General features: G+C 34.2%; 1 protein-coding gene across 5 annotated transcripts; it reads right to left on the bottom strand.

Annotated features, from left to right (window-relative positions):
• Nucleotides 1–39,703: 39,703 nt before the first annotated feature.
• CDH19 (cadherin 19) lies at nucleotides 39,704–133,542 on the bottom strand. 5 transcript variants are annotated; one of them, XM_067014903.1, is made up of 13 exons: nucleotides 133,387–133,520; nucleotides 105,964–106,263; nucleotides 102,406–102,700; nucleotides 95,499–95,618; nucleotides 92,500–92,664; nucleotides 90,601–90,782; nucleotides 89,607–89,860; nucleotides 76,013–76,134; nucleotides 71,103–71,224; nucleotides 52,428–52,542; nucleotides 49,693–49,944; nucleotides 46,771–47,003; nucleotides 39,704–39,818 (listed from the first exon to the last, which is right to left on the bottom strand). In XM_067014903.1, the coding sequence occupies exons 2-13, from the start codon at nucleotides 106,156–106,158 to the stop codon at nucleotides 39,780–39,782; spliced, it is 2,094 nt and encodes a 697-aa protein (XP_066871004.1). In that variant the 5' UTR covers nucleotides 106,159–106,263; nucleotides 133,387–133,520; the 3' UTR covers nucleotides 39,704–39,779. The 5 variants fall into 5 exon arrangements, with proteins under 5 accessions (XP_066871004.1, XP_066871003.1, XP_058896314.2 ...); XM_067014902.1 differs by lacking the exon at nucleotides 39,704–39,818 and adding an exon at nucleotides 125,159–125,210 and having other exon boundaries at nucleotides 44,639–47,003; nucleotides 133,387–133,542; XM_059040331.2 differs by lacking the exon at nucleotides 39,704–39,818 and having other exon boundaries at nucleotides 44,639–47,003; nucleotides 133,387–133,542.
• Between the last annotated feature and the right edge of the window lie 10,637 nt (nucleotides 133,543–144,179).

The following is a 144,179-nucleotide window of genomic DNA, read 5'->3' as shown; positions in this document are numbered from 1 at the left end:
ACTTTCAAGGGACCATGTACTGTGGAAAATATAGCAGAAGAAAATATCTAGTGTGGCTTCATGTGAAATCTAGGGATATGTCTCTAATAGAAAAAAGAGACGAATAACAGTCATGGTAATTAAAACGCAGATCAGAAATAAATGAAAAAGAAGTAAAGGAAACAATAGCAAAGATCAATAAAACTAAAAGCTGGTTCTTTGAGAAGATAAATAAAATTGATAAACCATTAGCCAGACTCATCAAGAATAAAAGGGAGAAGATTCAAATCAATTGAATTAGAAATGAAAAAGGAGATGTAACAACTGACACTGCAGAAATACAAAAGATTATTAGAGATTACTACAAGCAACTGTATGCCAATAAAATGGACAACCTGGAAGAAATGGACAAATTCTTAGAAAAGCACAACCTTCTGAGACTGAACCAGGAAGAAATAGAAAATATAAACAGACCAATCACGAGCACTGAATTTGAGACTGTGATTAAAAGTCTTCCAACAAACAAAAGCCCAAGACCATATGGCATCACAGGTGAATTCTATCAAACATTTAGAGAAGAGTTAACAACTATCCTTCTCAAACTCCTCCAAAATATAGCAGAGAGAGGAACACTCCCAAACTCATTCTACGAGGCCACCATCACCCTGATACCAAAACCAGACAAAGATGTCACAAAGAAGAAAACTACAGCCCAATATCTCTGATGAACATAGATGCAAAATTCCTCAACAAAATACTAGCAAACAGAATCCCACAGCACAGTAAAAGGATCGTACACCATGATCAAGTGGGGTTTATCCCAGGAATGCAAGGATTCTTCAATATATGCAAATCAATCAATGTGGTATACCATACTAACAAATTGAAGACTAAAAACCATATGATCATCTCAATAGATGCAGAAAAAGCTTTTGAAAAAATTCAACACTCATTTATGATAAAAACCCTCCAGAAAGTAGGCATAGAGGGAACTTATCTCAACATAATAAAGGCCATATATGACAAACCCACAGCCAACATCATTCTCAGTGGTGAAAAACTAAAATCATTTCCTCTAAGATCAGGAACAGGACAAGGTGGTCCACTCTCATCACTATTATTCAACATAGTTTTGGAAGTTTTAGCCACAGCAATCAGAGAACAGAAACAAGTAAAAGGAATCCAAATCAGAAAAGAAGTAAAACTGTCACTGTTTGCAGATGTCATGATACTATATACATAGAGAATCCTAAAGATGCTACCAGGAAACAGCTAGAACTAATCAATGAATTTTGTAAAGTAGCAGAATACAAAATTAATGCACAGAAATCTCTTTCAGGCCTATACACTAATGATGAAAAATCTGAAAGAGAAATTAAAGAAACACTCCCATTTACGATTGCAACAAATAGAATAAAATACCTAGGAATAAACTTACCTAAGAAGACAAAAGACTTGTATGCAGAAAACTATAAGACACTGATGAAAGACATTAAAGATGATACAAACAGATGTAGAGATATACCATGTTCTTGCATTGGAAGAAAAACATTGTGAAAATGACTACACTACTCAAAGCAATCTACAGATTCAATGCAATCTCTATCAAACTACCAATGGCATTTTTCACAGAACTAGAAAAAAAAAATTTCACAATTTGTATGGAAACACAAAAGACCCCGAATAGCCAAAGTAATCTTGAGAAAGAAAACCAGGTCTGGAGGAATCAGGCTCCCTGACTTCAGACTATACTAGAAAGCTATAGTAATCAAGACAGTATGGTACTGGTACAGAAACAGAAATATAGATCAATGGAACAGGATAGAAAGCACAGAGATAAACTCATGCAGATATGGTCACCTTATCTTTGATAAAGGAGGCAAGAATATACAATGGAGAAAAGACAGCCTCTTTAATAAGTGGTGCTGGGAAAGCTGGACAGCTACAGGTAAAAGAATGAAATTAGAACACTCCCTAACACCATACACAAAAACAAACTCAAAATGGATTAAAGACGTAAATGTAAGGCCAGACACTATCAAATTCTTAGAGGAAAACATAGGCAGAACACTCGATGACATAAATCACAGCAAGATCCTTTTGGACCCCACCTCCTAGAGAAATGGAAATAAAAACAAAAATAAACAAATGGGACCTAATGAAACTTAAAAGCTTTTGCAAAGCAAAGGAAACCATAAACAAGACGAAAAGACAACCCTCAGAATGTGAGAAAGTATTTGCAAATGAAGCAACTGACAAAGGATTAATCTCTAAAATTTACAAGCAACTCATGCAGCTCAATATCAAAAATACAAACAACGCAATCCAAAAATGGGTAGAAGACCTAAGACATTTCTCCAAAGAAGATATACAGATTGCCAACAAACACATTAACGGATGCTCAACATCACTAATCTTTAGAGAAATGCAAATCAAAACTACAATGAGGTATCACCTCACACCAGTCAGAATGGCCATCATCAAAAAATCTAAAAGCAATAAATGCTGGAGAAGGTGTGAGAAAAAGGAACCCTCTTGCACTGTTGGTGGGAATGTAAACTGATACAGCCACTATGGAGAACAGTATGGAGGCTCCTTAAAAAACTAAAAACAGAACTACCATATGACCCATCAATCCCACTTCTGGGCATATACTTTGAGAAAACCATAATTCAAAAAGAGTCATGTACCACAATGTTCATTGCAGCTCTATTTACAATAGCCAGGACATGGAAGCAACCTAAGTGTCCACTGACAGATGAATGGATGAAGAAGATGTAGCACATATATACAACGGAATATTACTCAGCTATAAAAAGAAATGAAATCGTGTTTTTCGTAGTGAGGTGGATGGACCTAGAGTCTGTCATACAGAGTGAAGTAAGTCAGAAAGAGAAAAACAAATAACGTATGCTAACATGTATATATGGAATATAAAAAAAAGAAAAAAATGGTTCTGAAGAACCTAGGGGCAGGACAGGAAGAAAGACGCAGACGTAGAGAATGGACATGAGGACATGGGGAGGGGGAAGGGTAAGCTGGGACGAAGTGAGAGAGGGGCCTGGACATATATACACTACCAAATGTAAAATCGATAGCTGGTGGGAAGCAGCCACATAGCACAGGGAGATCAGCTCGGTGCTTTGTGACCACCTAGAGGGGTGGGATAGGGAGGGTGGGAGGGAGACGCAAGAGGTAGGAGATATGGTGATGTGTGTATATGTATAGCTGATTCACTTTGTTAGAAATCAGACACTAACACACCATTTTAAAGCAATTATACTCCAATGAAGATGTTAAAAAAATAATATCAAGCTAATTTCCACACACACAAATTGCCAACTTTAATACAGCAAACGTCATTCGTTCTAGGAGGGATAGCAGATTGCACAGACGTCATGTGTGCACGTGTGTGTGGCAACAGGGAGTCCACAGAGTCACGTGGAACACCACCAATGAACACACAGGACCTTTGCCTACCTCCTATGGTATGTGGAGCACAGAATGTGATGTAGAGGAAAATTAAAAGCTATTTTTGATTGGTTTGTAAGAGAGAAGGAATATTCACAGGAAATATCTAGGTTCAATAAGAGAAGAAGGATAGACACTCATCCTGAGAAAGGTAAAAGAAGAAAAGATAAAGGAGAGCTTGCAAATAAGAGACTGTGAGTTTGACAGAGAATCGTGGAAGATTTTGGAGGATAGAGAGGCCTCTGAGATGGGGTCCCACTGATGGGTTGCCTAGCAACATGCACAGAACAAGTCATTTGATGATGATGGACCCAGTAGGTCTAGGCTTCTGCCATGGCTGAGGTCAGACGATTTGTAGGGCATGATGAGATCAATTGTGAAGATGTCTCAGGGAGAATGTATGGGTGGGATCAATGTTAACTTTATGGGTTCTTCTTTCTCTCCTCTCCACAGGGTTTCATCTTTAGTCAAAATAGAGGTGGTGTGACAGGGACGTGGGGTGCTCGGATGGACTTCCCTGAAGTCGTCCTGTAGGGGGAGTCCTGGCCAGAGACAAGCCCACGTATCCAAGCACCTGAGACCTGCAGATGTCTTGTATACATTATTACCAGGGGTTATCCTTCTTACCAGACACACAGCTCTGTGTGCCATCTTAACACCTTGCTGTTTACTCTCTTACGTCTCTCGGTGGTGATATCATCAAGAGTACTAGTATTTCTCTATATTCATTTAAGTGATTTAAAAAACGGAATACGGGGTCTGACTCCATTTTTTGACGTTTGACTGCTGACACTTGTTAAGCCTCACTCCTGCTTCCCTTCTACCCCACAGCTGGACAAACTGATAAAGCCTGGGTTCTCCCCTCTGTGGTGTAGGTAAGAAATTCAAATAGAAAGTCCCTGCCTATATGTGGGACCTCATCCCAACCCTTCCCCTTTACCATAATAAAACCCCAGCCAGCGTTCTTGCTCTCAAGCCATCTCAGACATGCTTTGGAGGCCTGCCCTGCTTTCCCCAGAGACCTCATTTATGCACACAATAACCTTCTACACACTCTCCGTGTGTGTGTCATCAGTCTGAACAGCCAAACCAGATTGTGTGTAAGGATGCTTCTGCTTTTGCAGGGTGAGGTTAACAGACACAGCAGACAGAAAAATGCCCTGACGATGGGTGGGAAAGAACATATGTATTTTCAACATTAAAAGGAACCATATTTTCGACCTTCAAAACTATAATGGCTTCAATATTGATCTCAGATAACATTTCAAAACAAGATATTTTGTCATAACGTATCAAAGTAAATATAACAGGATACTGAGAGTGAATGTGTGGCTTTGGCAATTGGCAAGGGAACACATGGCTAAGCTAAAAAAAAAAAAAAAAAAATCAATCCTACATTCTAAATAAAGCTGTAAGCACTGGGGGTAACAAGTCCTCCAAGGGTTATTAACCGGTAGGCCAACTAACTTTGCTGCGCTGACCACAACCCCAGTGCAATAGCCACGATGGAGTCTTTCTCCTGGACCCATAATAGCAGTTATGTTACAGAGGGGAGGGACTGGATAAGCAAACAGTCAGAATTAGAGGCATGCATTATGGAAAAGTTGAGACTATTTCAACTTTTAACCTGTTCACCTGTTCAATGAAAGTGAAATGTTCCAAAAAGCCAGGTTATAAGAGAATCGTGTAGATAATGAGGCCCTTTCAAGGGAATTATTTATTGTACACTTATGTCTCGCAAGATGTCAGTTTAGGCATTGGATCTGATGTCTCCTGCACTTCTGGGTAAGAGTAGAGACACTGAAGAGAGAAATGTTATACGGACACCAAAAAATTTCATAAAATTTTTCATGGTAATGATACTTTTTTTGCTTGATTCTATTCAAATCTGGTGTTGGTCACTTCTAAATAAAAACATTCAGTAACAGACAAGTATGTGACAGTCTAGATGTGGTGTAGTGACACAAGTCACTTATGGTGTTGAAACAATCTTATTAATAAATCCTTTCCTGTGATCTCGTTGTGTAAATGGGAATTCCTAGATTTTATTTTTTAAATCCTTTTTACTTATTACATACCTCATTGCATATTTCATGGTAAACTATACACTCCTTAGTGCAGATATTGATATTAGATGTATTTATACTTCAATCCCAATTTCTACACTGCATCTCACTAAGCAGATGTTAATTATTTATTAAAATTATTATTGTTAAAATATTTTGTTAAATAAAGGTATACTTAATTTTTAAATTCACATTATGCGGCACTGAGACCTACTGAAATGCTCTAAGAAGGAAAGAAACAATTATTTCATTGCTGTTCATTCTTAGATAGCTATATTTCTTACTTGAGCCTTAATTTCCTTTTGGGTAAAATGATGGTCTTGTATTAAATCAGTGTGATCTGGGGACACTACCTGTGGTAGTGTTCAAACCATGGGCTCAGCAGGCAAATGGCTTGGTTTTGAATTCTGACTCTGTCTTTTAATAAATGTGAATATGATAAGTTATTTAAACTCTGTCATATTTATGACAGGGATACTTGAGGCTATTTTATTTATTTTTTTTTTTTTGCGGTACGCGGGCCTCTCACTGCTGTGGCCCCTCCCGTCGCAGAGCACAGGCTCCGGACGCGCAGGCACAGCGGCCATGGCTCACGGGCCCAGCCGCTCCGCGGCATGTGGGATCCTCCCGGACCGGGGCACGAACCCGCGTCCCCTGCATCGGCAGGCGGACTCTCAACCACTGTGCCACCAGGGAAGCCCAAGGGAAGCCCAAGGGAAGCCCAAGGGAGGCCCTAGGGATACTTGAGTATTAAGTGCCAAATGCTTATGAGTGTACCTGAAATAAAAGTACATCCCTATCTATATTATTTGTTATTAGGAATTATTGTGTTAATAATTAGTCCTAAAATTTTAGAAGAAATTACCTGGTAGATCACTTACAGTTAAAGCACAAACAAAATAGCTTATTTCAGCATATAACATAGGAAACAACAGAATCTAGAATATAAAATAAACATGTATTGAACTAAGTTTTTTTTTAAGTGATTTGAAGGCACTGCAGTTACAAAATTGTTACTAAAATCTTTAGCTTTTTAAATGTTTTCCTTAATAGATGGATTATATCCTGAAAAACTATCCATTTGGTGAAGTCAATTTCCATGCATTTTTTATAAGATCAGAACACATTTTTCTATTTAACCACAGGAAATTGGGGAAGCAGATGAAACATGAAATTGAATCTCATGAGAGATAAAGGCAACAATTACAGTAAGATCACTTTAAGGCGGTCTTAGGAGCCAATCCCTCAAACAGCATTAACAGGAATATTCTTGGGAGGAGTATGAAAAGATATATTGACAAGTAACGGATGAACTCCTGTTACAATCAAAAACTTCTTAAGAAAGTGTTTTGTATTTGTATTTCCTCGTATGAATTTAAATGGTATCCATGTGTTATGTTTCTCTTCCCACGGAGGACTGTCAGGGCTGCTCATTATAGTTTACGTACAAGTGTATACTATATATTTTGACTTCAGTTTCCATACAAAATTCTTGTTTTCATTACTCACTAGAGAATAAATGGGACTCTCCCATGATTTAGTACCCATGGTATTGCTATAGAACATTTTTGGACCATTTACAAAATTAAAATATCAGTATATGATCGGGTTTGCATAAAGGACTGTGGCCGTGTGCTAGAGAGACTCGGCTTGATGCATGTTTCTGATTCACCAAGCCTCTCATCTTACACCAACTTCACTCCTAGGTCTCATGATCCAGCTTATGAAACTATTGTTTGACATATAATTATATCCTATAATTTACTGTTTGTTTATCATATAATGTGATTTTTCTGTTGACTAACCAACTATGACCTGAGATACTCAAGACAAGTTAGTGGCGTAAGAGTGTATTTCTCTCCCACATGATGGTTCAGGGCAGATGTTCCAGGTCTGTGTGTAATTCTCTTTCACTTGTTGATTCAGACTTAGGGCCCTTCCGTCCGCTTACTCCACACTCTCCTCGGGCTTACTCACCATCGACATGGACATGGTGGAGACCTGGTAGCCACGCCTAGGCTGCAGATGGCAAAACGGAAAGGGACGTGTGAAGCTAGTATGCTGCTGACTTAAAAGCCCTTGGTCAGAAACAGAACACTTCTGTCTACATCCTAATCCCTTGTCAAGTGGTCAGACACGAGCGAAAGAGTGACTGAGAAATGACGTCCAACTGTGTGCTCATGATGAAAGGGTGGGTGAGGAATTTCTGAGAGACAGCCAACAGTCTCTTGTCACCCCGTTAATTTCCTTAACTTTTACTATGACAAATGTTCTCATTTGGTATTTCAGGTATTATTAGGAGTCCTTAGGAGGGGAAATAGAACTCCCTAACAATATTTCATTACATTATTGCTTGATAACACGTCAAAATGAAGTGATGCAGGTGGTATTCCCTTGTGTATTCAGTCTGGTCTCCCCAACTAACAGTGACTCCCAGAGGGCAGGGTGTGCCTTGTAAACTCAGGATGCAGCACGGGTCTGGAATAGACTATGAATATGTTCAACACCTTGGTTATGGCGTGAAGAAATGTGGCCAGGCAAAATTAAGATGTTCTTACTACTTAAAAAGATGAAAATGCTACTATCAATTAACTGTGCTTTGATCATGACACCAGTGTTTTGTCACATATTTCTGACACTACATTTAAACAAGAATATGTGTAAAGAGGGTATCTGTCAACTAAAAGCAACTTACTAAAGACTGACTCAGATGAAGTAGTTCACTGCCATGTCATATGAAGAATGATAGCCAAACTATGACTAATTAGCCTATAGGAAAAAAACAAAACACATGAGAATATGACAGCTGTTTCAAAGAAACATATATTGCTGTTTCTGGACCTCTGAAGAAAATCTATATTTTTTGGTTAGAAGTTCTTAAGTTCCATTTAAATAAGTAACTTTAAGATATACCAGGAGGAGTCGAACAAGATGGTAACAGAAGGCTCCTGAGCTTCCTTCCTCCCACGAACACATTGAATGTATAACTACAGGAGGAAAAGTTGCCTCTGAAAGAGATCCAGAAACTAGCTGGGGCACTCCTACAGATGAAAAAAAAAACCCCAAAACTCATAGAAAGGAGTAGGAAAGGTCGAGACACAGACCCCAGGGCTGACACGGCACCATACAAATGGGAGGGACCCCCAACTCCTACTTCCCCTGAGAAGTAAAGAGTTTGGACCCCACATCTAGACCCCAACTTTTAATACTCCCACTGGAGAGACTGGCTTCCAAAACATCTAGTTCAACACCAGTAATCAGGGCAATGAAAGTCAAAACCACAGTCAGATCACCTTGCACCAGTTAGAATGGTTATTATCAAAAGCCCAAGAGATAACAAGTGCTGATAAGGTTGTGGAGAAAAGGGGACTCTTGCCCTGTTCATGGGAATGTAAATTGAAACAACCACTATGGAAAACAGTACAGAGTTTCCTCAAGATTAAAAATATATCTAACATATGATCCAACAATTCTACTTCTGGGTATGTATCCAAAGAAAATGAAATCAGTATCTTTAAGAAATATTGGCATTGTCATATTTATTGCAGCATTATTCACAACAGCAAAGGTATGCAAACTACCTAAGTATCCACCGATGGATAAATGGATAAGGACAGGTGGAATGTACATGAAATGGAATATTATTCAGCCATCAAAAAGAGGGAAATCCTGCCATTTGGAACAACATGGATAGAGCTTAAGGACATTATGATAAGTGAAATAAGCCAGACAAAGAAAGACAAATATCTCATAGTATCACATTTATGTGAAATCTTAAAAAAAAAAGTTGAACTTACAGAAACAAAAAGTAGGAAAATGGTTGCCAGAGGTTGGGTCATAGAGGAAATGAGGAGAGGTTGGTAAAAGGGTACAAACTTTAAGTTATAAGATGAATAAGATCTCAGGATCTAATGTATTATATGGTGATTGTAGTTGATAACACCGTATTATATAATTGAAATTTACTAAGGGAGTAGAACTTAAATGTTATCACAAAAAAAAGAAAAAGAAAAAATCCCTAGTCACTTGAAGGTGTCATAGAGTAAATCAAACTCTGAGTGTTTCATACAGATAGCATCTATGCATTCTATTTGTGGTAGGATAACAACATCTATGACTTATGTGAAAATCTTAAAATTCTAGATCAAAGTCAATGTAAATATTTAAATACTTTTACTCCAAAAGGGAACTTCATGGTAAAGACTGTATCAACCTAAATGTTAGCTTTCTCCACAATTTTTGAAAGATAAATGATATTTAAATCATTTCAAAAATATCTTTACTAATTATAATAGAAGGAATACATTGTTATTTAAAAGAACAAATAAGTTTATTTTAATATATTAATTTCAAATGAACCAATAGCATCATGTTTTATTAAATATATATATAATTAATTTATTAAGATGCTGTTTTCAATTCTTTTGGGTATATACCCAGAAGTGAAATTGCTATATCATATGGTTAATCTATATTTAATTTTTTGAGGAACTGCCATACTGTTTTTCACAGCAGCTGCACCATTTACATTCCCATCAACAGTGTACAAAATTTCCCATTTCTCCACATCCTTGCCAACACTTCTTATTTCCTATTTTTTGACAGTAGTCATATTTATGAATGCGAGGTGGTATCTCATTGTGGTTTTGAGTTGCATTTCCCTAATTATTAGTGATGCTGAGCATCTTTTCCTATGTTTATTAGCCATATATATATTTTCTTTGGAGAAATGTCTATTCAAGTCCTTTCTCTCTTTTTTAAATTGAGTTTGTTCTTTTGCTTCTGTTATTAAGATGTAGGAGGTCTTTATATGTTTCTGATATTAATTCCTTTACAGATTTATGAGTTGCAGATATTTTCTCCCATTTTATGGGTTGCCCTTTCACTCTGGCAAAGTTGTTATGTTGCTGCAGTTCTTTATCTGTAGGCCTTATTTTCCTTATCTCCTTGATACATTTTTCCTTAGCAGTTAAGCTTACACACCCCATGCATGCATCACTAAATTCCTTCAGACAATTTTTCATAAACTGTATAATAATATTCACACCTTATCTCTGCAAGTAGTGATCTACATTGTTATAATAATACTGAGTAATTCCATCACATGTGTTTATTTTCTCTATCAGATTTGCTCTTCTGTCTTCACTGTAGATTTAATTTTAATATTGGAATGGCAGTAACTCTGTTATACTGCAGTGGACAATCAAAACAGATATAAGCTTTTCAAGCAAGTAAAATATTTATGTAGTGGTTCTCAAGGAAAAATCTTTAATTCCTTGAAACATTTTCATCTATTCTACGCCTTAGAACACCAAATTTATTAACTTCTGATTACCATTCCATCTTTATAGTAATTATATCCACCTTGTCTCTAAAGGTTAAGTGATACAACTTGACATCTGATTAAGAATTTTATCATGCCTGTTGAAAATAGGGAGCCTAGTTTCACAACATTACCTCTACTATGAGCTGTGGCTTACAGAAATGAGTCAGGCTGATCTAAACAACAAAAGCAGCGTGCATTTCACCAGAAAAATTCTTATGAGCCCATTGAACAGATAGCTCTTTGGCTTTCTCGAGAAACAAAGTCATCCTGTGGGTTCTCTTACACATTTTGAGTTATTTGATCATTTTCTCCACACCCTACAAAGGGATTTTTTTTTTTTTTTACATTTTTATTTCAGGTGAGCCATCACATTTGCAAGTTTCCAGGATCGTTGGTTTCTGGTGTTATAGAAAAGCACTTAAGTTCTAAACCAAAGAAGAGTCTCTCTATCCATAACACATTTTAGTTTATCCAGACTTAATTTCTTATTTCCTGATATTCCATAAACTCATGGGCCACTCACACACATGCTCTCAAAGTCTCTAATGATTAATTACTGCATGTTACTTTGATTTACCAAGGTTGCTTTGGTGTACAAGCCATTCTGTACACAGCTTGCTAGTCATACCAGCAGAGATTTGACCTCACGACTGGACTTATGGCCAGGAGAGGTAAGTATTGTCTTACAACTCATCTGTCTCACAATTTCAGGGTAGAAGTGATATGTCCAGTGAGGAAAATTTGGATAGCAATCAGAACTGTAATATGTCAATCCACAATTCTCCCTGAGTCCCAGTTCTACCACTTAGCAGGCATGGGAATTTTGATCATGTTATGAACCTCTCCAGGTCTCAGATTCTCAGTATGAAATGTGTATATAATACATATATGTATATATATATATATAAAATATAAAATGTACATTATATATATAATATATATGAGAGAGAGAGAAGAATTAGTTCATTCTTGGAATTGTAGGTTGCAATCTGAACATCAGACTTGAAATTAATGACAATCTAACATAGAATGTGTCTCAAAGAGTATGAACAGGATTGTGAGGAAAACAAATGTTTATGTATGTGAAATGAACTTTGCCTGTTGAAGAGAAAAATGGGGGACGGAGAAGGAGGCGTGAAGATTTTCTTTAAATTATCAAAAGGGCACTCGCATAAGAGGAATTAGATGTATAGAATAAAACCCCAGATGAAAGAAGTAAAAGTAATGGATAGAAATTATGGTGAAGAAGACTCTTCATCAAGATGATAATGTTCTATAAACAACTACAGAAAGAAAATGGACTAAAATTTCTCTGAAACGGGCTTATTCTCACCTCTGTGGATGTGTTTAAGCAGAGTGGGATGTGCATTTGCACAATATTTTGAACAAATTTATGTGCCTCACAGGGGTCAGGACAATATGCTAAGAAATTAATTTTGATTATGAGATCCTAGCCCCATGATAAGTTATAATTAATTCATGATTATAGTTAATGGAATATCCAGGAACAGGATTAATATACATGAGTATTAATAGACATTAATATACATTTCTTTGTTATAAAGCTTTGTACCATAATACATATAACACTTTGGTTTAGGAAAAAGTAAATAATTACTGACAAATTCAAAACAGCCTAGAGGTATGGATTCATTTATAAAATTATGTATGAAATGTTGGTGTTTTCTCACACTCAGTACTGCAGAAAGTCATGGCTAAGATATTTCATTTTATCTTCTATTTATTGTAGGTTTACTTTTCTACTTTTATTAATGTTAATGTAACTTAAACTAAACCATCACTATTCATTTTGTTCTGGTTTTGTGAAACTTGGCTTTGCTAGGTGTAACAGTGATTAAAGTTTTATAGGCAGCCCAATTTCCCCTTGATAATCAAGATCAGTATCCCACCCAGTACATTAACCCCCTTCTTTGCCTAATTTAGAGGCATGAGGAGGTCAGAGTGGACAGTGGCAGTAGTAACTTCTCACCAGTGGAAACATTTTGTCTCTTGAAGGAAGCAATGCTGCCTTTGGAAGTCTCTAAACCAGGACAGCCTAAGGTCATGGGGATAGGAAGCAAACGTTTTGCTAATGGATCACTAGGTATCAGTGTGAGTCAGCCACTCAAATTTCCACTCTTGATTCCTGAACTGATAAATCCTGGCTGTGGGAAAAACAGCAACAGATTTGGACGCTGGTTAAGATCATATACAGAATCTTGGTGAGTATATCTTTAGCCCCACGAGGTATTACCACTTAGCTGACACAGAGAATCTTCAAAAGGCTATTCTATCCCTTTTGTCAAGCCAGGTGGACCAGTGAATTGCACATGCATGGTTTCCCTGATACACTGTATTTACTGTGTAGTGAGTTCCATGATATGTAAAGATTAAGTCTGCCATCTTATGATTTGTTTCTATCTCACCAAAGGAAATAAAAAAGGAAAAGAAGAAAGAAAAAAAAAAGTTCATTCTCAAGAAAATAACTCACTCTGTTGAAATATGTTGAGACTGTTTCAAAGAAATACTCGATAAAAAGTCAAGGGACTTCCCTGGTGGCACAGTGGTTGAGAATCCACCTGCCAATGCAGGGGACACGGGTTCGATCCCTGGTCTGGGAAGATCCCACATGACGCAGAACTAAGCCCATGCCCCACAACTACTGAGCCTGTGCTCTAGAACCTGTGAGCCACAGCTACTGAGCTCGTGTGCCACAACTACTGAGCCCACGCACCTAGGGCCCATGCTCCGCAACAAAAGAAGCCACTGCAATGAGAAATCCGTGCACTGCAACAAAGAATAGACCCCGCTCACTGCAACTAGAGAAAGCCCGCTGACAATAATGCAGACCCAACACAGCCAAAAATAAATAAATTTTAAAAATCTTTTTTAAAACGTTGAACAACATTCTTACATTCTTTTGTGGAATAATGTAATAACTTTTTTAAAAAAGTCAAGATTAAGAGTATGAATACTCTTTCAAAGCAACCTGAGGTCCAGGTCTCAAATATTTTGTGCCTAGCAAAATTTACTTCAAAATGATACTGGAAATTTAACCATAAATCAATTTTTGTGTAAAAACATATTAGAGAAGATGAGTTTGGCTGCATACTGAGTACTGAGTGATGCCTCAGAGAGTGCTGTAAAACTGATTTTTTAATGAATATTGTCATTTTGCCAGGTTTTTTAAATTATAAAAACAATATAAGGTAATGGGTAAGTCCTCAATAAACATTTTTGAATGGATGACTATACGAATGAATAAGGAGAGATCACAAATTTTATAATAAACATGTCCTTTGATGGGCTTATTGACAAAATTACTTATTTTTATCACTATTTTTCTTAACTTATTCTAATTGCTTAGAAATATATTGAATTAACTATAATAAATTATCTTCAACGGACAATTTTTATAATTTCTGAATTTTTTGAACTGGAAAAGTTGGAAAATATTAAGGATAAGTATTTAGAACTTAAAAAATGTAAAATATTTGCATATGTCATTAATTTACAAAAATACAAAGCACCATAAAAAGTGAATGAAATGATTTGGGAAAAAATGAAATAACAATTACAATATGGAATAATTACCTTTATGCTGAAAATAATTATTTTAAAAATTAAAATAAAGATGAACAACCTGGAAACATCCCAGCTGATCTAATACTCAACAAAGGTATTAGATTAGCGAATATCAAAAGTATACAAATATCAAATTATGAAAGGTCAAGAGAAACTCACAGAACAAAGACATTTTAAAAAGGAGAATCAAAATATATCTCTCTATATAAATCTGGAAATCCAGATGAAATGTATGCTTTGGAGAAAATATGGTATAGAAAAACTGCAACCGGAAGAATCAGAGAGTGTAAACAATTTAAAAGAACTTTCCAGTAGGGGCTTCCGTGGTGGCGCAGTGGTTGAGAGTCTGCCTGCCGATGCAGGGGACACGGGTTCGTGCCCTGGTCCGGGAAGATCCCACGTGCCGCGATTTGATTCACAATATTGTGAATAGAGTTGACCATACAGTTTTATAATCTTGAAAGCTGCTAAGAGAGTAGATCTTAAAGGTTCTCACCACAAAACAGAAATGGCATTATGTGACAACATGATTAACTCTGTAACACTACAGAGGTAATCATATTGCAATATATGAGTATCAAATCAACACATCGTACACATTAAACTTACACAATGTTATATGTCAATTATATCTCAATAAAGCTTGAAAAATTGTATATAAATAGTAATAAAATTATCAAAAAGAGAGAGATCCCACCAAGCTCTGGGGCTCTTTCTACCATGTGAGGACACAGTGAGAAGGATGTCACCTGCGAGAGGCCCCTCAGCCAATCATGCTGGCATCCTGACCTGGGACTTTCAGGTTCCAGAAATGTGAGAAATAAATTTCTGTTGTTTATAAGCTACTCAGTCTGTGGTATTTTGCTATAGCAGCTCGAACGAGCTTAGACAGCACTATAACAAAAATGATTAATGCTACATCTCTGATTTCCATCAGACGTTTTTTGTTAGTCTCCACGATCATGCATGCATAAGTGTTGTGAAGCAGGAAAATTCTACAAAATCCATAGAATGAAACTAGAGCAGTTAATAAACCAGACGCTGTGGTCTACTGTTAATTCGGGTCCATGTAAAGTTCAAGTACAAACAGTATTAACATTGTGAGACTGTGTTTAAACAATTGTTCATTACTAATGTCTTATTTTTACCCAGATGGTAGATGTATTTTTAAGGAAACAATGCTTTTTGTCTGTTTTTTTTTTTTGAATAGAAAGCATGCCTTGAGAAAAACCTTTTACTCTTTTGCCTGGATTTATAAATCTAGGTCTCAGCATTTGTTTTGGAGGGAAAGTGGGGAATAAGAATATCGGGTCCCAACATTTAGTATGTAGTTTTCAGTAATATAATAACATTATACTGTATATTGTATTAATTAAAACTAGGACACCATGTCTACGCAGACAGATCCCTAAGGGTGAAGGGGTAGGGTATAGAATCTTGTCTTAGTCTGCTTTGGAAAAATGCTATAAAAAGCTACCACAGGGCTTCCCTGGTGGCGCAGTGGTTGAGAGCCCGCCTGCCGATGCAGGGGACGCGGGTTCGTGGCCCCATCCGGGAAGATCCCACGTGCCGCATTGCGGCTGGGCCCGTGAGCCGTGGCCGCCGAGCCTGTGCGTCCGGAGCCTGTGCTCCGCAACGGGAGAGGCCACAGCGGTGAGAGGCCCGAGTACGGCAAAAAAAAAAAAAAGAAAGAAAGAAAAAAATAAAAAAAAGCTACCACAAACTAGGTGGTTTATACACAACATTTTTTTTTTTTTTTTGGCGGTACGCGGGCCTCTCACTGTTGTGGCCTCTCCTGTTGCGGAGCACAGGCTCCGGACGCGCAGGCTCAGTGGCCACGGCTCACGGGCCCAGCCGCTCCGCGGCACGTGGGATCTTCCCGGACCGAGGCGCGAACCCGTGTCCCCTGCATCGGCAGGCGGATTCTCAACCACTGCGCCACCAGGGAAGCCCTATACACAACATTTATTTCTTATAGTTCTAGAGACTGGGAAGTCCAAGATCATGATGCCAGCAGATTGAGCTTGGTTTGTAGACAGTGCCGTGTGGTGGAAGGACAAGCAAGCTCTCTGGTCTCCTTTATAAAGGGCTTTAATCCCATTCATGAGGGCACTACCCTCATGACCTAATCATCTCCCCAAAGTCCCACCTTCAAATAACATCACCTCAGGGCTTAGGATTTCAACACAAGACTTTTGGGAGAACACAAACATTAGGACCATAGCAAATCCCCGGATCTCAGCCATTCCTTTCCTCTTCTGCAGGGTACACAGACTTCACACATGTAGGCTGTGCCCTGACAGATACCCACTCACTGCCTTCTGTGCGGTACGGTAACATTGCTCTCATTCAGTCCTGGCAGCCTCCAATCCAGAGATACTGTTTTTTCATTCTGCTAGAAAAACCCTGCGAATCTTCAGATAGGGTACAGAGAAGTGGCTTCAGGGGGCAGAATGGACACTTCTCTTATAGATATTCACCTTATCCCTGATTTATGCCACATTTTCAGCTCACAGTTAGGGAAACCTGAAGCCACTAATTCCTAAGCATGGTGAGAATTTTGTCAGGGAAATCAGGGAGCATCGTGAGTTCACCTTCAGTTTACGATTCTTCTTTCTTGCGTCTGTTAAGTCAGTTATCACCTTTACATTTGCTCTCCAGCTTTCGTACTTTGTTGTTCTTTTCTTCATTTATATTCTCCTTTTTTTTTGTGGAATCATCTCTTAAAAATCCCAGTACTGTCATTTTAGGGGGATTCTCTGAGGCAAGGGAGGTAAATCCATATACTTAGTTCAGTGATTCTATATGAAGTGATCATAGGCTTTTGAAAAGAACATGTTTATAGTGTTATCTATCTTTTTGCCTACATCCTTGAGGTGTTCAACACTAACAGAGAAAAACATAAAAGGGAAATCATGAATGTGGATAGAAAAGCAGAAAACTGCTAGAAAATATAGGGTGACATTTCAAATACAACCTGGATGATATGACCTGCCTGAAGAAGAGGTTTCTTTCAAAACTATTTGTTTCTCCAGTCATATTCTATTACTCACACATACAAATATCATAATGTAAAATTTAGCTCAATGCAAACACATTATCAAAGCAAAAAAAAAAATAGCAGAGCAAAACAAAGCCTAAAATATTTATGCTATACTAATCACCTGCTACTCCCAATATTGTCAATTTTCTCTGCACCATATGTAGACTGTTCAAAGAAACATTGGTATGGTGTTCTGGACATATACTTAATAAATAAACCTAATGTAATTGCCTGGCAGTTCTCAAATACATTGAAAATAAGTTGCCTTGTTTTAAGATAATATTTTAAAGTTTTTTTTTCCAGTCATTTTATGAGAAGAGATGTAAAATGCTGAATCTTCAAGAGGCAAAATATGCTCTTTCTGTAATTAATATTATAATTTGAGGGAATGTAAAACTGTGTAAGTCAATGTAGATCAAATCACTTGAAGCATTTATTCTGCTGAATAATGTTAAACTTTGCTTCCAAACAATAAACTCCATGACTAAAAATTATACAATTTTTTATTAATATATAAACATTTCTTCAGCTTTCCATTTGTTTAGTGTGTGGGATGCAATCAAGTAGGTGTACTGAGGAACTTGTATTAGTAATTGTTTGGTAATTTTCTTGCAATTAGCCAAAGATTTTTGTTACTTTGGAGGAGAGAAGATAATATGAGAGAAAACAGAGGGATATAAATATCGAAGAATCAGGGAAACTGGCATCAGAATTTTGGGTGAAAGAAATTAACCAAGTGCACACAAAGTACTGTTATTTCACCTTTGTATACCATGAGCTAATAAATTGAAATGTCTGTTTCATGACCTGCAGAAATAGGGAAGCCTTTTTGTCACTACCAAAGGCAAACATAGACTTCGTTTAGGCTGTTGGAATGCAATCACCCTGCTTGAGAAGAAAAGTAAAACTTCATAAATGTTTTCCCTTATATAGATTATCAGAAAATAGCAACACACACACACAAAAAAACAAAACACAGAATGAGCTTAATTCTGAGGAAGATAAAAAGTTCAAGTACAAAGTCAGGAAGATGAAGAATGAAGAAAGATGAAACAGAGAGAAAAGGAAAACTCAAATTTCCTCAGTGCACACTGCATATCAATGAAACTAAAGGGATATCAAAACATGGAGAAAAATGTGGTTCTTATGCAGATTTTAAAAATTGGAACTACATTTACTGTGGCAAGCCCAAATCAAGTGTGATCCACACGTACACAGTTTCATTTATTCTATTTTACCAAGTTAGATGGTGTTAAGGAACCCAAGGGACCGACTTATTGAACCAAAATCCCAAGATATCAATTTATTTCAAAGAAGATTAATTTATTAATTTAGAATGAGAAAGTTTTCTGGTTTAAACTCATTGTACTATCTCCTGGAAGCAAATCCATCATGGAGATGAAAGTATAGACAAGAATTATGCTTAATGAGAAAAAATCTTAGAAAAAAAAAATGAGACCTCCAAAGGATATTTTCATGTAACAGTAATATTATGGATTATCTTTCTAAACTAAGGCTTAATTATGCATTTAGAATACAAGCAACAACAACAACAAACATGAAGAAACTATTTCCTTTTATTATTTCCTAATAATTTCTGGACTCTACCCAAAATGACATCAACCTTTTTAAAAACATCATTATTTCTGAAAGGTTACGATTTAAAGGAATTATTATGTTAATTTAAATGCTCGTTTATAATCAATTTTAGCCATAAACATAATTGGAATATTGATAACTGTCCCTCCAAATGCTAAATTCTGCAGATGGCTAATCCCATTTCTCACATGATGATCTCTATTTGTAACATTTCAGAGGAAAAAAATGTTCTATTTGGAGGATGTTACCACCTACTCCTTGGCTATCAGTATATAGTGCACTTCCTTAGTACTGTTTAGGAAGATTTTTCTTTAAAGGCTTTAACAATATGAACAAACCACAGACAAACACAAATCATGGTGTTACTCTTCCAGGAGGAATAGTAACATTTTTTTCAAAGAGAGAGAAAGTTGTATACAATATTAGGAAGGAAGGATAAAGGAAGGAAGGGAGGGAGGGAGGGAGGAGGGAGGAGGGAGAAGGGGGGAGGGAAGGGGGAGAGAGGAGGGACAGAGGAGGGAGGAGGGAGAGAGGAGGAGGGAGGGAGGAGGGAGGGAGGAGGGAGGAGGGAGGGAGGAGGGAGGAGGGAGGGAGGAGGGAGGGAGGAGGGAGGGGGAGGGATGAAAAGAGGAAGGGAGGAGGGAGGAAGGGAGGGAGGAGGGAGGAAAAGAGGAAGGGAGGAGGGAGGAGGGAAGAAGGGAGGAGGGAGGGAGGAGGGAAGAAAGGAAGGAACCACCACGTCAAATTGAAAGTATATTCTCTTCTTAGATTATGTAATAATATGAGATCAAACCTTTCAAGATCAAACCTTTACCAAACATACTAACACCTAAAAATTCATCATCGTCATCAAGTCAAGAAATAATGGACCATGAAGGAACAAAACAACAGTTGATGCAATAAACTTGTCTTCAAAGTACAGAATTACAAATTCTATTGATGTTTTTAAAGAATTTTGGTAGCCACACATTTTTATATCACTAGCTTGTATCAAAATTAAAATGTATTTTATTAATATATTTATATTGTATTTTATTAGTAAATAATGGAAAGACAATTTGGCTCCTGGATACAAGATCGAAAACATGGTATACATTGCCAGTTGATATCGACTAAATGTTTGTGTCCCCCCCAAATTCATGCATTGAAATTCTAATCCCCAGTGAAGTAGTACATGGGGGTGGGGCCTTTGGGGGGTGATGAGGTCATGAGGGTAGAGGTCTCATGACTGGAGTTATTGCTTGTATAAATGTGGCCCCAGGAAGCTAGTCTCAGTAAGAAGATGGCTATCTAAGAAAGGTGGCTTTCACCAGACATCGAATCTGCTGGCCCCTTTATCTTGGGCTTCCCAGCCTCCAGAAATTGTGAAAAATACATCTCTGTCCTTTGTAAGCCACACAGTCTATAGCATTTTGTTACAGAAGCCTGAACAGATCAAGATACCATTGTATATCTAATTTTAATTGTTCTATACATGACACCTTAATATTATTGATCTTTTGACCCATTAACAATGTATCTCTTTAAGTTATACAGGTCGTCTTTAATTTTTCTCAGCATTACTTGTACTTTTCAGTGTGCAAGTATTCACTCTTGTCAGAATTCTTCCTGTTTTATGTTTTTTATAATATTATACATCACTTTATTTTAATATCAATTTCTGCTTTTTATTCCTATATACATATAGTTGATTTTTGTATATTGATCTCATATTCAGTCTTGATCAAACTTATTAGTTCCAGTAGCTTTTTTGTAGATTTCATGGAATTTTCTAAATTAAATAGCATAAACTATTATGCTATTTGCAAATAAAGACAGTTTTACACTGACTGTCCTCCATTTTAACTTTAATGTAAAATCTACTTGAAAAAAGGAAACTGTACATTTCCAGAGGACAAGATATCTGGAGGGATTAAAAAATATATTGATCAAAATGATAAGAAAAGGTTTATGTTTAATAAATTAAGAACATTAACAGGAATGGCTCAAACACCCTCTAATTATCACCCTGTGTGGCATGTTTCTTAGGTGTGCTGCCAATAATAATAGAATATAGTGCTTTTACTTGATGTAATACTCAAAGGAAATTGATAATAAGATCTCACTCACAAAAACTAAAATAATCTTTGTCTTCATTCACATCTTTGTATGGGAATGAAGCTGTTGCTAATTTTCTTTCCACACATGTGAGATTCCACATGTGTTATAAGTTTAGCTTTGTACAATACACCTTAGAAAAAGAGGACTGTAGTTCATTTATGGAGGGTCAGAGAGGGCTATCTAACACCAGTATGTGAAAAATGATCAGAGAGTGAGAATTGCTTATTTTGCAGAAGAGAAAGCTTGATATGAGAAAACTTACACATGCTATCTGATAATGGCTCCTAATATCTGAAGGGCCTACACATGAAAAAATTGTATTTCCATCCCACCTACTTGGCTTTATGTTCCTTTCAGCAAATCATGTGGTATCAGGTTTTATTAATTCACTTGCCTTCAAAGTTTTAACATGATGGTATTTGGCCTATTACTACCCCACTAATGAAAAATTCTAAATTCAAACTTCACACATTGGTCCGGGTGACAATGTTTTGGCTCTGTTTTTCACAATTAGAAAAGAGATGATTATTAATATTGTTGCTTCTTGAATTTATTTTTGGTACAGTTAGAACTTTTCAAAATTTCAGCATCTTGGTAAATAAATTTGAGAAAAAGAACAATTATTACAAGTTGGCAGTGTTTGTACCATGAATTATTTACTAGTTTTTATTAGAAATACTTGAATAACACTACCAAAATTTATCACAATCAGAGGAATGGGATTTGTGCTTATTTAGACATTATTTTCAGAGCAGAACTCAATTAAATTTTTATATAAAATAGATGGTAAACACAACTTCTTTTAAAAAGTTGATCTTTGTTGTCTTTATTTGATGACTTTTCTATAAGCCTAAGTTCTTAAGAAAGTTTTACATTGCATATTCTATATAACTGAAAGAAATAGCTTTAGGATCTAAAAAATGAAATACTAATATTTTATCTCCTGTTTATTTGCACATCTCTCACTCAATATTATTTTCAGTAGAAAAATGACTCATTAGTTTTACTGGGGGGTTTACATATTTTGGTAAGTATTACAGATGATTAAAACTGAGTATTCTTTCAATGAAATTCTGCCATTCGCAGCAATGTCGATGTACTTAGAGAATATTATGCTTAGTAAGATAAATCGAAGAAAGACAGACACTGTATGATATCAGTTCTTTGTGGAATCTAAAAAATAAAACAAACGAATGTATATAGCAAAATGGAAACACACTCACAGAGAGAGAAAACAAACTAGTGGCTAAGAGTTGGGAGAGGGAAGCAGGAAGGGGCAAGTTAGGGGTATGGGATTAAGAGATACAAACTACTAGTTATAAAACAGAAAAGCAACAAGGATAAATTGTTAGCACAGGGAATTATAGCCATTATCTTGTAATAACTTTGAATGGAGTATAATCTGTAAAACTACTGAATTACTATGCTATACAACTGAAACTAATATGATATAGTAAATCAACTATATTTCAAATTTAAAAATTAAAAATTAAAAGGGAAAAACAGTGTGCTTTCAAGTTCTTACTCTCCATTTTAATTTAGATTAAAGTAATCTGATCAGGTTTATGAAATAAACACCACCATTGAATAAATCTGTGGTGTATAGTTTCTTAGGTAGAGCAATCAAATAACATATACAGATAAGGTAATAATATAGATGAATTGAAGCATAATTCATTTTCAAAACTACATCAGATAACTAATGCTCATAAAACATTATTTTTCCCAGGAACTGTTTGAATTGCTTAACATACATTAAGTCACTAAATGGTTGTAGGTTTATTATGAGTTCCATCCTACCTATGAGGAAACAAGCCACAGAGAGGCTCAGACCTGCTCAAGCTGGAAATAGCTCAGCTGGTTTCATACTCAGCCTATGAGGTGCGAGAGTGTTCCCTAGAAAGTAATTTTAATTTCCATCATGTTATAATGCTTCTTATTGAAATTAAGAAATATGTTTTTTCACTTTGTATTTTATAGAATTCATTTTATATAATTAAAATTGTGATTCTCATGCATAAAGGGTTTGAATGTGAGAAATTATAAAGATCAACTCCATGTTTTAACTGAGGCATTTTTCCATTTCGCTGCAAACACAAGCAACTATTTACTATTGCAAATCATTTGAGTATCCATACTATATCAGGGTATGAAGAATCCTTGAACCCTGCTAAACAATTCAGGAAATTTTCATTATTCTTCCTTTCATGCTTGTGATAAAATTTGAACTTCAAATTGAAATCCCAATTTAAATATGAATATCCAATATCGCTGCTGTACGAACTGGGTACCGCTTTTAGAGGGTTTCCAGAGTCAGCGTGTTTTCAAATGCTTTCAGTTATGTGTACAACAGTAATGCTTAATAAAATACAGAAGGAATTTTCAAGTATCATTGAGATCACTTCATGAAATTTTAGATTAAAAGGAATAAATCTAAATTATTAGATTAAAAGAGATAAATGTGTGGAAGTAAGTTCACGTATTTATTCATTTACCCAACATTTATTCAGCACCAATTTCGAAACGCACATCCATGTTATCCATGATGATGACCCAAGATGTGGAATATCTGAAACATCAATACAGTCCACAGTCGCCTTTTAATCTCTGTTTCACAGAAGAATCAACTCTGTTACCTAAGTGTTAAGAAATGCTTTCCTCTTCCTTCCTATCTGACTTCTGCCAGAGTGTCCCTTATAAAGTAGGATGCTTATTATCTCTCACGCTGCCCTTATACCAGTTCATTTGTAGAGTAGAAATTTGCTTTATGTACCTCTCATTCTTTCTGTCCGTGTTGTATACCAAGTTTCTGGTCATTATCCCCCATTTATCTATCTTTCTCTCTACCCAAATCTTACCTTCATTATTGATATCTAAAATCTTAATACAGATGATTCATCCTCTCCCCTTTACCTACCCACTCTCAGGATCATACCTTGAATCCTGTCACCATAAATACTTGTTTCCGAAGTTTAAAAAAAGGGTATTTAGACATCCTGTTTTCTGAAACCACCATACAGCCTTCCTATAATGAACACCATCAACTTTTTCCTAAGAGATTCTCAAACTAACTCATTTCCAGATATCTACCTATAAAAAGGCAGCACATTTTCTATATTACAATTGAAATGATAGTTCTAAAAGCTAAATATGATTATGAAAATTCTTTCATCGTACCTTACTGCAACTCTAGAGAAACTGCCCCAAAGTTTTCAATATAACATAAATCTTTCATGAGCTAGCTCTGCTTTTATCCCATAATTTTTCATCATGCCCCACCTCAAGGAACAAAGAAGTACATTTGAAATTACAAAGAACATTGTATTAGTCAAGGTTCGCCAGAGAAACAGAACCAATAGATGATAGCTAGAATGATAGAGAGATAGATAGATAGATAGACAGACAAATAGATACTTTAAGGAACTTGCGCTTTGACAAGTTCAAAATCTGTAGGACAGTCTGCCAATCTAGAAATTCAGGTCACAGTTGATGTTGCAAACTTGAGTCCAAATCCCTTCTCTGTGTAACCCCAATCTTTGCCCTTAAGACCTTCAACTGATTGGATTTGTTTGACCCATGTCACTGAAGGTAATCTGCTTTACTCAGACTCTACTGATTTAACTGTTAATCACATCTGAAAAATATCTTCACAGCAACATCTTAGTCTAGTCTTTGACAAAACTATTGATCAACATAGCCTAGTCAAGGTGATACACAAAATTAATCATCAGGGACAGCAAGGAAAAACAAAAGATATAAGATGTAATGTTGAATAAAAAATTGCACATCCATACTGTGCATATTTTAATGAATATGTATTGACTGTGATGAATGTGTGTAGTGGAAAAAATAATGACAAGTTACTCAGTGGTACAGTGTTATACCACACAGGTGGAACGGAGAATATAGCAATGCATAAAATCTGGAAATAATCTCAACATATATCCTTTATATACATTCATATCTTTTTATACCGTACATTTACCTCTTTCAGATAAAGCCCCAGAAATGTGCTTCTGGTGCAAATGAGTAAATACATTTTTATTTTAAAAATTTAGAAAAAATTACTTATCTAAAAATTACCAAGAAATAGAAAGGTAGTAGTAACAAAATCTGGTTTAAAAGAATAATAATTATTAAAATATATGTTCTGAGTGGAGAACATATATTTGTATCCCTTACTGACATGGAATGAATATCATACACTTTGACATCAATATATTTTTGACCGTGAGATTTTAGTTGATTGGAGGTAGTTAACCTTTGATGTGAAAACATATGCACGACACTCTCTAGAAAAATTAAATTTAAAAAAAGAAAAGGAAAAAGTAGTTTTTGAGGCCCTAAACAGACTCTTTAGAGTCACAGGTTAGACTGGGCTGTGGACCACTGCAGAAACCGCCTCCAGCAAATGTCTAAACTTAGGAGAATTGAAAGCAAAGAAAGAACCTAATTGAACTAACATTTCTGGGGACACGTTGGTCCAGCACTTGCCAATAGAAGTACATTGCAAGTAAGAAATGAAGGGTAAACATGCAAACTTAATTTTCTAGTAGCTACATTTTAAAAAGTAAAAATAAACAGGTTGTTATGTTGATTTTAATACCATACTTCACTTAAACCAACACATTCACTATAGTATTTCAACATGAAATCAATATAATATTATTAATGATATTATATTTTCTTTGTTTTCACATTGCCTTTGAAAAGCTATGTGTATTTTACACTTATATGACATCTCAGTCCAAACTAGCCTCATTTCTCATGCTCAAAAATACATCTGGGGCTTCCCTGGTGACGCAGTGGTTAAGAATCCACCTGCCAATTCAGGTGACACGGGTTCGAGCCCTGGTCCGGGAAGATCCCACACGCTGCGGAGCAACTAAGCCCGTGCACCACAACTACTGAGCCTGCACTCTAGAGCCCGCGAGTCACAGCTACTGAGCCCACGCACCACAACTACAGAAGCCTGCGCGTCTAGAGCCCGGGCTTCTCAGCAAGAGAAGCCACCGCAATGAGAAGCCCCCGCACCACAATGAAGAGTAACCCCTGCTCTCCCCAACTAGAGAAAGCCCGCATGCAGCAAGAAAGACCTAATGCAGCCAAAAATAAAATAAATACATTTATTTTTTTTTAATGATTTTTTTTTTTTTTTTTTTTTTGCGGTATGCGGGCCTCTCACTGCTATGGCCTCTCCCGTTGCGGAGCACAGGCTCCGGACGCGCAGGCTCAGCGGCCATGGCTCACGGGCCCAGCCGCTCCGCGGCATGTGGGATCTTCCCGGACCAGGGCACGAACCCGTGTCTCCTGCATCGGCAGGCGGATTCTCAACCACTGCGCCACCAGGGAAGCCCAATACATTTATTTTTAAAAATTATTTTAAAAAACAATACATCTGTCTTGTCACTCTCACATAGCAAATATGGCACGTGGTAAATATATAATATATGTTAGTTATTATTACTGGCACTATTTTAAGGAGTTTGATTTTATTTTATATGTAAAGTAAGACATGAACTAGTTTAAGTAGTGGTGTGACATAATGCAATAAACATTTTAGAACAATGACTCTGCCAGTTGAGCAAATTTGATGTAGATGAATTCTTATTAGAAGTATTTACAGACCAGTTAAGAATTGTTGCAATAGTCCAGGTGAGAAAGAATGATGGCATGTAACAGGAGGATAAGAATAAACATGGAGATAAGTGAATACATTTGAGATCTGTATAACAAGTATTCAATAGAATCAACAGAACTTGATGAGGGTTTGGATATGGGTGAGTAAGAAATGGGGAAATCAACATATTTCAACTAACAATCACCCCCATCATCTTCTGGTCCTTGCTGAATTACGGACAGGAAACATTGAAAGCCAATTTCTGGTTGAGGTTTACCAATGAGAAACTTTGAAAAGAAAAAAATCAAAGCCAGTTTGGAAGGCAGAAAAGAAGCAGAAACCATTGTTTCTCCTGCAGTGGTTTCAGGCATAAGCCGGTGCTTTGGCAGACATGAAGTTATGTGGCTCTGCCAGTGCTCCCCTGAAAATTTCCCTGTCCGCTGTTATAGGCAGTTCCTATTATTGTCTAAAGTTTCCCTGTATTTCTGCAAAACTGATTTTCTAAAATCTAAGACTGAAATTAAGAGTTAGTAATGACTTTCCAGGCCTTGACTTCTCCAGTATTCTAACAGAATTTTAAGGATATCATTTATTGTATTAAATACCTATCTACGGGAAAGAGAGGTTTCTATTTTTCTGTCTGATTCTGGCCAAACTGTGCCTGATGTGAGAAATGGGCTGAACCTCCCTCCCAGTCGGCTTTATTTTGGTTTTAACTCTACTGATAAGATGTAGTTTGTGAGATCTGGAAAGTGAAAGAGAAAACTAAAGGCAATGAGTCGTGGTGGGCAGGACACATGGGCTTCTGAGGCCGTAATATATTGTACCTCCTCAAGATTTAATATTTTTTTTCCTGCAAATTTCCTATCCTGTGCTATAGGCGTCTGTGATCATTGGCATTTTCATGCTAGTTTGATTACTCTTTGATTTCCTAAAACCTTTCCTAGGAAAGGTTCTCCTAGACATTTGTAAATCAAATCTTCCAATAATTCTTATGCATTTAATTCCTTCAATTACTTTTTGACTTACCTAGAGTGAAAATAATCAAGCTTCAATAGGCACATACTCAGTCCTATAAATTATGCTTTGCAATTACAAGATTAGGATATAGAGTCAGAAAATAATGCATCTGTATTTTAACAACAAACTTGAAAGTGTTTCTTATGATATTATACTGATACCTCTGAATAATGCAAAATCTGTAATAGTGTTTTTAGAAGACAAATACATGTTAATGAGAGTATCTCACCAGAATTGATACCTTAACGTACAACACTAATAATCTTTTGTAGATCAACGTTGAAATTTAAGCTTTCAAAATGTTTGTCCAAGACTTCAATTAAAAAATAGAAGACATTTTATCATATTATCAGATTCAATAACGCTGAGAGATTGAAAGAATAAATTGTATACTGTTGAAAATTCTCCTTCCTTTGTTATTTTAGCCAGTCTACTACCTAAGTTTATTTTGACATTTATCAAATCCAAATCTTTAACTTATAAGAAGTCACAAGAGATCTTTCACCTGCTTGGTACTTTTTCCCATGTTTGACATAAGAATATATAAAAATAAAGTTGGCGTAAATTCATGCAATATAGATGCACAGCAACGTACAGGCTGCAGCATTTCATTTAATTCTTATTAACTTGAAATAGGAAGCATCTATGACCCCAAAACAGCAATCGTCTCTCCCAGCCCAGCTTTAACTATTTGCCTTTTTGGACAAGTCAATTTTGTAAGGAAGGATAATTTATACCTATCTTAAGAGCCTAATTTATTATTTCATTGATGACCTATTAAGCCGTCAGTTCTGTACTATGCCCTGTGATTATTAAAGAGATAACTTTTTGGCATGATAAATTAGGATCAATTCAGAAAGAAGTACCAGATAAGAATTCTTAAAACTAAGCTAACTAGAGATAAAAAGATAAGTGACCACTCCATCTTCCTATGTCCTGTAAAGTGTCACTCCTGGACTTTGCAAATGAAGTGACTTGCATTTAATTCCTTTTCTAAATGTACTCCTCTATGCATTTACAAGTTTCCCAAAAAGTGAATGTGGATGGAGAGAGTGCTTTAAAACTATTTCAGAATATGCTCCACTTGTATTAATTTTGAAATCAAGAAGGTTGATCCACATTGCTCTATGTTTCAGAATAAAATGCCCATAAAGATACTGTAGTTCCAGTCTGATAAATTCATGTTTTAGAGGAGTTTCCATAATTCTTAAGTAAAGCATTAAACCCACTTCTCTGTTAAATTATATAAGAAAAAAATAATCTACAGGCTTTTGCTTTAAAGAAATGACAGGGATGGCCACTAGTTAAACAAGATCTGTATCTTATAAGAAATACTGTATATGATAATCACTTTGGGAAAAGTGTCCATTCAAAGAAATGGCTGCACTGGGAGAAGTTATGGATGAATTGTAGAGTCATATGCTGAAAATCTAGGTTATTTCAAAGTCATACAGTCTTCTATGAACCATGCAGGTTAAAGCAGAGCCGAACGACAAAACCTGTGCTACAGAAGCATCTCCTTTAAGAGGTCAAAGAACCAGGGTAATTGCTGTTCAATTGGTTAATTGATTGGATAGTGTATCAATCACTGGAATATGTCCAATTAGAAGCTTAGATAATATTTACCTGGCTATAAAGAACAGAATATGTTTACTATTCGTAATTACAATAACCTTTAAGTATCAAGTATCATATCATTTACTACATATTTTCAGATACATTTTCTAATTTGACCTTCAAAAACAGGCCAAGTAAATAAAGCAGGTGTGTTTAGTGAATTCCTACAAAGAACTGTAATAGGCATAGGGAAGTTATGACCATTTAATTTGTTTTCCTCAATTCTAGCCTCCTCTCTCATAGAGATATTACTATATTTGACTTTTCACATGAATAAACTAAAGTAGGAAATTTTAATTACTTGCTGATATCTGACAGAATCTACATAAAGCCTGTTCTTCATAATCCAGGCAAATTCCACACCAGGTTGTTTAACTCTTAGGACATTGAAAAAACAATCATTATTTAAAGCACTAAAGTATTGGATTTCCAAAGAACACCTTAAAACAAGGGTTAGAAAACTATGGCCTGTGAGCCTGCTGCCTGATTTTACAAATAATGTTTTATTGGAACTTAGCCGTGCCATTAATTTATGTATCGTCTGTGGCCGCTTTATACTGTAAAATCAAACACTGAAAAGTTGCAATAAAGACCACGTGCACGGCAAGGCTAAATTATTTACTACCTGAGCCTTTAAAGAAAGACTTGCTGACCACTGCCTGGAATTCACAAGGGCCACAAACAATTTCCAATTACAACAGAACAGTAGGGAGAACGCAACCCACAACAAAGAGGGAATTCAAAACCGGAGCTTCTCCCAGAGAAGCGAACGGTTCTAACTCCACCCTGACTCGCTCATCTGGCTGGGCGCCCACTGAGACACCTGAAAGATGAACCCCCCAAACATCCAACTTTGAAAAGCAACATGGCTCGAGGCTCGCGACCACTGCAGCGAACTGAGAAACCGCTCCGAAAAGGCTTACCCCAGGGCCCAGCACGGAAGCAGCACTTTGAAAAGCACCCAAACTTGATATGAAAGAAGCCAATTTGCTAACCTTAAGGCGTTGGTCTGAGGGTCAGCGGCTGCTGAGATAAACTCCAGGGACAGAGACTGGCGCGCGTAGTCTTGTTTTTGTTTTTTTGTTTGTTTTTCTTCTTTCCAGATAGTGCCATCTTTGTGCTCCCTTCTGCCTTGTTCCAGCTGGTGGGCTCCATCTTCCTGCTTTCCTTTTGCCTTGCTTAAATTTTGAGGAGAGATTTCTGGCACAAGCAACGACGGATAAAGAGCGTGGAAGATGTCACCCCCATTCTTACAATAATAACAGCAAAAACTGAACAAACAAATTCACTGACTTTTCTTAAACCCGTCAGATAACTGATATTGCAGCTTATTATTGGAAGGCAAACTGCCACGCTGAAATTTGGAGAGACAGGTGAATCCAGTCAGTCTCAGCTCCTGGACCCATTAACTGGTAGTTTGAACAAATTGCTGGGGACTGAGAGTGGGCTAGCGTGAGAGTGAGAGACTCCTAAAAGCTGCAGTCTTTGGTGGATTTCCCCTCTGGAATTGCAGCAGTTTCTTTGAAAAAGAGCCCCCAGGTCCCCCAAAACAAACAGGAAGGAACATGGAGGAGGGAGAAAGGAGGGAAGAAGGAAAGAAAGAAGGAAGGAAAGAGAAGGTAATAAAGAAAGGTCCCTTGTGTTTCTGGCAGTGGGAAAGAAACATTATCCTTGTGAAAATACGCCCCGAGTATTCTTGGTAGGCCTGTAGAACAGGGTATGGCCGTGGCCTACCCTGCAGGGAAAGAGACCTTTCCAGAGACATACCCACCTAGAGACAAGGGCACTGATCTAAGTCTAGCTCCTGCTACTGTTCTGCCTCACTTAAGAGGTTGGGGGAAGAAAGAAATACTTGGGAAGGTCACAGCACTAGGACAGAGGGCCACTAAGAGAGATTAATCATAAGCTGAGATTTAATCAGAATGTTACAGAATGCTTCCCCTCCCCCCACATTATTACCACCTGATCAGAGCTCCCAGTAAGTAAGAGTGGATTATAAACGAAATAAACGCAACCCAAGGACTCCATGTAAGGAGTCAAACAGAAGGGCACTAGACGAATGTGAATCTATATACATGTAATCACTTCAAATATGAATGATATAATCATTAAAAAAAGAGATTGTAAGAGTGGATATAAAAATAACCCACTATGAGTTGGGTATATGAAATGCACTTTAAATGTAAAAAATCAAGTGAGTTAAAAGTAAAGGGGGCTTCCCTGGGCTCAGTGGTTGAGAGTCCACCTGCCGATGCAGGGGACGCGGGGTTTGTGCCCCGGTCCGGGAAGATCCCACGTGCCGCGGAGCGGCTGGGCCCGTGAGCCGTGGCCGCTGAGCCTGCGCGTCCGGAGCCTGTGCTCCGCAACGGGAGAGGCCACAACAGTGAGAGGCCCGCGTGCCGAAAAAAAAAAAGAAGTAAAGGGATGAGAAAAATGTACCATGTAAATATTAATTTTTAAAAAAGCTCGAATCTGTATATAAATTTCAGAAAAAGTGGACTTCAGGACAGAGAAAAGTATCAGGTATAAAGAGGGAAATTATATAGATTATAGACATAGACATAGAGATAGGAATAGATATAGTCAATTCTCCATGAAAAGATAACAGTCCTTAATGTGTATGCATCTAACAAAAGAGCACCAACATATGAGGCAAAAACTTAAAGAACTAAAGGATAAATAAATCAATCCATTCTTAGTTTGACACTTCAACACCCTCTTTCAGTAACTGACAGTTCCAGAAGGCAGAAAATCAGTAATAATATAATTACCTGACCAACACTGCCATTCAATCGAATTGACATTTATAGAATACTCCATCTAAACACAGCTGAATAGACACATACAAAGTTTCATCCCAAAGGGGCACTTGTTAACAATTCTGATACTGCTATAGATGTATATTAGAATTGAATAATTAAGTAAATGGATGGCAGATATTAGAGACCAGGTTTCTCACTGTTGGAGCATAGTCTAGATATAAGCAAGTGTAGAAGGCTAGAACGACCCCTTAGCTAATGGATTAGTGTTGGAAACATAAGTATAAGCTCATATTTTGCTTAATACAGATGCAGATGGTTGCATATGGAAATATTTATGATATGATTAAGGTATGTGTATCTACACATGACAGTAAACACATGTATATTTCCCTGCTCTTACAGCTGAGAGCCTAAAAGGAGGAAATAGAAAAAACAATACCCCAGTAGCAATAAACACTCTTATTGCCCAAAGCTTGGTTTCTAACATCATTCACCAGTAGAAGGTCCCAGAGCTCACTGGAGAAATGGCTGCTTCTGGGAGTGAAGCAGAAAATATACAAAATAAACCTAGAACATCATATTGTGCCAAAAAGTAAGAGCACTACGTACACACACACTGACACAGATGACACAGACACAGACAACACAGACACAGATGACGACACAGACACAGATACAGACACAGGCACAGACACAGACACAGAGTCACAGACACAGGCACAGACATAGACAACACAGACGCAGACGCAGTGCAGACGCAGACACAGACGACACAGACGCAGACACAGGCACAGACACAGACACAGAGTCACAGACACAGGCACAGAGACAGATGACACAGCCGCAGACAACACAGACGCAGACAACACAGACGCAGACGACACAGACACAGATACAGACACAGACACAGATACAGACACAGACACAGAGTCACAGACACAGACACAGACACAGATGACACAGACGCAGACACAGACACAGATGACACAGATGCAGACACAGTCACAGACACAGACACAGGCACAGGCACAGACAAAGGCACAGGCACAGGCACAGACAAAGGCACAGGCACAGACAGACACAGACACAGACACAGAGTCACAGACACAGGCACAGACACAGACACAGATGACACAGACGCAGACGCAGACACAGACGACACAGACGCAGATGCAGATACAGACGACACAGACGCAGATGCAGACACAGATGACACAGACGCAGACGCAGACACAGACGCAGATGCAGACACAGATGACACAGACGCAGACAACACAGACACAGACACACACAGATGACACAGACGCAGACGACACAGACACAGATGACGACACAGACACAGATACAGACACAGACACAGATACAGACACAGACACAGATACAGACATAGAGTCACAGACACAGGCACAGACACAGACGACACAGATGCAGACGCAGACGCAGATGCAGACACAGACGCAGACACAGACGACACAGATGCAGACACAGGCACAGACACAGACACAGATGACACAGACACAGAGTCACAGACACAGGCACAGACACAGACACAGACACAGACCTAGACCCAGACCCAGAGTGATTTTGGGGGGGGGTTCAAAATGACACAAAATCCAAATATAAGAACTCCAGATGGCCAAAGCTGGAATAATTTGAGCAACAAAATAAAGTAATATTGGATTATCATCCAAAATATAAAGTAAATATCCATGAGTATATACTGATACAAATAACTGAGTGAATAAATAATCAGGAGACCTCTCTCCCATGCATAAGAACCTCTAAAAGTATGCACTTACTCTGCCCTCAATGAGGAGAAGCGTAACTCCCCATGTCCTAGATGTGGGCTGTACATAGGCACTTCCTTCCAAAAAATATAGTATGAAAAGGGAGAAAAAAGAGTAACTTAACCGTGGAGAAAAGTGACAGACACTACCCCAACGAGGCAAAGTCAACAACAGCAGCAACAGATCATATGGAAAGTATGTACCCTTGATTTGGTATGATTAAAATGGCACCTCAGTGATCTTCCCCCCAAAACACACAACCCCAGTCGAAACACTAGGAAGACATTAGTCAAATTAAATTAGAGGGACGTTCAACAAAATTCCTGACCAGAGATATTCACAACAGTCAGGTTCATCAGACACAGTGAAAGCCTGAGAAACTGTCACAGCCAAGAGGAGCCCAAGGAGCAGTGAAAACAAAGTGTGTTGTATCCTGAATAGGACCCTGGAACAAAGGAGACATTAGTTAATATCTAAGGAAATTTTAATAAATTGTGGACTTTAATAATAATATATCATTATTGGTTCATTAATTGTAATAAGTGTACTACACTAATGTAGAACGTTGATACTGGGGAGACTGGGTATGCGGTATATGGGAAGTCTGTACTATCAACACAAAAGTAAATCTAAAATGCAACATAGCAAACATAAATCTAGAATTGTTTGAAAAATAAAGTATATTCACAGTTTTCTTGGGAGAGAGACATTTGTGGCCAGAGTTGCCTCATGAGTCAAATCCTATTGCAACACTGATTGCAAATGAATGGCACCCCAAGAGTCTCTCTATGCATGGTTACGCCCTCTACCTAGCTGTCTGCATTTGCACCAAAACTGGCATTCACTACTTGTATATTTGGGGCAAGCCTAGCTTTGAGGTAATTCTTATGTACGCACCTGCAAGCTAAAACGTGTCACCAGAAGTTTCTCTCTAACATCTAAAGAAATTCCACTGTGTGGTAGGTAAATGTGTATGAGGTACAGTATTGTATCCGCAAAAATCATGTGAACGACCATCTCCTTATCAATCTTCTTCAAACCCAGCTCAAATATCACCAGCTTATGGAGTGTTTTCTCACCACACCTCTCTGCCCTATCCCCTACTGGGCACTGCTAGCTTTGGGATTATGAGAAATGTAGTGTTGCACACCTGTCTCTCATTTAGAATATATTTTTGGTATTAAGAAACCTTGTAGTATTCTCTTTGATTTTCTCAGCATCTACTAAAGTGCTTGCCATGTAATCGGTGCTCAATAAGTATTTATTGATTGGGGTTTAAAAGGGAAAATTGATATGGGAACATATGTATATGTATAACTGATTCACTTTGTTGTAAAGCAGAAACTAACACACCATTGTAAAACAGTTATACTCCAATAAAGATGTTAAAAAAATAAAATAAAAGGGAAAATTGAATAAATAATAAATATGCTACATGTCCTTAGAAAGAACCAGGGATGAGAACATAGCAGAATGGATTCTCACTATCTTATGGTGTGACTTCTGCCTCATATATGTTACTATGAGTTGTTATATATACATAATGGTATTTTTCATTGCACAGCACTATAGGTACTTAGCAAACTAGAACCAAATCATCTTAAAAAGTGCAACAACATAGGATCACGTAGCTATCACATTTTAATGATATTTAATAGTATTATTCAAATGGATCTTTTGAAGAAAATAATTGCTTAAGTAACAAAATATCGTCTAAAATTCGCATTTTCAATTTTTCTTGCGACTTTTAGTAGGTGAAGGACACTTTAAGGACATTGTGTCTTACAAGTAGTTTAACAGTGGTTTAACTGTATGAAATTTAATTTTTGAAAAGATTAACAATGTTTACTACACATTATATCTCCTCAAAGACTATCTACTAAATACTTGAGTATTCCAAACCGAATTGCTCGACTCTTTTGTTACTAATGCAAAGCAGTATAGGCATGATATTTACAAATTCATTGTTATTCTGATCCTCTCTCATCTGGGGCAATGTCTTAAGTCAAAAGCCAATTGTGAAAGCCACATCTCAGATAATTGCTGCTTGAATAAAGGAACTGTCTGGAAGAAGAGAGCCATCTTGAATTGCTTTATAAAGCTGTGATGCTGTTGAGATTCCCAGTCTCTCGGTGGGAAAGTTGCCATGTTTAACATATTTAATACATTTAACTATCCTACCTTTCAAAAAAGCAATTAGAGGTCATAATGGAATACTCTGATTAACTTAATGTTATATACAGCATGAAAATCAATGGAAGTGATTAGGGAAGGGAAAATATGGGCTGAAACCTTCCGCAGAGATTAGCATACATGCCACAAAAAAGTAGCATTTGGCTTTTGGAAGTGTAAGGCGTGTGGCAAAGCAAGAGTCAGCTTGGAAATGAATAGCTCTGCCCCCACAAGGCATTTGAGTTCAAATCCCAAGGTTCCACAAGCTTTGTGCAACCAATTTAATTAGAAAAAAGAATACATTATAAGGTAGCAAATGATTTACAAGGGCAGAAACCCTTCGGCAATCTGGAATGTTAAATAGATGACTCATTCCTAAAAGCTTCAGCTATGACTTTCAGTTCTAGTTATCTATATATTTTAATAAATCTAGTAGTTTTTATTAATGTTGCAAACCAACATTTTTTTAAAGGCTGAAAACCATAAGAAATTCAGGATTTTAATGTAATATAAAATTCTGTGTGGGTTGTTGCTACTTCCTCATACATATTCAGTTATATTCTACTCTGAGCTGATAATGGTAATGTTTGCTTTGACACAAAATACAGAAGGGACCATAGTCTGCTAAGTAAAAATGGGTAGAATGCACCCCCTGCCGGGGCAGATTATATGGGTGTCTTGTCTACCTTGCCTTTCCCAGATCAGAGTCAAGCTTCATTTCATCAATAGAAACAAGGCATTTTAATTACTTGGTTAGGAACACAGTAATGATTCAATGCTAATAATTGCCCACCATGTTTTAATATTCACTCTAAAAATATTAAGAGGAAGGATTTTAGGTTACATTCTTTCCACACGGAGAGTAGAAAGAGAGCATGGAGAATAGTCACTTGAATACATTTCCTTTGCAAATGGCTCTAGGTATGTGGCTCCTGAGTTATTCTCTCTCTTTCTTGTTTTCATCCTTTCCAGGTTTATTATATTAAAGATTTGCATGGTTTTTGGCCCTAAAGTTGATCAGAAGACAATTTTAAACAAAGAATTTCAAGTTAAAAACTTGAAATTTTTAAAGTCAAATTAAATTGACTTGTATCATTCTATGTTGACCACCTTAAAAATTAAGACCAGAGGGCTTCCCTGGTTGCGCAGTGGTTAAGAATCTGCCTGCTAATGCAGGGGACACGGGTTTGAGTCTGGTCTGGGAAGATCCCACTTGCCGTGGAGCAACTAAGTCCGTGAGGCACAACTACTGAGCCCACGTGCCACAACTACTGGGCCCACGTGCCACAACTCCTGAAGCCCGCACACCTAGAGCCCGTGCTACACAACAACAGAAGCCACCACAAAGAGAAGCCCATGCACCGCAACAAAGAGTAGACCCCGCTCACCACGACTAGTGAAAGCCCATGCACAGCAACAAAGACCCAGTGCAGCCAAAAATAAATAAATAGATAGATAAATAAAGACAGACCATATTTGAGTATGTATGTAGAAAGATTAAAAATAAAATCAATTACAATTCAGATGTGCAAAAAAATCAGTTGATTGATATGCTTCCCAGTGTGTTAATTTTATATGATGACCATATATCCCAATATACAATCACACACTGCTGTGGACAAAATAGAAACTTCTATTTTGTTTTCATCCTGAGTGAAGAGGATGTGTGCTGGTGAGATCAATAGATGACCTGCTGCTCAGTAGTGATGGTGGCTATTATCTTGGTATTTCAGGTGGTCCCTTGGTCAGTTGCTATCTCCTTTATTCAAAGAGTACTACATTCTGTAATATGATTCGGACCATAAACTCTGATATCAGTAGAGGAAAGCTAAAGAAACATGTCAGGCTTATTATCATGCTTTTGTTCCTAAGGCACAGATCACTGCTGAAAAATCCATCAGGGAATCATGTGTGTTTATTTATGAAAGCTTACTTTGTGCTACCCAACCACATCAGAATAATTCAACAATCCTGTGAGTCTTGGTGTTCAGTTCTCTGTTTCTATGAATCTCAAAAGTCATTGCTTAAAAATAGCTAATCTTTGTCTCTGATTGAGGATTAAATTATGAAAAATAAATAAAGCGCATTCTAAGATACAGAAAATGCTCAAATAAAAAAAAAAAAAAAAAACAGCAAAGAAAGGAGCAGGGGGACGTGACAAAAGCAATGTAAATCAATGGTAGTTGCTCTGAATTCCCAATGTGAATTTAGTGTTTTTTTCATATTCTTGCCTAATCTTCTTTCTTTTGCTCATTATTTGTTTGCTATTCATGACAACATATACACAAGTATTTATTTTATTCCCTTTATGAGGGGATTATTACTAAGAAGAGGGAAAAATATAAGTCATATTAAGTAAATTAATATACTGGATTTTTATGCCATTATCTAATATAACAATACATTGAGTATCCTTAAATAATCAATCTTCTTTCTGTTCTCAAATATGTTTTGAGGGTGTCATTTCTATGGTTGATTAGTAGCAATAAGGAATGGTATGTAATAATAATGGGAAAAGTAAAATGTTCAACATTTAATTTTGATAGAAACAGTTTCAGTAATAATAATATAAAAATGGCTAAGTATGTTTTGAAAAAAGAATACTAATCACCTCTTTACCCGATCTATATGTATATATAATTTATATGCTCCCATAACATCTAAAGTAACAAAAAAAAAATCATTGGTAACCAAATGAATAAAGCCCCTACATTAATAACCGAAGGAGGTGATGCAAATTAGGAGTTGGTATGGTATGATAGGTGAAAGCCTGGAATCCAGAACTAACTTGCCTGGGTTTACATTATCACCACTTATTATATGTATGACTTCAGGCAAATTGCTCAGTCTTTCTTTGTCCCAGTTTCCTTATTAGTATGCTAGGAGTAACATTAGTACCTTTCTCTTATAATAGAGATATAAATAACACTTAAAACAACACTTAGAATAACACCTGGAAATGCAACTGCATTAAAAAAAAAAGAAACAAAAAGAGTGAGAGAGAATTAAAAGAACAGCTTTATTTATTTTCTTTTTTAACATCTTTATTGGAGTATAATTGCTTTAAAATGGTATGTTAGTTTCTGCTGTATAGCAAAGTGAATCAGCTATGTATATACATATAACCCCATATCTCCTCCCTCTTGAGTCTCCCTCCCACCCTCCCTATCCCATCCCTCTAGGTGGTCACAAAGCACCCAGCTGATCTCCCTGTGCTGTGCGGCTGCTTCCCACTAGCTATCTGTTTTACATTTGGTAGTGTATATATGTCCATGCCACTCTCTCACTTCGTCCCAGCTTACCCTTCCCCCTCCCCGTGTGCTCAAGTCCATTCTCTATGTCTGTGTAAAGGAACAGCTTTGTTTGACATATTCAGAAACATCTGAAAGAATACAAATCTCATCATTAATACTTTCCTGTTTGGGGCCCGTAGTGTAACTGAATGAAGACCAGTAAGAGGCAGGGACTCCTTTGCAAAGCACAGAGGGGAGCTGAACTCAACACGGAATCTCACCTTAGCGCCCGCTGTCGCCCTGGTCACAGTCTCTCACTCCACCTCCACTTGTTCCTCACCATAATCTTTCAAGCGAGGATGCAGATACAGCACTTGTTAGGATTCCAATCAGCGTTCATTATGCAGTACTCAACTTGGAGATGCTCCACAGATGATTCTAGTGGATAAAATCTTGGGTGTTTGTTATTTACTTATGGCAGATGAGTGAACACAAGTGTGAGAAATACGTAGGATTTTCACAGTTCACACTTTTTGCTATTATGTCCTTTGGTACAGATTTCATTTTCAAGCATTTATGTAAAAAAAAAAAGTAACATGACTGTAGACTATTTTATAAGGTGGGAGAAATTTTTGCTCTTAAAAACTATGTTATTGGGACAAATTATTTTAACAATGTGATAATGGTAAGGTAGTATGAATAAATATACCATATGATTTATCAACTTCTAATTTTATTTATATAATCGCTAAAACTGAAAACATTTTCAATTGATCAGATGAAATTCTATGTAAATTGAATTTGTCATGTGCAGGTAGGTTTTAAGATTTAAACAGAGTTAAAATGAGTTAATTAGCTCCACAGAGGGATAATGCGGAGGTCATCTGGGATAAGAAAGGAGTTTCTGAAAACTGAGGTGGCAGTATGAGCTCGATAATTGCCTACAAGTTGCCTGAGTCCAAAGATTGGATAGAAGAAAAGGAGATGATAAAAATGTACTCATCAGAGAACATATGGCAACAGGACCTTAATTTTTTGTTTTTAAAACGAGAAAGGACAGGGGAATGTAGATAGAAGCCAAAGTGCAGCTTTGCATTTTGTATCTTCAGAGTTGATGAGAACAATCTGCTTTGTAATTTAATTTTAAATTCTTAACATAAAATTAGAGCTGTGGGGCCTTAGATATTACAGCTGGTATGAAAGCTTTCTCTTGGAGCCATTAGCACGTTTACTTCACGTTTTCCATGTAGTTCTAATAAAGCATAGAAATAACTTCATTTCTCCATTAGTTACAAAAGTGAGCAAAACCAACCCTTTCTTTTTTGATAGTTTTTGTTTGTTTCTAAAATATATATATACCTAGAAAAAGTTGCCAGCAAATGTTGTTGCTACTTAACTTAGCAGGTCTTTTTCCAATTAAATGTCACAGAGGAGCGACTTTCAATCGGAACATCTCATACATAATGGATAACGTGAGCAATTAATTTTTTCCTTTGGTAATAATGGCACATTACCCTGGAAGCGTAAAGCTGTGCAGGCAGGAAGTAACAGCAAGCTAATTATTGTCCTGAATTAATTCATTTTCTTCTCTCCTTTTTTTTTGTATTATTAACCACAGTCAGCATACTGTACATTACATCCCCAGGATTTATTTATTTTATAACTGGAAGTTTGTACCTTTTAGCCATCTTTGCCCATTTCCACTTCATTTTCTTTTTGGCCATAATATTTCGAGAGTAAGGAGATAAGTCTATGAGCATTCCTAAAGTTAAACTTAATATAATTATAATAATTATTATTTTAAGAATCACAACAGGTAAAAATGTCATGTTTGCTATACATTAAGCCCAGTTAATTATTTATATGTATTATTTCAGTTAATTCCTCCAATGGTATGAGTTATATATCCTTAATATCCCTATTGTACAGATGAATCCCATATATCATCTCTATTCCCTTTCCTAGGACAAAATATTCTATAGATTTGTACCTCTATGTAATCATGAATATATGGTCATTTCCATGTCCAGCCTTATTTCTAGCTGAGATAAACCACTTAGCACTGCAGAAGCCAAAAGAACATATCACATTTTAAATATTAAAATGAATAGGCACAAAGAAATAGCATGAAATAAAGTTGTATAAACTATTTTAACAGGCTTTCAAATGTCCTATGAAAACTATAAATTATATTTACTTTTTTTGTATTTTGTTAATGTTTCCTGCTAGTACGGTGAATTTTAAATTATTCAAACTATATGAAAGGCCAAATTGATTTGATATGTTAATGTATCCACTTTATTGATTAGTTTGTAACTTGAAGGAAACATCATGAAAACGTTTCATTTTATTCAGTTTTTAAGAAACATTTGCCTTGATCTTTCTTATGCCCACTTTGGCCAAGGTGGTTGTCTCTCTCCCTGTTCCACTTACTCTGCTGCATCTGGACCTCTGGTTTCTAGGTGGGGATGGAGAGATGAGAGATAAAGGGCATATAATCAAGGCTGGCTCTATCATAATTTCACAGCCAAAGTCCTGTGTGATGACAGGCATCTGACTGCGGGCGCTGTATTCTGGAGCTCATGCATTGGGTATTTGGAGACATTTTAAGGACCAGAGGTCCCTGTTTCTCCTTAGCCTGTGTGACACAGTCTTTGGATGACTGATTGAAGCGCCCTTTCAGCTTCTACAATCTGTGCAAAATTTCTACATCTGGAACCATTTAACCTATGGGAAATTCATGCAGTTTTGCCTTGCCAAAGGCTAGGAACTGCATTTTGCCCAGTTTTAGCCCTCTCTGTTTCCCTGCCATTTCATATCAGGCAGCTTCCCATCCTTAGAGCTCTCTAGGAAAAAAAGACAGCAAGAAATACTAACATGTCTCAAGGATCTAATTTGTGATTGAGATGCTAGTCTCTAATGTAATTGTGAAATTACAGTTTCCTGGAAGAGGGGATAGATAGTAGAAAAGAGATAGTTGATAGATGGATATGTGGATGGAAGGATGGTTGGAGGGGTACATAGATAGACGTAACTGGATACGTAAAGGCCACATAATCTTTTTCTACATTTATTTCCAGCTTTTAATGTACTTGATATCTAATGCCTATTTATATCACATAAAAGAACATGGGAAGAGATATAACTGATTCACTTTGTTGTAAAGCAGAAACTAACACACCATTGTAAAACAGTTATACTCCAATAAAGATGTTAAAAAAAAAAAAGAACATGAAGCTACCTTGTAGGTTTTGTGTAGCCCTGTGAGCTTAACAATGCATTTGTTACCAAATTGTATTCTAAAATGTGAAGCATAGAATTCTCATGCATCCCAAATGTTTTCCTATTCATCACACTTCATGGGAACTTATTCATATGAGAACTTCTACAGCAATCATCAAAGGATGTGTTTTGACTAAACGGTATAACATTATTACCTTTCCCCACAACAGGAAATGATATCAATAAGTACAAACAAGTTAAAATACCAAATTCATATAATTTCTAGAAAGATTTTGAAAAATCTTATTGTAACCCAGAACTACCCAGTGCTAACCTGGTTTGAAAAATACATTAATTTCACATTAATATTCAACAATGTCAATATGGCTTCTATACAGGACCAAGTAAAATAGATTGGGATTCATTATTACATTCATTTAAGAAATATTCATTGGTCACATACCATGTGCTAGAAACAATTTTAGACAAGAACAAATGAAAAAGTCCGACAACCCCTTGCCCAATTAGGGTTTACATTCTAATAAAGGATAAAGGCAATAACAAGAAACATATATATAATGCACTTGCTACAGGTAGCTGAGTGATTTGATGCAAAGAAAGGCAGAGCGAGGGACACAGTGGGAGAGAGTGGTCCGGTAGGCCTTTCTGAGGAAGTTGCAATCGATCACGGACTTGAATGAAGTGAGGGAATGAAAAATAGAAATGTTTGGAGGAAGATTGCTTCGGGCCTAGAGCATGGCATTAGAAGAGGTCAGAGCACACAGAGATAAGCAGACACAGGATAATATATGACCTTGTATGTCAGGTCAGAAAACTGATTTATATTTCAAATGCGCTGTGAAGCCCTTGGGGTCACTCAGTGCTAGAAAAGAAAGGGATCTGTGCATTCTAGCAGAATAACGTCAGCTCTTACGATGTTGAGCTGTTATTTATTGAACTCTTGCGTTTTGTCTGGTATTACGTGTGCTTCCTATTTTACTTATTCTTCACAACAATCATGTGGGGCTTCCCTGGTGGCGCAGCGGTTGAGAATCCGCCTGCCAATGCAGGGGTCACGGGTTCGTGCCCCGGTCCGGGAAGATCCCACATGCCGCAGAGCGGCTGGGCCCGTGAGCCATGGCCGCTGAGCCTGCGTGTCCAGAGCCTGTGCTCCGCAACGGGAGAGGCCACGACAGTGAGAGGCCCGCGTACCGCAAAAAAAAAAAAAAAAAAAAAAAACACACAACAATCATGTGAAATAGGTAGATTGGACCTCGTTTTACCGATCGCAACCTCAGATACGGAAAGATTAGACAGTTCGATAAAGTTCACACAATTATTTAAATAAAAGTGAACTAATTCAAACTCAGATCTGATAGGCTCAAGCTATATGCTCAGTCAACAACTATTATTGCTAACTTTTTCTGATCCCTATAAAGGATTTCAATATCTTCCTGTTTCAACCACTAGTAATTTAAGACTTACACATAAACCTGTAAGTTAATGAAGGGTGCTATTTAAGTAGTGCAGGTATTAATGCGAAGCTGTGCTATTTCATAAATATCCTCGCATTGATTTACCTTTATTAAAATTTACAAAAATGTGACCTTAATGTCATGCCTTTAGCTTAGGATACAGCTGTGTTCTTGCAACAGCTGTGTGACTAGAAAAAAAGGTTAAAATAGTTATTGAAATATTATCAAGTATAATTTCTAGAAAATTGCAACTTCTCTACTAGAATCAGATAGTATTTTCTTGATATAGTTTAAAAGGATGCTTTCTAGACTAGCAAATAGGTATCCAGCCCTGAATCTCTTTTCCTCTGTACCCTATGATTGACAATCCTATCATTAACTAAACCAGAATTTATTTTAACACATCTGCTTAGTGCCACTGGACTCAAACACTAAACTTAGTGATGCAGATACTGCATTTTTATAAGGTGTTCATCCAAGTTGATAAGTTGTTTATAAGGCTTTCATTCATGACTGAACTAACTGCAAGCCTCAGAAGACCCTATTTCTTTTTTTCTAATCTGTTTTCCATGGATTGCTTCATCTGCTGTTTATCATACATTCCAGTTCTTCAACCAAGATTATATAGCACTATTTTCTAAATACAGGGTACAGCCTTTCATGGAATAATTCATGAAAATTTCCCTAACTATACTCTTTCAATTTTTATGTCAATATGATAGGAATATAAATGTTCTCTCAACCCATACATTTTTTACTTGCAAGTTTTTACACTTTTTGAATTTTCTTTTGTTTACTGTTCTTACTTTTCCCTAAGTAAATAATGATATGAATATACAAGGATATACTACAGCTTATGTCCTCTCTACTACATTTAATATCTTCCTAAATTGTTGTATTTCAAGTCTGATTTTCTCAGGCTTTTGTAAAATGGTGATATCTGTGTTGCTGACATAATGGTACCTGATTGAAACTGATAAAAAAATTCTCTTCTATTACATGGTATGGATGGTATTGTCTTAAAGTACAGAGAAAAAAATATTGTAGCCATTCAACTACTCCAACTTTAGCTCAAAATTATTTGAAATACTTGATTAGAACATATATGGTCAATTTGGTTCAGCTCAGTTTCACATGCTATTAATAAAAAATGAACACATAAAGCTATTTTGAGGACACGGTATTCACTACTTTCTTTCTGTTCAACCTGTGAATTTTGAATTCCACTTTGATTTGGATAGAATAATAAGAATCATTCTTATAAGGTTGATTAAAATTAAAGTGTTTTATTATCTTACTATCTAATGTTACCTTAAAGCTTTGTCCAGCAGCTTAGCATACTTCCTTCATAATGTTACAATAAAAGTAACTATTGTACCTAATTTTATATTCCATAATAAAAAAAAAGACACAGAAGAATCAGTTAGAGTCTAATCTCTTAATTAAAAAGGAAATGCTGAGAATTTTATCATGTTTTATTTTATGCATGGTAAGAGCAGGGCAGCTGATCATAACATTTAGGATGAATATTAACTCCAGCTTGAATCCAGTACTCCTTTCATTTATTTCTATTATTTTTAGTAGCAATAAAATTAAAAATCTAAAACTAAAACTAAAATTAAAAAATTTTCACACTTTCTACCATTTTCTTAAAGTTCAAATTTAATGTTGAGTAAATGTTGATATGTGTTTTGTCATAGTATTGTGACGTGATAAAGATGTATTTTGGATACATAAGAAAATAACATATGAAAATCTCCTAAACAAAGTTTATGCCCCTTTTTTTATATAAAGCTGTAATATCAAAGAGAATACAAATTTACACTATATCTTTGAGTAATTAACAGATACCAAGCATCTGTCTAAATTTGAAATCAGTTTTAAAATGTGGTCTTGATGACATTTTTAAAATATCAAACTAGAATGAATCATAGACTCTCAGTCAGAAGCTTGCTTATTCATAGAAAAGAAATAGTTTTTAAAAGATGTATAAAACCACCGAGATTCTCCTAGGTGTTTATCTCTGTAGAGTATCAGGAGCTTAACACACATAAGCTCTTCACTCTTACTTTGTAAGATTTAAAAAATGGATAAATGAAATAATATTAAGACAATCTAGTTCAGGGTCCTTTTCACATTAAACTTTCAAAAATTTTGAGAATTTGTATTGGATGGTATTGAAACAATGTCAGAGGAGTATTTCAGGGGCACACTAGAGCTGACTGTTAGCTTCACTTCCCATACCTGCAGTCAGTGACAATGTATGGGTAGTTTGAAATAACCATGGGATACTTACCCCAAGAATATCAGAAAACATTATAAATTGGGTCTTTTCCTTTTTCCAGAGAACCAGAGTATACAGCTCTTTACCAAGAGACTCCCAGTTTGCCCAAATACACATTAGCATTTTAAAAAAATTTATTAATAGAAAAGCCCTAATTATTTGATTGCATAGCAGAACCAAACATGCATGCTAATCTTTTAAAGCGAGGTCCCAATTCATTAAGGTAATCATAGTTTTCATCCTGATCAAAGACTGCTGACCCTAAGGAGCTCAGGGATCCAGCTAAGGACCCTGTCCCCTCAAAAGCATAGGTCTGGAGGGAGTCAAAAGGAGGAGCACACGGATCAGTGTTAGCCTCTTCGAGCTTTTCTAGAATGAATTTCCTGAATACGGCACTATCTGGGCCAACCTGCAAAGACTGCCTGTACAGGCTCCGAATCTCCATCCTGGTGGTTCTCCGAGTCTTGCTTTCCCGCATGACGGTGCCTCCCTGCAGCTCCGCTATGTCAAACGCCTCGGTATCCTCCTCTCCGCCACCTTCATCATCATATCGGAATATATTCTCTCTGAAATCTTCACCTTTCTCAGGAAATAGAGTCTGTTTCCTTCGTTGTTTCAGACCTAGGTTCAAAAAAATAAACCCTGTCAAAGAGAGCATACAAGAACATTAATTAACACAAATATAATACAATATTATATATTATAAATACATATGCTTCATATTACCCATAATCTTACTATTATATTATAAATATATAATATATATCATATATTAGTATGTTATATATTTATACTAAACACATTATTAAATATTGTATGTTACAATATTTTATATTATATATTATACATAAATATATAATGTATGATTTAATAAATATTATGTCATAATATATTATATAAGATATTATTAAATATTGTTATTTATAATAAACTATATAATTCTTGCTTCTGTTATAAGCTCAAGTCATAAGCTTCGATTTTCTGATTATAAGACATAAAGATATATTTGCTATTGAAAATTTACTGAAGGGACTTGCAGAAGGACAAGGAAGTATAACAATCTTTCTGGCTGATGGTTTAAAGTAGAAAAACATCATTAAAATATAGTGAATTGTTTATGATGATCAATTTAAGATTAAAAATTTTATATTTTTCTTATATATTGAAAATAGAACAAAGCAGAATGAAGGAACATTTTCCAATCTATATGCATCTGCCAATCTCAGTAACCAATGATCCACGTTAGTGGAAGTTAAGCACACAGAACTGATTTGATTTTCGCCACTGAGACAAATTCTGTGGCATAATTATTTTCTAAGTTAATATTTATTGACTACAAAGTATGTACCAGTCATTTATCTGAAAGCTCTACATTTTTTCATTGATTTGTTATGATACCCATATTTTATTATAATTCTCTATTAAAGATAAGGAAACTGAAGTGCAGAGAGATTAAATCACATACCCAGAGTCATACAGCTAGGAAACAAAAAGCTGGCATTCAAAACCAGAAAGTTGGTTCAGAATCTGTGCTTTGTTATACCGTATTAATTTCAGAAATTCCAAACCTATCAGGTTTTAGAATCATAACACTGGTATGTCCACACCGATCAATTATATATATAAGATAATTTTAGCATTGTATAGAAATAGAACAATTTCAGAATGCTTTTTAAAATTTTTAAATTTTAAAGAAAAGCGCGTGTGTATATGTGTGTGTTTCATGGATAGCCAATCCTTACACTATCTTGGATCTTATGTAGCTGTTCAGCATTTCATCTATAAGAATTGAAACAAACAGGAAGTAATGTTATTAATATTATCACAAAGAGAAATACATTAGGCAATATTTTATATAAATCTTACATTTAAAGAAATTGAAATAGTGTTCTTGAAATAAGGCCATTGTGTTTGAATCCAGGCACTGTATTTCAATACAGCAGAGGTATATGGTTGAAATGGAAAGGGATCTAATAAATAATTTTTCAATCTATGAAAATTGAAGAGTGTATTCATGAAACTTTCACAGGAAACTGCTGACTACTGGTTTACCCTGATTTCCCACCTTCTCAGTATTACTCGTGCCCTTGACTGTGAGGCTGCCCTTGGTTTTTACTTGCGGGGTTTCGGGACTAGGTTTAGTTCTGTACCAGTGAGTAATTTAGTACTTGCATCCTGCAAACATTATACTGTTTTTACTACTTCTTGCTTCTGATATCTAGCTATATAGCTCTAACTTCAGTTTTATGATCAAAGGTCATTAAAAATAATTTTGAAAAACTGAAACTAGGTAGAAATGAAGGGTAACTTTGAATGGTAAAAGAGGAAAGCTTTGAGAAAGACGAGAAGAGTGAAGGCAAAGAAAATCCTGAAACATTGTGTATGTCCCTTTGAGCAGTGTGTTTGGGATTCTAGAACCCATGGCTGATACCATTGCTGTCAACACTCAGTAAAGTTGTGTTGGCTTTGATATGAAGTTATGAAGGAAAGCAAGAGAAGGGTATAGATTATATATACTGGTATGTTAAAGAAAGGGAAAAAGTTATGCTAGGTGCATGTAGTTTTGAAAGCCTGGCGAAAACATTTGGGGACTCGTTTGCCTCATCCGTAAAATGAGTATAACTCATCTCCTTGTGAAAACAACAGCAGCAACAAAAACAAACAAAAACAGGTGGAGCTATTTTACTATTTCTTTTGCGTTTAGCACTTTAAGTAAGACCCTCTCTTTTACATTTTTTCATCTTAACATTTACTTCCTCAATGCTCCCAGGCTCCAGTGAGCTGCAGTATCAGGTTGGATAGAGGTGTGTTATGGTTATGTAATCTTAGCACTTCATTTACTAGCTGCATGACCCTTTGTAAACCATACAACTCTTGGAATTTCACTTTCTTCATCTATACAATGAAGGTGATAATAGTTGCCACTTCTTAAGGTTATCTTGAGGATCAAACTGCATAATTTCTGTAAAGCACTTAAGACAGTCTCCTGGAGTATAATAAGCACTTAATGGAATCTCACCATTATTATTACTAATTTTTATATTGCTACATATGTTGCAATGTGTGTGTCCAAAACACTCTTAAAAGGATGTGCACAGGCGTACTCATATACTCACAGAATTCAAGGATCATCTATTTTCAACCTGAAGTTCATATTCACTCTATTTTTTATTCACTCTACTTGATTTTAGAATTGTAACCCATTAAGAAGGGCAATTAAATGCAGACACACACACAAGCCCACACATACCATTATAATGGAATTAACTCTTTTCTATATTTATCATGTTACTATCAATAAATGAAGATATGCTCAGTTCACACAACTTACCACATATTATCATAATGCATATCAGAATAGCAATTATGACTTCTGTCCTGAATCCCATGGAAAGCATAAGATCCTTGTTACTGCAGGTCTGCGTGCTACCAGTGTCATCACAGGCACAGACGTGTATGGTAAGGGTGTTTGTGCTTGTAAGTGATGGGATTCCATTGTCAGCAATTAGGATGGATACGTAGAAGATAGGCTCTTCTTGAAGGCTGAAACCAGTTCTATTAGTCAAAATTACAGCTGTGTTGTCTAAAACAAAAATCCATGTGCATGATTTTTTCAATAGTACAAAAGAAATTCATACCAGTTAAATGTACTAGAGGCAGCAGTGTAGAGGTCAAATAAGTTCAAATTAGGGAAGAGCAAATTTCTGATAAAAAAGACAAGAGATCAACTCAAAAAGTCATTATTCATTTTGACATTGCCTAAATCCCAATTTAAAAATTAGATAAAGTATATGATCAGTTCCAAAATGTTTTTTGATAAATATATGAAATGTACATGTGGAACACAGAAAAGAAAACAGCATTTTAATTAGATATCAATAGTAAATAGGGGGTACTAGCATTAAATTTATAAAGACAGTATCAGTTTCATTTGGGTTAAATACTCATGACAGTGCTTTTTTCTAATAGAAACTCATTATTTTCACAAATACTATAAATACACAAGATTTTCAAGTCATCTCCCTATCACAGCAAGTGATCTCAAATAATGTATTTACTAATAAGACAAAAGAATTAATTTTACTTGGTGTAAAAGATTCTATTAGAATGTTTCATTTCACTTTGACATTATTAACCCATTTTCTACTTAAATTTCAGAGAATCGTTAAACCTTGGTAGTACTGATTAATTCACCTAGGCAGAACATTCAAAAAATTAACAAAAATAAACAATATGTACTTCAACACATTTGAAATTGCTTTTCCCTCAATCCCAAAATATTCTAAATAGTCTTTTCCAGTGCAGTTTATTGTGTCTCAGTACTAGTGTTTCCCACCGACTTGACTTTCATTTTTGGTATTCCCTGAAATATTTTCTGTGGCAATCAAACAAATTTTAGAAGACACAAACAAATAAATGGAAACATATAAATGGAAGACTTTGAAATAGGCAAATGCAAATAAATGGAAGTCTTTTGAAATGTATGCCTACTTATGACTTTTCCCAAATCACCTTTTAGAAACTAATTCTTGGGCTTCCCTGGTGGCGCAGTCGTTGAGAGTCCGCCTGCCGATGCAGGGGACACGGGTTTGTGCCCCGGTCCGGGAAGATCCCACATGCCGCGGAGCGGCTGGGCCCGTGAGCCGTGGCCGCTGGGCCTGCGCGTCCGGAGCCTGTGCTCCGCAACGGGAGAGGCCACAGCAGTGAGAGGCCCACGTACCGCAAACAAACAAACAAACAAAAACTAATTCTCCATCATGTTCTTGAGGTCTATAAAACTCTTGTGATTTTATTCACTAGGCAGATTGAAGAGGTGAGAGAGTTTATATATTTTTGGTATGTATTTCATTAAATTCCTTGTAACCTCAAACATTAAACCAAATCAATTATTCTCTATGTTTCAATATATTTATTTTGTCCCACTAACTTATTTTATATTTACATAAAGAAATCTAACCTACAGCTTATTTCTTATATTGATATTTGCTTTTTTTTTTTTTTTTTTTTTTTTTTGCGGTACACGGGCCTCTCACCGTTGCGGCCTCTCCCCTTACGGAGCACAGGCTCCGGATGCGCAGGCTCAGCGGCCGTGGCTCACGGGCCCAGCCGCTCCGCGGCATGTGGGATCTTCCCGAACCGGGGCACGAACCCGTGTCCCCTGCATCGGAAGGCGGTTTCTCAACCACTGTGCCACCAGGGAAGCCCCAATATTTGCATTTTTAAAAATTCTAAATCTATTTGAATTTCCTTCACTGGGGAATTTGACAAAGGCAAAAGGGAAAGAACGTGTCTGCATTTTTTCTCCCATAACAGATCTCCCCTTATATGGAGCTTAAACTCAGTTGTAAGGAAGGACAGCTGCATTTGTTTGGTTATCGATGCTTGAGTAATGAATCCTACGGTGTTTCATATCTCTGAGATATGAAGCAAAATTAGAATAGAAATCCATGTAACGACAAAAAAAAAAATTTACTGAAGTGAAGGGAAAAAGAAAAGAGTGGCTTTGTAAAAAGTTATTCCCCTTTTATATGGAAGGAAAAGGAAGTCTGTCCCTCTGTACAAAATCCTTTAGAACATTTTGTTCTCAGGCTTATATAATCACTTCGTTTTGAAGGAAAAAGAATAGTCTTAAGCCAATTCCAAATACTTATAGCTCCTAATTAATGACTCCAGATATCTTTCAATCAATCAAGCCAACATGATTATATATCATTTTCTTCCCCAGACATGGGTTGAAGTTTGAGTTATGTGAAGACATGAAAGGAACCATGGTATGAGAACTGCAATTATATTTGCAAGGTCATTCAGACTTTACAGGGGCCTATAGCCAATGATGACTTGAAAAAGTGCTTCTAATTTAAAGAAATCCAGTGGGAAATGGGGCTGATATTTCCAGGACACTACTTTGAGTTTTGTTTCCAATTTCCATTGCCATTCCTTGCTTTATTTCTCAACATCATCATATTTCAGGTATAGTATAAAAAGTAATGCTACAAATTTCCTTAAAATTAAACAAGATTCTTGAAGAAGAATGGATAGAAAGCTATTATGAGTGAATGGCATTACCTTGATTATCTATGATTGTAAAACTTGAGTTATTTTCTACCACAGATACACTAAAGTAAAAGTGGTGATCTTCTATGGATTCATCTCTATCCACTGCACTGATGGTCTGAATCACCTAGAAAAAAATAAGGATATGTTTTTTAATATTATTATTCAGAAAAATGATCATTATCATTATTATATTCTTATTATTTTAAATTATTATTAGCTTTTATTAAAAGTGCTTTACCAAAATCTTTATGGATATTGCAGAGGATATCTCAAACTGGTGGAGAATATGAAAATATTTTTTCAGGTTAAAAATATGTTTACTTGCTCCTTTCAAAAGCACATTTTAATATTACATAATAACTAAACTCTTGTTAACAGATGAGAAGATTTCCATCAGCTAAGTTTGTTAGAAAACATCCTCCCATCCTTCCTGCCTGGATTTCTCCCTTCCTTCCTTTTTTCCTTCTCCCTTTCTTATCTGAATACCAACCATTATGATTTGCTGAAGTTATATATTTCCTGCTTATATTGACAGAATAACTGTGGTAAGCTTATTATCTTACTAGAGTATTTGCTAAAGCAATGAGCTTTTAAATTGATTTGAGGAAGTAATGCATTTAAAGCTTAGGGGCAATGTACATGATTTCCTTGACCCACAACGATTATAGGAAAAGTGTTCCACATCAAATAAATCCCTCTCTCTATCTCAGATCATAAAAAAGTGAAATAATGCAACTATGAACAAATCACAATTAGTTCCTTGCTTTCAAGACATGAAAGTGTCAGTCAAGTAGTTAATTATTGTCAAAAAAGAGATGTGCTGTCAAGATCAAATAATGAGATTATGATTAATTCTGGAAATTAAAGTAAATTGACTATAGAAGTTATTGTTTTGAATTTTCTACAATGAAACTGCTTTTAACAATGTGTCAAACAAAAATATCCTTAGTTACAAATGACAGACCCATAATTTGTAATGTTACACTTCAAAGGGTATCTCCCCACATGCATGAAAAACCTTGTGAAACGAATGCAATTTGTACATTATTTCTCTACATTGATTTATCTTTACCCTCATAACATGTTCCTAATTAAATCATAATCATGTGGTGTTAATTAAATAATCTAATAAAAGAAAACATTTTTATTCAATCCATGCCTACAATAATAAATGTACATCGTATGAGGATAATGATTTTATTTTGGGTTATTATAAGTTTTTGTATAGCCAGGGTGAAGGGCAAGGGCTTGGAAGTCTGATACTCTGAATTCTGTCTTTACCACTTAATTTTCTAAGCTTAAAAACTGGAGATACTTCTTTTTAAAAACTTTTTAATTTTTTTGGTCACATCGCACAGCTTGCATGTGGGATCTTAGATCCCTAACAGGGATCGAAGCTGTGCCCCCTGCACTGGAAGCACGGATTCTTAACCACTGGACCGCCAGACGATTCACTTTGCTGTACCCCTGAAACTAACACAACATTGTAAATCAACTATGCTCCAATAACATTTTTTTTTAAAAAAATGGAGATACTAATACTTAACTTTTAGGATTCATTTTTAGGATTCAATGTCTTCGCTTGTCAAATTGCTTGTCGTATAAGCAGCACACATTTTTATGTGTTTTCTTCGGGAAAACATTGTCTTGTTGGGACTTGTATAGGATGGTGTTCTGAATACTATAATAGTAATCTCTACATTTGCTCAATTAAGATGGATAGCAAATTGTAAAAAAAAGTCACGTGTATCTTGTTGGCATATGCAGCCTTGATTTTTAGACAAGGAATAATTTATCTTACCACCTGATTTTCTGTTTTAGGCACATGCCTCTGACTAAATGTTGAAAATGTTTTCCTTTCCTGTATGAAGGATCAAGAACACAAGAGAGATTTTGACTTTGTATATATTTTAAAATATTTTTAAAACCAAACTACCCTATACATATGTATAGGTAAGTGGAATATGTACTGGTTTCTCTGGCCCTTTTCAATGACTCCACTTATAAATTGCTTTGTAAACTGGGTTTCCATATGTTTTAGTGGGTTCCACCACTTCACAAAAATAGGAACCCACTGACATAACACAATCAGTCACATAGTGGGTATCATTAATTCTACTGAACCAAACTTGAACACGTATATTTTTCTTGAAAATGCAAATCTCTTAAAAAGGGTTAACGTTAATAAACCTTCAAGTCTTGAGTGAGGATATTGATTTTTCATTTTAATATAACAACGGAAAGTTTTTCATTTTAATTTTCAAATAAAATTCTAAGAAAAATCCCTGTTTGTTGAGTTGGTTAAATTTCTAAACTATATACTTATATCTACATACCTGGAGCCTATCTCTGGCCTTATACATTTATGAGAGAAGCAAAGAAATCAAAATGCAAAGCTCATACAAAGAACAGCTGGGTTATGACAAATTCTGAAACTGTAGCTTTCTCATTTCGCTTTGCTCTCTGGGCAGAATTTTGTCCAATTTCTCTCTGACACAATACATGTGATTTCCTGTCTATACTACTTTGAAGTCTACAATGGGAATATATTTTGTAAGCATAGAGAACCTAACAATAACCACCTTTCACTGAGAACTTACCTATTGGCTGGGGTTTGTTCTATATATTACCATAGCTGATCTTTGCAACAATCTTGTGGAATAAACCTTATCATTGTCCCAACTTTATATTTTCTTACATTAAGCTTCAAGTCAGTTATATATCTTAGGTAGGCAAATTTGCTGGGTCAGAATTTGAATGTAAGCTGATGCAACAGCTGGTGTGAAATATGAGTAGTATATATGCCCCACAGAGCCTTTTTTTCAACTTTATTTAGATATAATTGACAAATAAAATTGTAAGATATTTAAAGATAATCAAGGAAGACATATAATCATTTTCCTTCTATTAATTACCTTTCATTATGGCATTTTTTTTTAATGAGGCACCCATGGACCAGCTTACTAAAATGTCATTCCCAGATTAAATAGCCTGATTTTAAATCGGTCCAATACTCATTTCTCCACAAACTATAGGTATGGCCTTTGTTAAACATGCAATTTTTTGAAAGCTAGTCAATAAGCAAGTGTTATATACTGTGATTTGGAGCAAACAACTCAACTGAGTCTGTTACCTTACCTCTAATGGCAGATATCAGTGAAACCTACTTCCAGGGTTAGTTGAGGAACACATTTTTGAATTACTATGAACTATAAATTGAATTATAAGCTATAAATCAATACACAGGTACTGAGTATCAATTGATATAAATTATTAATTCCTTGAAATGTGCTTAATAAATAATTTCTCTCAATGCAAGCTATATTAACCAAAAAGTAGGAGTTGCAGTAAATGAATATGTGGAAGGATTTTTAAAAATCTTATTGAAATTGCTTGCTTATCTAGTTATTCTAGGTATTTGTTCTTTATATCAAGCTATAAATGCAAATTCTTTCTCCTGTCAAGAAATTGTTGTCAACAAATATGAACAAGACTGTCACTTCTTATAGTACTTCCATATCAGATTCCAAATCAGATCTGTTTGACAAAATAAATCTACAGAATTCAAAAAGGTTGTTGAACACCTCTTCAAAAGGTCAAAGTGCTAATTAATAAAATAATAGAGCCACAAGAAAATTGAGTCTGTAGTCTGTTTTCTTTCTTTGTTTAGAATGTTTTTAGGGAAAAAATGTTGAGATGCTCATGATATTCTAATATTTTGGTCCTAGACAGAGGCAGAGCTACTCTGTTTTAAAAAAATAAGTTTTCACAAAATTTTATTAGATGTATTTAAAAGCCGTAGATATTGCAATGTTTTGCCCTTAACTTGTAGAAATCTACCCATATTCTGTTAAAAATTATACATTATTAGATTTTTATCTCAATATATTTATTTTTTATTTTCCTTTGACAAATTAATTTTTAATCATTCTTTATAATTGCACATAAAATCATCATATATAAATTTAAAATTAAATTATGAAAATATCTAATTAATATCCCAAATGTATCCATTTAACAAATATTTCATTGACACTTGGAACATGCCACGTCATCTCAGGTCTGGGTGTCCCATGGTGGCTGGGGTCAAGAGTGTCTCTCTCACCACTGTTTACATTCTAGTGGAACAGAGGTAGAAGCAGGACTGCAAACTTAGAATGTTGAGTAAGGACCTAATACCTAAAGTACAGAATAAAAGCATCTAATAAAACACCTAAAGTACATAATACTTAAACTTTTGGGGTCAGAGGACCTGGCATCTAAACTGAAATTAGATTTTACTTCAGAGTTGATCGGTGACCACACAGACATTTATTTAAGGAGGGCATTTTACAGAGTTTGGACTTCACACCAATGGCCACTCACAAGTTTTAAACTGGGAAAGACAAAATTATTTTTATTTAGAATCCCAAATTATTGGGGGAATTTTGCATTTTAAAAGGCTCATTCTATGCACATCCTTAGTATGGGTATGAAAATAGAAAACCTAGTTAGCAAGCTTGGGAGCAACCGGTTGGTAAACAAAACTCCTGGATGTGCTATACAAAAAGACAGCAACAATCAGTGATAGGATGTAAGTTATTTTAAATGAGAAAGTACATATGAATTACTGAAGTGTTTGCATAAACTGAAGATGGTCCAACATGCTTCCAGGTGGAGATACAGTTTCCCAGGTCCCCAATTTTCTCTAAGGGTATGTCGATGTCACCAAAGTAAGGTCTTTTTATCATTTCTAAGAAGGCACACAATATATTCTTCTGACCATTGCCGCAAAACTTAAAACTGACTGTCATAGAAGCGGTTTACGTGCCTACAGGCTTACCTGACGATAACCAATGAACAACCGTGGTATATCTCTGCATGTCGGCTGTGAGATCGGATAATTCAACATTTGATTTTACAGGAATGTCCCTCAGCAGAACTAAGGTTCACTGTGCAAGTGTTGTTAGGCCCTTGTGAGCTTAGTAAGAATGGGGATAGAGTACGATTGACAGATTACATAAAAATTTAGGAGATGGAATCAACTGAACTTAATGATTGATTGGATATAAAGAATAAAAGCCTAGAAAGAATTAACGATAATATCCATTTGTCTTTCTTGCATGACTTGGTGAATTGTAGTAATTTTGCTGGGGACACTGTAAAAAAAAGGCGGGCTTGGGAACAAATCTGGTGTGACCATAGGACACCTGAGTAAGTATTTTCTCTAATTATTTGAACATATAGCTCAAAATACAAGAGAAAGAACTGGCATAAAGATCTAGAAGTCACTTGAATATGAACTGTATTTAAGACATATTTGTGGAGGAGAGCAGGAAGAGTGAGTCTGAAAAAACTGAAAAGTATAGGACACAAGAGAGTGGAATCACAGAAATTTAGTCAAAAGAATACTTCTACATGGAGACAATGTAAATGTCTTTACATTAGACAGTTTATTGGTATGAAAGAATCTAAAAATCACCGCTATTACACTTTACTTCTGGAAAAGAGATTTGGTATAAGTCAAGATAATGGGAATCATTAATTTAAAAAAATAACTATTTACACCAAACAGAAAAGACAAATTGCCCTAATGTCAGCTCATTTATTATATTCATATTTTACAAATCAATGAAAAATTTTCTCCTTCCTCTCCTCCCCATCCTGGCCATTTACACATTAAGGACAGAAAGAAAACTTCTGTTTACCCACATAGGTCATTAAGGAAATGTCTGATTTCCTCCAGAATACAGTGCAGCTATTCTGGTATTTTGATTTTCTATAATGAATGTTATTATCTACCCAAAGAAGATAGATATAGGAGACCTTTTAACTCGTCATTTTGTCAAGCCGTTTGAGCCTGTGGGAAATGGGATGGGAGTGATTTTCATAGTATGAGAAAACATAAAATATTTCCCTTTTGATTTTTAATTCATTACATGTGAAAATCACAATATTCTGTATATATTGTGTCAAATAAACATTAAAATTAATTCCATCAGTTTCTCTTTGACATACTAAAAACTTTGTGATAAGAGCACTTAACATGAGATTGACCCTCTTAACACATTTTTAAGTATCGTTAACTATAGAGACAATGTCGCATGGAGATTTCTAGAGCTTATTCACCCAGCTTAATGGAAACGTTATGCCTGTTGGATAACAACCTCTCCTCTTTTTAAAATATTTTTAAATGTGGCTTTAAGAAAATTTAAAATTCTGTCATATTTCTTTGTCAGTATTTTACTAGATAATCTTATCTTCTCAAGTAAATTTTCTTCTTTTCAGTAACTCTGTTTTGTATGTATTTTATATATTATTGTGTGGACCTAAGCTTCAGAACACTATGCATTGCTAGTGTGGGAAGCAAGAATTCCTTTCTCATTACTGTTTTAAATTATGTTACCATGTGTGTTTCAGTATTAAGTGAGACTTTGACTATTGAGTTGAGTACATCATTTCATTCTTACTATTTATATTATGTGTGCATTTTGACTCATTTTATTTGTAATCCAAAATTTAAGTTTTTGTCAAAGGACTTCTTAGCATCAAATGAAAAGTTTACACATATTTTTACATTACGTGTATATTATATCACTATATCTAAGGAAAATATTAATAAGTTTTAAAATATTGTTTTGTTATTCTCCTAAAAATACTGAATATGTTTTCTCTTATGGATTGGGCTTTTGGTGACATATTTAAGAACTCTTTGCCTAGCCACAGAAGAGAATTTTTTCTCCTCTGCCTCTAAAAGTTTTGTTGCTTTAGGTTGCCATTTAAATATATGATACATTTTGAAATAATCTTTGTATAAGGTGTGAGGTTAAGGTGGAGTTTTCCATTTCCTCCCTATGAATACCCATTTGCAACAGCAAAATTTGTTGAAAAGACTTGAGAATTTAAATGTATTTGTGTATCTTCTCCCCAATACTGCTCATATCATCCAGATTTTCAAATTATTAGAACACAAAAATATCATATTATAAAATAGGGATTTAATTTTTACTCCTGTTTATCTAATTATTCTTTCTTTTTCTTGATTTGCATTCTCAAAGGTATCATTTCATTGTCTTTCAAACAATAGTTTTGAAATAAAATAATTTGGTAAACAAATATTAACTTAAAGAAAGACAAATGCAATTTATTGAATTATTGCTCCAGAGATTTAAAAAAAGCTTAATGTTTCAAACCAATCAAAATAAATCAAGAATCTGACCAAAAAACTCCAATAAAAAAACCCCAACATCAATAATATGTTTATATTGGTTTTTGTAACTTTCAATTTTTATTTTATAAGTAATGGTTTCCTTTAAGCATTGAATGAGAGACATTAACCTGCTTCCACCCTCATCTGCGTACACAGTGACAGTGTTGTTTCTATGCACTATCCAGTGTACACAGATGACTCATAGCTCATCAGAATCTCTTTAGAAGGGTATGGGCCCCATGTTAATAACTTGTAATGTATGACACTACTCTTAAATGTTTGCTGCTGTTAGTATTTACAAAATTACTTTGAATAAAGTTCATTTCTACCAATTTTCTCATTTAATAGTATTTTTACTTTACTAAACCCTTTTGTAGAGCAAAAGTTGTATCATTCTTTTTCATATGAGGAGACTGGTATTCAGCATGGTTAGATTATCACTGAGTTCAGTAATTGTGGATGAGTTTGGTCAAGTTCTCTTGCTATTACACCAGACAATTTTTCTGTTATTGCTGCTTAACTGTCGTTTTTGATGTTTCATTCCCACAGGAGGGGAAACATATTTGAATTACATAACTGATTTTTAGACAATAAAAAATACCAATCAGTCCATACCATGCCCCAAATTAACACTAGAAAACAAACGTTCATTGCAATCCTCTCTAAAGGACCACTTTGTCTCTCAAAAACATGAAAGAAAACAAGATGGAACAAATAAAAAACAAAGGACAAAAGGTAGAGAATAAAGGGAAGAAAAATTATTTTGAAAAATTAAATGAATAAACGTACATCCAACTTACATCCAACTTACACAAATACACACAGTTATCACTGGAAAGCTGTGTACATGTATTGCTTAAGACTAAATTAAAAGTGTAGTAGACAATGCCACTCAAAAGAAAAAAAAAAAAAAACTAGAGAAGCCTGAGTTAATAAATACTTTTTTTTTTTTGACTCTGTGGTCACTTTGATTCCAAGAATGATAATTACCTGGAAAGAAAATGGCTTGTTGTTTAGTTTTCTGACGTTCTAGCACGGTTAAGCAATCTTCAGTATCTCAAAATAAATTCATCATTAACAAATTACCAACGTTTGTAAAACAATCAAATCCCGATTTGAAATGATAAAGAAAATATTATATATATAATAGAACATGGTTTTAAGATGTAGATATATTTGTTGAAATTTGTTTGGAAAATGTTTAATAATTTTAAAATGCGATACTTTCGCCCTTTCTACTTATTCATAGATCTGCACTGTAAAAAACAAGCCAGGAAAGCTCATGGAAAATCTCATGAATTCTTATACACATAGTCACATTATAAGCTTTAAAAAACAAGTTTCACAATTCAAAGCATTTTGCCCTAATTGTTTTTGAAACCAAGTTTTAAAAATTTGATAATCTTGATGTCAAAATAAAGGTAAGGGAAAATGTTGCTTTTATAGGATGACACTGATTGTTCTGGAATCTAATTGTTTCAAATTGTGCTACTTCAAGACTCATTAGTCTGGTTGTTCTAATAATCTAGGAGCTAATTAGAAAGACTGCTTTTCTTTTATTGGTTTTAAAGTGATTTATTAGGTAATTGGTATTCCAAAACATCTTTTATTTTGTTTGTTTTTCCTAAATTAAGTAAAATTATCTATATGCTTAAATTATATTTTATACTCATTTTTATATACTCACCTGGTATTTCTATAGTCATAAGTAATTTACAAACATGTTTTCTATAAATCGATTTATTAAAAATATTTACTTCCTATGAATATTAGTAGTAGATTCTATTATAAAAGACTATACAGTAGAATGTGGTTTTGATAAACATGAAAAATAGATTAATTTATAGTAATATGTATTATAGAAAATGATTTGGATAAACTTCAATAGGACCACTATATTCTAGGGAAAACATTCACATTGACAAATCATTAACATGTCATCTGTAATGGATACAAAGTACCTGGATATTTAGTTATTGACAAATTTATTCATAGTATTTCCAAAAGACAGCTACTACATCAGTATCAAGGAACCAGCTTTTAATAAGATGATTTCTTATCAATCAGCATGCCCTTTTATATGTTAATAACAGAAGCACTTTTTTTTTCAGTTTTTGCAAATAATTATTTTCCTTCTATCTTTTGCCTTTATTTTTAGTTAAAATTTATTGATATACCAAAAATGTATAGGATTTGTGAATATATTTACTTGTAATGGAAAACATTTACTAAATTTGACACTGTTTTCAATCATCTTATTTTTTAAATAGAATTTGCTTCTTTATCCTTTGTCTTTTAAGTTTCTGAGAGTGTGTGATATGTAAAATTGATTTTTTATCTTTTGTGTATCATCACCTTATAATATTTTTCATATTAACTCTATTACATTTAAGAATAGAGAGTCTTGTAACTAGTCCTAGGATTCAAGTCTCTATTAGACATTTAGATGAAGTATTTTGGTCAAAAAGCCCACATTAATTGCCATAGCTGTATACGTATATATGTACACACATTTATGGCAGAACTATCCCAACTAGTGCTGAAATATAAGTGGGATTATCTTTTACAATTTGAGAAAAAATTATTTACCTCTAACTATTTATAAATGTTCTAATTAAAGAGGACCCCTGAAAATTATCATACCTATCTTTCTCTAAAATATATTAATTGTACATAACTGAAGAAAATAAAAAAAACTTGCAAAGAAATAACAAAATGAGATGGAGTTTTTCTTACAGTGGTCTTCAATATTATTAAAAATACAAGAGAGAGAGAAGAAGAGAGCTAAGATAGTAAGGTAAGAGAGAGAGAAGAAGAGAGCTAAGATAGTAGGGTGAGAGAGAGAAGAAGAGAGCTAAGATAGTAGGGTAAGAGAGAGAAGAGAGCTAAGATAGTAGGGTAAGAGAGAGAGAAGAAGAGAGCTAAGATAGTAGGGTAAGAGAGAGAAGAGAGCTAAGATAGTAGGGTAAGAGAGAGAGAAGAAGAGAGCTAAGATAGTAGGGTAAGAGAAAGAGAGAGCAAGGTTTTCCTTGGTTTACATGGACAGATATGCCAATTTTACTTACTGATATTGCATCTACATTTTCTATAATTCTCCACTAAAAATATCACAGAATCTTAGAAAAATAACTGATTTGAGATCTTGAACAGGAAATATAAAATGAGCCTATGATTCAGTCTGGTTCCAATTGAGAGAGACAGTAATTAAAATGAAGGAAGTTTAATATAAAGAATTATTAAGCTATAATAGGGGAGTAACTATAAAGATGTAATGAGAACTCCAAAGGGTACTCTGGGGCTCAGTGAAATCTCTAAGGACAGACAAATGTGGAAGGGAGACAAGCTTCAGATGTCCCTGGAGGAGGTGTGGTTGCGGCATCTGGCATGCAGGGCAAAGGAATTCACTGGGCTAGAACCAGTTCACATTCTCCAGGCAAACATGGATAATCCTCCAGGGTACAAGTGGGCTGGTGGTTGGAAATGCAGAGGGAATTGGGAGACCACTGCAGGTGCAAGGCCTGGAACACACAGTGACGACACTGGCAGGGCTGTAAGACCTCCTCTGGCCTGGGCTGGAGTACTACGGTCGCCAAGGGAATGTACATTTGGGAATTTGGGAACTGTGCTTGTGGCTAGGCAAAGCAAGACATATATTTCCACACATCCAGTTAGCTGGTCAACTGTGCAGCATGAGAAAGGGAAAAACAAAAATGCTACACACATAGAACCAGGAAGAGGAGCCCTTTTCCTCCTGCAATGTGCGTTCAGTGCCCTTTATTGACAAGACTCAACCCTGCACTCACAATAAAAGATGCTCTAATGGGCCAATCCATTATCATAGTTTCACAGTGCCAGTTCTTTTTAAGCAGGTAGTGAAGGATGAATGTGCAGCTAAGAAGCAATAAATTGGTAAGTGGCAGAACCTAGAACATATTGCTGTACCAAAAACGATGAAAGCAATCAAAGACTAATAGGTCGTGTCTAGAGTACACAGAAATAGATACAAATTCTGAAGATCTATTTTTCTTAACATTGCCCGTTTATAAATCTGTGATGTAGATTGCTACATTCTTTTCTTTTGTTTTTACTTGAGTGTGTGTATGTGTACCCATGCAAGCGCACATAATTTTATTTTTTAAACTAGCATGGCTCTGGGTTTTTTGAACATCAAAGAGGACTTCTCTTTGTGTGTGTGGTGTGGGGAAGGAGAATGTGTGGGAGAGAAAGAGTGAACTTCACTTTGGGATTCTTAGTATAAACAAATTCACACCAAGTCTATTGTCCTTGGCACAAAGTCTCCCCTCAGATTTTACTATTAAGAAGTTTTATGCTTCTTACTCCAATATTTTCTAAATTACATATTCTCTATATTTTATTCTTCATTCTTCTTTTAGCAATTAACTTTGGGGAACCTCAGTCTGAGAGGTGTATCGCAAAAGGTTCCTCTTTCTCATTACATTCCCTTTCTCATCTGTAATCGAAAGGTGAGATTCTTTCTTCTCTGCTTTCACCACCCAAATTTCCTGTTTGCCATCTGGGGAAGTATATGCTGTTTCTTCATCTTCTCTTGGCTTAAGCCAGAATTTACACTATGTGACATGTATAGTTCTCATTTTGTGTTTTGATGGTGTAGCCACTTCCTTATTTTATTATTTATTCTTTATTTTGAATTAAGAAAAATTTCATCTGAAAAATTTTAAACAGAATGCTCTTAACAATATTTCACTTATCAGCACCATTCGGTTTTGTTGTCAGGATTATGATAAACAAGTAACTTTTACTACCCTTTGTAATATTTTTATGAAACTTATTTATATAGATATAAAACTTAAAATAATTATGGTTTCTACATAAAAACCATTCAGTTACACAGGATATGCTTTATTATCTTTTAAAGCAAAACGTTTTTAAGAGCTTAATCCATTAAGTTTTAATGTTCACACATTACTATCAAACTTTTAGGAATGAGTAAGAAATTAACAGCACTTTTGAAAGTTTGTATTGGTACTCTGGGAGGTATGTATTAATATTTGATGCTTTGTTTTAGTTGTACTTGAAGGAAGCCTACCCAGTAAATTTCAGACCAGAAATAGTGTAAGTTAGTCTGATTCCACATGTAACATCTAAGGAAACATGGGGGAAACCGTGACAATCCAGGAGCCATGATAGCCCTAATGCCCATATTATTTTTCTTTTTCCATGTTATTAAAATAAGGTCATTGCCATGTGCTAGGAAGAAAGTACATATGGTAACGTTGCATATATTAGCAGAACTCAAATCGTCCATCCATTGAATTGATTTCAATTCATAACTCATAGTGTATGTAGCAGTGTCAGTGGGAATTTTTGGAGTCCATTTGAATTTGAGTGGAAGAACATTATAGGTAGCCATGCTATTTACCATTCTTTCAGGTACATATAGACCTGGGAGAAACTCCTAGGTTTGATAGTGATATCTATGAGCCCTCTAAGAACTATTTGATGATTTCTGGCCTTCCTCCTTAAAGGAAACTGATTGTAATATAGGACTGATCAATGTGACTTATTCTGAATTTGAGCAGTACACATTCTGGGAAGGAGGTGAGGATCAGTTGTATTGACCTTATTTTAATTTTTGTCCTTAAATTGTAAATGTAATTACTTATGAGTACAGAAAGAGAAAAACCTTTTCCCTATTTCTCTTTGAATTGAGCAAGTAATCTAAGGACAGCTAGTCTTTATGATTAGAAGGGCATAGTTAAAATTAGCATAATTCTTTTTTTTTTTTTTTTTTTTTGCGGTACGCGGGCCTCTCACCGCTGTGGCCCCTCCCGTTGCGGAGCACAGGCTCCGGACGCGCAGGCTCAGTGGTCATGGCTCGCGGGCCCAGCCACTCCGGGGCATGTGCGATCTTCCCGGACCGGGGCACGAACCCGTGTCCCCTGCATTGGCAGGCGGACTCTCAACCAGTGCGCCACCAGGGAAGCCCTAGCATCATTCTTGGAGATAGATACAAATGATAATTCCTGCTTAATCACTTATAAGCTATATGATGTTGAAAATGTTACCTAAACTTTTTGAAGCATAATACACACATCTGTAAAATTATAAAAATATAGAATTTCATAGATTTTCAATGTTGGTTTACATTTAAACTCTTAGCAAGTCACAAGAGAACTCTATGCCACTGCATCCAATGGGCATTTTTCTTCCACAGCAGAGTTTAACTCTCAGTAGAGTTTTGGAGTTCATTGCACCAAAAATTAGTATTTGCGTTACTTTTCGAGCAGTTATACTTATTTCTAAACATTGGTATTTCATTTTTTTAATTCTTAGAAGTGTCCAAATAATAAAGAAATATCAATTTATCTTTAAATAAATAAATTAACCCTATCTTCAATTACTGAATGGTCACACTGTATACTTTTATAAATCTAGGATACATTATAAGAACTTAGTGATATGATTCTTTTTATGCCTATTTCATCATCCTACAAATTTCATCATTACTCATAAAGTTTTCTCAATGTGCTTTTTAAAACTTATATAAAACTTGTATGATGAATGGTCTAGAAGGTTGATGCAACAATAAAATAAATTTTCCCATTGCATCATTCTCTTCTTTTTAAATGTATTGCTCAAAGTATTGCATCATCTTTCAAAAAAGATATAAAAGCAATGATACACTGTCTTTTTAGTCTGATATTGTTTTTCATTAAAAACAGTAGAAAATTCAAATTTTTAATTTTACATCCATAATGACAAAGAAAATAAAATTGCCAGAGGAAGATATTTCACAGTTCTTAGGTGAATTAGAAGATGGATACCGAAAGCAGAAACCAGCACTATAGACTCAAGAAGATGGTGAAATTGGTCATGTAAGCAAAGCTTTAGACTGTGAGTCCTCAGATGAAGATAGAACACATGAATATTCTCAAAATCAAGACTCAATGAGTGAACAATATGATTCTAAGGATAAAGAGAAAATATAGTAATCAACCTTTTAGTCATTCAATAGGAAGGACTTCCTTACAGAATATTTTTTAATGAGAATCTGGGCTGTTCTGTTTTGCTAAAAATAAATGTGACAGTGTTCTTTCATCTATTACAAAATTTTTTCAGCAAAATCTATTTGATTTATCCTGAAAATTGGTGAAGACAGAATGTATCCAAATGTAACTGGAAGGAAAAGGATGCAATAGAATATTTCTTTTGAAGTAGATTGATTATGCTATTTGCTTTTTATAAATCTAAACATTAAATTCTCTGCAATCATGGAACAAAGAAGATAGCCATTCTCCAACAAAAATATGAGCTGTAAAAGACTTTTTAAAACTTCTCAAAGTATTATATATTGACAAATATGTATTTGCCATGTTTGCATTTTATTAACATTTGATCAGGAGGGCCATAACATTCTCCTTAGCTTGACTCAGTTTCAGATAAATTTCTTCCTGACTAGAGACTCCTGATGTACATTTTCTTAGAACAATTACACTAGAAAACTTCTAATCACAAATTCATTCTCTGCCCCTTTGGAATAGATATAAATCTTCTCCCAGCCTTTTCCCATTTTATAATGTTGGATGGTCGTTCTCCAGGACCTGGAAACCATTCCTCTGAAATGTAATCATCAAGAAAGACAGGGCCCCTATCTCCCAGTCTCTATGGGAGATCGGAAGCCTAACTTTTGCAAGAGTCAATCAGCAAACATAGATGGTCTAATCACATTGACCAACCTCTCCGCTGATACGCCCTCCAGGACGTTTTCACTAGCTCACACCAGTGTTTAAAAACTCTCCTGCTTTTGGTTTCAATAGATTTAAGTTCTCTCTCCCCTATTGCAATAGTCGCGACCTTTTGTAATAATCTTGAATAACATCTTCCTTGGCATCCTTAACAAGCGTCCGGTGCAATTTTGGTTTGCCACATTTTAATAAAGTTGTTTTGCACTGTCTCTTTCCATAGCTGTGAATTGTTTAGAAAATACATTTTTTTAAGTAAATGACCAAATGGTGAACTGTGAGAGCTGTTTTTTCCCCTGAAATAGTGGGAATGGAGGCTAGTGACACTTCTTCCTTCAAAAACTATCACCTCTATGCATGTCCACATCAAAAATCTTTTTGTTTCCTTTTTACCTCACTGGTCACACCTACTTAGTATCTTTTGCAGGCTTCTCTTCCTTTACAAAATCCTTAAATATTGCTGTTCCCAAAGGCTCTGTCCTATGTTCTTTAATATTCTCACTTTATATTTTCTTCCTGGGTGACATCATATACTTTCTTACCTACAAATATTCTAGTAAGTCCCAAATTGTTGAATTCGAATGGACCCTTTCTTTTCTGCTTTTACCTGACCTGTAAGCAGTAAATAAAAAAGGTCATAACTCCCTCCTCCTTGGTACACTTTCTTTATTTGGTTTCTAGGGTCCCACACTCTCCTGGTTTGCTCCTTACAATTCCCAAAACTTACTACGGAGTATCTGGGTCTCAGTCGTTAGACTTAGTCTTTTCTCTGTCTACTCTCTCTCCTCAAGTGTGATCTGATCACACTCAAGGTTTTAAATATCACATATAGGCTAATAAATTCAAATGTATATCTACAGAGAATTGTAGAGAAAAATACCCTATCATTGTTTCGAGAAACATAGTCTTCATGCTCTGTTCATTTATTCAACTAATTATTATTATAAAGAATATCAAAATAAACTCACTCATTTATCACAAATATCTTATAATCTAGAAAACATGCAAAACTAGAGACAACTTGTTTGACAAATGTATAAGATCTATTCAAACTAGGTATAGATAGGGAGCAAAATATGACGGTGAAATGCATGGATTCTGATGTCAGCACTTGGGATAAAATATCTCTCTCTTTTTCCTTAGGAAATAACTTCTCTGGGCCTCAGTTTCTTCACCTGGAAAATGAAGCATGTAATATAGTTTCCTCATATATTTCTTGAGAATTAAATGGGTTAATGCTATAGTGTTTTCTAGAATCATGTATGGGACATTGTAAACATTTATTTGTTTAAAATTGGTTAGATTACTTATTGTAAATTTGAGTTCAGTTTTGCAATATAGTTAAAATTTAAACAGAATTAGATAAAGACATTTCAGAAAGGAGAGTTGATATGAACAAAACTACAAAGTAGAAAGTGTTATCTATGTTTTAAAAAACAAGCAGTTCAGAGTATGAACAAGATTTTTTTTTTTTTTTAAATCAAGGTAGATAAAATTGTGACCAAATCAAAGACAGTGTTAAATATAAGGCCAGGGAGTTTTGCACTTTTATGTGCTAGTTTTGGAAAAAACCATTGACTTTTTTTTAACATTAAAGTCAGAAAACTGTGTTGTAGGAAATTTCATCTGCTCTGCCTTCTGCTATTATTTCCTCTGTACCTAATGTCCAAAGACTCTTATGATCATGCTTTCACTGTCAGTGAGCAGTGAGTAGAAAAAACAAACACTCATTTATCAAAAAAGGTGATTATTCCACTATTTTATAAATGTACTGACTTCTGAGTTCTTGCTTAAGAGTCAGGGTCTGTGAAAAGAATGAAAGGTCCACTGAGTCAGTAAAGACATGAAGGGATTCTAATGCAATACTGAAGGGAGCTAGCTCCTACTAGGAATGTATACCTGCATCTTGCCACATGATGCAAAAGTTGCTAAAGATTATTATAAACATTTTAAATTATGATTGTTATTATAATGACAATTGAGGAGTTAGGATAAAAGGTCCAGTGTAGTCATTGGATATAGGTAGCATTATTCTAGAAGCATTTATCACCATGGGCTAGAGCTCTAGTCTGTCTTTTATTGTGTAAATCATGTTGCATTCCCAAATATTCTCCCCGACTCAGCCTGGTCAAGACCACTGAACATGCAATTTTGTTGGGTAAGTGGACTTACCACCCAGGACATTTACAGAAAGAAATGTACAGTGTATGAAGTAAATTAAGCATATTTTTTTTAAGTTTGAGTCTACATTGTCCCATCTATGGGGTACTCTGAATACATTCATGTTTACGTAAAGTATGTAAAACATACCACACTAGTTTTATACTTTAAATTTGACATATATAACTATGAAATATAGTACTACTTATAATAATTGTAAATATATAATTTACCTGATATATGTAAATATGTATAGGTTAGAAAATTATAAGATAAATTGATTATTCCCCAAATTATGTGACTTTTAAGGACACTGATTTACTACATTTAAAGTATCATTTATTATATTTACATGAATTATTTACATGATTTTTTTTAAAGTTGCCTATTTGTTGATGTGTCCAGGTAACCAGGTATATTTGAAATGCTTGAGAAACTTAGATATATAAAAATTTTAAGCATAGATCTATTTGTAACACCAAGTTTAAAGAGATGTCTAAGCCCAGTGTCTATAGAAGCAATGGGTCTCAGTTCACTTGCATTCTGTTTTTGAATCCTTCTATCCTTTATTGTATGTTCACAGGTTTCTAAATCAGTTTGCTTTTGGATCTAGAGTGTGCTGCATTGTGGAGAGTCTGTGAAAGTTTTATGTTAACCTTTCACTTTATCAAAAACCCTGGGTACAAATCCATTTAAAATATATGTTTTAAGTTTAAATTCATTTGTATATTTATAATCATTTTTTATTATTTTAAAAAATATTTAGGAAATACTTATAGGCAAGATTTGAGAATTCTTTCCAGAATAAAATGTATTCTAGCATAAACTTAGCTGAATAAATTTCACAAGACATTTTAAGACCCATGTAAAATCCAAATTGCCTCCAACTAACTTTATTGATAAATTCAAGCCTTCTTAGAATGATTGATTTTATAGTATATATACTTATTTGGTATTTTGAAAACTAGTTCATAAGTTTTTTTAATGTTTTATGACATTTAATAAGATACCTAAAAAATGTAAAGTTGTGTACTGGAACTGAGACACTCAAAGAAGAATCTAATTTAAACTCTACAGTTTACAAATGAAGAAAGGTAAGCTCCACGTGAGAAAATGTGTGGAAAAAAATTGTGAAGTAATGATAATTTATTTCAAAATGAGTATGCTCTCATAAGTCTTTACATACTTAGTAATTCATTTGAAATTGAGTTTCATTTGTGTTGATGTCTGATATATTTTATATATCATTTTATCTTTATCTTCATGAATGGAAAAATAAAAATTAATAAAAATTATTTATTCTATGGAATCACAGAAAATAATTTTTCTTTATTGAACTGACAAAGTACAAAGGATTTACTCTTGAATCCTGATTGTTAGCAGATTTTTCAAACAGTTGAGGAATTTGGAAGTAGAAAATGTGAAGTTTAACATATTTTTTCAAAGAAAGAAATTTAAATGATGCAGAATTTACAGCATTAAAGCATGGAATTAATATAGCTAAATAACGCTTCTTTTTATCATTTCAAAGTGGGAGGAATACATAGCAAAAGTTATTCTATATAATACAAGGCAATGTTTCGACATCGGCAATTTATTATGGATTCTTACCTGACCAGAGACTGCATTTTCACAAACGTAAGTCTCATAGTATTCGGAGAACTCAGGAGCATGATCATTGATATCGAGAACTTGTACGTACACAGGGACTGCAGAAACCTGTTCTATACTGTCTGCAAATTGAATAAACAGAATGAAAATAAAGAATGCTGATGCTGCCTTTAGGGGAAAAATGGTCATGAAAATTGCATTAGAGGCTACGTGGTACATTTTTATTTTACTTGAATAAAAGCTGAAGACAGGATAGCTATATAATTCATCTATTTATCAACAATACAGCCTAGAAAAACTGTTCTCAACACATTCAGCTAAACCAATATTAATCCAGTGCCTTGTATCTGCCATGGACTTTAGGAGCTGTTGAGGAAAAGTAGTAAAAGTAAAGGAGAAAGTTAGGTACATGAGCACATTTTTTTAAAAATCCAGGAACTATTGCACATATTTGTATTATCCCTGGCCTCTACTAACTGAATGCCAGTAGCACCCTCCACTCTAGTTGTGATGATCTAAATTGTCTTCAGACATGGTCAAATGTACTAGGAGGCAAAAATGCCTGCAGTTGAGACGTGTTGCTCTATCATAACTTTCACAAAGGCACTCGCTCACCAGAAATGAGGAGAATGATGATTTAGTCCATGTGTTAAATACGAAACACAGAGACAGTGATGGTGGAAGGATGAAAAATAGTGGATGTTAGCCTCTTCTAGAACCTAATCTGGCAATGGATAGTAAAAGTTAAACTACACATATCTTTGACCCAGTCATTAGTTTGCGAAACCTATGCTACAGTCCAAGGCACCAATATATAAGAGTATGTAATCCATTTTATTTATTCCAGAATTGTTTGCATCCCAACCAAACAACTGGAAGTAACCCAAAAGGGATTGGGGAAATAAGTTACCACCAAACTATGAAATTGTGCATGCTTATTAAAAATGAATGCATCAATGTAACACATGTAGTAATATCATGAACTTTAAAAATGTATTTTAATCTTGGTCCTCAATTTGAAAAAAATGCTTACCACTGTTTGTCTCAGTTGGTTTTCTGTAAAATGGAAATGATACTAGTAACTAGCTTATAGAGCTGTTATAAAGATTAAATGAATCAATACATATGAAACATTTAGAAGATCACTTAACATATAAATAAGCAATAAACATTAAATACTATTATTTTATTTATCTACTAACCAGAAGTGATATACATGATGTTTTGTGAAGTGCTAAAAAACAATTTGCGGCATAAGGTATTGTATATCATTATTTTAAATCATTCTTTTTTATTTTAAAAAGCCATGGGAAGGTACATACATTGAAGAGTGGGGAGAGGGAGTTTATTTTGTTTGTCTCAGTGTTTTTATTTATAACCTTACATGCTCTTTTTTTTTTAAATCACAAAGCATTATATTTGCAATTGTAATTCGTAAGGGCAAATACAAATTTTTTAAAAAAAGAGGCTTAACTCTCCCTGTTGAAAATTAGGGAAAAGTCTTTCCTTCCTTCCTCTTCTTAGAGCATTTACTTTAGAAAAGCTTGTAAACTATTTTTCTATCTCTTTTAAATGTATGTAAATCTTTAAAAATTGAGATAAACCTCTTGCCAACTTTACAACCCAGGCCTGTCTTTCTCCAGTCCTGGGAGCCAGTTCCTCGAAATAAAACCATCAATGAAGATAGCACTTTTTTATCCCAGTTTCTGTGGGAGGGTAGGAGCGTAACTTCAGCAAAGGTCTTGACAGTAAGATGCAAAACTACCTCTTGTCATAAATGTATAAAAGTTTAGTTTTCAGTTAGCAAACAAACATAGATGGTCACTCCAACTACCTAGTGAATTTAGGATAAACTGTATGGCACATGGTGATGTGAAGTTCTCCTACTTTAAGGCCAGTAATGGTTTATCTTGAGAACATGTCTGCAGTGGGTTATATCTGCTCGGCTATGTAAAAGGCTGAGATTTCTTTCTGATTTGGCAATTTCTTATCAATTTACTGTGATGCACATCAAATTCTGGTTTAATGATTTTTCAATTATAAAACTGTTCTCTCTAGTTCACCTCGTGAAGAGGGTTTCCAGGTTGGGATAAAATTTTTGGTTGTAATTGTTTTTAACTAATAAATAACAGTGGCAATTATGATAGAAATTGTAGCTTTCAATACATTAAAATTAAAATTGGCAAGTTTTATTGCATACAAAAGAAACCCATGGCCTTTAGAAAATGCATAAACCATTAAGAATTATGATGTTAAGACTCTTCTCTATTGTGTTACATTCAGGATAAAATTGATTAAAAAACATTAAATATGAAAAGATATTTCTAGATATTTCAAGATAAAATTATTCAAAACTTAAGTCTAATATTTTTTATGGTTTAAACATATATCACTATAGAACAACTTTCTGCTTAAGTAAGTAAAATGGAAAAAGTATATCAGTTACAAATAAATTTAAGGAAAACTAGTAAAAAACTAATTTAACATTTTTATCTGTTTTTCTGAAATATCTATTTAAAATCAAGTTCAAATGAAACCTTTGTCATGACTATAAAAAGCATACACATATCTTCAAAGCTTCATTTTAAAGTAGCTGGTCGTTTTATTCACTTAGTTGGCATGCTGGTAAATAGCTTGGTGCTTAATTTGGGATGCTTTCCAGGAAAAAGACTAAGCACAGTGAACTTCATTTGCTGGGCAAACAAATGTGAAAATGGAACATCTCTTTCCTGTAATCAGCATAATTGTTATGTCACAAGCTTCCAGGTATTTAACACATGCAGCAAGTACTTTTTGTAACAATTTTATGTGAAGCCTTGTTTTCCACTGTTTAGGTGGTTTGTTTATATTACTATGTCTTAAGTGACTTAAATGGTCAAATAATTATTTTTTATATCAATATTATGGTAATGAGAAATTGGCACTTACAATTATTTTCTCCAAAATTGTTCTAAAATGAGTTTAATAATGTGGATTAAAACTGAATCAAGAGACAGAGGAAAAAATACATGAAAATTGGTTACTCAGTGTTGCATAAGTTCTTTCTAAGCAGTTTCCTTTTAAATGAAACAAACATTTTCAAAAATATATCTTCAAAGATGAGTGAAATGATTATTAACTTTGTGGGTTTTTGAGAATATTTATCTGATTATATTTTATTTTGGAATTTTATTCCCCATCCTGAAACTTTTCAACTTAATGATAAAAATAACAATGGGAATATCGAATCTCTTTTTATCTAAAAGAATCTTTTTATTTTGAGGAAACTGATTTTATAGCACCAGAAGCAGATCAGTCTGAATTGTGTAATTGCTATACTTGATAACACTTCTAATCACTTATTTCTAGAACAGTGATTAACTTCTCAGTAATAAATTCCATGTAATATAAATATATTCAGTTAATATTCATTTTGCCTTTCACAGGCATTTTTTCCTTAACCATATTTTTATCTTCTTTTATTTATAAATTTTGTTTTAATACAATATTTGTGTCTAACAATACAAATAACACATTTTAAAGACTCTGCTTTTTAATAACTTAAATTGTAGTACTTCTAATTTAACAGAAATTAATGATATAGTCTTACACTCCCCTTATATATAAAATAAGATTACGGTGGCTAATTATTTACATAAATTCATTAAACATGCTCTTTCAATAGTTGAAGGCTACTTTACGTAGAAACACATTTTTCAAAGATGTCCAGTCTTCCTTTGAACTGATTTGAATTCTTTTCTCAGCAGTCTTGTAAGTAATGATATAAATAATTTGTTCTCAGAAATATCCAATGAATAAAAGTTTCTTGCTTTCAGACAAACATCTTTGTGTTTTCTGACACCAAAAACCTTGGCGTTTCTTCTGTGCAGCAGGCATTTACTCCCCTGCAACATTTGCTCCCCATCATTTATCGTTTAGTTAAACAGAAAATTCAAAACCCAGACCCAGTCCTTTGGCAGTTTCCAAAGAGCTATTCAATGTATGACAAAAAATATGCAAGAGATGCTTTGTACTCCACTGTCTCATCAGCCTACTACTCAATAAAGTGAGGAGTAAGATATATGTTCAAAGACTTTCAAAGAACAAGCCAAGAAAGTAAACACAATTCATAAAATTCTATGCAAAATCAGTTTTGAAAGGATGCAATCTAAAACATTGAAAACTCACAAATTGAATCCTTTACTGTACTATTTTAAAACCATTGACTAAGTAATAGGGAAGATTTTGATAATCCTTTCCATTGTGTTCTATCCATTCTTTTGAGCCTGAATGAATATGGTTGATCTAATTCTGATTGAGAATTCTGAAGACACAATCTAAGTGGTAAACTGGGATGATTTTATCTATGTTTTGCAACCTGAAAATGGAATCATCTGCCTCTCTGTGAAAAAACACTGGTCACTACTGATTATTAAAGATGTGACTATCAGCACTGCTGACACAATGAGTTTAATTTGAACACATTTTACTGGGTAATATTTTATATGTCCAGTTTGAAAAAACTTACAAAATTTATATTCAATTTTAAAAAATTGAATTAAAAATGCATTCATGAAAAATATGGTAAGAACATATAATTATACAATTAAAAGTTCTTAGAATTTCAAGGGATTTTTTGTTTATTTCCTGTGTTTTTCTGAATTTTCCATGATTTATTTCTTGTATTAAACATTATTTATTGCCATAATAAAAATGAAGATATTTAGTGGTAAGTATATAAATAAGCTGTAGTAGGAATGTGCAGACATTTTGAATTTAAATAAATTAAATACACATGTATGAATTGATATATAAAATACCATTTAATTCTAATTTCAGCAACACTTTAGCTTTTGTCTCTATGTTTAAAGATTACTGAATGGTTTAAAAAATATGGGGAACCAATATTTGGTTCCCAAATGAGTACTTACATTTTTCTGTGGCTGTAACGCTTAAGTTATACCAAGCACTAATCTCTCGATCAAGAGGGTTAGTTGTGAAGACTGTACCATTGTCATCAATACTGAACACTTTGCTTCTGGTAATAGAATACCTGCACACACACAAATAATTCCTTAATTTTATTATTTTCCCCATATAATACTCTTTAAAGAGTGTATAACACTCTTTTTAAGCAATAAGATATTATCAGATCCACACTCTGCACAGCTAATGCAATGCCGAACAATTTGCAGAAAGGTAAATTCTACATTTAAGATTCAACTCAATGGAGACAGACAAAAAAAAACAAAACACCAAAAACCTAAAACAGTTCTAGATTTCAACTGACATGCGTGAAATCTAGACACGTCACTCATTCTCATTCCCAGAAGAGAACTTTCATAAGTGAATGCCTTAGTTAAAAAGAAATGGCAAAATGTCTTTTGCAAAATGAAGAGAAGTACAAATAAATGGAGGTAAAAATTAAAGCTTGTGAACCTTTTTTTTCCTTTGAAGCAATGTAAAACAAATTCTCAGTTTAGGCTGCTGAGTCTCCTTGCTACATCACATAGTTACTTTCTAAATCTGTGCATCATATTATAATTACTTGATTGCTGACATATGAGAAATGTTTGTTTTTGTTTGTTTCAAGGAAATAATTAGATAATATCTCATAAAAATAAAGTATATATTTATTACATATATTTATATACTTATATATGTGTATAAACATATCTATATATATAAACATATCTCCTAAAAGTGAGGAAGTAAGGATAGTAGGTGTAATGTGCTATTATTAGATCATGCATGGAAAGAAGCCAGATAATAAAATTCTCTCATGCAAAAGCCCGGAAAATAATCTCAAATTCCACAATGAAAGAAGACTTTGAAGTACTCAGCATGTCTTATCTGCTTGCAAATGATTAATAATAAAAATTAAAGAAGAGTAATAACTACGATTCAGTGATGCCTTCTCATTGCATATATATTCCTAAAGATTTTGATAAGACATCAATGAGATTTACCATAATTATGTGGCAAAAGATGAGACTATTTTAATCTTGAATTGACAGTTCTCTAAAAATATCACACTAATTTGTAGGTTGGTGTTGAGGGGAAAATTAAAACAGGAACTACAAAGAATTAAGCTTTAAAAGAATTAAGCTTTAGGGCTTCCCTGGTGGCGCAGTGGTTGAGAGTCCGCCTGCGGATGCAGGAGACACGAGTTCATGCCCCGGTCCGCGAGGATCCCACATGCCGCAGAGCGGCTGGGCCCGTGATCTATGGCCTCTGGTCCTGCGCATCCGGAGCCTGTGCTCCACAACGGGAGAGGCCACAGCAGTGAGAGGCCCGCATACCACACACACACACACACACACACACACACACACACACACACACACACACAAATTCAGTTTTAGCTCTACTCATTTTTAAACCTTTATAAGAAATTTGCTTACATATCCACAAGTGGTCACATTTCCTACTTAGATTTGTTGACAAAACGAAACAGTAGTTTAATATTTTGTAGTAAGGGTACAGAATATCTGTTTCTATAATACACCATTCCAAATAAAACCAACCAAAAGTTTGAGATTATTTCCTTATAAAAGTTTTTAAAAATTATGACCCTGAGTCATCAAACGAATGATTCTTCCATACGTATAAGAATGCCTTTACATCAGGCTCTTAATCTTTGTACGCCTCTACTATTCCCACTTCCCAGAAGAAAAACTGAGGCACATTATAGCCAAGCCCATATACAAAGCCTAGAGATTCCCAAGTAGGTGCAACTCCACCAGATCTTTCAAGAATTTTAAAGTACTTTTTTAATGCACAGGTGGAAGGTGTTTAAAGACAGCTTCTTCCACTGGTGAAAGATATCCCTGTCATTCTTGAACGAAATACAAACTTGCTTCTGGCTCCTGAGCTGGGCTGTTTCTCACAACCTGATTACTCAGATTATTGGTCCTTTTATGTGAATATTGGTAGTTTCTTTCAAGGAATTTCAAGGAATTGGTCTGAATGCATAGGCATAGAGTTGTTCATAGTATTTCCTTATATTATTGTTTAATATTTATGGGTTCAATAGTTATGTGCCCTCTTTCATTTCTGATAATGGTAATTTTTGTCTATTCTGTTCTTTCCCTCTTGGTTGTCTGGTTAGATTGATCACTTTTTACCAGTGTTTTGGAAGAAACAGCTTTTCATTTCACTGTATTTCTCTATTTTCAATTTCACTGCTCCTGCTCTAATGTTTTTTACTTTCTTCTTTTTTTTGCTTGCTTGAATTTAACTTGCTCTTCTTTTTCTAACAGAAAAGACTATATTCTTTCTCATATTTATAAAATATTATAAAATTTGACTATAGGTTTAGTTAAAAAGGAAAATTTAATAATGTCCAAAGAATGAATCATCCACAGTAGTGGCAAAAGAGTATATGCCCTATATCTGGAATCTAAACAATATGGTAATACAGAGAATGGGGATAAAATGAAAATCATAAGGAAAATTTCTTGTGTAGTTTCTCATAATTGTATGATGGAGTTTTTTTTTTTTTTTTTTTTTTTTTTTTTTTTTTCGGTACGTGGGCCTCTCACTGTTGTGGCCTCTCCCATTGCGGAGCACAGGCTCCGGACGCGCAGGCTCAGCGGCCATGGCTCACAGGCCCAGCCACTCCGGCATGTGGGATCTTCCCGGACCGGGGCACGAACCCGTGTGCCCTGCATCGGCAGGCGGACTCTCAACCACTGCGCCACCAGGGAAGCCCATGTATGATGGAGTTTTTATCACAGACTGCTTCAAAGCTCTAATTCTCACCACATTAGGCTCCTTAAAGCAACTGTATCATCTCACTTTCAGGTCTAGATACTGCATTCTTCCTTCATACCTGCCCCCAGTTTTCTTAAGGAGTTACGATATAGCTTATTATAATAATTTATACCAAGGCAAACTTACTTCTCAAGTTTGTCTGCTCTTGACAATGACAAGAATATTTCATTAAACCAGTTGATTTATCCCACCCAAGACTTGCTGAAAATGAGCCCGGGAATGTCTATGCTTCACAGAAACACCAGGTGATATTCAGGACGAAAAGCTGAGTAATATAAGTTATTGGAAGTAGGTATACTTTACCCTGCTTACTATGTGTTAATCTCTTTTTCCCAAGCAATGGAACATCACTGAGGGGAAAATATACTGCATTATCATTCCCTTTGCTTTCTATATATCTTGCCATGGGATGAGTGTTAAGGAAGAGATATTTTCAAATTAAAACTCAAACTGAAATTATTTAGTATTTTCTGGATCTTTTGCTTCCAAAAAAATGGGGAAACCTCCTGAAATGTGTTCTTGTGGCTTTTTGAATATACATTTGATTTTGTTTTCATGATATATATTGAACATTTGCAACATCAAACTATACCACATGGAAAGAAATCTGTGAACCTATTATTTAAACAATATTATTTAAAAGGCACTCTAAATGAACATCCATATGAGACATTGAAAGATATTCTTTTTGTAGGCTCTCACAAACTGTTTTTAAGAGTAATTAATTTCGTGGATATTCCCTGGTGGTCCAGTGGTTAGGACTCCATACTCTCACTGCGGAGGGCCTGGGTTCAATCCCGAATTGGGAACTAAGATCCCAAAAGCCAAGTGGTGCAGCTGAAAAATATTTTTTAAATTTAAATAAATAAATAATGTTGATCTAGTTGACATTAAAAAAATAAAAGTAATTAATTTCAGTATAAAGATGAAACTATTAGCTAAAATATTTTTGGTAGAAAATAATAAGTAACCACCAGTAGTGATACTATAAAACAAAACCTCTGGAGAGCAACAGTCAGCTCTACCCACCACCAGTCCCTCCCACCAGGAAACTTGCACAAACCTCTTAGATAGCCACATCCACCAGAGGGCAGACAGAAGAAGCAAGAAGAACTACAATCCTGCAGCCTGTAGAAAAAAACCACATTCACAGAAAGACAGACAAGATAAAAAAGCATAGGGCTATGTACCAGATGAAGGAACAAGATAAAATCCCAGAAAAACAACTAAATGAAGTGGAGATAGGCAAACTTCCAGAAAAAGAATTCAGATTATTCTATGATAGTGAAGATGATCCAGGACCTCAGAAAAAAAGATGGAGGCAAAGATCGGGAAAATGCAAGAAATATTTAACAAAGACCTAGAAGAATTAAAAAACAAAAAAACAGAGAAGAACAATACAATAAGTGAAATGAAAACTACAATAGAAGGAATCAATAGCAGAATAACTGAGGCAGAAGAACGGATAAGTGACCTGGAAGACAGAATGGTGGAATTCACTGCTGCGGAATAGAATTAAAAAAAAGAATGAAAAGAAATGAAGACAGCCTAAGAGACCTCTGGGACAAATTAAATGCAACAACATTCGCATTATAGGGGTCCCAGAAGGAGAAGAGACAGAGAAAGGACCAAAGAAAATATTTGAAGAGATTATAGTCAAAAACTTCCCTAACATTGGAAAGGAAATAGCCACCCAAGTCCAGGAAGTGCAGAGAGTCCCACACAGGATAAACACAAAGAGAAACACACTGAGACACATAGTAATCAAATAGGCAAACATTAAAGACAATGAAAAATTATTGAAAGCAGCAAAGGAAAAACAACAAATAACATGCAAGGGAACTCCCATAAGGTTAACAGCTGATTTCTCAGAAGAAACTCTACAAGCCAGAAGGGAGTGGCATGATATACTTAAAGTGATGAAAGGGAAGAACCTACAAGCAAGATTACTCTACCCTGCAAGGATCTCATTCAGATTCGATGGAGAAATCAAAAGCTTTACAGAAAAGCAAAAGCTAAGAGAATTCAGCACCACAAAACCAGCTCTACAACAAATACTAAAGGAACTTCTCTAAGTGGGAAACACAAGAGAAGAAAAGGACCTACAAAAGCAAACCCAAAACAATTAAGAAAATGGTCATAGGAACATACATATTGATAAATACCTTAAACGTGAATGGATTAAATGCTCCAACCAAAAGACACAGGCTTGCTGAATGGATACAAAAACAAGACCCAAATATATGCTGTCTACAAGAGACCCACTTCAGACCTAAGGACACATACAGACTGAAAGTGAGGGGATGGAAAAAGATATTCCATGCAAATGGAAATCAAAAGAAAGCTGGGGGGAGGAGGTTCAAGAAGGCGGAAGAGTAAGATGTGGAGGTCACCTTCCTCCCCACAAATATATCAGAAATACATCTACATGGGGAAGGACTCCTACAGAACACCTACTGAATGCTGGCATAATTACTCAGACCTCCCAACAGGCAAGAAGCTCGCCATGTACCTGGGTAGGGAAAAGAAAAAAGAAAAAACAGAGGCAAAGAATAGGGATGGGACCTGCACCAGTGGGAGAGAGCTTGGTAGGAGGAACGGTTTCCACACACTAGAAGCCCTTTCGTGGGAGGAGACTGTGGGTGGAGGAGGGGGGAAGTTTCAGAGCTGAGGAGGAGAGCACAGTCACAAGTTTGTGGAGGGCAAAGCAGAGAGATTCCCGCACAGATAAGCAGTGCTGACCAGCACTAATCAGCCCTAGAGGCTTGTCTGCTCACCCGCCGGGTTGGGCCGGGGCTGGGAGATGAGGCTTGGGCTTCGGAGGTCAGATCCTAGGGAGAGGAGTGGGGTTGGCAGCATGAACACAGCCTGAAGGGGCTAGTGCACCACGGCTGGCCGGGAGGGAGTCTGGGAAAGAGTCTGGAACTGCCAAAGAGGCAAGAGACTTTCCTGCCTCTTTGTTTCCTGGTGCGCAAGGAGAGGGGATTAAGAGCGCCGCTTAAAGAGGATCCAGAGACAGGTGCGAGCCGCGGCTATCAGCGTGGACCGCAGAGACGGGCATGAGATGCTAAGGCTGCTGCCCCCACCAAGAAGCCTGTGCGCAAGCCCAGGTCACTCTCCATACCTCTCCTCCCGGGAGCCTGTGCAGCCCACCACTGTCAGGGCCCTGTGATCCAGGGACAACTTTCCCGGGAGAACGCACAGCGCGCCTGAGGCTTGTGCAACATCCCGCCGCCACAGGCTTGCCCCGCACTCCATGCCCCTCCCTCCCCCCCTCAACCTGAGTGAGCCAGAGCCCCCGAATCAGCTGTTCCTTTAACCCTGTCCTGTCTGAGAGAAGAACAGATGCCCTAATGAGACCTACATGCAGAGGAGGGGGCCAAATCCAAAGCTGAATCCCGGGAGCTGTGCAAACAAAGAAGAGAAAGGGAAATCTCTCCCAGCACACTCAGGAGCAGTGGATTAAAGCTCCACAGTCAACCTGATGTACCTGCATCTGTGGAATACCTGAGTAGACAACGATTCATCCCAAATTGAGGAGGTGGAATTTGGGAGCAAAGATGTATATATTTTTTTCCCTCTTTCTCTTTTTGTGAGTGTGTATGTGTATGCTTCTGTGTGTGATTTTGTCTCTATAACTTTGCTTTTACCATTTGTCCTAGAGTTCTGCCTGTCCGTTTTTTGTTTTATTACTTAAAATTTTTTTTCTTAAAAATTATTTTTTATTTTAATAACTTTATTTTATTATTTCACTTTATTTTATTATACCTTCTTTTTTATTTCTTTTCATTCTCTCTTATTCTGAGCTTTGTGGAGGACAGGCTCTTGGTGCAGGTGACAGGGCTGTGCCACTAAGTTGGGAGAGCCAAGTTCAGGACACTGGTCCACAAGACACCTCCCAGCTCCATGTAATATCAAACAGTGAAAGCTCTCACAAAGATCTCCATCTCAAAGTCTAGAACCAGCTCCACTCAATGACCAGCAAGCTACAGTGCATGACACCCTATGCCAAACAACTAGCAAGACAGGAACACAACCCCATCCATTAGCACAGAGGCTGCCAAAAATCATAATAAGGCCACAGACACCCCAAAACACACCACCAGAAGTGGACCTGCCCACCAGAAACACAAGATCAAGCCTCATCCAGCAGAACACAGGCACTAGTCCACTCCACCAGGAAGCCTACAGAAACCACTGAACCAACTTTAGCCACTGGGGACAGACACCAAAAACAATGGAAACTACAAACCTGCAGCCTGCGAAAAGGAGACCCCAAACACAGTAACTTAAGCAAAAATGAAAAGACAGAGAAAGAAACATCAGATGGAGGAGCAAGGCAAAAACCAACCAGACCTAATAAATGAAAAGGAAATAGGCAGTCTACCCAAAAAAAGAGTTCAGAATAATGATAGTAAAGATGATCCAAAATCTGCAAAGTAGAATGGAGAAAATACAAAAAACATTTAAGAAGGACTTAGAAGAACTAAAGAGTAAACAAACAGTGATGAACAACACAATAAATGAAACTAAAAATTATCTGGAAGGGATCAATAGCAGAATAACTGAGGCAGAAGAATGGATAAGGGACCTGGAAAATAAAATATTGGAAATAACTACTGCAGAGCAGGATAAAGAAAAAAAATGAGGACACTCTCAGAGACCTCTGGGACAACATTAAATGCACCAACATTAGAATTATAGGGGTCCCAGAAGAAGAAAGGGACTGAGAAAATATTTGAAGAAATTATAGTTTAAAACTTCCCTAATATGGGAAAGGAAATAGTTAATCAAGTCCAGGAAGCAAAGAGAGTCCCATACAGGATAAATCCAAGGAGAAACATGCCAAGACACATATTGATCAAACTATCAAAAATTAAATACAAAGAAGAAATATTAAAAGCAGCAAGGGAAAAACAACAAAAAACACATAAGGGAATCCCCATAAGGTTAACTGCTGATCTTTCAGCAGAAACTCTGCAAGCCAGAAGGGAGTGGCAGCACATATTTAAAGTGATGAAGGAGAAAAATCTACAACCAATATTACTCTACCCAGCAAGGATCTCATTCAGATTCGATGGAGAAATAAAAGGTTTACAGACATGAAAAGCCAAGAGAATTCAGCATCACCAAACCAGCTTTACAACAAATGCTAAAGGAACTTCTCTAGGCAGGAAACACAAGAGAAGGAAAAGACCTACAATAACAAACCCAAAACAATTAAGAAAATGGTAATAGGAACATACATATTGATAATTACTTTAAATGTAAATGGATTAAATGCTCCAAACAAAGGACACAGACTGGATGAATGTATACAAAAACAAGAGCTGTATATATGCTGTCTACAGGAGACCCACTTCAGACCTAGGGACACATACAGACTGAAAGTGAGGGCATGGAAAAAGATATTCCATGCAAATGGAAATCAAAAGAAAGCTGGAATAGCAATTCTCATATCAGACAAAAGAGATTTTAAAACAAAGACTATTACAAGAGAGAAAGAAGGACACTACATAATGATCAACACAAGAAGAAGATATAACGATAAACATTTATGCACCCAACATAGGAGCACCTCAATACATAAGGCAAATAGTAACAGCCATAAAAGGGGAAATCGTCAGTAACACAGTCATGGTAAGGGACTTTAACACCCCACTTTCACCAATGGATAGATCATCCAAAATGAAAATGAATAAGGACGAAAGCTTTAAATGATACACTAAACAACATGGACTTAATTGATATTTACAGGACATTCTATCCAAAAACAACAGAAAACACATTCTTCTCAAGTGCTCATGGAAGATTCTCCAGGATAGATCATATTTTGGGTTACAAAACAAACCTTATTAAATTTAAGAAAATTGAAATCGTATAAACTATCTTTTCCAAACACAGCACTATGAGACTAGATATCAATTACAAGAAAAAATCTGTAAGAAATACAAACACACGGAGGCTAAACAACACACTACTTAATAACCAAGAGATCACTGAAGAAATCAAAGAGGAAATCAAAAAATAACTAGAAACAAATGACAATGAAAACACAATGACCTAAAACCTATGAGATGCAGCAAAAGCAGTTCTAAGAGGGAAGTTTATAGCAATACAATTCTACTGTAAGAAACAAGAAACATCTCAAATAAACAACCTAACCTTACACCTAAAGCAATTAGAGAAAGAAGAACAAAAAAACCCCCAAAGTCAGCAGAAGGAACGAATCATAAAGATCAGATCAGAAATAAATGAAAAAGAAATGAAGGAAACAATAACAAAGATCAATAAAACTAAAAGGTTGTTCTTTGAGAAGATAAAAAAATTGATAAACCGTTAGCCAGAATTATCTAGAAAGAAAGGGAGAACACTCAATTCGACAGAATTAGAAATGAAAAGGGAGAAGAAACAACTGACACTGCAAAAATACAAAGGATCATGAGAGATTACTACAAGCAACTATATGCCAATAAAATGGACAACCTGGAAGAAATGGAGAAATTCTTAGAAATGCACAACATTCTGAGACTGAACCAAGAAGAAATAGAAAATATGAACAGACCAAAAACAAGTAATGAAATTGAAACTGTCATCAAAAATCTTCCAACAAACAAAAGCCCAGGACCAGATAGCTTCACAGGCAAATTCCATCAAACATTTAGAGAAGAGCTAACACCTATCCTTCTCAAACTCTTCCAAAATATAGCAGAGGGAGGAACACTCCCAAAATCATTCTATGAGGCCACCATCACTCTGATACCAAAACCAGACAAAGACATCACAAAGAAAGGAAACTACAGGCCAGTATCACTGATGAACATAGATGCAAAAATCCTCAACAGGGCTTCCCTGGTGGCGCAGTGGTTGAGAATCCGCCTGCCGATGCAGGGGACACGGGTTCGTGCCCCGGTCCGGGAAGATCCCACATGCCGCGGAGCGGCTGGGCCTGTGAGTCATGGCCGCTGAGCCTGCGCGTCCGGAGCCTGTGCTCCGCAACGGGAGAGGCCACAACAGTGAGAGGCCCGCATATCACAAAAAAAAAAAAAAAAAAAAAAATCCTCAACAAAATACTAGCAAACAGAATCCAACAGCATATTAAAAGGATCATACACTATGATCAAGTGGGGTTTATCCCAGGAAGGAAAGGATTCTTCAATATATGCAAATCAATCAACGTGATACACCATATTAACAAACTGAAGGGGAAAAAAATATGAACATCTGAATAGATGCTGAGAAAGCTTTTGACAAAATTCAACACCAATTTATGATAAAAACCCTCCAGAAAGTATGCATAGAGGGAACTTTCCTCAACATAATAAAGACCATACATGTCAAACCCACAGCCAACAACGTCCTCAATAGTGAAAAACTGAAACCATTGCCACTAAGATCAGGACCAAGACAAGGTTGCCCACTCTTACCACTATTACTCAACATAGTTTTGGAAGTTTTAGCCACAGCAATCAGAGAAGTAAAAGAAATAAAAGGAATCCAAAGCAGAAAAGAAGAAGTAAAGCTGTCACTGTTTGCAGATCACATGATACTATACATAGAGAATCCTAAAGATGCTACCAGAAAACTACTAGAGCTAATCAATGAATTTGGTAAAGTAGCAGGATACAAAAATAATGCACAGAAATCTCTTGCATTCATATACACTAATTATGAAAAATTTGAAAGAGAAATTAAGGAAACACTCGCATTTACCACTGCAACAAAAAGAATAAAATATCTAGGAATAAACCTACCTAAGGAGACAAAAGACCTGTATGCAGAAAATTATAAGACACTGTTGAAAGAAGTTAAGTATGATAAAAATAGATTGAGAGATATACCATGTTCTTGGATTGGAAGAATCAACATTGTGAAAATGACTCTACTACCCAAAGCAATCTACAGATTCAATGCAATCCCTATGAAACTACCACTGGCATTTTTCACAGAACTAGAACAAAAATTTTCACAATTTGTATGGAAACACAAAAGACCCCGAATAGCAAAAGCAATGTTGAGGAAGATAAACAGAGCTGGAGGAATTAGGCACACTGACTTCAGACTATACTATGAAGGTAGAGTTATCAAGACAGTATGGGACTGACATAAAAACAGAGATATAGATCAATGGAACAGGAAAGAAAACCCAGAGGTAAACCAATGCAAATATGGTCACCTTATCTTTGATAAAGGAGGCAAGAATATACAGTGGAGAAAAGACAGCCTCTTCAATAAGTGGTGCTGGGAAAACTGGACAGCTACATGTAAAAGAATGAAATTACAACACTCCCTAACACCATACACAAAAATGAACTCAAAATGGATTAAAAACCTAAATGTAAGGCAGACACCATCAGACTCTTAGAAGAAAACATAGGCAGAACACTCTATGACATAAATCACAGCAAGATCCTTTTTGACCCACCTCCTAGAGAAATGGAAATAAAAACAAAAATAAACAAATGGGACCTAATGAAACTTAAAAGCTTTTGCACAGCAAAAGAAACCATAAACAAGATGAAAAGACAACCCTCAGAATGGGAGAAAATATTTGCAAACAAATCAACAGACAAAGGATTGATCTCCAAAATATATAAACAGCTCATGCAGCTCAATATTAAAAAAACAAACAACCCATTCCAAAAATGGGCAGAAGACCTAAATAGATATTTCTCCAAAGAAGACATACAGATGGCCAAGAAGCACATGAAAAGCTGCTCAACATCACTGATTATTAGAGAAATGCAAATCAAAACTACAATGAGGTATCTATCACCTCACACCAGTTAGAATGGGCTTCATCAGAAAATCTACAAACAACAAATGCTGGAGAGAGTGTGGAGAAAAGGGAACCCTCTTGCACTGTTGGTGGGTATGTAAATTGATACAGTCACTATGGAGAACTGTATGGAGGTTCCTTAAAATACTGAAAGTAGAATTACCATATGATCCAGCAATCCCACTACTGGGCATATACCCAGAGAAAACCATAATTCAAAAAGACACATGCACCCCAATGTTCATTGCAGCACTGTTTGCAATAGCCAGGTCATAGAAGCAACCTAAATGCCCATCGACAGACAAATGGATAAAGAAGTTGTGGTACACATATACGATGGAATATTACTCAGCCATAAAAAGGAATGAAACTGGGTCATTTGTAGAGACGTGGATGGATCTAGAGACTGTCATACAGAGTGAAGTTAAGTCAGAAAGAGAAAAACAAATATCGTATATTAACGCATGTATGTGGAACCTAGAAAAATGGTATAGATGAACCACTTTGCAGGGCAGAAATTGAGACACAGATGTAGAGAACAAACATATGGACGCCAAGAGGGGAAAGCGGCGGGTGGGTGGGTGTGGTGGTGTGATGAATTGGGTTATTGGGATTGACATGTATACACTGATGTGTATAAAATTGATGACTAATAAGAACCTGCTGTATAAAAAAATAAATAAAATAAAAATTTAAAAGAACAAAAACAAAAAAAACACAACCTCTGTTAATATTTGGGTGTGCTCGTTTATTTTTCTCATTTATTTTACATAATATTTTACTTGTAGTAAACATACGACTCTAATGATTTTGTATTATTATTATTATTATTTTCATTTCATATTATTTTTAAAGAATCATGCCATGTCTTTATGTTCATAAGCATCATTAGAAAGCATTCATCATTTATTGTGTTATTTACACCACTGAGATTAGATATTTAAATTGTTTCTACAATTTTATCATTATAAAGAATAATATAATGAAAGCTTTAATCATGAAAGCATTTTTAAAAATTATGTATTCTTTAGTATTGTCAGAAAAGCAAACAGGTTAATATACTCTTTAAAATCTAAACAATTAATTTACTGACTTGTATATACACACACATATATATACTACATATATATTTTTATTCATTATTAAATTTACTGCTAATAAATAGGAACTGTATCTACATATTAGAAGGCAGCATTTTATGGTTAGGAATTACAGTGGAAAAATGTGAGCATCGTCTGTCTCAGAAATTTAAAGAAGCTCTTCTTTGTGTCAGTAGCCCTTCCAAAGAGCAAAGCAGTACCCAGCACCTTAATAAATATATGGAAGTTTGTGTAAGTCCCTGGAATGTAAAGTATGGAAAATGGATGAGCAAGGGAAGGTGGTGGAAGGAAACATGTAACAGGTTTTGCTTTTAGTTTTAACCAGAACTATGATGCGAATACATAAAAACAGAAAGGAAATATACTACCTGAATATAACAGACTAATTTAATAGATGGTAAATATTGTTTAATTGCAACACAGAAATTTATTTCTAATTGATTGGACTTACTTCGTTTTTACTCCTTCAGCGGTACCCTATAAAAGCTTCGTTAATTTTTGAATATCATTTTAAGTAAACAGTGTTTAGATGAACCACATTGTGATCAGCTTTGTTTCTGCTCTGATTTGGCATAATCAAGGGTTTCTTCTCCCTCACCTTCTTACCCCAATTAATAGAGAGTTGACTGCATCTAATTTTAGTTGGTGATTGCCTATTTCTTGCACATGTTTTCAAGTGCTTATTTCACCGCATCTTAACCAATAGTGAGGCTTCCTGTTTCAACTTGTTTAAACTGTTGCAAATTTTATAAATACCTTGGAGAGAAATACAGATCTAGATATATCTTTGTTACATTTATATGAAATTTTATTTTCAAGCTAATCTATGTTCCCTCATTTACTAATGCAAAGCTGGCCTTCCAGACATACCTGATAGGAGATTTCCTCTGATCTGGATCTGTGGCAGAGACGGTGCCTACAAATGATCCATACGGGCTTCCTTCAAAGATTTCAAATATGTAATACGGGAGGAGGAAAACAGGAGGTTCATCAACATCTTCCACCTGGATCTTGATGAAAGTGATGGAAGCTTCAGTATGGTATTTCCTGAACTGCTCATCAACTCGGCGGTTTTTAACTTTTGCTCTAACACGATAGTGGTTCTGGTGCTCAAAGTCTACTTTCTGCAAAGAAATTCAGTGTACACAGAAAACTGGTATCAGTGACCCGAGGAATTACTTAGGAAAAAAAAGTTTTTGTTGTTAAATTAAGTTTCAGTTGCTTTCCAGTTAGGTTTTATGATTTATGTTCTTGGATCCCTCTGATATTATCATTAAGTAGTTGCATAGCAAATCCCTATGTGTATTTTGTTATTTACGTCTATTATAAAATGTTCTGGGTTAACAATTATATTTTTTGCTTAGGATTAAAAGTATACTTTTCTGAGTATAGATATCTTATGGGGTTGAGAATTAATTTCCTATTTAAGATAATTTCAAAAAGTTTCTCCTGTATATTAAAATATTTTAAAAAACTACTCTACAATATAATTCAAAAGATCTCGGTAATAATTAACTCTCTCATCAATTATATTTGAAATATATAGATATAAAATATAAATAACTGAGCTTTTTTCTTTATTTTTTCAGAAGTATCTTGCATAAAACTGATAATTAGCTATTTGTATATTATTATTTGTAAGTAGGTAATAATCATATATGTTAATATTCTAAAAAATGAAATCTCTTAGAATTTTTTATAAAAGCACATATAATATATCTTTTCTTTTGCTCCCTAAACTAAATCACAGAGTCTTATTTTAATTACTTAACAAAGCAAAAACTAACTGGTTACACAAAATATATAGGTATTTCTGATTTGATTTTGTATTATTATGCAAAACAAATAATTTTAATGCATCTACCTTTTTTAATATAATTATTCCTTCTTGGGTCTCATTATTAGTAATGACATTGAACGTTTTTGAATCATCTTCTATGCTGTAATCCATTTCTGCATTCTCTCCTATGTCATTATCATATGCCATGATTTTTCCAATTGACATCCCAACAGATGCAGATTCAGAGACAGTCAAGCGGTATAAACCTTTAAAAACAAAATTCAGGATATTTTGCACAGATAATTAACATAAAAACTCCCAAATATAGCACCCTCCCTTTATTATGGGCTGTCAGAAAAACCACACCCACCCTTTTCACCAATTACTTGTTCTAAATACTTCTCTCTCTTGCTCTCTCTCTCCCTTTATTTTTTTGCAATCTGAACATTTCCCTCATATTTTTTGGAGTAGCAATTATTTTCTCTTAAATATATCTTAGGAAGCCCTTTCACCAGTACATATAATTTTCAATTTTCTATTCATATGCATACCTTCTCAATATTCATAGGTTTATTTTTATTGTATCCTTCCACCATGCCAAATTAAATTTAATAAAAAGAGATTTTCAATTTCACTCAAGCATTCTCTGATACCTAAAATAACCAATAAATATTGAGTTGGCCAACAGGTTTGTTTGCGTTTTTCCATAAGATGTTACAAAAAACCTGAACGAACTTTTTGGCCAACCCAATATAAGTATGAATTAAAGATGGTAGAGTCCAAAAACAAATAGTTGAGTTCTAAGGGTAAGAGTTTAACTTTGAGAATCTGAGCCTGGATTGCATTAATTCCATTCCATTAATGGAAATGGAAAAGAAAGATATGGAATATTATGCAACCATAAAAAAGAATGAAATAATGCCATTTGCAGCAACATGGATGAACCTAGAGATTATCATAGTAACTGAAGTAACTCAGAACGAGAAAGACAAATACCATAAGATATCACTTATATGTGGAATTTAAAATGTGACACAAATGAACTTATCTGTGAAACAGAAACAGACTCAGAGACATAGGGAACAGACTTGTGGCTGTCAGGAGGATGGGGGTGGGGGAGGGATGGATTGGGAGTTTGAGGCTAGCTGATGCAAACTATTATATATAGAATGGATAAACAACAATGTCCTACTGAATAGTACAGGGAACTATATTCAATATCCTCTGATAAACCATAAAGGAAAAGAATATCAAAAAGAATTATATATATGTATAACTCAATCACTTTGCTGTACAGTAGAAATTAACACAACATTGTAAATCGACTATACCTCAATAAAATAAATTTAAAAAAAAAGAAAAAGAGAGAGAAAGATGAAGTCAGATGACCCCATAGTTTTGGTCACAAGAAAATAATGGCAGTTATATTTGAAATACATAGATATAAATAACTAAGTTTTTTTCTCTTTACTTTTCAGAAGTAACTTGCATAAAACTTACAAAGAACTAGTCATTCATATATCATATGTAATTTATGCTAAAATGTATAAAATAATCACATGTGTTAATATGCTGAAGAATAAATCTGTTTAGAATTTAAAAAAGGAGCATGTTCAATATAATTTTTCTTTAAAGGGATTCTTGACTTCCTTATTAGCATATAGCAGGTAATTCCACAGACTGCTTTGTGAGATTTTCCTTTTTCTAAGTGGGAGAAATGTTACTTTAAAGTTGGTAATATTTTGCTGTTTTCAGGAAGTAACAGTTTAACTGTGCTACTGTGTCTCTTTCATTGTGGGAAAATTAAAAGAACCATTTATTTGATTGTACAAATTAAAAATTGTCAACAAGTTAATCTGGAGGAAAGAGTGACACTACCCTAAATCTGAAAGCAGATGCTTTAAACACTTGGCTAAATCAAGACTTAGTTTGTGCTATTTCCCATCCTTTCAAAAATTATTTATTAGAATCCTTTTTACTTACTGTCTTTAAATATAGGCTTATTGTCATTAACATCAGAAAGTTTGATTAATACACTTGTTGTTCCAGACAGTGCTCCAGGCAGACCAATCATGTCTTTGGCTTGAATAATCACCCAATACTCATCTTGCAGTTCTCTATCCATTTTAGAAGATATTCTTATGACTCCTTTAAAGACATAATAAACTATAATTATTATTTCATTATTAACCATGGCATCTTCCTAGTTAATTTCTTAAGAATTCAAACGTAAAATCATTCTTTTGACACATTTTGAACCACTACAATGTGCTAGATGTTGCCCTGGGGGAAAAAATACAACAATAATAAGTCAATCACCACCTCTGCCTAAAGTTTAGAGTGCTCATCACAATACTAATAGTAGTGGAATCTTAATAAAATACCATGTTAAGATAAACCACAGGGAGAGAAGAAGAGTGTCTTATTTTTAACCTCAACTTATTTTCTGCTTTCTTCTCTAACATAATATTAGGGCTCTACAATTAACTTTTCCCCTAAACTTAGAAGAAGTTGGTTTATTATGGATACATGTAAAACTATAATACCAAATTTATGCAAAAATATTGTGCACCTGTGATGTTAAATTTATTTTGAGTCATAATATATGAAAAAGAGCTGATTTTTGACTCACAGTTATTTATAATCCACCAACAGAGATATTCATATCCATATTGGTCCATGGAAATGTTGTAATAAGTGTCCACTTTCTATAAAGTTATTTAGTAAAAAGTAAATCACCACTGGAAAAAACCTAGGAAAAATTTAAGGTGGTGAAGAGAAGGGCTGTAATCCTAAAGATTTGGGAAACACATAATACAAATACAAGAAAGAGAATGGCTAATCTTCAAATATGTCTGGATAAAAAGTGTTAATTAAAAAATTGTGATACAATTAAAAATTGTAAAAAAATAAAAGAAGGACAAATTGGACCACATTATGATGAGATTTTAATTGTGGAGTGAAGTGTTTCACAAGTATACTCTATTATATGAATCAGTATGGAAACCATGGAATATATGAAACAGTTGCTCCTAGTATCTCCCTGTGTGTGACTTAACAGAGAATTGTGTTTCCTATTAGCAAAGGAGACTAGTATTAGAGTTTTGGAATTATAAATCCAAAGGTGTAGAGATTAGTCAGTGAGTGAGACGAAAACAGAGGCCTTCACTTCCCATGTATGGAGGCTTCAATTAACTTTGCTGACTTTATTTTCAACATGTCTGCTTACCTTCAGAATGGATAAAGGATATATATTCCTAGATCCTCTTACACACTCGAAAACTTACCACTTCTGTGCTTTGGCTTCCAATTGTCTTGCTGCCAGCCCTACTGCTCCTCCATTAATGCAATTAATTGCTTTAGCTAATTTGCTCAATATGTTTAAGAAGTTAGTGAGGGCTGGAGGAAAAGACAGTGCTCAAAATGGTTGTGAAGATCCAGTGTCACCCAGCACACATCTACTACACAGATAGCCCATTTTCTATTCTCCTCCTCTGTGCTTTTTCACACTGGTGTCTAGTTAGTCTAAGAGCTTAAACACTCTCCTTTCTCAGGAACTTCCTGTACATTCTTCTCATAACCTAGAATGCCTTCCATGCTCTCCTCACCTTGGTCACGTGCTCAGCTCAGCATTCTGGTTTCAGTGTATTCTGCCTTGGCCACACAATATGAAGGAGTTCTTACTTTCTTCTATTGAACCTTGTTCATTTCACTTGATAATCTTCACAAACTTAATGTATGTATTTATTAATACACAAATGTTTAATATTTATTTGTAAGTTCCAAGAGAAAAGAGTCCTTGTTGCTTTCCTTTTATTATTATATTTTTAATGTTGCAGTGGTGTCCTGCTGTAAACCTAGTATACTGTACAATGCCTGTTGCATATTCAACCCTTCTCAACCAAAATTGTGTAAGGGAATGTCTTAAGGCATCCATTGCGTGTATTAAAATAGCTTTAACCTGTACATTCAGAATAATAGAAACTAGGTATTATCCTGGAGAGACTTAAGAATATAGTCACTCAAATCATATTTTTCAGAATCTGATTCTCAAAAGAAACTTGATTGATAAAGGCTGACCTATTTAATACTTGCTAAATGAATGAATCAATAAAAAATGCTTAAAGACCCAACACATGCTTTAATTTTTTAAAGCTTTTCATGTCATCAAGATGGAAATAATATTTGTCTCATTAACAATCACAGAATTTTATTGCTTTTGGAACTTGCCACATTCTTGGTTGGTTATTCAGGTTTTTTTTTTTTTTTTTTTTCTCATCTTTAGAGACTATGAGCTCATTTATATGGGTTTAATCTTTGTAGTGACCAAAGCAATCAATATTTGTTAAATGAATCAATGTCACATGATTCTTAACTGTTTAATAGATGTAAATAAATAAAAGCAATTTTAAAATTTATTTTATAAAGTATTCAATTGATTAACAGAAATTGGAGAAGGACAGAAAAAGCAAATGTTGTATTCATGTGAATCAAAAAGACATAAAATACAGAACTATTTTTTTTTTTAAGTTCCTACACCCAGCCATAAACTCAGCTTAATCTCATTCTGGCTGGGTGTACAGGTGGAACTCTGTCATTTTAATTTGCATTTCCATGATGATTAATGAGGTTGAGCAATTTTAATATGCTTGCAGGCTTTTTGTTTGTCAATTGCTTGTAAATGTCTTTTCCCCATATATTTAAATTGGGTTGTCTGTAGTTCTGCAATTAATTTGTAATAATACTTAAGTATGTTTTATATCCCATACACAAATCATTTGTGGTATGGGTGTGAAAAATCCAATCTCCCAACCTTAGAAAAACCAGCTAAAAGATTAAAAATAATTAAATGCTTAACATTACGATCCATTTACTTATTGAAACATCAGGTCTACTTTACAACATGTTTGTAGGCAGAGAAATTTTGCTCTGCCTTTGCCTTAGAATCATGTTGAATTGCACTTCGTTTCTTCCAGGAATACCTGTTGTTGGCTCAATGGAGAAATATGGTTGGCCTTGTCGTAAGCTGTACAGGATACGAGCATTATTGCCACTTGAAGGATCATCAGCATCACTTGCTGTCACCTGGATGACAAATGTTCCTGAAGAGAAAATGCATAGTTACAAGAAATTAAGCCTATGGTCTTTTTGAAAAATGGATTCCAGTTCTGTAAGGTATTCTTTCTTTAGCAAGCAAGATGATGATATGCAATAAAAGACTAGTCCTCCCTGTTCTGAATTATAAAACAATTATCTTTCTGTATAGACAAGAAAATATAACCTTATACAAAATAACCCTAATTTCCATATAGAGTTTTAAATATGTGAATCCATGATCTAATGAAATATAACTATTAAACAACTCATTACAATACATAGTTAAGGATCATTTAAAGATGTGTTATTAGCAGAGGAATCAAAGGGAAATTAGAAACAGTTTTCTTCAAAAAACCTGTGTTGTGACCTGTACCTCAAAAAATTACAGATTAGTAAAATATTAATAAAGATTATTGAAATGATCTTGACATAGTGTCAAGCTGAAGATGAGCATAATTATTTGGCTTGCTTCATCCCCTTCTGTAAAATGCCTACTTTCTTTAAAGAATTTTTTTAAAGTGCAAAATAAAATCTATCAGATTGATAAGGTAAGTATTCTTATTAAAATTCAGTAACAATCAATAAAACTCATGGGAAATAAGTATTTGCATGTTTAAAATTAATGGTCAAATTAAAAATATTTCTTTAATGAGCTTTTAAGTTATTTTTATGTAAACATGGAATCTAGCATTATGGGTCTTGTTGGAAATCCACATCTTTTGAAACACTATGTTCTATGTCAATAAGAATGGCAACACAAATGTCACTAAATCAAATAGGCTTGTGACTTTATGTGAAATTAGCATTATGAAGTTTTTCATTACAATTTAATTTTATAAACTGCCACATTCTAATATGAAGCCATTCTATGCTTCAGTAATAAAAATGTTGAAACTTTTACTGTGGTCCTCAATTGCATGTATTGATAGTATTTGCTGTTTTGTTTTAGAATTGTTATGTGAGTTATTTAACCCTTGTTTTATACCGTTCTCCACTCAACATGTAGACACTCATTAGTTTCAGGTGTTTTAAATACATTCCTGCCATTTGAGACAACATGGATGGCGTTGACGGCATTATGCTAAGTCAATGGCAGAGTATGCAATGAATTATATGAGGGATCTAAAAAATGAAAAAAAGCAGAATTACAGAGACAGTGGATTGCTGGTCTAGAGTCTGGGTTGTAGGGGAGTTGGGATGTTTGTCAAAGTGTACAAACCTACAGTTAGAAGATGAATAACTTCTGGGGAGTTTATGTACCTTATAGTGATTATAGTCACCAATACTGTATTATATACTTCAAAGTTACTAAGAGACTAGATCTGAAATGTTTTCACCATGGAAACGATAATCATGTGACATGATGGCAATGATAGCCAAAGCTATAGTGGTAACCACATTGCAATATATAAATGCATGAAATCAGCACATTGTACACCTTAAACTTACACAATAATATATGTCAATTATATCACAATAATACAAATACTAAATAAATGAATAGATAGATACATCCCTGTAGGAATCGTAAAGAATTATTCCAATAAAAGTCTTCTTAGAGACCATTTCTATCAGTTTGTAATAGGCAAGTCTTGTTCTTTTAACTATGCTTCTATGCACTCATCCATTTCCTTCCCCTACATTTCCTCATGATGTCTCCATTTCATCTATCAGGGTTTCCTGTCTCTAGTTTGTAGAACTAGACCACCTGTATTTGGCTTCAGGAACAATAGTCAAAATCATGTACTGCTAGTTGTTGACCAAGAGAAATTCTTAGTATTAAGACTTTAGATTTCTTAACTTAGTACCGTACAAATGAGAATCAGGAAGACCAAGAAAATGCACTGACTTATAGACCACCCATACTTCATTTCTAGAGACAAGAGCTATGGAGTTAGGTTGTTTTTCCCAGTTCAGTTTATTTTAAAGCCCATTTTAATCGACGCTTCATTTACTTCTAACCGAAACATACCTCTTCAATGTCCTAATATGTCATGACCTTTCTCTCTACTAAATGGAAAACTTAATGTAATATATTAATGTCACAAAAAATAATTTCTTTGCATGTGGGGTAAATCCAAAAAAGTCAAACTCAGAAAATTTAGTGGATAAAAATATGATATTATAAATATTCAGAATAACTCTCTCATGTGAATTTGTTAGGGAGTTCAATTTCTAGGAATATAATTATTGTTCTCCCTTATAAGACTCACTGCACTTTTAAATTAAAAGTAGCAATCCTACAGAACTGGCATAATTCTACAATGTTTCAAACAGTGCTTGATGATGAACCATTGATGATTAAACAGTGATTCACTTTTTATGTTTGTGAGTGTGTGTGTGCGTGCATGTGTGTGTGTGAAATCATGTGTCTGTGAATCTTACTATAAACTTACCATGGAAAAAAGAAATGAAAATAAATTAAGATGATACAAATATGCAGCAGAATTTCCAAAAATTCATTGCATAAAGTCTTGCTTTATTCTTACTCATAATTTGTAAATGTCGTCTATAAAACTCAGAAGGACTTTAGCAATGTTCAATTCTTACATCAGTCTGATGATCTGATTTTATTTTCTTCAGTTGTTTGTCTTTCCTTTTTTCCTGTTTCAGTTTTATTGACATTAAAATTCATTAAATACAGATTAAGCAACTTTAAACCCTCTAAATATTTTCTAAATGGTTTTTCTAAAAACGTCAATAGAGAGAAATAAGCCTGTATACTTTCCTAATCAGTAATTTAAATACTGTAGAAATCTTCAAAAAATAGTTAAACATAAATAAATAGTAATAATAAAATAGTAATAATAAGTAAACATCAAAACAATTAAGAAATACAAAAATACTTGATAATACTTTGTATATTTATGTTTTCCATGAGGAGTTGTCATGTGTAAGAGGAATTGTGCACTCACTCGCAGTTAGGTATGCTGTACTATAGTGCATACAAAGTTGACAAAATCACTATGAGGCCAATAATGTGTCTTTCATGGAAATGATCAATAATTATTTCACAGTCCTCCCTTCCTTGTGTTACCAGTTAAATATAGGCAACAGACACTTAGTTGTTGAGTATCATCTTTAATGTGCATTACTGAATCAATGTATGAAGCATGGTACATGTCACATATATAATCTAACCTGTTTAGTCTCTCTTTATTCATTTTACTGTGCTCTCACTAAAACTGACAAAGTCGGGTTTATTACATTAATGGATCAAAAATTAAATTCTCTCTAAATTATATTAGAAATAAATGTATTTCTAAAGGATAAATTGTCTATATGTACATTAATGAAAGATATCTTATGCAGACAATTTTAACCTGAAATATATCATCAGAAGGATATTCTTCATATGTATGTACATTATTTTTTTTTTATTTTTTATTTTTTTGCCGTACGCGGGCCTCTCACTGTTGTGGCCTCTCCCGTTGCGGAGCACAGGCTCCGGACATGCAGGCTCAGCGGCCATGGCTCACGGGCCCAGCCGCTCCGCGGCATGTGGGATCTTCCCGGACCGGGGCACAAACCCGTGTCCCCTGCATCGGCAGGCGGACTTTCAACCACTGCGCCACCAGGGAAGCCCTGTATGTACATTATTTAATAGATTTCTTAGCTTGATTGTGTTTTATCATATAGTTTACTGGGTTATAACTAGCCCTCTTTCAGATTTAACCATGTCTTAAAACAACTTAATTCACTGCCCACATGTCTCACACACTTTTTCTCACACACCATGAAAGAAGCTGCAAGTAAAAACAGTAGATGTCTACCAAATTAACTCTGGCTTGTTGTAATGCAGGTACTAATAAAATTTTTAAAAAATTAAAAATCAGGTACAAATGCTTCTAGTACAAGATTCCAGAAAAAAAAAAAAAGGGGTTTAGTAGGGCTGTCATAGGTAGAACTGGAAATCTGATCGCCCTACTTTAGAACACCGGTGACAATGCAAAATGATCACAATGATTATGTATAAAGGGAAGGGCCAATAACCCAGAACGAATATGTGTATACTGAATCCTCTCACCCTTAACTCCTATTATTCCACCTTAAGACACCATCCTGTAATTAGAATTGAGTAACTGATGGCAACTCTGAAAAATTTAAATTGACTAGATTCATGAAATTGAATTAGCAAGGAATGTAGACCAGAGAGTGGGAAAAGCCTTCTCTTGGTGACTGAAGGATCCAAAGGTCATTGTGAGTCTCTGAGTTGAGTCAGCATAGCTTGATCACAGATGGCCAAACTATTTGGAAATGCAAAGAGCCAATGACTGGACTCTTGTAGTCTGAAGATCTCTTAAGTCAGTTGGGATCTACCCTGTTAAGTGAACAAGTTTAATTCTAAAAAACGATTGTCTCAGAATCAGATTTTAATAAAAGTAATTTCTCAGTTTACTTGTTCCTATAATACACTTACAACATAATATGTTGTAATATATCAATTCTGCATTCTATCCATTACATTGATAGTTGATATTGTTTGCCTATATTACCCTTGAGAAATTTTCTTCAAACATACAAAATTTAAATCAGTTGTGTCTTTCTAGACAGCTTTCTAGAATCTTAAAGCTAGTTTTTGCAAAGGACTTTATAAAAATAAATTTAAGACGATATTTGACTATGCCCACTTTATCAGACATGTTGTATTGCAAAAACTTATTTTATATAGTTGATGCAGCATGTAAACTTGTACCAAATGCTTGAGAAAAAAAATCACGTTGATTTTATTCAACCTCAAAGCAGCTTCCACACATTTGGAGGATCTCTTCTTGTGCAATGTCTCTCCTCATGTCTTTCTTTTCTTACACGACTGACCAATCTCATTGATTCTAAATCAGCAGTCAACTAAGTTCTAACAGTTCAGTCACCCTGTATGTTTGCCTTTTCTCTACCTAAATTCTCTACCAAGGGGATCTCATCCTTTGTCATGCTCTCTCTGCCAGCAATATGCCAATAACTCCAATATTGATATATGTAATTCTCCTCAGCCCGCAATGGAAATTGTTTTTCCCAGAACATGGCATGGCTGTCCTCTTTGTATCATTTCCTTCAAATGTCACCTCCTAAATGTCCCCACTTCCTCCAGTCAATTAATCATCATCATACTTTACCCATACTTAACACTTTAATAACATACAATGTCAAATATTACCTGGCTTATTTAAAATAGTTATTTACTGTTTGTGTGCTATAACTACTAAAATATAAGTTCCATACTACCCGTTACTTCATATATTTCCTTTACAAGTGAATCCCCAGTCTTACAAAAAGTTTGTAGAACATGTGAGGACCATAACATATGCTAGTTGAAGAAGAAGGAGGAAGAGGAGGAGAGAAAGGAGGAGGAGGAGAAGAGTGGAAAGGGGAAAAATAAATATCACTGCCGGACTTCCCTGTGGCTCAGTGGTTAAGAATCCGCCTGCCAATGCAGGGGACACGGGTTCGAGCCCTGGTGCGGGAAGATCCCACATGCCGCGGAGCAACTAAGCTCTTGTGCCACAACTACTGAGCCTGAGCTCTAGAGCCTGCGAGCCACAACTACTGAGGCTGCGTGCCACAACTACTGAAGCCCGTGTGCCTAGAGCCCATGTCCACAACAAGAAAAGCCACCGCAATGAGAAACCTGTGCACCCCAATGAAGAATGGTCCCTGCTTGCCGCAGCTAGAGAAAGCCTGCACACAGCAAAGAAGACCCAGTGCAGCCAAAAATAAATAAATAAATTTATTTATCTAAAAAAAGAAGAAATATATCACTGCCTAGCTATCAAATAGGACAATATTAATGTGTCAATTATATCTAAGGACAGTTGGTCTTGATACATGCTACACAGCTAAATTTGTTTAGGCTGTTGTTAAAAACCTATGTTCTGAATACATGTAGAAATAGGTCTTTAAATTGTTACCTGGAATGTTAAAAAAAATGAAGAATCAGGAAAATATATAATGGAATATACATTTTTAGACTTCCTGGCTAATGAATCAAATGTTTAGGTAAGGCAGTTTTAAAGCACATTAGCATAATTTTAAAATGACAATTATTAAATCACATTGAAGTTTATCATACTTTAGTAAATTTTGTGAATTAAATTTTACTATCTGTTGTATTATTAAACTTTTCTGACAAAGAATGAGTGGACAAATTTTGTATAACCATACCATAATTTTCCCCCTATTGGAAAGACATGTCTGATTTCCAAGGCAGTCAATTATTACATCTCATGGGAAGCATTCTCTTCTATAAGTATTATATTTAAAATATTTATGAAAGTGACATTGGGTTTGAAAGAGAACTTAAAAATGGATATGGCTAAACGAGGTCTTTAACCATTTTGTTTTGTTTTTAGTTTTCATGTTCCATTGTTTGGATGAATCTAGGATTCTAGTCTTATAAATTGGTTTCTCCTATTTTTGTGTGTGACTCTTTCAGGACGATCTTATGTATTTTTGGGGATACAAAAGAATAGTTTGTTTTGGAAAGTAAATTCTTTTACTGAAGAAACCAATAAGTGAACAAGCTAAAGAATTTTATGTATACTCAAATAAACGTTTCTTTCTATTGAAGACTGAAATTATATTTTAACAAGACATATTACTTATTGATATATAGTATGATTATTTACAAGATTTTAATCATTAGTCTAATTTTTCAAATATTTTACTTAACACATTTGCATAAGGAAGTACCCGGGTAGAACGGTAAATAATTCACTTCCAAAACATATGCTCGAAATTTTAAATCTGTTTTCATTGTTAATAGGTACATCTTTGACGTAAATTAATATGCAATACCTTCTGGAGACATCTCTGGTACAATGGCCTCATAAGGTTCATCTAGGAATTTTGGTTCATTGTCATTGATATCCGACACTCTGATGACAAACTCAGACTCAGGTTCCATAGCCCTTCCAGTAGTGGTGTCTATTACCTGGGCTCTTAGAGTGTAGAGGGACCGTTCCTCTCTATCAAGCTTCTGTACAGCATATATGTCACCTGTTCTTTCATCAATGACAAAAATACTTCCAGCTCCAGCTCCCGAAAGCTTGTACTGGAAAGAGTTGTTTCCATTGTCTAAATCAGATCTTAGCTGCAAGTACAAAGAGAGATAATTTACTTTTCAAACATGTTAAGACAAATTTTAATCATTGCATCTTCATGTCTGTTAATTATTCCCTAAGTTAAGAATTCCATATAATTTCTATATTATATTAAGTGAGGTAAAATGTTAAGTTTAAGATTAACATCTATCACCAGGCAGAGAAGTCTTTGAATTTTCAACGTAAAGTACTATACAAATTTCATTACTCTAAACAGATGATTCTAATTAGAAACTATAATGATTGAAAAACAAAGCCCCTTTTATACATTATGCACAAAAAATTTGGTTCGTGTTTACTTTATATGATTACATTTTTAGTCACTAAAACCATACTCTCAAATATTTATATTAGATCGGGGCCTAGAGACAGAGAGATAATGATCTAAAATAAATTTAAACAGTGATGTTCTATCTCTAGGCTAAAAACACACAGGAAACATGGAAATATTAGTAAGAAAATTAGGGAGCATGTTGAGATGATAATAATCTCAATCATCCATAAAATCTACAAATTGCTTTATACTCATTTTCTCAATTAATCCTCATGCATTCATTGTAAAATACACATTATTGATATAATAAATTATTTCAATAGAGAAGGAAAGTGAGACTGAAATTTTAAAAACTTTCCTAGCGTCACATGGTTTTGGGGTAGAATTATGACTTACACCAAAAGGCCGGTTTGATCTCAGATCCTCCCCTGCAAACCAGTACGTAACATGGTCTTTTAGTCCTTGAGTTTTAGCCAAATTAGCTCTAACTCTTCCTTTCCAACATAGGTCACTCAGTTCTCAGATGTACTTCTTTTGTCCTCACTATTTTATTTATTTAAGAGCAAAGTAAATTTGTTCATTATTCATAGTGTGAATGGAATTTTGAATTGTATATATAAAAAAGATGTTATGATACAGGTAACATCGTATGGTTTTTCATATCTAACTTATTTTTACATAAAGAAAGGAAGCATTAGAGAATAATCTCTTAATTATTGTGAATCCATGGTTTTCTTGATTCACCGTTTATGAATATACCCTTCTTCAGAGTAAGAGCTTCTCTGAAAATTTACAAAGTTAGCCAAAAACTACAACCTTAATTTCATAATTTTTCTGATAGCTCAAAGTACAATATATTATTCTGGACTAATTAATAAATTTTTCTATGTGAATGTGGAGAATATCTAAAGATATCTAAAACAACTAATTTTAATAATGTGTTGAACATCACTGCTCTACAATGAAAGAAGCAAATTGGAGATAATAAAAAGATAATAAAAGAGTTACAGCTTTTAAAATGTGAAAGTCCTTCCTTACTCATAAAAGTGAAATCCCCATGCCCCAGTGTTAAGAAATTGTGGGAAACAAATGTATTCTCCAATAAGTATACCAAATGAAAGCAATGCATAGCCCCTGGCTTCCAAATACTATTTCAATGTAGTTTGAAATTTTGAAGGTTAGAATGAAGACAAGTCAAATTCAGTCATGAGTAAATGTATTTCAAGTGTATTCATGTTAATTTTTATAGATCAGTGAGCTTGATCTTTTTAAGGACCCATATTTAATTTAAAAAAAAACTGAACATCTTCCTCTTGTCACAAAATGCATAAGTTAAACACATTTCAATTTCGTGGATTCTAGTGTTATAAAATTTCCTGTATTTCCATTCAAAAATATTTTTTCAATTACGTAGTTACTATCAATTTGGCAAATCAATATGACTAAATTTTTACCTAATTGTGCTTTGCAAATTTAATCTCTTTTAACAAACAGATCAAAAAGAAAGTTATTTTGGACACATCAACTACATTTTATTTTTACCAGCTCTGTTATTACAAGCATGTAAGTATTCATTATTACTCTCTTTTAAACCAGTTACCTGTATGTGGTTTAAGCTTAATGAGGTTGTTTACAGGAAAAACCATCTGTTAGAATATTTTCATAAATATTTTTACAGAATGTAAAAGAAGCAAAACAAACCGCCATATGAAAGGAGGAAATGAGAGATATGTGTAGGGAGCAGAAAAAAACCCAGAAAATGTGAGTTATCCAGTGACTAGTCCCTGTTCTGACTGCACTGAAGCACTTCCCTGTAGAGCGTTACCACTAACATTTGCCTGCCAATAGTAGCGTGTCTCCTTACTCAGTGGTGGGAGAGCCTATGGGGGTCTGTGGAGTCCACTGTAAATATGGCTAGAGACTCAAGTAACTAGCAGACACTTAACAACGGACCTCACACGGTTCTGCCTGTGCTTTACCTGGAGTCACCTTAGAAAATAAAAAGGGATGAGAAATATTACTTATAACAGGCAGGCACGCGTGCGTGTGCGCGTATGCACACACACACACACACACACACACACACACACACACACACACACACACACACACACACGATTGAAATCTGTTTGCCTAAAACCCTAATCTAGGCCTTTGGTTGAATGTACTCATATATTTGGCTGATGGGACAGATGAACTCATATGGAATCCAGACAACACACTAACACTGCAGCTCTCCTAAAAGGGCTAGAAAAAGAGAGTTAATAAATTTTTAGTGTTTCACCCTTTGGGCCCAATTAAATTTTAGTGTCAGTTAATTAGTGGTTAAACTTATTTCAGTTCATTCATCCAGAGAAAGAGCCTTACAGAGAAGGACATGATATTATAACTACCTCTGTTTGAAGAAAATCAAATAATTATAAAACCCAAAAACATAAATAGGAAATGTTTTGTCTCGTTAAGGAAATTTTCTTAAAATGTATTCTTATAAGAAAATGAAATAATTATTTGTTTTACTTCAACTTCACTAATCAAATGAAGTGTGTAGGCTCTTGAAGCTACCTAACTGTAAAAGGATTTGGTATTAATCTGCTTCATTAAAAATTAATGAGGGGTAAATCAACACCTACTTAGCATAATGGAAAATCAGGCTAAATACCGTTGGTAAACATTACTGTTCTCCGTGTGGTGGCTTTGATCCATTATCAAAAATAACACCTTCACATTTCCAGATGTTGATAAATGCTACAATTTTGTATGAGGTTAAAGTGAAATTTAAAAACCAGAGCTTTCCCTCTTCTTCAAGTTTTTGCGACTATTTTAGGTGCTTGCAAATATAACAATCAATTATGCTGGTGTTTGAAGCTTTCTAATGGTTCCACTAAGAAAAACGGAGAATTCATCAAATACCAAAGCCTCCTCCACTCTTTGATCAGATTTACAAGGTTATTTCCTGTAGCACTTTCAGAAAATCAGTACCTGGCCAATGTGATGCCTAGTCTTATTCATTTCTTCTGGTACAAAAAACTGGTTCCACATCCAGCCCCGCCTCACTCTCAAATGAGATCCCGCTGGGTGCTTAACTTCCTCTGTTTTACAGTTTTCTGTTGCTATAAGGCAAGGCAATAGGAGAGGAATTCCCAACATAAAACGCAGCAATAAGCAGCAATTCATTCTGATCTGGATTCCAACTGGTACTCTTCAGAGGAACAGCATGTTGCCAACAAAAATCTTATGTCCCCTTGTAATATTTTTAACTCTTAGGCATCTTTCATATTCCTAGAGAACAAAAAACAAAACAAAATTCTCGACATTTAAAAAATAACATTTTCTCACATAACTGTTAAAGACTGGATACAACTTTTGCATCTGTAAAAATGGAACAGAAATATACACTCATCTTCCAGTTAAGCTACTTAATTATGTTTTGTAACTCAGCAATAATTTGAATGGTACCATTACAAATTTCTGCTCAGTCATTGTAGTCATAAATTTGCCTGAAGGTTGAAAAGTTGCTCTAGCAATCTCCTTGATTGATAACTGACACTGAGATATTTTTAAAAAAATTTAACCTGCTTACTTCTTCCTTTCTATCTCAGTAAAATTCAAACTATCCAATTAAATCAACCATCAAGCCAGGGAAAAATGTGACATTTTTCCTCTTTTTCAATAGATACGTTTTGTCATCCAGTTTCCCACGTTATGGTATTTTACATAGCTAATTAAATAGACAAAATGACAATTCAGCTTAAAACCTGGGGGATTTAAACATTTACACTGATTTATACTGATGTTATAAAACATCATGTGAATAGAAATCCTGTTAAGGTATTTTTATATTGCAAAAGATATGAAAGAAATGTTTTTCATCTTAACAAAGAAATAAAGCCATTTTTAAAAAATAAATGAAAAATTACAGTGCTTGGGTAAAATGTCTGAATGTTTATAATACGTAAAATAGAGATGAAAGGTACCTTTTAGTATGTAAATATTAAGACAAAAAACTCAAGCTACTGACTTTTCCATTTAAATTTTCCGTTTACCTGATACTGATCATACCAGCTCTCCATGAAATGATTGGTAATTCTCACCCTTATATGAAACTGAATAATTTTGCAATTTCCACATCTATATAGGGCCTTCGTATAACCAAATTGGATTTTTTTGTTTGGGATTAATGAAGAAAAATAATTTTGTCCAATCTACAATGCCATAATCAGTAGCAAAGTCATAGAATCTCTTTCTGTTAGGAGTTTTTCATATGACCTTGTTTTGAATTTTCTCCACATATTTTTGATTGTCCCTGACAGGTTTTTTTAGGTCTTTGGCTCTTGTTAGGAAGAGTTGTTAAAAACACCTAATTAAGAAAGAACACATTGTCATAAACGGGGATCCTGCGGTCCCTCTGTAATTCCTCTGTAATTCCTTCGAGCAGATGTAGTCTTTGTTATAAGTTTACTTAATGAAAGTCAGGAAGAAATTCAGCTGAGGTGAAAATTAAAGATGAATTTCACCCTTATGTTAAATATTTGAAATTCTTATGTCTGTTGCTTAGAAATAGCTAAAATATATATTTTGATAGCTAGTGAATAATGAAAACATTTGGAACAAGTACAGTTTTCTTTATGGGAAGATATTTTGTATACATTTGTAAAACTGTCACTAACAGTGATATGAATTATGCTTAAAATGTTGGGTAAATAACATCTATGTTAACTTTATATTATGGTATCTTCATACATCTAAATAGAGTATAATGAACACCTATATACCATTACTTAGGTTCAAAATTATCAAAACACGGTCAGTCTTGTTTAATCTATATACATATCCACTTCCTGATACTAAAACAAATTTCAAATGTAATTATCATTTTAACCATTCATTACACACACACACACACACACACACACACACACACACACACAAACACACTTGGGCACAAATGCTATATGACTTTTTAAAGATCAAAATTGAATACTAAAAATTAAGAGTAAGTCTTCAATATAATCAAATATCCAACCAATACTCAAATTAAAATTCTTTAAACATCTTTGAGTCAGGATTCAGCTATGTCCACACAATGCAGTTTGTTGAGACATTGGTTAAGTCTCAGTTAATACACAAGATTCATGACTCTAAATTTAATTTTTCTTTCCATTTATGTCTTGAACAAACAAGGTCATTGATCCTATAGAGTTTCCCACATTATGGATTTTTCTGACTGCATGCCCATAGTGTGGTTGAATATAGTTCTTTATTCCCTTTAAATTAGTAGAGTCTTGATTAGATGCAATTTTAAATATTTGTCAACAATACTCATAGCTGATGCTGTGTATTTCATATTCCATATCTGGAGGCACAAAATACTTAGTTTTGTCACATTTTGTTTCCTGTCCTGAAGTTGTCGTTCTTGTTCCTAAGATTCATTAGATTCATGTACTGTCATTTGAATCATTTATTATGAATTTCCTAGTCACTCTTTCTTTTAAAGTTTTACCAGTTATTGATGACAATTGTCTAAATCAAATATTTCAGTGACCATGTGATGAAACACAGCAAAAAAAGAAAAACTCAAAAAATGAAACTCCTAGAATTGAATGATATAATATCTGAAATCCAAAATGGTTTTCTCAAAAGATTGAACATTACAGAAGAAAATGTCATTGGCTTAAAGACTGTTTTATGGAAATGATTCAAATTAAAGTAGAAAGATAACATTGACAGTAGAAAAAATAATTTTTAAAAATAGAATTTCAATAATTATGGGACAACCTCAAACAGTATAACATATATATATATAACTGGAGTCCCAAAAAGAAAGAAGAGAAAATAATAGTGGCCAATGGTTTTTTAAACGTGCAGAACAATATTCCACCCAAAAAGACACTCAACAAACACTAAGCAAGAAAACAAAACAAACAAAAATCATGTTATTGTAAAATTACTAAAAATAAAATATAAAGAGAAAATATTAAAAACTCACCAGAGAAAAAAGGGAAATAATAAGAATATCCATTAAATGTTCATCAGAAATAATGTAAGACTGACGGCAATAGAATGACATACATAAACTTCCGAGACAAAAACTTTTAACATGTAATTACATATCCTTCAAAACAAGAGTAATATAAAGCAAATTAGAAGAATTAATCAATAGCACAATTGCACTATAAAAATATTAAGTAGAAACTCTTCAGAATGAAGGACATATGAACCAACATAAAGTAATTAAATTAGAAGGCAATATTAAATATATAGATAAATATAAAAGGTTATTTTTGGTTTTATTAATATTTTAAAAATAATTTACTATTTATAAATTAATAACAATATTATGGGATATATAACATGTAGCATATAATGGCGCAAATAATGGGATGTGGGAAATTAAACTATCTGGTGGTCAACTTCTTACTTTATAGATAAAGTGATATAGCAGTTATTCAAGTAGACTGCTGTGAGAAGTGAAGGATGCATATCAAAATCACTAGAGCAATCACTGAAAGCAAACAAAGGGCCATATTAAGTGACTACGAAAGGGAAAATAAGATTCTCAAAATTACCTTTTATTAGTACAATAACAAACAGGAGAATAAGGGGAAAGAAGTAAACTCAAGAATGTATAGCAAATTTAACCAAATGAATCATTGCATTAAAAAAAGATTAATAAAACACAACTTAATAAAACACAACACAATAAATAAAACACAATTAATAAAACACAACACAATAATATGCACTGTTTGTCAGTTTTTTATTTAAAAACTTAACCCAACTATGTACTAAAGAAATAATTTAATTATAAACACACAGACAGGTTGTAAGGACAAGGATGAGAAAAGATATACCATAAAATAATAATTGTAAGTTAGCTGAAATGCTGTATTAATATCTCAGAAACAAGACCTCAAGACAAGAAGTATTACCTGACATAACAAGTGCATTTATAAAGATAAAAAAGTATATTAATCAAAAAGGCCTAACAGTCCTATGTGATTGAAGTTAATATCAGAGCTTTAGAATACATGAAACAAATATCAACAGTGCTAAGGAGAAGTAGACAGTTATAATCGTGGAGTAGATAACACTGCTCTCCTCTATTGAAACGCCAATAGGACAAAAAAATCACTGACGTATAAAAAATGTTAAAAGTACCATCAATCAACATAAAATAATTAAGACTATAGATTGCTGCACCAAATGGAATATAGTTTCTTTTCATGCACTGCTGGTGGGAATGGAACCCGGCACAACCATTGTAGAAAACAGATGCGCAGTTTGTTAAAAACTTAAACATACGCTGACCATATGATCCAGCTATTCTGTTCTCAGATATTTGACCCAGAGAAATAAAAGTATTTGACCATACAAAGACGTTTACAAGAATGTTTAAAGCAACTTTATTTATAGTAGCCAAAACTGGATACAAATCAAATAACCACCACCAAGTTAATGTATTAACAAAGTGTAGTATGTCCATGCGGTGTAGTAATGCTCAGTAGTAAAAAGAAATGAACTATTGATGCACAAAGTAACATCTCCAATAGTTATGCTGAGTGAAAGAAGCTTGACAAAAAATAATTCAGATTGCATGTTTCCATTTATATATAATTCTAGAAAATTCAAAACTATTACAGTGACAGAAAACAGATAAGTTCTTGAGAGAGAATAGAGATGGAGAGGAATAGGAAGAAGGTATTACCAGGGGTCACAAGAGAAAATTTGGGGGTGATGGCTATGTTCATTATCTTGATTGTGATGATGGTCTTACAGAAGTATAAATATGTCAAAAAAATGAAACCAAAATAACCAAACAAATCCAAATTGTTAATCTTTCTATGGATTTTCTACCTACCTTGTGATTTGTGGAACAGCAGCATCTTATTAAAAATGTTGAATCTTGAGCTACTCCAGATATACTGACACTGAGTCTGCATTTATCAAACTATGTGTGAGATCGTATACACAATGAATTTTAAATAGCATTTGGCTATCAAAAAACTGATATAGTTTCTTCATGTCAGTAGTTTGAGAAAAAAAGTGAAGAGTTTTAAAGAAGATAATATACAAGATTAAAAGATGTTTAAGACACAAGAACAAGTGTAAAATGGAGACATTATCTAGATCTTGATTTGTATAAGCCTATTTTCATCTTTACATTTTTATGAATCTGTAATATTTAATATAAGTTGGTTATCAGGTGATAAATATAAAATATTGTTAATTTTGTTAGTTATAAAACTTTCTTTGTGGTCTTACTGGTAATTAATATCCTTGAAATTGGCTAATAAGTATTTGCACAGCTATTTTTTTATTCTTCACTTGTGTTTAAAACATATATATTCAACAACAACAAAAATAAAAATGATTTATTTTGCATTTTTAAAATCACTATGATGGACCAAAATTATTAAATATTTTAGTACCAGCCATTGATGAAAATATACAGAAAATAGAACTCCTATACAATGTTAAGGAAGTTGAAAATTTGGACAATCATTGTAGAGCTAATTTGTCCAAATTTAGTATATTTAAAAGTTAGCTTAATCTATAAACTAAGAGCTTCTTTTTTACTGCTTTACACCTAGAAAAATTTGTCCACTTAGAGGCAGATATCAATTGGATTAGCTAGAAAAAATGTATAAAAAATAGCTCAAATTAGGGCACCATGTGATACCATATAAAAATGTTTCAAAGATGTAAGATGATGCCATATGAGACTATTCTCATAAATTGATTTTGTAAAATAAGCCTAGGAAAAGAAAAACAACACACAAAATTTATTATGGTAATTAACATAATAGGAGAAAGAGAAACTGGTTTAAAGTTTGAAGTTTAGAAGTATCTGTCACATTTTCCTCCCTCTAAAATAATCTAAAGGTGTCAAATCATAATATTCATTAAACCTGGGTGATTTTTCTACTTTCTGTTATTTTTTTTCAGTTTAAATGTATGATTGAAATATTTAAAAGTTAAACTATCACTATTTCATATTCCTATATCATAAAAAAACAGATATGAATACACTTTCATTTGAACCTCAATATAAAAATAGAGGAATGAAACAGTGGCAGTAAGCATGCCTGAATGATGAACTATTGTGACTTCGTTTACACTCTTGTATATTCCAAGTATTCCATAATGGTCATACATTTCAGGGGAAGGGAAAAACGTTTCAAACAATAGTCCACTTCTGATTGAAGAGTGTTGACAGCTGTCAGCAGTGCCAGACTGAGAAATATTCAGGGCTGAGTTCAGGCTAATAAGGAAAACTGTTATCAGTTAGTATGTCTGAAATGGGCCCTAGAGAAATAGCCAGTGACATTTCTGACCTACATCTGCAATCTTGGTTATATTTTCCAGTCAGGTGACTACGTGGATACGAATTTGCATAATATTTCAATATGAAAAAAATGTGCTAACACTGTGTCTAATGTGTCTAGTGTGTTTGGATATCATATCATTGCCAGTATCTAGGCATATTTGTAAATATTAAAAAAAATGTAGAGTATAGTATATTTCAAAATACATGATGTATAAAAATAAAATGGCGCTGATACACAATATTACATAATAAAATAATTATATTTATATTTGAATAACATTACTGTAGCATCAACATATTATATCCAAGTAGAATCACATGATTTTAGTACAGAAAAGTATATTTCATGTAATACTTTACATTCACATATGAAGGAATGTCTATTCAGAAATTTTAAGTGACCTGCATAGTACCAAATAGAGGTAGGACTGGAAATCTAATTTTAAGGGCATGGAGTGTACAATATACATTGTGTTTTACTGAATGGAAGAAAGAAAATGCATAGATATCTAACACTGTGTATGACATCTGTCACTGATAGTTCACGTTATTGAAGTTTAACAAAGATCTATAAATTGCATTTTAACATTTGGACCAGTCTTGAAACTAGACATAATAAAATGTTTTCTATTATCTCCTTTTGGACCATAATTTTCCCTCTTACTCTAAAGATTCTTGGGGTCACAAAAAAAAAAGGGAAAGAATAAGTCAGAATGATGGATTTGGTGGCTGTGTGTGGGGAGATAAAAGTTGGAGCTGGGGAAATGTGGATGGGGTAAATATAGAAACTTAATCCTATTTGCGATCTCAAAAATCAAGGGAAACTTGGCAGTCTCTTAGAGTGACATTATAAATAAAGGCTTTTAAATGGCTTTCTCAGAACTGCTAATAAGAATATAACAAGAAATGAGTGGATATAACTTGCAGATATAAGTGAGAAGGAAGAAAGACAATTTTTGAAGCAAAAATTATAATTAACCATGTGCTAGTTCTTTATTAATAAATCTAGAATGTTAAAGACCTTTTCTTTGTCCCATTTATAAACTCTCATTAGACTTACATTTTGAGTATTTACTGTGGAATTTAAAGTGTATGCCACATATGAAGCAATATAGTGTCAGAACACTTGTATGAGAATCTCCTAAGCCCTCTTTGAACTTAGAGCCTTCCCCATTCACTATGTGTGTAGTGTCCTAAAATATGGAGTCGTTCCATTCCTGGTCTGGTTGTTGTGAACTCTGTTCTGGAGTAGTGGGGAGGGCTGTGGATTAATGAGCCCCATATTTGGAGTGCTATGTGTTGACAAGATTGAATCTGACCATACAAAATATTCTAGAATGAGAAGAGACAGATTCCAGTTGATGAAATACACACCGGCAAAATCTCATTTTTTAAAGTCTCATATCCTACCTTTTACTCCCCTTCCACAAGCTACCAAAATATGATTTATTCTTATAATTTCAAGGCTAAGTCTTAGTATGCTTCTGTGCTGAAGATTTGCCTAAACTCCTTTTGGACTATAATCCTCACTACATGTTGCCAATGCAGTTAATATATATAGAACTTAATTATGTCTTTACTATTTTTGTAATCTAATTTTAATTTAGCCATTGCATGTCCATAGGCTATTTCTCACACTTATTTTCTTGTGTGACTGCTGTGAAAATACTTACTTTTTTTGAAATCTTTTTCTTTTAATGTTCTTGTGAAAATATATAACATGGACAAATAAAACAGTGCTTCATTTCTAACACCTAAAAAGGTATTCTAATATATTATTTCTGAAGGTAAACCCATATGTATTTGTCTATATTTTTCTATCATTGTATAATTTTAAAACACTGGAAAATCACTGAATACCCTATATATCATTTGGGGAAGATATACAAAACTGCTCTCAGAGTTGACAAAGAAACAATTGAATAAAAACAAATTTCAAAATTCATGTTAACATAATGTTATTCAGCCATTATGTTGCTGTAAATGTTGTGCTGTAAAGTCATTTAATGAAACAGAAATATGCTGCAGCACTTTGTTAGGTGAAAGAAAGAAATTAAATACACAGAAAATTATTCCATTAATTTGACAATAAATGTAGACAAATTCAGAGAAGAAAGCCTGGACGACTATGCCCTCAAATGCAGATAGAAATCATCTGTGAATTGAGGAATTATAAATGGAGTAAAATTAATATGTATTTCTATTTTTTAGTTTTAATATTTATTTCATTAATACATATATACACAGAGCTTTATAATGAATTATATAACTATTTTACATAGATTAAGGTTATGTAGCACCATAATGAAGATCAAGAGTTTACTATTTCCTGACTGAGGGTATTCTCCCAAATATGTTGAAATGAAATGTTCTAAAGGCTGCTTGATGGAGTGAAGAGCGCCACCTGTGGGGAAAGGAAGACTATTACCAGACCAGCCCTGCCAACCAATAGCTGTGTGACTTTGGGCAACTGGCTTAACCTCTGGGTGCCTCAGTTTTGTCACATGAAAAATGAGGATGACAATAGGGCCTATCCCTTCAGGTTGTTATCTTGATTATATGAGTTGATGTACCCAGAATATTATCTTGACACATAGTATGTGCTATATATTTTTAAAATATTTTATTAAAAATTTTTTTTTCCATGACATTATAATTTTATTTTTTTTAACTTTTTATTTTATATTGGAGTATAGTTGTTTAACAATGTTGTGATAATTTCAGGTGTACAGTGAAGTGATTCAGTTATACATATATATATATATTTTTTTCAAATTATTTTCCCATTTAGGTTGTTACATAATATTGAGCAGAGTTCCCTGTGCTATACGTGTTATGTAAGTATTTTAAACTAGCTCTATAATAATAGCTACTTATACCTGGGTAGTAAAGATCTAATGATTTCTTTATTTCTAAACTTTGAAGTAGTCAGCTATTGTGATTTCTGCAAACTTCATGCACATATAAAAATTTTATATATGACTATTGCAAACATAGTGTAGGATACATTGTCCCTTTGTGTTAGGCATGTATTTTCAAAGAATTTGAATGTCATTATATTTTTTCCAAGCATGCTAAGTAACTATGACAAATAAACATTGTCATGCTTGAAGAAATATGTGATATTGCATGGACATATATAGGATGAAAATGGTCCCAGTGTGACTCAAAACAATTATGTTTTCAAAGAAGACTAATTATGACTTAAGGGATGAAAAATATTATAATCTATGCACTTACACAGTTTGTAACTGAATCTAATTAGAAATTGTCTTTTCTATGACCTCTTCTTGGTTACATAAAGATAATTATTCCATCTGTGAAAACTTATAAAAATATAATGTATTCTGAAAGTCTTGTGGAAGGCTGAAACTAAGTTCAACTAAGCCAGCTTCTCATAGAGAAAAGCAGATGGCAATTAATATAATGTCTCTGTCTTCAGAAAACCATTGACTAGGCTTGGCCAAAATAATATATCAAAAGACACATTTTGCAATGATCAGGAAGTTCCAAAGCTCAAAAAAAAAATTCTGAAAAATCATGGTTTCTAAAATACTACTTAAAAAATAAGATAAAATGTTTCTCTTTATCAATTTAAAGAAGCATGCCTAACTTCTTCTATTGGGATCTAAATGTTTGAAGAAAGCAAATTTTATAAAACCTCAGTGTGAAACTAATAGTAAAATGAGGCTCTTGGGGCTGTGAGTGGTAATATTACCACAGAAGTAGTTAGAGATTATTTTCCTTTTTGTATTTTAATTTGACTGATTATTTGTGAAAGAAAAGAAAATGAATGCCTCTTAACAGTCCCCCTTATTCCATAAGCATCTTTATAATTCTTTATAGAGTAGTAACATAGGTGGTTGGGGAAGGTAATGGACTGCCCTTTGAAGTTTACTTTTTTTATATTGTAGACCCTCCCTCAACGTTCTTTTCATAAAAGGTACTCTATATTTGTGTGAATCTATTTAAAACCTTCTCTACTTACTTAAATGCAGAAGCAAGGATATTAATAAGAGAAAAATGTTAAGTTCTTGAACTGTCTTAGCTGAAATATCTTGGGGACTCTGTATCACCTACATTTCCCATCTCAATGTCTACCTTCATATTTCATTTATACCTATTTTTATTTTAAACATTAGTTAATATGATGTTAGTTTTCAATGAAATAATTTGATTTTTCTCATCAGTGATTAAAAAAAAGCATCTGCAATTCCAGGACTTTGAAATGGTTGTTCTGTTTCTCCCATCTATTGTGACAGTTTATTGCCCACTTGAAGGTTCCAGTGCATCCCAGCACTGAGATTAATCGCGGTGCCCAGAAAGGGATAATATGAGTAAGAGTAGCAATGAATAATATGGAAACAGAATTGACAAAACTTGATGGCTAATTGGATATCCAGAGAGATTTCCTGCGTAGGGGATGTCAAAGGTAGGTTTGGAAATACTGAGGTTGCGATACCTGCAAAAATTACAGGCAAAGATTCCAAGTGGGCACGTGGTGATTCCAGACTCAGCAAAACCTGTAATTGTTATCATGGTATCTTCCCTTCCACCCCACTGCTCTAAGAAAAGCCTAACTTTAATTCTGTAGGATTTCATTAACTATCTCTAACTTCTGGATAATTAGTAAGCTGAAATGACTGACTGGGATAGGAAATAAGAGAGTAAAAAAGGAACTAAAATCTTTTGACCACTGTGGTAGACATATCATGGTTTACCAATAACCCTACTACAATTGGGCAGGGTTATGAGATTAAGTTTGTTAATGAAATATAAGTGAAAGTTACATGCCTATTTTTTCAGAACAGAGCAGTAAAAGCCCTGTGAATAATTCTTTTGTCTTTAATCTTTCTTTTTATAGGCAACCAGATGCTGCAGTTATGAGATGGTGGAGTCTCAATCAAGCTTGAGTCACTGTGGGACTGCATCCCCACTGACGCTTAAGTATGTGTGGTATGAAATTGCTGAGAACTTGGTTCATAGCTTAGCACCCTGATAAAATCACCAAATTTATTCTTGACACCATAGTACGTCCTCCATGTCCTGTTAATCTTCCTTGTAATTCAAGGAGATACTAATTATTAACTACCATTTCAAAAAAGAAGAAAGATCAAAGTGAGCTTATATAAACGAATGAGAGAAAGGGGATTGCAAAGCCCAGCTATAGATAATAGCTGGAATAAAGACCCATCAGAGTAATAGAAGAGATAAAAATGCCTAACCTGAAAGAATACAAGAAGTCGAATAGGGTCAGAGTTGGGGAGAAATATGATGTGCCCAAGAACAAGTACATTTGCATATTAATTTCAAAAACATTATTTCAAACAGCTGCCCAAGTTAAGTATTTTCAAGTTAAGATATGAAGCATGGTTTAATAGGCTACAAATCTCCGTAGCCTGTATAATTCAGTTAACTTTTTCTTGTGTATATGTCAAGTCTTGGTTTTTCTAGTTCAATCCAGTCCTGATTTTTTCTGGGATATTTTCTCCACAATATTAGGAACTGAAATATTTCTTCTGCCATTTCTGCAGTATTTTTAAAGCAAATGGTTAAACTCTTTTTTACCTTGAGTTTTATTTTTCTTTGTGATTTCCCCATTTGTTGGATACATTCAATTTTGGGTACATTTCTCAAGCATTTAATACCAGGATATTTTACATGCAGGTCAACGATCTATGAAATATTAAAATCAGTTTTGGATATGACATTAAAAATAAAAACTTGAAAGAAATCTTCATTGCATCAGAGTTATAATGAGCAACTTTTAAAATTAAGGTTATCTGGCATAATGAATTTCCTGGAAAATAACCAATTTTAATCCTTTTTTGCCCCCCTCTGAGGTGCATAACCTATTTCTTTTCTTTCTCAGGTAATTAGTTAAGGTATTAATTGTTTGTTTGGAGTTATGGCTGAATATAGATAGATAGACATTCAATCTGGTAGCATTCCCATGACTTGAGGTGGCAAGCATAAAATATTTTTATGTTAGCTGTTTTTAGTCTGTGGTGTTATTTAACATTTAAAACAATAGCACTTAATAGTTGGAAAAAAGAAAAGTAGATGTTAAATTTTTACTGTAAATAAAGAAATGCTTTACTATTGATTTTACTTTATGTATGATTATAAAGATAAAAGCTAATTGAGAGTAGTATATACCAAAAGAAATATACATCTAAAGGGAAGTCTACATTCACACATACATAAAATAGTAGTGGTAGGTCTAAAATTTTCAAAAAGCAAGTGCACAAATACATGAACTATTCTCAAATATATATTGTATATCAAGTCCCAACACTCAATCAATATGAACAATTTGTTATACACATACACACACTGAAACAATGTATATATTTTGTTTTATTGTTGAAAACAATGTGTATATAATTTGTTTATGTTATATATAATGTTTATATGTAATTAAAGTGCTTATATGTAATTAAACATTTTATATATATAAATATACACACACAGAAACATATTAAAAACAATTGGAACTCCATCCAAAATGCAGTGATTACTTTTAGTCTACTTTGATAAGTATTTTTACTTAAGCACATTGAGTGTTATAAAACTTTTCAAATATTAACCTTTTATTATATTTTGTTATTTTAAATAGTTAAAGCATCATAGATATACCTGAATCCTCAAACCACATGTATCTTCCACACTTTCCATCAAAATGATAGCTATTATCTTGAATATGAAGAGATTTATTTCAATAGATTAAAAAAACCCTACTCTATAGATGTTTACAAATAAAATATATTCAGCGTTCAAAAATATGCATGAATAATATATTATGTAGACCTTTGCTATTGAATATTTAATGACTTAGACCTATCTATATGGATATATGTAGACCTAGTCCATTAATTTCAACTGATTTGGATTATATTGATATATGAAGAAATCTCAATTATATATCCATTGCATACTGAGGGAGCTGTGAGTCGTTTTCTCTTCATTCATTTACCATCAGTGTTTAATAAAATGTTTTGTACCTGTTTCCTTGCATCCATGTTCGTGAATTTCTCCAGAAAAAAACACCAAGAAGTTAAACTGATGAATTATAAGGTCATTTTAAATTTTTATTCACCAGTTATTTTCAAATGCATTTCCCAATTATGTGTAGCTCTGTTTCAGCTAGTAATGTCTAAGTGTTCTAGTTTGCCAATATCATTATTGATATGTAATTATAAATATCATGCAATTTTGTTAACATGTGAATTCGGAAGTTAAATGTTATGATTTTAAAATTTAATTTCTATATCCCTAATTAGTGAAACTAAACATTTTTTTCATAATAATTACCATTAAGTTCTTTTTTTCCCTCTGTGAATGACCTCATTTATTTATTTATTTATTTTAAAAATTTATTTATTTTTGGTTGTGTTGGGTCTTCGTTGTTGCACGCGGGCTTTCTCTAGTGGCGGCGAGTGGGGGTGACCCTTTGTTGTGGTGTGCGTGCTTCTCACTACAGTGGCTTCCCTTGTTCTGGAGCATGGGATCTAGGCACACGGGCTTCAGTAGTTGTGGGACGAGGGTTCAGTAGTTGTGGCTCGCGGGCTCTAGAGCGCAGGCTCAGTAGTTGTGGCGCAGGGCTTAGTTGCTCCGCAGCATGTGGGATCTTCCCAGATCAGGCCTTGAGCCTGTGTCCCCTGCTTTGGCAGGTGGATTCTTAACCACTGCACCAGCAGGGAAGTCCCGACCTCATTTATTTTTGCTAATTTTTAATTGCTTGTCTTTTTCTAACTGATTTTTAGGCATTATTTACAGAAGCTAAAAAAATTTTTTTAAATGCTGGTTAGGCACATACATTTAAAATTTCTTCCAGTTTAGGGATGTTTTTCACTTTCTTTATTGTGCCTTTTCTCATGTGGAAAATTTTAGAATTTTTAAAAGAGTCTAAATTATCAGGCTTTTCCTTATCAGTTGTCATTTCTATGCTATTTTAAAGAAATCCTTTCCTACTCAAACATTATAAACATTTTCTACTCTATGTTTTGAAAAAATTTCCTGTTTTGTGTCTCACACTTAGTACTTTTCATTAATTCACATGGAAATTTTTATTTTTGTTTTATTTGAGTTAAGGAATCAACTTTACCTTTGATCATATAAATGGTAATTCTCAGAACATTATTTTGGATAACCCATAATTTCCTAATAAATTTATAATGTCACATTTGTTATGGACTAAGTTAAAGGCTCTCTTTTCTGTGTAGACTAATGACACTGCTTTAAATATTGTATTTATATGTATTACTATATTATATCTATCTAGATATACTAGTACTAGTATTTTTTTTCTTCAAATGGTTATTTAGCATTTTGTATACATTTTAAAATTAGCTTCTAAAGTTATATGAAAAAATCTGAATATGTGGTTGAAATATTCTTGATTTTATAGATTCATTAAGGAAAAGTTTGTCTCTCTTTACCATGTTGAATATTTTCTCCATTTTTAAGCATCTCATCATTTATTCTGGTTTTTAAAAAATATTTCAATATGGTTTTTCTTTTATATTTTTCCATTAAGACTTTGACCATTTATATATGATAGTCATTCCCTAATACTTTAGTTTCTTTTGCCATTTAGATTACACCAATTTAACAATTAAACATTTTTGACTGATGATAATATTTTTCTTCTTTTGAATCTACCATACTTTTTAAACTATCCTATTAGTTTTTTTTGCCTTTTTTTTTTTTTTTTTTTTTTTGCGGTACGCGGGCCTCTCACCGCTGTGGCCTCTCCCGTTGCGGAGCACAGGCTCCGGACGCGCAGGCCCAGCGGCCATGGCTCACGGGCCCAGCTGCTCCGCGGCACGTGGGATCTTCCCGGACCGGGACACGAGTCCGTGTCCCCTGCATCGGCAGGCGGACTCTCAGCCACTGCGCCACCAGGGAAGCCCCTCCTATTAGTTTTAATTGTTCTTTTATTCAGTATGAGTAATAGTAATTCTATTTCTTCCTTTCTAACCACACTTCCTCTGAGTACTAACCCAACTCCTAAATCATAACCTCCTAATGATTACCTTACTGATGGATTCAATTCAGCTTATTTGGTTCAAGAAGAATGAGTAGAATTATTATGAATGGACACTTGTATGTTCAGTCCTATAGATTTCCACTTCCAATTTCAATCCCAGAGCCTGTAACCACATGCTTAAGTTGAGAGCAGGAGAGGAAAATTTTTAAAATTAGGGCCACACAGGATGCAATGGGCAACAGACAAAGGCTCGCCTATTTCACCAATGCCAAATAACAAATAATTAAAAAGTATGTAACATGCATGCATACACACAGACACAAAATTCCAAAATTCTCACTTTTTTCCCCGTCTTCACAAGGGAAAGCTGTTAGTGCTTAAACATTAAGTGGCTATATATTGTCGAGTTTGTTGTATATATCTTAGTAGGCTAAATAAGTTACTTTCCATTTCTACTTTTCAAAGAAATTGTGTTATGAATATGTATCTTTTAAAAATTGAGATTATGAATTGAGATTACCACATGGTTTCTTTCTTTTAGTCTGATCTGATAATTGGCAGAATAAATAGATTCAGTAATATTGAGGCATTCTTGCATCACTAATATATACAAACAACTTTGTATATATATATGTGCATATATACAATATATATAGAAAGCAATATGTAATGTAAATATGCATTATATAAAATATTATGCATGACAATATGATATAGTGTAGGTAGTATAAATATTTTATATAGAACATACATTAAAAGATATATAACATATAGGATATATAGCATATGATATTTTCCAGGTAATATCATATGCAAAATTATTCTACTATTTCTTCTCTAGACAGTCTTGGTTTGGTATTGGAATATCTTATCTATATAAATTGAGGAACTCTTATGATTTGGATCACTATCTTAGGTTGTTTGAGAGTGGACTTGTTAATTGGTCCCAAGTAGACACTCTCTTTACAATTCATTGGATTTAACTGATTTTTCATTTTTATGACTAGATCTAATCAAAGATGCATTACTCACACACACACATAAATTGTGTCTAAACAAATAGAACATTGTGTTTATTTCCAGGCTCCAGCTCTGTGTGTGTGTGTGTGTGTGTGTGTGTGTGTGTGTGTGTGTATGTGCGTATGGAATTTATACAGGATGAAAACTAAAGTGTAATTCATGCAGATAAACCACTGAAATATTGATTAGAAAATATAACATATATTCCAGGTTTCCTTTATTATCTAATCCTAATGAATTCACAGCTTTCAGATAGTATATAACTAACAAAAGAATGATTTTCAATGCTAAGAAAAACTAAAAGACAAATTTAGAAAAGTAAAAATTTTAAACAACAGTTGATGAATAAGGTACACTTTTGAAGATTTCATTCACCATGAAATAAATCATAGCAGTTTTACAAAACCATCAGTTAACATATATTTTGAGTCAAAAATTCCACAATCTTAGAATCATACAAAGTTATTGTTTTAGGCATTTTTCACCTAAAACATTGTTTTGCATGATTATAAAACATTAACAGTTAATTATTTTCATCACATAAATAATATCTGTCGAATTGAACGTATATATCACTATAAAGACAAGGCAAAGGAAAAAAATATTTTTCTTCTTATGAACAACATATTCTACTCTCCAAAGAATTTGTTACAGTTATTTATTTTGTCCTCAATTTCCATTATAAAGATATTATTTTGGTTTTCACTTGTTGAAAATCTTTTTAGCCACTTCTTATTAGAGTATTGTAAATAAAGACACAGTTGTACTCTATCTGACAATTTTTGCTGATGTTGTATTAGTAGCTCAATAAAGCCTAGTCAAATATATCCAAAAAATGTTCCTTTCTTCAATTATCAATTGTTTTCAGTACATCTTCTTTACAACTACACTATCTATAAATTTATTCTCCTACCAAAAGCAATACTTAGTAAGCACCACTGCTAAATGGTGTGGAAAATATGATTCTATTATTGAAAAAGGCATAATATAAACACGATCTTTTTAAAGGCCCAAATCATAGTGAATGAAAAAAAAGTTTAAAGTCATATACCCTGTATTTTGCTTGTGTGTGTGTGTCTGTGTGTATGTGTGTGTATAGAATCAATGCAAAATTTTAAAGTTCATAAAATAGTATCACAGAATCATATAGTATCAGATTCAGAGGAACTGGGTGAAATATTAAAAACATTTCAGCAAAAACACTTTTTTGACAATAGTAGTAATAATTATTAGTTTAAACTCTGAACACGTGACAATACTGTTATTATTTTATGTTGGAGCTGATTACATTTTTTCTACTTTAAAATTTTTACTATGCATGAAGAGAATCTCTTGATCCTTAAATGAATAAAGTAAACAGTAACTTGGTTAGTTCCATCCCTCTATTTGTGGGAAATGATTTACACATCTTATTCTACTCTGGATAAAATGTAGATTTTCCACTCCATAGCTTCTGATTCACCAGTTACGTATTTTTAACAAGCACTATAGGTGATTCTAAGGCAAAGAGTCTGAGGACACTACCATCATCATTATCATTATCGTTATCATCTTGTCTAACAAGTATTGAGGGCTTACTCCATGATTATAACTATACAAAGAGTATGTCATTTTTTTTTTTTTTTTAAATTGTGGTATGCGGGCCTCTCACTGCTGTGGCCTCTCCCGTTGCGGAGCACAGGCTCCGGACGCGCAGGCTCAGCGGCCATGGCCCACGGGCCCAGCCCCTCCGCGGCATGTGGGATCTTCTCGGACCGGGGCACGAACCCGTGTTCCCTGCATCGGCAGGCGGACTCGCAACCACTGCGCCACCAGGGAAGCCCGAGTATGTCATTCTTTAATGAATTTGTCTTACAACAATTTTATGGTATATTTTCTTTTAATTTTGCTATTTTTATAAATGCAGACAATGAACATATGTAGGTTAACTAGCTTTGCTTGGCCATGTAGTAATTGGCGGGATTGGAGTTAAATCCAGAGAGCTTGTTTCTTTCTGAGTGGGTACATTTAATCAATGTGGTTGCAGGATTCTGGAATATGGATGCTATTTTGGAAATGAAATATGTGTGCAGATATTGGCCAAGGTTTATTTTTAGAGCAGTGGTTTCTGAACGTTCATATTTTATACTCCCATCAGAAAGAAATGCTGAAGGTGGACTCCAATATTTGTTGTATATTTATAAACTAATCCTTTACTTCTACAACTTTTACCACTATATAGATATTTTATAAATCACACTGAAAATTGAAATGCAAAAGAATGAGATAAAACATCAATACAAATAAAGTTCTTATATTTTCCCACAGCTCAGTCGATGGTCTTGGGTACGCCCTATGTTACATAAACACCTATTTGGAGACTGTTCTTCAAGGTAGAGGAGCACCACATGGCCCTGTTGGATGTTCCAAATCCACATCCCCCACTTTATCCTGCTTCCCTTCTCTTCAAGAGAATAATATGCTCTTGTTCTCAGACTGACTTTTACCCTAAAGCCCTGATCATGTACTAGTAACTTTCTGGTTGCCAAATTATGTCTAGAATGGATGGTTATTATAAATAATAAAGGTTGAGAATACATAACAGTAGATAAAGGTATGACATGAAGTAAAGAATTAAATCAAATAAACCATATAATATCCATCTGGCTCTTTTTCTTAATTATATTACTTATTTAAGTCTTCATTTAATACTAAATTAATGCTAACTATTAAGGAAAATCTGTATAAAATGTAAAGATTTGTACATGTATAGATACAAGAGTTGCATGGTACTAATCAGGGTGCTTAAACACTCTTAGATTGAGTTTCTCCAATTGCAAAATGAGATAACATACCTGACTTCTATGTATGTTGCGATAAGTCATTTAAAAAGAACTGGAACTGCACCTGGAACATATTAAACGTGCGATAAAAGTAGCTATTATTATGCCATAAACATGGCATTTATTTAAATGTTTATAATGACAGATTTCTTTGTAACCCTCTGATTAATCCATCCTTAGGGGGCATAAGAGAATCACTAGTAAGTCCCCATTACCACAGGAATAAAAAAATCAAAGGAGTAACTGTCAACATTAATGTTGTTTAAATCATAGAGGAAAGAACTCCTTTCAAGACAGGGCAACAAAAAATAGGAAATATTTGCTGCAGACTGTATACAAATGATTTCACGTTTATACACCCAAAGCTAATGTACGCAGTTTCTATTATGTGAAAAGTCAGGTTTTGAAGTAGAAATGTACTATAAATAGTGATAAGACCTAAGACACTTTAGAGATAGAATCAGAAGGCTAAAACCATCACCTTATAGTGCCATTATCACATCTAAATATAGATTTAGAAAAGTTGATTCCAAGAACTTGTAAACTGAAATCTATCTACTTGCTTATCAACTTTCTTTAATAAAGAAACATATATCCTCAAGTACAAAGCTGTAATGATAGTTGGGGATATCTAAATCAATCACCTGAGTCATTGCCAGAAAAAATCTACTGAAGTCCAATTTAATGACTAGTTTTTTAAAAGGTGGAGGGTGGTTAAAAGATAAATTTGAGAAAATCTCTTAGGAAGTAGAATAACAATGCATAGATCTAGAAACTTGGATAGAAAAGATCAGGAAATTAGAGGGTTAATTCAAAAGGCACAGCATCCACAAGTAAATCTCAAGGAAAATGGAGGGGAAATACTATTACAGGATAAATGTCCATTTACTGTCTTCACAGTCTCTCATTCAGTCTACAGAAAAATGCAGTCTGGCTTTTTCCGCCAATACTATTGTACAATGCAACCAATCCATTGAGGTCAAAAGGGATCCCCTTTATTTCTTTCTATAAATTTAATAAATACTTTTATTTATTTTTTAAAAATTAACTTCACAGTGGCATGGCACATTGTTGCCTGCACCATAACCACACATCCTTTTCAAAAATCTCCCTTTTTTGGTTTGCAAAACTTCATACACGTTTGTGGTTCTCTTTTGTCTGAGGAATCTCTATCTCATTTTACTGTCCTATTTCTTAAATTATGGAGTTCCATTCTTAAGGAATTTTTTGTTCATTTGATTCATGTTTATCTCCTGCTTTTACAACTTCAGTTAATATTTATATCCTGAAGCATCACAAAGCAATCCCAATAGTCCATATATATCACTTTTCTGATCTACAAACCTATTTTGCAAGAGGCATTTCAATGTCCATGTCTCACACAGAAATAATTATCTTTTATCCCCCATTCCACATCATCACTATGTTGTTTCTTTCACTGAATGAAACCAGGTTCCACTCAGAAACTCTCAGTTGAATAAAAATCCCCCTTTAATGTTTTCTTCACTTTACCTCTCATATATATTCAGGCTTCATCTATGGTCAATTCTACCTCTTAAGTCTTTCAAAGATATGTACTAATCTCCTACAACCTTTAAATTCCTAATCCACAATTTCTTGTTATTCGTTGTTTCTCATACCAGCAAAATAAATTGGAATGATATTTTGAAATTAGAAAATATCTTTCAGGAATGTTAAAGATTTCAGACCATTTAATCTACTAAACTCAGGTCTGAAACTCTATCCTACAGAAATAAACTGATGTTTAGAAAATTCTGGTGCAATGCATTTGTTTATTGTGTAAAAAATTTGGAAACCTAATTGTTGAAGCTAGTTGAGTAATTTTTGACATCTACACTCAGTCAAATGTTTAAAGAGGTTGGACAGAATTATGACAATGACAGTACATAGTTTTGTAGTAGAAAAACTATATGCTACCAGGAAAGTAGAGTTTGATAGTGAGTTGTATTTAATTAGAAAAATCAGTATTAACAAATGAGCGTGAAAAATAGATATCTTTCCTAAAGTGCCACTAAAAGAGACCATAACAATATCAGCAAATTTTACCTATCACCAGCACTAATATGCACCCTAAGTGTCCAGATTTTGTTTCTTATACCATTCATTAATTAAAAACAAAAACTGGTGCATCTTGATGAATAGCTCAAGAGAAGTTTTACAAGTGATTCTCAACAATTAGAAAAGAGTGGATTGAAGAGTGACTAAAGGTCAAGAATTGAGTCCCAAGAGTAGATGTGTCTCTCAGAATAGTTGCAAATAGAGGGAAAGCAGAGATATGTCTCTGCCCTAGGGGGCTTAGAGTTAATGAAGAATTTTTTCAGATAGAAATTACAGTGTTTGAGAACCCATTTGTAGGACAATTAAATGAGCAATAATAAGCAAAGATGCTGCAAAGAAAAAAATAAACCAAGCACCAAAGTAACCACTCAATAAATTCTGTTTATTATTAAGAATGATAATATATAAGTAAATAATAATAATGTAATTACCACTGTTTCTCTATGCTTTGCTATGACTTTAGAGCTAAAAAATAAATTCAGGAACTTCAGATAATCTCTTGGAATATTCCACGTGTTAAGATAATACTTACTCAAATCAACTTCAAAACTGAAAAAAAAAGTTTATAAAGAGTTTACTATTACAATATTTACTCACAAAAAGTTGGATTAAAATTATAAGAAAGTTTGGGTCCTAATATGGAACGTACATTTCAAAGGATGTTTTTAAAGGAAGTGAGAATATATCACTATTTTAGTACAAAATATTTTTAAACAAACACTCCTTCGAGATAAGTAATAGATGTTTTAAAATATATAAAACAGTAAATGTACCTCCAAGAGATGGGATGGGTTAAAAATACGTAGACTTAAGGAAGGAAAATCGTCATGAATATAGTTCATTTGAGACACAAAATTGATTTAAAAAGTAAGATAGGATGTCTTAAATTTTTTATTCCTTTGTAATTGATAACAGAGAGAATAAAGATGCTTTCTTTTCGTGCTTAATGCAGAAGCATTCAGTATAACTTTTTTTTGAAGATTTTTGTATGTGGGCCATTTAAAGTCTTTATTGAATTTGTTACAATATTGCTTCTGTTTTGGTTTTCTGGCTGCAAGACATGTGGGATCTTAGCTCCCCAGCCAGGGGCTGAACCCACACCCCCTGCATTGGAAGGCCAAGTCTTAACCACTGGACTGCCAGGGAAGTCCCTCATTCAGTATAATCTTAATGTAGAAGCTGAATGACTGAATTATTGAGGGAATAAGTGTCTCTGTTTTCCTAAAAATTTAAGTTATGTAGACTGTGAGACACTCCAACTTGTCAACAGGTGGGAGAGTTCATATATTCTGTGGAAAGGGATGATGTTCTTACAAGAAATAATTCCTTACCTAATTAAAAAAAAATCTTGCAACCCTTATAATTATTTTGTTTTGTAATATGTAGAAAGGAGCTAATTAATATCTTACTAAGATTTGTGATATTTAACTCATATACATATAGCCTTAAACATGTATTGCTTGTCCTTTTTTCCCTACAAAACAAAAGCTTAGTGGTATCATTATAATACAGTGTCACGTGCCTCATGAAAATTATTCTTATGAGTTAAGAACTGTGTGTTTTGAACGTTGGCTTAAAAACTTCCTATGTATATGTGTAATATACACATATGCACACGTGTATATGCACACAATGACAGCACTGTTTCATACCTTTAAAATAATTTAAATTTGCAGCAACATGGATGGACTTGGAGAACATTATGCTAAGTGAAATAAGTCAGGCAGAGAAAGACAATTACCGTATGATATCACTTATATGTGTAATCTAAAAAATATACACAACTAGGGAAATTAACAAAAAAGAAGCAGACTCGCAGATATAGAGAACAAACTAGTAGTTACCACTGGGGAGAGGGAAGGGGGAGGGGAAAATATAGGGGCAGGAGATTAAAAGGCACAAACCATTAGGCATAAAATAAGCCCTAAGGATATATTGTACAACGTGGGGAATATAGCCAATATTTTATAATAACTATAAATGGAGTATAACCTTTAAAAGTTGTGAATCGCTATATTGTACACCTGTAACTTATGTAATGTTGCACAGAAACTACACTTTAATTTTAAAAACCAGTTTAAATTTCATATAAGTGACTTTATTAAATCTACACTCTAACATGGCACAGTATTTGAACAAATAATTTGTGTGGGCTTAAAATTATTAAATGAGTATATATGTAAATTTGAAATTTGACCATAGATAAATATATATACACACATATGTGTGTGTATATATATATATGTATACATGTATAGAAACACATATGCTTATTTATTATTAACCACTAAATTTGGAGTCAAATTCTGATATGCCTATAGAATTGGCATAGTCAGTAGACACTGCTTAAGGACAGAAAATAACCAAAGAGAAACCGATGTTTTAAAAAGCCCCAAGACACGAATCCAAATTAGAAGAAGGGGATTTACATCCAATTAAAAAATTACAGTGTGGCCCTTTTATTTTTCATCTAACACTTTGGGGAAAGAGTTATATTTTGCTTTACTAATTCAAGAGCAACTCCAAGAACTGTCAAGAAGTATTTGCTTAATGACAAAAAATACCATTAATATTTCAAACACAAGATTCATCCCTATCTTTCTCTTTTTATCTTTTTTAGTGTTCTAGTTATATTTTACATATGTGTCTGAATTTGGTGGTATTATCTCTTTATCAAAGGAGGTCATACAAATACCCTATGATATCACTTATATGTGGAATCTAAAATATGACACAAATGAACTTATCTACAAAACAGAAACAGACTCAAAGATACAGACAGAGAGCAGACTTGTTGCCAAGGGGGAGGGTTGGTGGGGGAGGGATGGATTGGGAATTTGGAATTAGCAGATGCAAACTATCATATAGAGAATGGCTAAACAACAAGGTCCTACTGTATAGCACAGAGAACTATATTCAATACCCTGTGATAAACAACAAAGGAAAATAATATGAAAAAGAGTGAATCACTTTGCTGTACAGTAGAAATTACTGCAACATTGTAAATCAACTATACTTCAATAAAATAATTTTTTTTATAAAAGGAGGTCATAGATACCCCACTTGAGATTTTTAAAAATAAAATAGATGGCAAACTCTCGAAAACAATTTAGCTTTAATCTAACTTAAAGGCTGAAAAATGGTGGCATTTTCCGTTCCCATGATTTATGTATAATTTTCTCATTTCCACAGGAACGACATTTCTAAATTTTGCACTTACAGAAAATTATCTAGGTTATTTTTAGCCATAACTAATGTGCCAAAATTACTCCCACTTTAATATATTATCCTGCTAATTTACAAAATTCATTTATCATGTAAGTTCTTAGAAGGAAGGAACAGATAAAATGTAAATGTACTGATCTTGTATGTTGATAAGTCACTGTTCTATAATAACATTTCAAACTTGACTTCATATACCAAAGCAGAGTCCCTGAAAAATTATGTTTTGCTTTAAGACATTTTTTGATGATTGTGAATTCCTTTTATTGAGTACTAATTAATGCGACAAATTTCTGACAAAAACATTTCTACTTTACTAATTCTAGAGGCGTTTTAAAAATGTGAGACAAGAACTGTCTTACTGAATCACATCAGAATATTCAAGAGGGCATGCAACGTTTCAAAAAGAAATTGATTTGCTGTAAGTTGTGAAAATGTGGGTTTTAGAGCATTTTAGCTGAATTCTTTTGAGTGGTGGCAACAAAACTCTCTAGTGGTATAGGTCATTAATAAAAAGGGTCAAACATGTTTCTGGTCACTATGGAAAAAGTAACTCATTCATTTCTCAAATTTGTGAGCTGTCACCAGCATGGCAAGAAAGAAAGGATGCATATGCTTTATTAAGTTCCGTATTTGTTTATGTTTCATCCTTCATCGGTTATGCCAAAGCAAAGATACAGGTATTCGAAGATCATGGTTATTAAAGAAAGTCATCATGACAACAGAATATAAAAGTTCTATTTTCCCATATTCATTAGCATGGTTCTCAAATATAAGGTCAGTAGCAATAAATCCCAATCTAAATAAAGGTATATGAAAAGATCAATATGTTCTTTTAAACTGGGTAATACATTTATTCCTATTGCATTAGTACTCAATAACATGTTAAATACTATACTATAACCCTTTAAATATAACATAATATTTAAAGGGTACATGTTAAGAGCATGACTGGCAAAAAATTTACTACCAATTTATATTTAGTTACTGATTATTATTTGGCAAATTATATATACTACATTATGACAAATTTCTGAAAGATGGGTCAGGTTTCTTAAGAATGCCTGGGAGGAATTTGTGCACATCTTTTAAAACATCTTCAACTTATGATAATTTAATTGAATTATTTTTAAAAATTTCCTGAGATAAGTACCTTAGAAATATTTCAAAGGGGGAAACAAAATAAAACAAAAAATATACTTAGGTAATATATGCTTTAAGACTTTGACAAATTGTGTGAAAGCGTGTGTGTGTTTAAGCATAATAGGGCACAAGTAAAGAAAATACTAAAATTGAAACCATAGTACTTCCCTGGAGGTCCAGTGGTTAAGACTCTGTGCTTCCACTGCAAGGGATATGGGTTTGATCCCTGGTGGGGGAACTAAGATCCCACACGCAATGCAGTGCAGCCAAAAAAAAAAAAAAAAAATTGAAAACGTAGAAGGAAGATATAATTTACAGAATAATCTGATTCATTTCAGTCATTGTTAAACACTGTTGGTAAAGTAGAAAACACATATAAAGAATAAGAGATCAAATGATTTCTAGATTTCACAAACTGGCTATTTTAAAAGATTAAATAATTCTAGATTTCTAATTTTGTAATGTTTATTCCTTTTTGGAAATATTTTTACTGGTTACAAAATTTGGTAACAGAAATGTTCAGATTATATTGAAATTTAAATATTTTCAAATTAAAAATTATAAGTATATATTTGCATGCTAGTGATATTTAGACATTTAAAGTATTTAGAATTTGAAATAAACAATATTATATAAATGTACATTATTTTATTACATTACTTCATATTGCAAATACATCCAAAATATATATTAATATATAATTTTTTATATATTATAATTATATAAAGTTGCAAATATTTTAAATAAATAATGTTTTCTTGTTGGGTATATTAATTAAAAAATAAACTTATAGAGCTAAACTATAAATTTATATAATCTAAAGAAAAATTTGCCATTCTATTTCTGTATCTTTGTTGTTAACCTCTTCAGGTGTTATTTCATATGCTAGTTACTGATTTACTAAATCCTTTTGGCAAATTTACATTGAAATATTTTATTAAAATTAGTAACCCAATTAAAATTATTTGTAATGAATTAGAATTGAAACAATAATAAATGCCTTTCATAGTTTGCATTGTTTAATTTATAGTTTTGTGTATTTCATATTTGATGAATTAGCCTTCTTATTTCATGTAATAGATATAATAGATTACAAATTAATATGTGTACATGTAGTAGATTTAATAGATTACAAATTAATATGTGTTTGTATTCACAATATGCTCAATAGTTTACTTTTTTTAGTACTATTTTTGTAACATTCTTATTTACTTCAGCTTTTTCACTCTAAGAAATTTTGAAAGTCAATAGAAAGTTTGATAGCCAAAAACATCTGGCAAAGAGGAAGAAAATAAAATAATTATATGTCAACTTTAATAATAGATTGTCCTTCAAAGAAACATATAGTTTTATTGAGATATGTGAAAAGCTCCATACTGAATATCATTTACTAAGAAATAATTTATTATTTTAAAAATATTTATAAATAAATATTTTTCTCATATCTTTAAGGTTGATAACTTTATTGCTCATAGCATCTGAGAGTAGAGAGGTAAATACAAAAAAAACTTAAGAAACAAAATCCTGGAGAAAGAAAAAAAAGCAGTAATGCTACATTCCTCCCAAGAAACTTGTTTTAAATTTTCTAGATATAAGCAACTTTTATTTTCCTCAATCTGAACTGTAGGCAAATTGATATTTGTTTTAGAGAATGTTCAATGCACATGTCGTTTTAAAATTTTTAGAAATTTTTCCTTAAGAAGTGCAAATTAGCAGAGTTTTTCAAGTACTTTTTGGCCCTATTTTCATTGAGTTAATTTATATAATCAATACATGCCTGATTATCACATTCTTACCTGTGTATCTTCAAGTTCAATAAGCTCTGCAGAAAACAAATTCAAAATTCACATGAAACACATTAGGAATAGTAGGAGAGTTTGTCCCGATTTTGTTTCACAGGCTTCTCATCAAACCTGATATGTGCCGCATTGCTCTGAGTTACAGACGTTTGTGCTTTTAGTACCAAGACCCTCAGTATGTCACTGCTTACTGAATGCTATTTTGGGTTCTCTGAGTAGAGCCATGAACACTGAGCCTTTGTGCAAAATATCATAAGGGCACTCTGATGTCCGTTCATAGTCTAGGATTAAAATGCAGACAGCTCCAGCAAATAGCATGAGCTGATTTTTTTCGCCCTTTTTCCTAACAACAACCAAAAAGAAAATAAAGTACTAACTGGCTTGAGGTGATAAGGAGGGAATTCAACTTATGTAAGAGAATTCTGCAAGTGGAAAGGACATGCCCTCTACTTGGGGATTAGCTGATGAAACAAATGATCAATTTAAAATGGGCACAGAAGTTACTACAAAGAGAAAAGCTTTTTAACTGTGAGTCTATGCCTTCTGGCTGTTCCTTAATTCAGTCTTTCTATTCAGGAATAAAATAAAATACAGAAAGAGAGGGCAATGTCTAAATTATAATCCTCTTCTTTTCCTTGGTTTATGCATTACCTAAATATAGTTACTGTATTAAATTTATAATTAGAATTTGTTATAGTTATTTATTATGAAATACATAATATTATACTCCATACTGTTTACTCAAGCTGTTTTTAGTTAAAAATCATCTTTTAACCAAATCAGAGAGAGGTTAAAAAATGTGAACAGTGTCTAACACTATGATTGATGTATATAAAATTTAATATTTGTATGGTTTACATATGTAATTATTGTGAGGAGACAGCTTCAAATTTCAGAAATATACTTGAGTCCTGCAATATCAGGAGTATATACATGTCCATTGTATTTTTTATCATAACAGTGGAAGGAAAGTAGGAAAAAGATTACAACCAACGTTAGTGAGAACTAAATAGATTACGTGACTTCTGATTCATGCTTACTCCGTTTTTCAATTCATAAAAACCAAATTTCATTTGTTACCATTTGCTAAATAAATAGATGTTAGATGCCTCTGTACCATGTGGCAAAACCAAACAAGAATAAGTTAAATAAGCTTTTCCCCACGAGCTATTTTTTAAAGTTTTAATTGTGGTGAGAACACTTAAAATGAGACTTACCCTCTTGACAAATTGTAAAGTGCATAGTACAGTCTTGTAATCTAGCAGCACAACATTGTACGGCAGATCTCTAGAACATTCTCATCTTGTGTAACAGAAATTTTATACCCATTGAACAACGGCTCCCCATTTCCACCTGCCCCCAGGCCCCATCAACTGCCATTCTACTCTCTGCTTCTGAGTTTGACAAATTAAGACACCTCATATAAGTGGACTCATGTAATGTATCCTTCTGTGAATGCCTCATTTCACTTGCATAATGTCCTCTAGATTCATCCATGTTCTAGTGTTTGGGTAAGAATCTAACATTTTATGGGGTATTGTTTCCTGCCTTGATACAGTATCCAGATCCACTCTGAACTGCAATTACACTGTTTCAACCTGATAGCCTGGTTCCACAAGATGTCCTGAGGGCTTATCTTAAGGCAAAGGAGAACAAGTGTGGATCAGCATTTTCTACACCAATTGTTATAATACCACTAAAAGGACAATCAGGACTGTAGAAAATCCACTGAGACAGTATCAAACTTTCTAAAGAAGGTACAGTTTGAAACTATATATTTTATGTAGAATACCATTAACAGCAATTTTTGATTTCATTAAGGGAAGATCTGTCATAAAACACCTATGTAAAGTGACCAATTAGATTTGATTTTAATATAGCACAAAGTACTATAAATTACAAAAAAATGCTTGTCCTCAATGGGGACAGATAGGCTGGAATCCAGCAAGTCTCTACAGGTATGCCAAAACCAAGAATGTAGACTTGGCTGGACTGATGGGACTCAAATAAGCTCAAATAAGCTTAGTCATCAAATAAGCTTAGGGATTACTTCTAGTGCATTTTCTTCATATCAGGAGAAAAGTCCTTTTCAGGAGTGGGAGGGAAAAGAAGTAGTACATGGAACGTGACTGTATAAGAATGGAGAGTCTCAGAATTAAGTACAGCACTATCCATAGGAGAGCCAAAGCCATTACACTACGGTTTATTGGATGTCTCCACACCGTAGAACAAACGTAAGGAAGGGTGGAAAATTCCTGTGACACAGACGCTGTTTCATAGCTACACAGAAACATTCTAGTAAACAATTGTCAGCTTTCACATGCAATCTGGGGGAATTCTACAAATGTCATCTGCCAGCAGCCTGATGAAAAAGAGCATGAAGTTTTAGAAGCATTCAAGCCAGGATTGAATTCAGTCAATCTAAATAAAGATTTAAATTAAAATATTACAATTCATCAATGCTCTGATGAGCCATCAGTTTCTTTTTTAAAAGAAGATAATTAAGGAATGTAAATCCATTGACTAGCTGCAGACTGGACCAGCTAATGAAGTTCAGACCTAACAGCAGGCAGAGGACAAAAGCCAAATGTTATTCAAGTTCTGACCCATCCCTTGAGATAAAACTTCATTCAGAAAGTCTAGGTCTACCTACATCAAAGCATAGATGATTAAGGTGACTTTAATTAGATATAAAGGCTCTAATCAGCTGTGGTCTGGATGGTAGAATTTAAGGTCTATATCCTGATCATCACAGTCCTGGAGCACACTATTATTTATTAAAATAATATATTAGTATTATAATAAAATTATATGCATGAATGGTTTTGGAAAGACTCATAATGTATTAAGATAGAAATAATTGAAAAATGTATTAACTGTATGTCACAGTATCAATTAGGATTCTTTTGGCTGCCATAGAAACAACAATACAAATTAAAGTTTAAAAAATGGATTAAACCTTGGAGAAATGTGGAACATACATAGAAAAATGAAGTAGGCTTAGGGTTAGTTGGATCCAGTGGTTTCACACTGCAATCAGTTTTCCAGGTCTGTTTGCTCTCCTCTGGTGCTTAAGAGTAAGTAACGTTTTCCCCAAGAGTGTCCCAAACACTCCACTTTTACCTTATTGACTAATATAATCATTTGTCCATATCTGAACAAATTATGCCAAAGAGAAAAGCTTAGAACCATTAAGCCATTTCTTCACCTGGGAGTAAGAACTATCTGGTAAATAGATTAATGTCACCAAATCAAGGTTAGATTGTTGAATCTAGTTGGCAATCAACAGTATTCACTATAGACATGTATGTAAAATAGCCTTTCAAAAAGCTGAAAATAAAAATATTTTTTTCTGTGAATGACTTTTAGATGGTACTCTTTTCTAATGGTCCAATTTAGTGTATTTTCTTTTTGTTTTTTTTAAATTGTGAGCATATATCACAATGATAAATAGAAGATAAAATAAAATGAATAATGATAAAAATGACAATAAAACACTAGTTAATCCATATATTTCAAACAATGGCAAAATCCTTTTTTGTTAAACTCAGAAAACTTGGCTCCTAGTAAAGAAACATTCTATTGAATATGGCAACATTTTGTATGGTCTTAGAAGATTTACCTTTTGAAGTCTAGTTGCAGTAGCCATTGATTTGCTCTAATTAAAATGTATATGTTCATAGATCTATATTTTCTTCTTTTATTTTGTTTTGTTTTTGTTATTTTTTTATTTTCTGTGAGCAGAACTTACTCTGGAGCTCTGCATCTAAGGAATAATTTTGTTTGGTTAAACTACACAAACCCCATGATAGAGGAAATTGACATTGAATAATACATAAATAACAAAAGTCCCATTCTATAAAAAATGTATTTTAGCAACTGGTAATACATAAACAATTTATAATAATGGAATTCAGAAGTACAACCCCAGAAAGGTAAAATTATCTCTCTTGACCCCTGGCTCTTCAGCTATCTATCTATCCATCTATCTACCTATCAGTCATCTATCATTTTTCTTTTTGCAAGACATTGTGTTCAAGGTTATAGTTGCATAAAGACAAATAAGACTATGACCAACCATCTCTTGAAAATGTAAAGCACACATCATTTTTAAGCATAAAACAAGATGCTTAACAAAATGAAATTTAAAAAAAAGAAAATCCAATAAAATCATTTTGAAAGAGAGGAATGTTAACATCCACTGACTATGTGATGAGATGTGAAATACGTGTTATTTAATCAAGAGCTGATCATGAGAGAATTTTAGAACATAACATCTGTTTGCAGACTGAGCTGTACTGTACGAGATGTCCTGACTATTGTTTAAGTTCCCTGAAATATAATGGTACCTCTGAGACATTTCTGCATTTTATGAAAGATTTTGCATATATCTATATAAAGAAAAATCCTGTTTAAGTGGCATATATTTAAATTAATGAAAGTTAGTCACTGGAAACTAGTAGTGCTTTAATATTAATTAAAGGACAGTCTTTCTCCATATCAGGACCTGCAAACTAAGAAGCCAATTGCCAAATACACCCAGCTTTCTGTTTTTATAAACAAAAAAAAAGTTTTATTGAAACACAATCATTCTCATTTGTTTACATATTGTCTAAACTGTCTGTGGCTGTTTTCATGCTCTAAGGGCAGAGTTGAGTAGTTGCAACAGAGACTCTTGACCTAAAAAATCAAAACTATTTACCCTGGGACTTCCCTGGTGGCGCAGTGGTTGGGAATCCGCCTGCCAATTTATGGGACACGGGTTCGATCCCTGGTCCAGGAAGATCCCACATGCCGGAGCAACTAAGCTCGTGGGCTACAGCTACTGAGCCTACATGCGATAACTGCTGAAGCCCGTGCACCTAGAGCCTGTGCTCTGCAACAAGAGAGGCCACCACAATGAGAAGCCTGCTCACTGCAATGAAGAGTAGCCCCCGCTCAGCGCAACTAGAAGAAGCCCATGCACAGCAATGAAGACCCAACGCAGCCAAAAATAAATAAATTTGAAAAATATAAAAATAAATAAAATAAAATATTTACCCTGGCCATTTACAGGAAAAGTTTACCAACTTCTGATTTATATTCATGTGATGTAGTGATTTTTAGTTCATATTTATAACATAGTTTACTTAAAAATTAAATTACAGGGCTTCCCTGCTTGCCACAACTAGAGAAAGCCCTCACACAGAAATGAAGACCCAAAACAGCCATAAATAAATAAATAAATTTTAAAAATCTATTGATCTATAATAAAAAATAAAAAAATTAAATTACATGCATTTGATCAATAGATAAATAAGCACACATAAATATACAAAAATCTACACAGCAGCAATCATCTTGTTCTACATTAGCTTGCCTGTCGGTGGGTCAATGAATTTTTACGGTTGAATAAAATGTTAGCTTTTTTAAAGATAGCTTAAATATTTTATATTTACCTAAAATATATACATTCAGGTTAATTTTATACATATATTTTGCCCTAGGGTGTCAAGGCATTTTCTTTGAGATATTATCCTCAGAATGAGTCTCTGCATATTTTTCGATAAAACACATTCATCATATGTCTATGTTTTCCAGTTTGTTTAAGAATAAAGAAGGAATTTAAAGAAACATGTGAAGGCATACAGTTTAATAAACTACTTTTAAGGGATGTTTTGGGTTATCAGTGAATTATGGTAGAAAGTACACATAGTTCCCATGTTCCTCCAGCCCCACACATGCAGAGCCTCTTCTACTGTCAACATCCCCTACCAAAGTGGAACATTTGTTATAATTGATGAACCTACAGGGATACATAATTATCGCCCAAAGTCCATAGTTTACATTAAGATTTACTCTTGGTGCTGTACATTCTATGAATCTGGACAAAAGTCTGGACATATATCCACTGTTACAGATACAGAGTAATTTCATGGCCCTTAAAATCCTCTGTATTCTGCCTATTCATTCTACCCTCCCCGTTAACTCCTGGCAACTACTGATCTTTTTATTGTCTTTAGGTGAAACTTTAGTTTCACCTAAAGTTTTACAAAATGTCATCTATTTGGCATCATACTGTATGTAGCCTTTTCAGATTGGCTTCTTTTCCTTACAGTAGGGATTTAAGTTTCCTCTATGTTTGCTTCATGGCTTGATAACTCACCTGTTTAATCCCTGAATAATATTCTACAGTTTATCCTTTCACCTACTGAAGGACATCTTGATTACTTCCAAGTGTTAGCAATTACGAATAAAGTTGTCATAAACATCCGTGTACGGGCTTTTGTGTGGATATAAACATTTCCTATTTGGTTTCAATGATTTTTTTCAATCTATTTTAAAAAATGCTTTTATTCATACCCTTCAATAGCTTTTTAACACCTTGCTTTTAATAAGCATTTCTAGAACATATATCTTAGATTTAATAGAAAAATAATGGCTTCTACTTTTCAGACATATTTCATTTGTTATATTTTATAAACCTATATTTTCAATAATTAGAAAACCTCATATAAATAGTTTTGCAAACTAACATAGCTGGCTTTTTGGAAGAATATATTTGCATGGTTGGGAGAAAAAGTGTGCTCATATATCAGAGAGTATTATGGCAGGTTCAGAGTGCTCTGTTTTGCAGAAGAAATGGAAAGCTTCAGTTATTTCATTTTATGGTACATATGGAACGGCTGTGCTATGATAGAAACTATTTAATACTCACTGCATTTCTGCCAAGTAGGTGTTAGCTCCCTTTACATTTGAGTAAGTGTGAGACAAATAGCAAAGCAAGGTCTTGAAGAGTCAGAGGATTTTTTATGCCAAAGCCTATATTATACTCACTATAACACACTCTCTCTTTATTGAAGAAAACATACAATTTTTAAAAGAAACACTTCTCTTAAAAACATGATGGGCAATCTAATTTAGTAGTATTATAGTAGCCACCACTTGTAAAGCAATAAAACTCAGCCTATAAGCACTTAAACTAATGTCCTTTCTTCCTTAATTGATTCATTTTTTGTCCTTCCCAAGAAATTTTTGAGCATCTACTATTTCTCAGGCCCCTGTCTTAGTGTTGGAGGTACACTCCAGAATGTTCCAGAAAAAAAGTCTCTAGATGAAGTTCATGTCTAGTTTAGGGCATAGTGAATAGAAAAGGTAAATTTGTAAAATATATAGTATATTAGATAAACAAAAGTGTTAAGTAGAAAAATAGAGGAGGTAAGGGGGGTAGTTAGTATTGTCACAGGGTAGGAAGCACAAAATTTTATACAGAAGATTCAGAAAAGGTCCAACTGAGGAGATAGTGGGTAAATACATGACTAAGATGAGGGAGTGAGCCCTGAAGTTATCAAGCTGAAGAACAGCTTCGGTCACACAAAACTATTAACCAAAAATGCTCAAGGAACATCAAGGCATCCTTCATGGCTAGAGTGCAGAGAGGTAGAAAGCAGAAGACGATGATGATGATGATGATGATGATGTGTGTGTGTGTGTGTGTGTGTGTGTGTGTGTGTGTGTGTGTGTGTGTGAGAGAGAGAGAGAGAGAGAGAGAGAGAGAGAGAGACTTGTGCACATAGGGGCAGATTTTATAAGGTCTTGCTGACAACTTTAGGTTATTTAGCTTTTACAAGGAGTGAGTTGGGAAGCATTGGACAGTTTTAAATGAAAGACGATGTCATCTTATTTACATTTTAAAGAACCAATCTAGTTTATATGTTGAGATTACAATGTCAGGGGTCATGATGGAAAAAAGGGTAAGACATGTTAAGAGCTGTTGTAAAAATCAGATCTGTTTTCTGGATTCTAGCAAACTTATGAAGCAGGTAATAATTGATCAGGCAACTCTGGTTGTACGGAAAAGAGATTTATTGAAGTTATAGTCAAATAGACTTTCATGGAAACAAAAGAAGAGCCATGGCAGGGTTATAATAGATCTGGTGATGGCAGATGGTGGGAGCTCATAGTTTTCACTTTAGTTCTCCAGAAATGACTTGGCTACTTTCTCTCTCTGTGTTCCTTTTCCAATTAATATCAAATTATGTTATTAATCTCCTCTCTTTCTGTGTATGGCTGTATTTCACTCAGAGTTTCTGTTTATTTATAATTTTTCTTATTTATGGCTGATTGTCAACACAAATTCTTAGTGACAGATTTTCAACTTCTACTAGTAAATGCCTATTATCTTCCTGTTGAAAATTCTAAGGGGACAATAGCCAGGTCATGGAAGCAACCTAAATGTTCATTAACAGACAAAAGGATAAAGAAGATGTGGTACATATATATAATGGAATATTACTCAGCTGTAAAAGGAACGAAACTGGGTCATTTGTAGAGACGTGGATGGACCTAGAGACTGTCATACAGAGTGAAGTAAGTCAGAAAGAGAAAAACAAATATCATATATTAACGCATATATGTGGAATCTAGAAAAATGGTACCGATGAACTGGTTTGCAAGGCAGAAATAGAGACACAGCTGTAGAGAACAAACGTATGGACACCAAGGGGGGAAAGTGCAGGGGGGGGGGGGGGTTGGATAAATTGGGAGATTGGGATTGACATATATACACTAATATGTATAAAATAGATAACTAATAAGAACCTGCTGTATAAAAATAAATAAATTAAATTTTACAAAACTTCTAAGGGGACAAAGTAGTCTATGTACATCAGCAATGATCCTATACTCCCTTACTTTTTGGATTCACAACCTCTGTCCAGTTTCTATGGCAAAGGAAGTAGATGGTGTTGTACACAACAAATGGTAATTCTCCAGGGCATCCCTTCCAGCGGCAGTAGGATAAAGGATGCTGTGACTCTTTCTGGTGATATGGAGTTGTCAGGCATCATAATATATTCTGGTTGCTATTACTTTCATCCTCATATAAGGCACCCTGAGGAAACTAAAGTTCAGAGAATGCCATGCAGTTAGAATGTTTTGCAGCCAGATCTCAAGCTTCTGTCATCTGATGCCAGAAGTGACACAGTTTCCAGTCTATCACACTGTCTATATTTAGGAATGCAAGCAAATATACAGCATTCATTCTTTCACAGAATGCTTACTGAGTGTTACTATGTGTGATGTACTGGGCTAGAAATAGACAAAAACAAACTAATCAGAATTCCCACTACTGCCTTTCCCTACAGGAATCATGGCATCTATTAAAGAGCTCTGCATTGTACCAAATGTCTTAATGAATTTTAAACCTTTAACACATACACACTCACATGCTTTAAGTAGCTTATGTATAAACAATAACAAAATTGGACACACACATATATTATAGTTTTATATTATATATATATTCCAATTTTAGAATTTATAATTGTTATTTGCAGGAGATTTTGCCCAACCATTAATTCTTGGGTTAAGTTACTGGAAGCCTAACACTTGAAACCTCCCTGTATTTATATACTACATAATATAAGCCTATAGATATGGTAGATATAGACTAATATTTATTTTACCTCAACTACTCTTATACGTTCCTTCCATACAATTATTTTAATTAATCCTCATAACAGCCTCAGTAGGTAGATGGTCTTCCCATGTCAGCGTTGAATAGACTATAGGCCAGAGAGGTCAAGTAACTTCTTCAAATTGCACAGAGTGTAAATGATGGAATCAGAATTCAAGCTTATGAAGTACAATACCAGTCCCCGTAATCTTGACTCTGCTACATTTTGGGACTTTGTAGAGGGTGATCCAGGAGTGAGGAATGTGCTTGAGTTGTCGAGAGTGAGTGGAAGACACAGGTGGTTTGCTTTCAAAAGATCCTCTTTCCTAAATTATCAGATAGAAGATAAATCTGTGTACAGATACTAGTAATATATGTGAATTGTGGAATAATAACCAAATGATAATAAATAGGCACTTTTTTAACATCTTTATTGGAGTATAATTGCTTTACAATGGTGTGTTAGTTTCTGTTTTATAACAAAGTGAACCAGCTATACATATACATATACATATGTTCCCATATTTCTTCCCTCTTGCGTCTCCCTCCCTCCCACCCTCCCAATAGGCACATTTTTGTACTTAGATCTGAAACCAGTTTTGTTGCTTTAAACACAGTTTCCCTCTTAATGTGTCTATGGTTAGAGCTAAGCTACTACATACGGTTTCTCATGTGTAATAAATACTTTGGGGGCACTTTTACATTAATATTCTGTGAATAGAGCCCCCGGGGTGTGCATCATGGCAGCTCTGTATAGTACTGTGCCATCAAATTCCAATGACAGCCCTTACCATAAATATCAAAACATGATCGGAATTATATTTTTAACACTTTCCTCTGAAAAACACATCACACATAGTTATTCTGAAAGATTAGATCATGTACCAAATCAACATCAGAAAAGAAAGAAGGGTAAATGAAGACACTACAATTTTAGCAAGTAAAATATTTCCAAGTCACTGAAAACGACAATCCTCCTTTTTAGGCCTAGAGATTAAAAGGTCTAGACAGGTGGCTGAGGGTGGGTACTATGTGAGGGTGTCATCGCAGTGATAGCTCTTCAACTCCTAAACTTTTCCTTTTCCTTCTTAAAAACAATAATTTTGTTAAAATAACTAAATAGCATTGGCCAGTGTTCACAATTGTCCATTTCTTGCCTTCTACTTTGTCTTAACCAAACTTCAGTCAGACTTCTCTGCTACCTACAGGTCCCTGACTCTGCTGGCCCCTAAGCCTAAGAAGTGGAGCACACCCCCTTACCAGCTTCTCCTGAAAGGCGGCTGACCACAGCAAGATGTATTTCCTTTGTGCCCCCCACCCCCAGCCCAGGTCCTTACCCTGTGGCTATCCAACT

The sequence above is a fragment of the Kogia breviceps genome, chromosome 15 (assembly GCF_026419965.1).
Source record: "Kogia breviceps isolate mKogBre1 chromosome 15, mKogBre1 haplotype 1, whole genome shotgun sequence".
Lineage (NCBI taxonomy): Eukaryota > Metazoa > Chordata > Mammalia > Artiodactyla > Physeteridae > Kogia > Kogia breviceps.
Note: the sequence above shows the minus strand (reverse complement) of the source record. Positions and strands in the feature narration are given on the sequence as shown.

What these genes read in the sequence shown, in the direction of transcription:
- CDH19 (XM_067014902.1), bottom strand. Translation starts at nt 106,158, where the DNA reads ATGAATTGCTGCTTATTGCTGCGTTTTATGTTGGGAATTCCTCTCCTA. An exon ending in CGTTACAGCCACAGAAAAAT is followed by an intron (nt 71,225 to 76,012) that starts GTAAGTACTCAT and finishes TTCAATTTGCAG; the next exon opens with ACAGTATAGAACAGGTTTCT. An exon ending in ATGCATTATGATAATATGTG is followed by an intron (nt 47,004 to 49,692) that starts GTAAGTTGTGTG and finishes TCTCTTTGACAG; the next exon opens with GGTTTATTTTTTTGAACCTA.